Source organism: Falco biarmicus, chromosome 1 (assembly GCF_023638135.1).
Source record: "Falco biarmicus isolate bFalBia1 chromosome 1, bFalBia1.pri, whole genome shotgun sequence".
Taxonomy (NCBI): domain Eukaryota; kingdom Metazoa; phylum Chordata; class Aves; order Falconiformes; family Falconidae; genus Falco; species Falco biarmicus.
The window spans coordinates 26,877,831-27,015,235 of NC_079288.1; the positions used below are offsets into that span (position 1 = coordinate 26,877,831).

General features: G+C 52.5%; 4 protein-coding genes across 30 annotated transcripts; 3 read left to right on the forward strand and 1 right to left on the reverse strand.

Moving 5' to 3' along the window:
- Positions 1 to 3,543: 3,543 nt before the first annotated feature.
- ELN (elastin) lies at positions 3,544 to 27,702 on the forward strand. Of its 16 annotated transcripts, none has more exons than XM_056322931.1 (35): positions 3,544 to 3,703; positions 10,517 to 10,570; positions 11,044 to 11,070; positions 11,240 to 11,272; positions 12,502 to 12,546; positions 13,185 to 13,277; positions 13,701 to 13,760; positions 13,873 to 13,938; positions 14,023 to 14,070; positions 15,229 to 15,300; positions 15,542 to 15,568; positions 15,777 to 15,848; positions 18,797 to 18,838; positions 19,284 to 19,352; positions 19,631 to 19,675; positions 19,814 to 19,894; positions 19,991 to 20,050; positions 20,963 to 21,067; positions 21,160 to 21,210; positions 22,638 to 22,769; positions 22,851 to 22,904; positions 23,045 to 23,182; positions 23,294 to 23,353; positions 23,925 to 24,068; positions 24,284 to 24,337; positions 24,567 to 24,701; positions 24,873 to 24,920; positions 25,345 to 25,386; positions 25,576 to 25,635; positions 26,069 to 26,110; positions 26,191 to 26,235; positions 26,500 to 26,541; positions 26,755 to 26,784; positions 26,903 to 26,953; positions 27,067 to 27,702. In XM_056322931.1, the coding sequence occupies exons 1-35, from the start codon at positions 3,625 to 3,627 to the stop codon at positions 27,114 to 27,116; spliced, it is 2,256 nt and encodes a 751-aa protein (XP_056178906.1). In that variant the 5' UTR covers positions 3,544 to 3,624; the 3' UTR covers positions 27,117 to 27,702. The 16 variants fall into 16 exon arrangements, 15 of the variants coding, with proteins under 15 accessions (XP_056178906.1, XP_056178924.1, XP_056178915.1 ...); XM_056322949.1 differs by having other exon boundaries at positions 26,209 to 26,235; XM_056322940.1 differs by having other exon boundaries at positions 18,797 to 18,823.
- An 834-nt stretch (positions 27,703 to 28,536) lies between these two features.
- On the forward strand, positions 28,537 to 38,435 carry LIMK1 (LIM domain kinase 1). The gene is given in 18 exon segments (XM_056360669.1): positions 28,537 to 28,750; positions 30,981 to 31,077; positions 33,097 to 33,235; positions 33,619 to 33,728; positions 33,812 to 34,003; positions 34,855 to 34,960; positions 35,051 to 35,188; positions 35,190 to 35,236; positions 35,317 to 35,500; positions 35,640 to 35,726; positions 35,963 to 36,094; positions 36,197 to 36,256; positions 36,356 to 36,421; positions 36,518 to 36,674; positions 36,798 to 36,853; positions 36,959 to 36,982; positions 36,984 to 37,117; positions 37,225 to 38,435. Coding segments are annotated over 18 exon segments (1,953 nt in total). The 5' UTR covers positions 28,537 to 28,692; the 3' UTR covers positions 37,391 to 38,435.
- Positions 38,436 to 45,569: 7,134 nt separating this feature from the next.
- LOC130143683 (septin-4-like) lies at positions 45,570 to 61,388 on the forward strand. Of its 3 annotated transcripts, none has more exons than XM_056326525.1 (12): positions 45,570 to 45,673; positions 51,060 to 51,359; positions 51,564 to 51,657; positions 51,773 to 51,859; positions 52,742 to 52,865; positions 53,046 to 53,180; positions 53,269 to 53,386; positions 53,737 to 53,838; positions 54,218 to 54,314; positions 54,460 to 54,622; positions 56,880 to 56,979; positions 57,282 to 61,388. In XM_056326525.1, the coding sequence occupies exons 1-12, from the start codon at positions 45,671 to 45,673 to the stop codon at positions 57,339 to 57,341; spliced, it is 1,383 nt and encodes a 460-aa protein (XP_056182500.1). In that variant the 5' UTR covers positions 45,570 to 45,670; the 3' UTR covers positions 57,342 to 61,388. The 3 variants fall into 3 exon arrangements, with proteins under 3 accessions (XP_056182500.1, XP_056182499.1, XP_056182501.1); XM_056326524.1 differs by lacking the exon at positions 45,570 to 45,673 and adding an exon at positions 49,231 to 49,317; XM_056326526.1 differs by lacking the exons at positions 45,570 to 45,673; positions 56,880 to 56,979; positions 57,282 to 61,388 and adding exons at positions 49,231 to 49,317; positions 55,336 to 56,869.
- A 4,385-nt stretch (positions 61,389 to 65,773) lies between these two features.
- On the reverse strand, positions 65,774 to 98,017 carry LOC130149309 (coiled-coil domain-containing protein 183-like). Of its 10 annotated transcripts, XM_056339087.1 has the most exons (14): positions 88,885 to 97,980; positions 81,836 to 81,939; positions 75,304 to 75,504; positions 73,411 to 74,716; positions 70,593 to 70,714; positions 69,553 to 69,720; positions 69,321 to 69,425; positions 69,004 to 69,126; positions 68,481 to 68,609; positions 68,279 to 68,339; positions 68,096 to 68,196; positions 67,658 to 67,818; positions 67,132 to 67,291; positions 65,881 to 66,986 (listed from the first exon to the last, which is right to left on the reverse strand). In XM_056339087.1, the coding sequence occupies exons 6-14, from the start codon at positions 69,664 to 69,666 to the stop codon at positions 66,273 to 66,275; spliced, it is 1,668 nt and encodes a 555-aa protein (XP_056195062.1). In that variant the 5' UTR covers positions 69,667 to 69,720; positions 70,593 to 70,714; positions 73,411 to 74,716; positions 75,304 to 75,504; positions 81,836 to 81,939; positions 88,885 to 97,980; the 3' UTR covers positions 65,881 to 66,272. The 10 variants fall into 10 exon arrangements, 7 of the variants coding, with proteins under 7 accessions (XP_056195232.1, XP_056195062.1, XP_056194974.1 ...); XM_056338999.1 differs by lacking the exon at positions 81,836 to 81,939; XM_056339176.1 differs by lacking the exons at positions 81,836 to 81,939; positions 88,885 to 97,980 and adding an exon at positions 78,071 to 79,355.
- Positions 98,018 to 137,405: the final 39,388 nt, after the last annotated feature.

Below are 137,405 nucleotides of genomic sequence, written 5' to 3' on the forward strand. Positions count from 1 at the left end.
GGGCAGGTGAAATGAAAATTTTGGCCCACATGATGCCAGTCAGGTCATCAGTGTCAGTGTCTGTGCATAGCAGCAGTGAGGACCTGCAGTGGCTCGGCTGCATCCCCAACCTCTCCCTGTCCCTCATCCCCTGCAGCTGCATCTCTCCCAGCACCAGCTGCCACGGCTGCTTCCTTGCAGAAATGCAGCTGCTGGACAAGAGTGTGATGTGTCCTGCTCACAGCCATCCACTTTGGGGAGAGCAATCCTCTCTTTTCCAGCTCACCAGGATATCTGCATCCAAATGCAGAGCACAGGGCCCCTTCTCCATGATCACTCTCATGCCATGTCTCCCTTCCACCTCTTCCCCCAAGAGCTGATGCAAGGCAGGGCTTCCCATGGGTGCTGCCCTGGTCATTGCAGGATATCTCCAGCAGCTATCTTGTGTCTATATCAGGAAAATTTCTTCCCCAAGGGGGTGGTGCAGGCCCATGACAGGTCCCCGGAGAGCTGGGGTATCCCCATCCTTGGAGGATTTGCAGCTGAGACTGAAGACTGCTGCTGGGAGCCAGCACTGGGGCTGGACACCTCAGAGGGCCTCTTCCACTGGTGTTTCTGTGATCTGCCCCTCACACATACCTTTCCTTTGAGCGCATCCCGTGGGCTCCCGCACAGGCACCATAAAGCCCCGTCACACCCCGTTAGTGAGTGCTGTTTCCTATGACAACGCTGTCAACAGCACGTGGAGCAGGATTGGGGTCCCAGCGCAGGCAGGTGCGGGGCTCCTCTGTAGCTATGGCAAAGGGGTGTTTACTTCTGTGTTTTGCCTGTCAGTGTTACCCCTGGGACAGCTCTCTGTGTGTGCAACAGGAGGGTAAGGCTCTTTGGCATCTCCCCCAACAACCATGTCAGCATTTAGGGGAACCATGTGTGATGTACACCTGACACTCACAGCGATGGGACCTGCACCAGGGACCGGCCGCAGCAAGCATCCTCCCCAGGGCTGCCACAGCTCCCAGCAGAACCCCCCAGCCCTTCACCTGCCTCCATGCTGGTACAGGCAGGCCCTGGATGTGGTCTCAGGTACTCTTGCTCCAGTCGTTGCATTGGCTTTTCTCACCCAGATATTGCACTACGCAGCAGACCCCTTTTTTCCATGTGGGCCCCCCCCGGAAGAAACATTTTCTGCCTTCCTCCTTTCTCGTCAGACCATACCCATATCCATGCCTTCCTGGCGTGTGCCAAATTACACAGCTTTTCCCTGACACTTTGAAAACTTTGGGGAATACTCCCAACCATTCCCTGTGGGCAGCTTGTGAAGCGCTCAGCTCTGCCCTGGCCAAATCACAAAGGGCTTGGATCCTGTTCCCTGGTGCGAGTGCCAGGGGCGGGGAGATCTTGCCTCACATCTATTCTTTCTAGGTACAAATCACGCTTTCAAAAATCAGAGCTGTTTCACTGGCAAGGGATGGAAGCTGCTAGAGACAGCCAGCTGCCCCAGTTATGATTCCTAGCAAGGCCATTTTCCCAGCCCTGCTCTCTGCATGTTTTGCAGACACACACATTGACAATGTGCTGCCCAAAGCCCTGGCCAGCCCTGACCAGGAATCTGCATCCCATGGGCCACATTGCAGCCCTGAGGCCACTGGAACCACTGCAAAGCTGCTCATTCCCGCATCCATCCACTTCTGTGTCACTCCTCTGGAGTAGACAGCTAGTGTTTAACGACTGCGTGTGTTTTCACTCAACCATTATGTCATTCGGCAATGCCAGCTTGGCAGATGGTGCTCACCTCTTCTCCGCGTTGTGGGGTGCTCTGTGTCCACCAGCCCTCAACCTTTCGCAAGGATGCAGATGAACAGAAAATCATCATCCATGCAAAGCCCCCTGAATGGCCAGTGACTCATGCACGGTCGTCCATCCCCACCCCCCCGAATGGCCAGTGACTCATGCACGGTCGCCGCCCACCCCCCCCCCCCCCCCCCCCCCGTGTCCCCGTCCCATCCCGTCTCCCCCCCCCTCCTCGCCCTCGCCCCCCCCCCCCCCCCCCCCCCCCCGTTCCCCCAGATCTCCTTGACGTGTTCCAATGCTGGGTGTGGAGGGCAAAATGCTCAGTAATTTCCACCCCCTGGATTTCCTGCAGCCACAGCCATCAGCTCTTTCTCTAAAATAAAGTGGGAACTGAGATAAGCCAGACAGCCGGGCTCCAGAGGGGCCGTCCAGTGCATGGATTTAGCTCACACTTCTTTAAGTGGGCGTCCAGGTTTGGGGCTTCGTACCTCTCACAGGCGGAGAGGAACTGGGTGGATTTGCTGATAATTTGCTGCCAATTTCCACAGCCACGGAAGGAGCATGGGGAATGGGGGGGGGGGCTGCTCACGGGGGCCCCGTGGGAAGGGGGTGCAGACAGGGCATTTCCTTGCACGTGCTCTCACTCCCTGGGAAGTGGATTGGGGCTCACGGGGGGGTCAGGTACTGGGATGAGCAGCATCTCAGCACCTGGCAAAGAGAGGAAGACCCTGTGTTGGACCTGCAGCGACAGCATCCCACGCTTGAGTGTGGCCAGTGCTGCAGGCTGTAGGGAGAGGGGGATTTTGCGCTCCTTGCTTTTCATCCCTTCTCCAAATTTAACTCGCTGCCTGCCCCGGCTGCTCCCCGACACTTGCCCAGAGACACCCCGTGAGAAGGCTGGGCGAGGTGGCCAGCACGGACACTCAGTGCCTAGGTTCGCAGGAGCATCTCAGAGCTGGTGGGGGGGTCGGAGCCCGGGTGGCCGCGAATGAACCGGGGCTGGAGAGAGGGGGGCGCAGCCCAACTCAGCGGCAAGAGCCGCCCCGTGGCACCGGGATCTGGAGGTGGCTGGGGGGACGCGGTGGCCACCACTTGCCACGGCCAGGCTGGGCGCGGCGTGTCCCCAGGCTACCCCGGGGCCAGGGTACCGCTCCGGGGCTGCGAGGTGCCCCGGTTCCCGCTGCTGCCGGCGGCCGGACACCCCGCGCCCGCCACCTAACGGCCACCGCCGGTGGTGCCCCGCCGCAGCTGGGCACCGGCACCGGGCCCGGGCCCCCCACCCCGCACCCCGCGCCTGGGGGCGGCTCCTCGCACGACACCCCCCGGACCCTCCATCCCTTCACCCAGCCGGCTCTCGCCTCTGCCCGGTGCCACCCGGGATGCCAGCCCCCCCGTGCCAGCCTGGGCACCGACCCCCTCCCCGCTGCCAGGCGGGGGGTGGGGGGTGGGAGCGGCCCATTGGCGGGGGCGCAGCCCGCCCCTGCACCCGCCGCAGCCCGCCTTGGCAGCTCCCCTGCTCCCGGCTGCTTTGGCAGGGGCGCGCCCGGATTGGAAAGAGCAGCAAAGGAGAGAAATTAAAAAAAAAAAAAAAGCGGGGGATTGGGGGTGGGAAGGGGAAAAAAAAAATAACCACTGAGCCAGCCCAATCGGCTGGAGAGGCTTGTGTGTGCTTGCCCTTTCCTCATGACGTAGCGTCCTGAGCCTCTCTCCCCGCTTCTCCCTCCTCTTTTCCCCTCCCTCCTTCCAACGCCCCCCCCCCCCCCCCCCTTCCCCTCGCATCCTTGGAAGCAACAATTAAGCAGCTCTGGGATAAAACACACTGCCTGCAGGAGCACGGGGGCATTGCTTCAAGAGATGGCAAGGCAGGCAGCTGCACCCCTCCTTCCCGGAGTCCTCCTCCTCTTCTCCATCCTCCCGGCTACTCAGCAAGGAGGTAAGGAAAGAAAAGGCTCCTTCCCCCTTAGCCCCGGCCCGTGCTTTCCCCCTGCTTGCGGGGACCCTCCACGAGGGCCACGGATCGGCCGCTGCCCCCCTTGCAGCCCCCCGGGCAGCCCCACGCCTGCCGCGGCTATATGTCCCCGAGCAGGGACAGGCAACCCCCCTGCCCTGCCTTGGGGACGTCCTCGAGGGTGGGAGGGCAGTCCCCAGGGTGCCACCACCCCGGGGGGTTCTTTGCCCCCCCAGCCGCATGTGCCGTGCCCGGGTGGGGGGGAATGTCACCAAGGAGGGTGACACCGGGCAGCCCGGGACTGGCACCGCTTGCATGAAGCACTTGTCAGGGGGAGGCTATGAGGTGCTGCATCCTGGCGAGAGGCTCGGGGACATGCAGGACTCTAGGGGCTTGGGGATATGAGAGGCTCAGGGACACGCAAAGCTTGAGGACACAAGAGGGTCAGGGCCATGAGAAGCTCAGGGACACAAGGGGCTTGGGGACATGCAGGCAGAGCACATGCAGCTGGGGGTAGCTGCCAAGCTGCCATGGGGAACATAAGTGTGAGGGGCCAGGGGACCTGACACCTGTCACCCCCTCTCTGCGGTGGTGGTGTGAGCTGGAGGGGCAGTGGGGGGGTGTGTGCGTCCCGCAGTCAATGTGTGCAAGCTGCTGCGCAGTGTGTGGCCGAGACACAGCCTGCTGGGCTGGTGCAGCTGCAGAGCAGCTCGACCCACCCAAATCGCTCTGGGTGCCTGGGGTGGCCCCTGTACCATCCTCCCTGCACTGATGTCACCATTGTCAGGTCCATCCACCAGTGCATGGCACAGGTCATGGCTCACTGGCGGGCAGTGACAGGGGCTGTGTCACACCCCAGCACATGCACATGCAGCAAACTCGCTGCTGGGGCGGGGAGGCAAAAGCCAGCACAGTTGTGCACATCCCACGGCACCGCGTGACAAAGCTGGAGCCGCCAGCGCAGCAGGTGCCTGCCCACCAGACGGCTTGCGTCTTGTGGTCAGGACATGAGCATGCACAGAGGTGGGGAGAGCAGCTCTGAGAACAGATTTATGGCCTGCTGCACTGGCCAAACAGGGCAAGGGTCTGCGAGATGGGGACAGCATGGTCAGGGATGGGACAGCCACCTCCAGAGAGCCAGGCAGTGCTCGCCCTGTGTCATGCCATGGAGGGTGTGTGATGGGCAGAGCTACCATCAGTGATGGGGTTGGTGCCAGAGCTGTTGTGTGAGGCTTGTCAGCCAGAGAGGACCAAGGACCAGAGGAGGGGAGGGGGCAGGACCCTGTGGACAGGGAGAGCAGTGCCAGGGCTGCGTGTGGCATCAGGCAGCTTCAGGCTGGGCTACTCCTTGCCCAGGGCAGAGCCCTTAGGCTCTGCAGCCAGCAGCTCCATCTGCCAGTGCCCTGCGGCTCCCTGCTCTGTCCTGCTGTGGTGGGCTCCAATGACCCTTACCATGGGCTGGTCTGACCCTGGCTGTGCAGGCAGTGTGACCTCAGAGTGGTGCCAGGCCAGGCAGCTGCCTGTAAAGCCAAGCTGCTGTTCAGTGCCTGATCTTGGGTAGCTACAGCTCAGGGTCAAGGTGCTTGGTGGGATGCATCTTAGTCCTGGGCACTCTCCATCTCAGGCAGTGATGTTCTCTGTTGGCTTCCTGAACCACGGTGGCTTTGCTCCCCAGCTCTCAAGCAGTGGCCAGCTGGACAGTCTCATGAGGACTTCGGGCTCTGGGCGAGATCCTGCAGCAGTTTTTGAGCAGTTTGGGACTGGCGGCCCCACTCCATTCCTGGCTCAGTCTCCAGGGGTGTTTGCTGGTTTGGGAAGCAGCTCACAGAGGAGGTGGCCCTGGCCCTGGAAATGCTCCCAGTGCTGATGGGGACACCAGAAAATGCTTCCCCAATGGAGAAATGACTAGTATCTCTTCAGCCTGATGTACTGCATGGCGTTGGGCGGGCTGAGCCATGCTCCTTGCCCTGCCAACCCTCGGGGACTGAGATGGGACAGAGGCACAGCCAGGGGCACAGTGTGTGTGGGATGCCAAGGTGCCGTGGGGTGCACCCAGCCTGGAGAGGGCTCAGGGCAGCATCCTCCGGCACCTGCTGCCAGTGCAGCTGCAAACCAGCCTGGCAGGAAGGGGACCCTTGAGACATCCCAGGGTCGAGGGGGAAAAAGGACCCCTGCACACACAGACTGTCCCCCTGAGAGCAGTGTCAAGGGGCTGAGCCCCAGACTTGCAGCAGTTGGCAGTAGTCGGTAAGCTCCCAGCAGCAAGTCAGGATCATCCCATGCTGCTCAGCAGAGTTGTACTGGGCACTGTGGGGATGTGCATGGCTGGATCCAGGCTGCTGCCTGGGAAAGCTGCTGTGTGTTTCTAAGTGCAGCATGTCCCCGCATTTGTAGTGGGACATCTGCCCCTCAGTGCTTCCATCCATCCCTCAGTGCTTCCTGTGCTGGAGCACAGGGAATCCTGCAGGAGCGACACTCCCAGGGGGAACAAGAGGGACACAGGTCCCAGCCCTGCAGGCTCTGGGACCACAGCAGGCAGCTTGAGTGGGTGCAAAGAGGCTGGCACCAGGTGTGCTGGCATCCCAGCCTGGGTACCATGAAGACCCTCTGAGGACACCCAGAGTCCCCTGTGTGCCCCAGGGCCAGTAGTGCCAGTTGTGGGGCTGGGATGGCATCTCCCCTTCCCAGCTGAGTACCTCCCCAAGGCACTGGCCTGCTGGGGTTGCTCCCTCTGCAAACAACTTGCAGGGTGCAGCTTGTCCGCCAGCACTCAGAGATGAAAGCTGAATGCTTGAGGGGGCTGGAGAGGAGCCAGGCTCTCGACAGCAGCCCCTCCTGCTTCCCCCTGAGCTGCTACCAGAGAGCTCGGGCTGGGATGCAACACAGCTTCAAAGTTGCTTGGAGACTGCTGTTTCCAGAACTGATTCTCCCAAGAAAGAAAAACACCAGTGGTGTGAGGGAAGAGGGGAAATATCTGTGGTGGTTACATAATAAACCTCCTCCAGGAGTGGTTGCCCACAAAGTGCAGGGAGGATGGTGAGGTACAAGGTTTGGCTGCCTGGTGAGGGTGTGAGCTCATGTCCTGCAGTGGATTCTCCAGCCTGGTCTTGGTCTTGAAAGCTGTTGAATAGAGAAAACATGTATTTCTGGCTTGTAAAGGAAGCTGCAAGCAGTGGTGTAGGTAGAAATGATGCTGATGATGCAAACAGTGGTCAATCTGAAACAGCACAGGTAGTGCAGACAGAACAGTGCAGAGTGACCTGTGGTACAGAGCTATGTGAAAAAAAGTCTAGTTCCTATAAACACCGGATCCTATTCCACACCAGAACCTGAGTATCTCCAAGTGCCAAACTCTACCACAGCTGGCACACCCTACCACATATGGGTTGCAAATTCTCCTGCCTCTGGCTTGAGAAGACATCCCCAGGGGGAGTGCTGGGGTGCTGAGGGCCAGCCCTGTGCTCTGCAGTCTTACAGCCCAGGAGAAAAGCTGGGAGACAGGAGAAACCCCCCTTCCTGGAGTCCTGCAGGCTTGGAGCAGGGACAGAGGCAGCACAGAGCTCCTTCAGTGCTGGGAGGCTCGTGGCTCAGTTTCCCCTTCCCTGATGTGCCAAAGGAATGCGAGATGGAAAGGCTGAAGGGGGTATGCCTCACCGGGTAGCAGAGTGGAGCTAGGCTATGGGCTCCGGCCCCAAGGAAGGAGAGGGCTGGGTGATGAATGATGAGGCTGAGGAAGGATAGGGACTGGCTGGAGAGCAATGGCCACAGCCCAGTGTGACCTCAGGGAGGCCGTGGTGGCTGCTATCAGCACCTGAGCTGCGGTGGTGCTGCCGATGGGTGGGACTGGTGGTGCTGGGGTGAATTTGGCTGCTGGTCCTCAGCTGGAGAGCAGAGCAGGTCAGAGAGCCCTGTGCCCCCTGGCAGTGCCCACACCGGACCCCAAGCTGAGATACGGGCACTCCCTCCCCACTGGGATGAGTCCGGCTTTGCCAGCACCACAGCAGTTTGTAAAAGAGCTTCAAGGGAAGTCCAGAGCTGGCCATGTTTGGCAGCAGAGCTGGTCAGGGAGAGTGGCAAGGGAGGGAACCGCCTCCTGCAATGCTCCTGAGAGAAAACCTCAGCTCCCCAGAGCCGCATGGCATCCGCAGCCCAGCCATCCCGCTGCCCCCAGCCATCCCGGCTGCTGCCAGGACTTGCTGATCGCCTCTGCCTCCTGATCTGGGCATGGAGATGGTTGATGAACCAGCACATCCCCTGTGATCCTCCAAAAGGTGCAGAGGAGCACAGCACCTTGGCCCTGGGATGGTGTTTGAGGGATGCCGAGGGAGGGGGAAGTAACAGTGGCACCACAGTGGGAGCCCCCTGCCAGGGTCTACAGTCCAGGAGGGTGACAACAATGAAGGGCAGCTGTGGCTGCAGGCATATGTCACCTGGAGTGTCACTTGGACCTTTCTAGGGTCCCCACACAGCCCAGGAAGGCTAAAAGCCATTGTGCCTTGTCCCAGCTTCCCCAGAGGTCTCTGCCAGGCAGCACTGGCACAGCAGGACAGAGGGATAGGGGACCTCAGCCTGGGTCCCCAGCTGCCTGGTGTCACCCCAGCACTAGGGACCTGGCCTGGCTAAGCACAGCAGGGACCCTCCTGCTTGGTGGGGGAAAGTCACTGGCCCCGGGCATGGGGGTTCCTAGCCGGATCCTGGCCATCCTGCCGGCTCTCGCTCCCAGCAGCAGTGGGGCATCCCCTCCCAGCAGGGTGGGTTGGGGAGGGCAGGCGATATGTGGACGCTTGCTCAGAGTTTGTTTGGAAACAGGCAAGAAGTTGGGATTTGTGTTTCCAAGCTGGGGGTGGTGGGGTGGGTGTGGGGTGGGTGTGGGAATGTGTGGGGAAAATGAGCTGCTCCATAAACCCCTGGCTGGCAGCCGGGCTGGGCTGTGCTGTGCCAGAGGGGTGAGCTGGCTGGCCTGAGCGATGACCGAGCACGTGTCCCCTCCACTGCAGGGGATATCAGCTGCTCCAGGGACGGATTCGACCTCCAGCCCCAACAAGGCCCTGGGAGGCGTTTTTTTGGGGCACAGGGCTGAGCCCCACTCTTTGGCATCACTGGGGCATATGGGGGCTGTGTGATGTGTCCCCGGCACAGATCCTCTGCCGATGGGTTTGTGGGTGTGTGTCCTGCCAATGCATGTGTCCCAACTTCTCCTGTGCACGCAGAGCCAGACATCCCCCTTGTATGTGTCCTGACACACGTGTGGGTGCATCCTAGCACTGAGTCTCTGTGCGGCTGGGCTGGGGGTCCGTCACAGGTGCCCTGGGTGGTGGGGGGACACAGGTGAGCAGGGCTGAGGGGACAGCCTCATCCCTGGCATGTTGCAGTGGGCAAATGTCGGGGTGAAGCAGGGTGCTAAGGAGCACAGCAAGAGGGGACTCCAGAGTTTGCACCACATCTGAGATGGAGATGTGCAGCACAATGTGCCCCCCTCCCTGGCATGCCAGCTCTGCCACCTGTCTGGCACCTGCCTGCACTGGCTGCCCTGCTCAGTCCCAGGGCACCACACAGGCTGTGACGGTGTGGCCAGGGCTGTGCCACTGCACGCACCCAGCTCTTGGGGGTGTGTTGGGTCCCCCAACCCTCACTGAGGTGCTAAGCCTCAGAGCAGGGCAGCAGGTTCTCAGGTCCCAGCCATGTCACCACAGGGTCCCCAGTGCCTGTCCACCCTGAACTCCATCCCCTCTGCCCAGAGCAGGCAGGAGAGCTGGGTGCAGCTTGCCTTGGGGTTGCTGGCCATGGCAGTGCTGCACTTGCCTCTGGCAACCCCCAAATCTACCTGCCAGCCTCACTGCAAGCACTGCCAGCTGTCCTGCAAATCCCACTGCAAACCCCATGGCAACTCCCCCAGTGTCAAAAACATGCTCCAGCGGGAATCGGAGCATCCCTCTGCCTTGCAGCCTCCTTGTGCTGCCAACCCTCCTGTAAGCTGCCACCCCATCCATAGCCCTGATGGAGCAGGGGCGACCACCGAGGAGATGGCTGCCTGGTGGTCTGCAGAAGACACACCTTTGCCAGGGTCCAAATGAGCCAAAAAACATTGCTGTGGTGTCTGAGCATGAGCTCCAGATGTCCTGGAAATTGGTGGGATCTGGGCAGTTAGCTTTGCAGAGATGGGCAGAGGCATGCAGGTGGTTGGGTGTCAGCACTGTCCTCCCCAGTCCAACAGCAGTCCTGCTGGCCTGATCTGGCTCTTCCAGCTGGCAGCTCAGCAGGTAAGGCAAGGCAGGGCAGGCAGCATGGGCATGGGGCAGCCACAGCCAAGCATGCTCAGGATTGACTGGGACCAGTGAGGGCTGTGGGCATGAACTGGGACAGCCTCACCCTGTCATGCATGACCATGCCTGGACCTGTCCCTCCAGAGCCATGTGAAGCTGGAGGTGATGGAGATGGCACTGGTGGTACAGGACAGGTTTTGGGAAGCAGAGCTGGACACCAGCTAGCCTCACTCCATACCACCCCCTGTGTCCCTCTGTCCCATGCAGGACCAAGTCCTGCTGACATCTCCACCAAGATGTCCTCTCCGGCTCCCAGTTGGGGCACCTCTAAGCCCCGTCACCACTATCATACTGGGGAAACTGTGGTGTGCAAGAAAAGGCAGGAACCTGCCTTTGAGCCCTGCCCAGGGCTCTGCATCCCACCCCCACCTGCAGAGAGCAGCTCCCTATCCCAGGGAACGTTCCCCCACCCTGACCTGCTGGATAGACTTGGATCCCTGGGGAGATTTTTAATGATTATTGTCTCTTCTTGCAGGGGTCCCTGGTGCTATCCCTGGAGGGGGAGTGCCAGGAGCAGGCTTTTTCCCAGGTAAAGGGGTCCAGGCAGTGTTGGGGGGACATCACCTGGCTTGCGGGGATGGGGCAGATGCCTGGGTGGTCCCTGGGTGCCTCTGAGCCAGCATGGAGGGCTGGGGACCTGCCAGCCAGGATCAGGGGCCATGGGGACACACTGTTTGGCCTGCTCAGCCCCTGGGTGGCTGCACTAATGCCAGCCTCATGGCATGGGGACAGAACTGGTGGCAGTGCCAGGCTTACACTGGGTGTCACTAGCCCAGGGCTGGCACCTACACCTTTCCCAGCCCTGGCCATGGGAGGTGCTCAGAGGTCACAGCCTGTCCCCGATGTTTCAGCCAAAAGCTTGGGGGGCATCCTGGGGCGGGGAGGTGCCCCATCCCCTTGTGACCCTCTCTGCCTCCCCATGGACCCCTGGGAGCCTGGCGTGGGTGGATGGGTGGTGGGTGCTCACAGGGATGGGTGCTAAGACTGTGCTGTTGCTTGCAGGTGCTGGGGTTGGAGGTTTGGGAGCAGGTGAGTGCTGATACCCCTTTGCCCAAGGTGTGCAAGGACGGGGAGGGGGGCAGCACCCCCCGAAGAGCTGCCTTGTGGTGAGCAGGGGGTCTGCCACGAGGCTGGCCCCATCTTGCGGGATGCTCAGAGGAAGGGTGGCTCTGACCCCTCTCCACATGTTCTCCCTTAGGACTTGGGGCTGGAGGAAAACCTCTCAAACCAGGTAAAAAGCCTTTCCTTGGTGCTCTTGCCATCTCTGGCCATGCCAGTGGACAGGATATTTCCTGACCCCTGTTGCCCTCATGTTTCTCCCACACGGCCAAGGGGACCCCACCACCACTTTCTGCACTGCCTGGCCACACTAACCCCTGCCAAGCCCCCATAGCCACAGGGGAGCCTTCCTCCCTCATGCCCTGCTTTGGCGCACTCCCTTCTCCCCTTCAGCCCCCACAGACTTCCCTTTTGGGGTGCTTGCTGCCTGCAAACCTGTGCCAAAGCTCCTCAGGACGATGTAAAGCCAGGCAACACTCACTCAGCCCCACTGGGAGCCCATGTCTGTTGGAAGCTGGCAGCACCTCTGCCTGCCTGTGTTCGTGGCTGAGCAGCTTTTGCTGGGGCTCCTGCAGCCGACGCTGGGGTTTGTCTGGCCTAGAAATGAGGGGGTGAGAGGGGCCGTCACCGGGAGAGAGACGAGATGCTTAGCAGGAGGATGCACAGCCCAAGGGCACTGAGCCTGGGGCATGGTGGGGAGGTGCTGGGGCAGCAGGGACTGAATGTACAGGGGGGCAAATCTGATACCAACAGAGATGCCTCATGCCTACCAAGGCCCAGGGACAGATGTTCTTTTAGGTGGAGACCAGGGTCTCCCCTCCCTGCCCAGCCCAGGGGTACCCGCGGCGCCCCAGGGTAGGGGCATGCTGCATCCCCCCGGCCCCCCGAGCCGGCTTGTCTGCGCGGCGGGAGCGCCAGCCCGAGGCGGGGGCCGGCAACCTCCGTTTACTCAGATTTCAGCTCGTGGAAAGAAAAACAAGGCCCTTTATTTCGGCATAATTAAAACCAACCGCGGCGCGGCTGTGAAGCCCCAGCCGGAGCAGTGTCTGTGCCCCGAGCCAAAGGCACTGGAATTTGCGCCTGGAGGGAGCCAGGACTGATTAGCCCCAAGATGTTGGAAGGCAGCGCTGGCCCGAGCCAGAGGGGCTCATTCCTCAGCCATAAACATTTCGGCTAGTCCCCTCGTGGCCAGGCAGGGTGGGGGGATGGGCGAGGCAGAAAGGGATGGGATGGGGGACCTGGATGCTGGCACTGGATGCTGGCAGGCATGTTTGTCACCCTTCCCGGTGCCCAGCCCGGAGGCATGCTCCTGTCCCAGGGGGACCTGGTGCAACAGGATGCTCCTGCTCGTCTGGCCCTGGCTGTCCCCCCCACCGTACCTCATCCCACTTCTCTTTCCAGGGGTCGGAGGCCTCGGGGGACTCGGCCCACTTGGCCTGCAGCCAGGTGAGCACAGACCACTGGCTGCCCATGCTCTGGGCTGTCCCCAGGGTGATGTCCCCAGAGAAATACCTTGGGGACAGCATGTGGCTTGTCTCCATTGGGTGCTCTTTGTAGCCTGCCTGGTGGGTCCCATCTGGGCTGGGCACCCTTCCCAGACCCGAGGGACTGGCAGCTGCCAACAGGAAGCCCTGTGGTCTCCCAGCATCATGGCATCAACTGTGGCTGGGTGACCCCAACCAGCAATAGGCAAGGAGGGACCTGGGGTCCCCGCGGGGTCTGCAAGCAGAGGGACAGTGCCTGCACACAGCTGGCCAGCCTGCCACGTGAACCAGTTGGCAGGGACCTGGGAGTCTGCAGCAGCTGATGACACCACAGGGTGCCCTGGGTGGTGCTAGCACAGCTGGTGATGGGTAGGATGTGGATCAGAGCAGGTATTTGAGGGGATGCAGGGAGAAGCCGGTGCAGGACAGGGCAGTGCCTGCTAACCCCTGCCTTGCCCAGCTCAACGCCAGCCCTGGCACTGCTGCGCAGCCCCCCCATGGCTCACCATTCCCTGCACCCACTATGGCCGGCATGGAGGGCAGGTTACCTTCTTGCCAGCTGCTTTTTGGGGATGCTCATGCTGGTTATTCTTCCCACAGGTGCTGCGGGTCTCTTTCCTGGAGGTGCCTTTCCTGGGGGCGTCTTCCCAGGCGCTGCCTCTGCTGCTGCGCTCAAGGCTGCTGCAAAAGCTGGTGAGTGCTGGGGGTGTCTGATGCAATGCTGGGCCAGGCAACACTGGGGCTCGGGCAGCCCCCAGGGACTCCTGGTGTTCCCTGGAAGCCTGGTTTAGGAGAGCTTTCCCCATGGAACTGGGGGGCTGTAAGTGGGAGGGTCTGCTTTTGTGGGGATCCCCACCAATTTGGAGGGACCCTAGCACATCTTGGTGTGCCAGGAAAATGACATTGGCCAAACCTGAGCCCTCAGGAGCAGAGAGCACTGAGCTGCCTGGTCTCTGTGCCCAGGTCTGGGGGACTTATCCCTGGTACTGCCTCAGGGTGTCCCCTTTGCCCCCAAGAGCTGCCCTGAGCTTGTCCCTTCCTTTGGCATCACTCCGGCCACCCATAGCCCAGCAGTGGCATCTCACACTGGTGCACTCCTCTTCCCAATGCCTCCAGGTGCTGGCATTGGTGGCGTGGGTGGAGTTGGTGGTCCTGGTGGCCTCGGGGTCTCCACAGGTAGGAAATACCCCTTGTCCAGCATAGCCAGTCCTGGGGCAGACTTGTCCCCATGCCTGCCAGGGTGGGCAGGAGCCGGTGCCTGGGGCTCAGGGGTCTCTGCTGCCTGCAGGTGCAGTGGTACCGGGCGGGGTGCAGCCCGGGGTTGGTGCAGCAGGGAAACCCCCCAAAGTACCAGGTAGGTGCACGGCCCCAAAGCTGGGGCCAGGGCGGGGAATGGCTCTGGCTGCGTGCTCATCCCTGTCTTTCTCTTGCCTGGCAGGTGCTGGGATTCCTGGAGCTTTCCCAGGTGGCGTGCTCCCTGGTGCAGGTGAGCTGGGGGTCCCCACCCCACTGGCAGCACCTCGACCTCTGAGGGTGTCCTCAACTGGTGCCAGCACCCCGGTTTGAGTTGGTAGCCTTGTGGCCAGCTGCACCCTGGGCATTATAACACCACTCCTGCCTGCCCTGCCCACACAGGCAGAGCACCCTGTCCTGCAGAAGGCTGCAAGCAGCCCCATGCTGCCTGCCTGCCTAACGCCCTGCCTGCCCCATCACTGCTGCACCCTGCAGTTTCCAAACCCTTTCCCTGGGGCCATAGTGACATTTCCACCATGCCAAAGGCAGGGGGACCCGGCATCTCTAGGGGCCTTATGCCAAGCTCCACGGGAGCAGGCGGCATCAGCTCTGGGAGAGGAGCTGGCACAGACCACCGGGGCTGGCTTGCCCAGCCAAAGGCAGCATGGGAAGGAGGGGGAGGAGGTGGCAGAGGGGGGAGAGGAATTCCTCACTGCAAAGTAATTTGGGGGAGGAAAACTTGTGAAAAAAAGATGTTTCGACATCGTCAGAAGGAGAAGTGTGTTGCTGGTCAGGAATGTCTTTTCCGTGTCTGAAAACATGTGAGTTATAATGAAAGACATTTGTAAAAAGTAAAAAAAAAAAAAACCCCAAACAAAAAAACCCCACCCCAAACTCAAAAACCCAACCCAAATGACTGCAAGGCCAAAGCACTGCCTGTTGCCCCTGGAGGGTCAGGGCTCAGCAGACAGGACCCTCCCACTCCCCAAAGAGCCCCAGCATGCACGAAGCAGTGCACATCACTGGGGCAGAGAGCAATGCCTGGGCTTGGCTATACCATGGCATGGGCTGGTGCTTTGTGGTCACGAGTGGGACTCACTCATGGGTGCCATATACCCTGCAGGCACCTTGAGCTCCTGTGTCGGCAGGCTGCCCCCTGCCTTGTAAAGCACAGGCAGTCCCAGGAGCAAACCCTTCTCCAGCAGCTCTGCCCGGGGAGTGCGGGGAGGCTGGGATAGGGGGGACCCAGCAAGCCCCTGGGGGATGAGGGTACCTTGTCCCAGGGTACAAGGGTTAGTGCTGAGCCAGAGATGGGTGACAAGGGTTTGGGAGCTGGGTGCAGGGGGCTTGGGTACCAGCAACCCCACAATGTCCCACTGTGCTCACCTGGCCTCTCCGGTCTCTGCTGCAGGTGTCCGCTTCCCTGGTGTAGGGGTGCTGCCTGGAGTACCCACAGGTGCTGGAGTCAAGCCAAAAGGTCCAGGTAGGTCCCCTCGATCGCCTGGAGACACTGGGGTGGAGGGCACATGCAGGACTGGCTCCAGCTCTGCCCTCATCCCCATCCTGCTGGGGCTGGCCCCAGCCCATCCTTTGGGGTTGCAGCCCCACAGGGCACATGGGTGAGCAAAGCTGACCTCCAGCTGAGCCCATGCAGCCCACTCAGATTAGTTTGGACCCCAGAAACCAGCCTTGGCTCATGTGGGTGCCTTTGTGTTTCTGCCTAGGAGCAGGAGCCTTCGCAGGAATCCCTGGTGAGTGTCCTGTCTCTCTCGCCCGTCCTTCTCTTCCTTTCCAAGCCTGTTCATCACAGCCATGGCCTCCACACACCAGAAGATGCCTCAGGGCTTCCCAAGCCACCTGCTGTCCTCTCCCGGGGTGCCCTGGGGCGCTCCCCTCTCGCAAGGACTGGTGGCAGCCTGGGTGCGGGCTCCAGGTGAGAGTCTGCTGTTGGCTTTGCAGGACTGGGAGGTTTTGGAGGTCAGCAGCCTGGTGTCCCTCTGGGGTATCCCATCAAAGCTCCTAAGCTCCCAGGTAAGCTGCCACAGCCAACGGGGCTAGGGGTGAAGGACCCCCAGCAATGCCAGGAGATGGACCTGCTGTTCCCCAGGGCTAAGACGTGGTGCCCCCGGGTCCCCTGGACCTGGCAGTGCCGGTGCTTGCCCTGGGACCACAGGACAGGGCAAGGGACACTGGGCAGGTGTGTTCAGCAGCAGCCCTGCCTATCGCAGCCCCGTGGGCAGCTGCCTGGATGCTGCTGCTGGCCTTGCCCCCAGCCTGTGAGGATGATGCTATGCCTCTCTCCAGCTGTTGTAAGGTAGGAAAGAGTGTGTTCTGGGGACATGCTTTGGGCCAGGCCACCCCAGGCTGTCCCTGCCAGCTCCACCTGGCATGAGGCACAGCCCTTGCAGGGACTGTTTGCTTTCTGTGGCTCCAGAAGTTGTGCCAGGCATTGCTGGGCATTCACCTGGGCCAAAAGTCCTGGCTCAGGGAGGTCTAGCCAAGGCTACCAACAGCAGGCAGGCAGTGGGGATGAAGATCCAGACAGGTGTCTCTCCCCACTGCCTGCCCAGGGAAGCCTGGGGGTGCTCAGCACCCTTTCCTAGGCTGGGCTGCTCCAGGGACATCCATCTCCCAGCCCTGTGCTGGATGCCAGCTCTGCCCATTCCCCAGCCAGCCGTGCCCACACAGGGACAGTGCCAGGCAGCCAGAACCGGGTGCTGTGCCCTCCAAGGGCCATGCTGCCAGCTTGCTGGTCCCAAGAGCATTCCCAAAGAGGAGGGCAGCCAGGTCTGGGCAGGGGCCTCCATCTCACACTCCTGGGGTGCTGGGAAGTGATTAGATCCACGAGTATTTTCCCACTTGCCAAAACAAATTGCTGCAGGCAGAAAAGCCTTGGCAGTGGGAGCCCACCCCCAGGGAGCAGGTCCCATGCCGTCATGGGCGCTGGCCCCAGCAGCTCTGCTGGCTTCCCCCTGCCGGGGCCCGTGGCCACAAATGACAGCAGAAATGCTTGGCCCACATCAGCTTCCTCCCGTGGAGGCAGAGTTGCACTCATTAGGGCGACTCGGCCCTGCTGCCATCGGATACTGTCTGGCCTCCCTGCTGCAGCCCAACCCCAGACTGCCTTTCATGGGGTGCCTGGTGCGGAGAGCAAACTGCCGGCACATGGCACGGCCGTGCCTGGCTTCATCCCGTGGCGGCCCCACCAGTGGCCTGCAGCCCGGACAGGACGCTGCTGCTGGCTGACCCACTTTATGGGGAACCTTCGTTAAATAAATCCCTTGGCCAGGGAGCACCATTGGTACGTTACAGCTCTTGTGGGGAACAGCAGGACAGTGGTATCTCCAGCTGTGGTTTCAGCTGCTGGGTGCTTCCTGGCACCCTGGTTCTTCCCAGGGTGCTGGGAGATGGCAGTTTGTCACCTCTGAGGGCTTGGAGCTGGCAGTGCGGGGACATACTGGGCTGGCTTTGATGCTGTGGATGGACCCAGGGGCTGTCACACAGTCCTGCATCCTCTGCACTGTAGCCACAGTAAGACCGGGCTGAGAGGGGACGAGGGGACAGCAGGGAAAATAACATTTTCAGGAAGGTCTCCTTTTTGGATGATTTGCTCCAAATGCCCCAGCCATCTCCTGCTCTGTGCTCAGGAGGTGGCCCTGGGGCCACAGCCTGAAGCTGTGGCTGAAATCAGGGTCCCACCCAATGCCATGGGGATGGGGACTGCTCCCCACTGCCTGGCTGTGCTGGGTGGCATCAGTCTGTGTGAAGCCCTTTCCACGCCAGCCAGTGCCCCCATCAGCCCTGAGCCCCTCCAGGAGTGCTGGTGGCATCCTGTGCCAGCGCAGGATGGTGGCACAGCCCTGAGGCGGAGGCTGCTCTCTCCTCCATCTGGAGCTGCTGGGGAGCTGGGCTTGGACTTGGCAGAACCCTTGGAGACCCAAGGGCTTGGCTTTTGACCCCTGGAGTCACCTCCACAGTGTCACCCAGTGCTGAGCTCTTCTGCAGCTTTGGGGTGAGCAAGGAGCTGATGAGGTGCTGCAACAAGGGGGGGTCCCCAAGGCAGGGGATACCCGGCACAGTTCAAGGCTACTGCAGCCTGGAAAGCCCCCATCTTCCAGCAATGCTGCGCTGGCGTGGGACATGGTGGGTCAGGCCGGCAGGGTGAAGGGAAATCTGGTCCCCACGTGCTGGCTGGTGGGTGGGGATAGTGTCCCGTGCCCAAAGAGATGCTTTGCCATGAGCAATCCCGTCCTGGCCACAGGCAGTTGCATCCCTGCCCTGCGTGCAACCCCCTCCAGTGGGAGGGCTTGCTCTACGTGCTGCTCAAGCTGTCCCCATCGGGGATGTGGCAGCCCATCACTCCTCCTCATACTACTGCCAGCAGTGATGGGAGCTCGATGCTGCTGGCTCCCAAGTGCATGGTCCCCGCCGTGTCACGAGCATCTCCATGTTGTCCTGAGTGGTGGGATCCTGCTCTTTCACAAGGAGACATTTATTTCCCTGGCTGCGATGTTCCCACTTGTAATCCCTCCTCGTCCCTTCGTGCAGACCTCCTAATGAGGTCACGTTTCAGCAGAGGCTCCCAAGCCCTGATTCCAATTAAAACCTTTAATTTGGAGCTGGCGATGGTGCAGACAGCTGGGTACAGCTCTTGCCGCAGGGCTCCCAGGGGACCCCCTGCTGAAGCAGGGTCACGAGAGGCTGCTGCAAAACTGGCTTTGGGCACCACAGCCCTCGGCACGGGGCTGGGAGTGTGTAGCTCTTTATGGAGACGCTGCTTCCGAGGTGATGGAGAAGAGCACCCCCTGGCTTGGCTCCATCATGGGGGTTTGTATCTGGGAGCATTTACTATCCCAACGGAAGGAGCCTTGAGGGCTGGTGCTGCACAGACAGCTGGCAGAGAGGGGCTACACCGCAGGGCAGAGGGGGCACAGCCACCGGCAGCCAAGTGCTAACCCGCCACCTTCTCTCCTCTCCAGGTGGCTATGGATTGCCCTACAGCACTGGTAAGCTGCCCTACGGTGAGTGCTTGTAGCCCTTGCTCCGCGGTTGTAGCTCCTCATGGCTCTGCTGACTGCTGCCGTGTATGAGGGGCATCCCGCTCCTAGGGTGAGGTGGTCCCTCAGGGATGCCTGTGATGCCTGTGGACCCGGCTGGGAGCAATCGGCTCTCCTGGCACCCTGCGCCAGGGGGCTGGGAGCTGTTAACCCGCAGGCATGCTGTGGCACCAGCAGCAGCTGGCTGGCTGGCTGGCTTTCTGCTGGGACATGTCCTGAGCTGTGGCCAACTCCAGGCAGGGATGTTTGAACTGGCATCTCAACTAGGGGGGAGCTGGCATCCCCCTCCACACCTCTTGATGCCAGAGACAGAGGAGATCCTTTTGGGCTGAGAGTGGCTCCATCTGCCTCATCCCCCTGCCTCAGGCCAGTGCCTGACCTGTCTTTGCCTTTCTGTTTGTGATTGCAGGCTTCGGGCCCGGCGGGATAGGAGCTGGCATCGGGGCAGGAGGAAAGGCAGGGTACCCCACTGGAACAGGTACGCTCCCAGGGTGGAGACTGGCACAGGCGTGGCGGGGGGACTGAGCACCATTGGTCACTTTGCCAGTCCTTGGATGGGATGTTGGGCACTGCCCAGCTGTCTGGTGGCCCAGGGTGGCCGTGTCACCCCAGGGACAGCCTGGAGGGGGCATCACCTCCTAAAGGAAAGGGGGTGGATGCTGACAGGAGGGGCCAGGCCCCAGGGTCCCGGTGGGATGGGGGAGCTGAGGTGGGAACGGTCTCGGGACCTCAGTGGCTGCCCATATCCCTCCCCAGGAGTCGGAGCACAGGCAGCAGCAGCAAAAGCAGCAGCGAAGTATGGTAAGTCACCCTCCGTGGGCACACCCATCCCCCATCTCTCCAGAAGGGCATCTGCTCCCTCCCTCCCTCCCAGGCTGTGGGGATGCTGCTCGTGTCCCCGCATCACCGAACTGATGGTTATGATTTCCACTGCTGCAGGAGCCGGTGTCCTACCTGGGGCTGGCATCCCGGGAGTCGGTGGAGTGGTACCTGGTGTCGGTGTGGTCCCAGGAGCTGGAGGTGAGGTGACAGCAGGGCTTGACCCTTGACCCTGGGGATGAGGGAGGGTCATCTCCCCCTTCCCACACCTCTGACTCTCTACCACTACCCTGGCAGTTGGAGGGCCAGCAGCAGCAGCAGCAGCGGCAAAGGCAGCAGCAAAGGCAGGAGCGTTTGGTGAGTTCCCTGCTGTCTCAGACACATGCTGCAGCTGCCTGAGGGGCCAAGCTTGCTTTCAGGGCACGGAAGAGCTGTACATTGGTGCTGGGGCTGCACAGCTTCGCCACCTGCCCCTCCACCCTCTGCCCCATCTCCTGGGCTGCTGTCCCAGTCCCAGCCCTCAGCCCCAGCATCATCAGCTACTTGCTGGAGCCTGGGGCAATGGAAAGCCACTCTTCTGGAAGGCAGCAAGGTGCAAAACCTCTCCAGGGCTGCAGAGAGGCTTTAACCCCTTGGGGGCAGCTTCCAGCAGCCTGTTGGGAGATCAAAAGCCTGGTTTGCAAAAAGCAGTTTTTTCAGTGATGTCTGTGGGGCTGGCTGGGCCACCTTGCAATGCAGCAGCCTGACACGGGGGCAGTACATCCCCATCGTGCATGGTTTCTCCATAGATGTGATTTTTCTGTGCTGGGCTCTGGCAGGGAGTCCAGGGAAATGGCCTCTGTGACGACCCATCATTTGTTAGTGGAGGGATGCACTTGGTGATGCAGACCTTGCATTTGCTGCTCCCCTCATGGGCTGTTTTGCAGGAGAAAAACAAGTAGCAAATAACCACTCATTGGAGCATCAAAAGGAAATGTGTCAGTCCCAGGAGCAGCTGGGATTTACAACCATGGCCTTGTGAGACCTTGGGGTCCTCAAGCTCCTGGGTGACTGGGTGGGCTCCAGACCCCTGGGTTGGGTGTAGGGAGCTGAGAAGCCCAATCCTGGGCACATCCCAGGTCCCCTGCACAGCTGGTTTGGGAGGTGTGGGGAGCCCACCTCAAAGCCAGATGCCTGGGAGCCTGCCATGACACCAGGGGAGACCATGTCCTCACCAGTGGCATGGGGTGTTCTGGGGTGTGTGTGTCTCACTGCTCTGCTTCCCTCCAGGACCAGGGGTGGTGCCTGGGGTTGGCGGTGTCCCAGGCCTCATACCCGGCGTTGGCGGTGTCCCCGGCTTGGTGCCTGGTGTTGGAGGTGTCCCCGGGGTGGCAGGTAACTGTTCCCAGGAGCCCTGTCCCCACTGCCTGGCTTTGCAACAGGCACAGGGACTGGTGGCTGAGGGTCTGTCTCTCCCTTGTCCATAGGAGTCGGGACGCCGGCAGCAGCGGCAGCAGCAGCAAAGGCAGCTAAGTACGGTATGTGCTGTGCTCAGGGAGCTCCCAAACAGCTCCCCGGGGACCCTTGCTGACCCTCTCCACCCGTGGCACCCAGGGTGCCCCAGGCAGGCGGGTGTCGCCTGGGGATCACTCCTGATGGCTCATTATGGGGAGGTATCTGGGGACTGGGTGCACCCAGCCCAGCTCCCAGCTGCTGCACCCAGGCTTGGCTTCACCCCCAGAGCAGTACCTTCTCCCTCCATGGGGTTTTTGCAGGCTGCTTCATGGAGGTGAATGGACGAGACCAAACTTGTGTCTTGGGACTTTGTCTGAATTCTTGGGTTTTGTATGAAATCCCTTTTCCTGGCAGCACACCTGACCCAGGGTCTGGTACTTGCAGGCTCAGCCTCGCTGCCCAAGTGGGCAGAGATCCCTGGCAGAGGGACCCCTGCCCAGGGTCACTGCCTTCCAAAAACCTGGTGGGATCCACGAAGTGCATCTGACTTGGGTCTAGCAAGACCCAGATGCCCAGCAGGCATAACCACACCCAAGGGAGCTCCAGTATCCAGCAGAGTGAGGGATGTGGCCAAGCAGCAACGAAGCTGGGAGCCCTGGCACAGAGAGGAGGAAGGGCCCTGAGGCTCCATGCAGGGCTGGAGGATCCATGTGCTGCTCCAAAAGGCAGTGCCAGAGGTTACATGCCAGGTTCCAGGCATGTATGATGATATTGCATCAATACTGCAGAGGCTTGGGAGTCCCCTGGGAGCAGCCATGCTTGATGGCTACTTTCCTTCGGGGGCTAAGCTGTTGCCGGCCATTTCTTCTATTTCTCTTATACATCATGTATAAAAAACCCCCACTACGTGCCCAGGAAAGGATGGGATTTAGGGAGAAACTTGGCAGTGACAAGTTAATGAGTGTGTGTTCTGTGCTGGGGTGCCAGGCACCTGCTGAGCAGGAGGCCATGAGGACAATGCGTCTGGCACTCAGCCCTTCCAAAAGTGACCTGATGCTTGTCCCTGTGGCAATAACAAGTGCCAGCAGGTCAAGGCTGTCACTTCCTGAGCAGCTTCCCAGTCTGGCCAGTACCCAGGGCACTCAGCTGTTCCAGGCAGCTACTGGAGACCATCAGCCATTTCTTCTCTATGGCCTGTCTGGCTGCAAGGCTTGATATCCCCATGATAAGGACCATCTGGAGCCCTCTGTGATGATGAGGATCATCATGGTCCACTGTGCTGGTGACTTCCCAGCCTCTCTCTTACAACAGCAGATTTCCCATCCTTGCTGGGGCCTTTTGGGAGACGTGGGACCAGTCCCTCCCTTGCACCGCTGTGCATCTCTCCTGTGATGAGGTGGTGGGGTGCTCTTCTCACCATGCCATGGTGACAAGAGCAGACTATGATGAGGTCTCACCTTTCAGCTGTTGCTGTGACGAGATCTAACTTCTTCCCTCTTGTTGCCTGCAGGAGCTGGTGTAGGTGTCCCTGGCATCGGTGGTGTCCCTGGTGTTCCTGGCATCCCTGGTGTCCCCGGTGTGCCTGGTGTACCTGGTGTGCCTGGTGTGGCTGGGGTTCCTGGCGTGGTGCCTGGTGTTGGAGGTGAGTGGATAGGCTGGCATGAGCCGATGGGGTGGTCGTGGCCTCGCCGCTCCCCTGACTCTCTTCCTTCTGTCCCCATAGTGGGTGGCCCAGAAGCAGCTGCGGCGAAGGCTGCAGCAAAAGCCGCAGCATACGGTGAGTCACTGTCATCCTTTCCCAGGGAGGGATGCTTGCAGGGTGCGGGGCACTGCTGGCTCTGTGGATGGCGGGGTGGTCAGCAGGGCCCCTGCCTACAGAGCCTGCCTGCTTGGCCACATCCCTGAACCTCCCTGTAGGTGCAGGGCGTGTGCCCGGTGTCGGTGTGCCCGGTGTCGGTGTGCCCGGTGTCGGTGTGCCTGGAGTTGGCGTGCCCGGAGTTGGTGTGCCTGGTGTCGGCGTGCCTGGTCTGGTGCCTGGAGTCGGAGGCATACCAGGTGAGATGGTGTCTAAGGGATGCTTGGGATGTCCCCAGATGTGCTGATTGAAGGGTACTGACATGGCCATCATGGTCCATCACTGCCCCTCATGCGCTCCCTCTCCCACAGGTGTTGGAGGTCCAGCAGCTGCTGCTGCTGCCAAAGCAGCCGCCAAAGCAGCCAAGTACGGTAAGCCAGGGTCTCTCCGGGTTATCCCATATGTCCTGTCTCCTACTGCCTCCTCACCCCAGGCTGCTCCCCTTGCCAGGGATGAGGCCTGGCACTGCATGGGATCCCGGTGGGCTGGGGCGAGGGGTGAGCTCTCCACAGGGCTCTATGTGGAGTGAAGCCCTGGCTGTGTCAGGGGGTGCTCTCCAGAGAGCTGGTCTGCATGGAGAATCCTAAGTTCACTCTCCATATAACTTCTCATACATTACTCCATCTACCCTCCCATAGAAGACCCACCCATCCCATCGCCAAATGGTTACATCAATATCCATCGGTCCACTCAGCTGTCCATCCATCCATACCTGAATCCATCCATCCATCTCACCATCCACCCATCCATCCACTCACCTATCCACTCCACATCCAGCCAGCCACCCCAGCATCCATCCACCTCATTGTTTATCCATCCATCCATCCCATCCATCCCATCCTATCCATCCACCCACCCCAGCCTGCCATGCCTTTTCAGGAGGCTCCTTCCACCATCTCTCTTCCTGAGCTGAAGCCCAAATCCTTCCCTCTCTCCTTGCAGGAGCAGGTGGCCTGGCTCCCGGCGTGGGTGGCCTGGCTCCCGGCGTGGGTGGCCTGGCTCCCGGCGTGGGTGGCCTGGCTCCTGGTGTAGGTGGCCTGGCACCTGGAGTGGGTGGCCTGGCACCTGGTGTTGGAGGTGTCCCAGGTGAGGAGGAGGAGGAAGGTGGGTGGTGGTGGCAGGCTGGCTGGGGCAGGGGCAGATCTGGTGCAGGACAAGCATGAGGAGGATCTTGGTGGTCTCCAGTAACTCATGGCCATCCCTTGGGGAATGCAGACAAGGTGGGAGGGATGGGGTCTGTCCAGCGCTGCTGGAGAGGACCCACCGAGAAACACTGAACCCCTCTTGCTGTGTCTGTTCAGGGGTCGGAGGTCCAGCCGCAGCAGCAAAAGCAGCAGCAAAGGCAGCCAAATTTGGTGAGTTGGCCAGAGAAGCCCGTTGCTCACGGCTCAGCCCACAGCAGGCAGCTCTACCTGCCCAGTAGGCATCTGGGGTCTCCCTGTGAGCCCTGCTGTGGCACAGACTGGTCCAGGGGGAGCTGGGGGCCTTCAGTGGTGGGCACTCCACAACAGACAGATCATGCCACAGGAGTATGAACATCACACAGGGATCACCCCCATGCTGCCTCACACCCTCTCTCCACAGGTGCTGGTGTTGGAGGGGTGCCAGGTGGGGTGCCTGGTGTTGCTGGAGTGCCAGGAGTGACGCCTGGCGTTGGTGTTGTGCCCGGGCTGGTGCCGGGTGTGGGGGTACCCGGCACTGGCATCCTCCCTGGGGCAGGTAGGTGCTTCATCACACCCTAGTCGGGGACCTGCTTGGGGACAGCAATCGCTGGGGATGCTAAAAGTCACCAAGCTATGTGGAGGGATGCAGGTGGGATGGGGGGTAGTGGCACATGGAAGGGGTGCAGGGGTGACTGTCCTAACCGTGGTGTCCCCATTTGCTTTGCAGGCATCCCCCAAGTAGGAGTGCAGCCTGGTGCTAAACCTCCCAAATTTGGTACGTAGCTCTGTCATGCTGCCCCATGTCCATGTGAGTAGTCACTGGCCATCTTCCTCATGTGGCTGTTGGGGTGCTGGCCTTGCTTCATGTCCCCTGTGTGCCCCCTGGTGCCCTGGTGGAGGGTGGGCCAAGTGTGGGAGGTGGCGTGTTGTCACCCATGGGTGCAAAGTACCACCAGGGCCCCCTCCTGTGGACTTGCTGAGGACATTTTTCTCCCACTGTGCATTCCCTGCAGCAATGCATCGTGCAGGGGGGTGAGTCCCCTCTGGGTCTCCTTGGTCTGGGTGATGTGAGATGAATGCCAGCGACACCCAGGATGGGTGTCAGGGCCACCCCAGCTGGTTGAGAACTGGCTGAGGGTGCCCCAAGCTGTTGGTGCCAGGCTGAGGGGGGACGGGGGTTAATGGGCTCTCTCTGGCAGGTGTTCCCGGGGCTGGAGTCCCAGGAGTCGGCGGCATCCCAGGTAGGTGCTGGTGGGAGCTGAGCCCAGGCAGTGGGGATGTGCAGGCAGAGGGATGCTCTGCCAAAGCTGGGGGGAGTGAGGCTGCCCGAGGAAGGACAGCCACCTGTGGCGCTGGGTGAGGAGTAGATCACAGATCTATAGATGATGCTGCCCGTCCTCACTGGTGCTCACCCAGGATCCCCCTCATAGGTGGCCTTGGAGTCGGTGGGCTTGGAGCTGGTGGCCTTGGAGTCGGTGGGCTCGGTGCTGGTGAGTGATGCTGGCCCTTAGCATCAGGACTTCCAAGGGCTGGGGTGCAGGGAGCGGAGTGGCAGTAGCATGCTAGCAGAGTGCCAAAAAGGAGAGAGGATGTAGGGGATGCAGGGTTGCTTTTGTCTGCTCCAGTGGCGGCGCAGTCCCACCCCACACTGTCACTGTGCCCTGTGCCCCATCTTGTGTCCGCTGCCTGCCCTGCTCCCGGGGTATGATCAGAAAGGAATGCCATCACCCAGCAGGTACTGAGGGCCATAGCACCAGCATTGCCCATGCCATGGGGACAGGGCACGGTACTGTACATTGTCCCCAACATGTGGAGATGCTGGTTCCTGCCTGGGGACCCTCTGGGCTCATAGCAGAGTCTGGCTGCAGCCCACGGGGCAGCGAGCCCCAATGGGGTCTGCACTGATGCCCCTCTCTGACACAGGGATCTTGTATCCAGGAGCTGTTGGGAAACCTCCCAAGCCAGGTAAGGAGCAGGGGCTGTTCTGGCTGGGGATCTGGAGCGGTGACCCCCATCCCTGTCCCCAAACTGCCTGTCCTTATCAGGGCTCTCCCATTCCACAGGTTTTGGTGCTGGGGGGCTGCAGCCAGGTTTGGGGCTGGGGTGGAAGCATGTCCCTTACCATGCTGTGCTCATCCCCGCTTGCTGTCCCCACTCTGCTGCCGTCCCCTGCTGGGCACGACACTGTCCGGGAGGGCACCCTGAAGCCAGACGGGTGCCATGGTGCAGACAGGGGCTTTTGCAGGAGCTGTCCCTGCAGTGAGGAAGGGTCCTCAGCCAGAATGTCCCCAGCTAGGCAGGGCTAGGGTAGCACTGCTGTCACAGGCTGTCACTGGCTGTTGCTTTTTCCCCAGGAGCTGGAGTTCCCGGCTTCGGCGTATCACCGATATTTCCAGGTACCATACCCAGCTCGGCACCTTGGCACACACCTGGGGCGCATCTTGCTCCCTGGCTGATTCACGGAGACATGCACAGCCCATGGAACATGGGGACATGGCCGTGGCCTGGGGGGGGACCCAGGGAGCTGATCCGGGGGTGCTTGGCTGGGGGTTGCGGGGCAGAGCAATGTGGGTCCCGGCTGAGTGCTGAGGGCTTTGCTCTCCTTTCAGGTGGGGTCGCTGGCCAGCTGGGGTTCGGTGGTGAGTGTCCATCCCCCAAGTCGGGCATTTTTTGGGGTGGGGGATGCATATCTCCCCAGCACCCAGCAGCCAAGTGGGGTGGGGGTCCCACTCACCCTGCTCTGCCTCCCCCCTACAGGGAAGCCCCCCAAGCCCTTCGGAGGAGCTCTTGGTGCCCTGGGCTTTAGAGGTAAGTGCTGCCGCCTAGTGACTCCCACCTCCTGGGGCCGGCTCCTGCACCCCGCCCCCCACCAAGAGGTTCGGGGGGTGCAGGGGGGGGCTCACCCTGTGCATCCCCCCCAGGTGGCGTGGGCTGCGCACAAGGGAAGTACTGCGGGAGGAAGCGGAAGTAACCACTCACCATCACTGATGACCTCATGAACTTTGGTGCTACTGCATGGTCCAGAATGTACATCCCAAGCAAAGCTGAGACACCCCCCCTCCCCAAAACCCTGGACCCCCACTCCCATCGCGGGGCCATTCCCGGTCCCACATTCCCAGGAGGGACCCCGTGCCTCTGGCAGCACCTGTCCCCCTGCCAGCCCCTCTGTCCCGGCAGGGAGTGCGGAATAAACTGCGGGGAGCAGCTGTCCCCCTTGGTGCTATCGCTCCCTGCGGGATTTGGGAGGGTCGTGGGGTGTCACAGCCCCCGCCCCCCCCCCAGCCCCAGAGTTGACCCCACAGGGGGAGGGGGCAGGATGAGGCGTACCTCACATTGGAGGGAGGGAGGGAAGGGGGTCCCAGCGGCAGGGAGGGATGTCCCCATCGGCCTGGCCTCCCCCCACCCCAGCCAGTCCCCACACTCCCCCCGGCCTGGGGGGGGCGCAGGCAGGAGGGGCTCTGTCCTGTCATGTTACTCACTTTGCTATAACTGGGTAGGACGCCCTATACGGAGGGACTCGCTTCCAACAGACTAATAAAGGACAAGTTTTTAAAGGACTCTGGCTCTCTTCTGTGTCCCTGACCCCTCTGTGGTGGTGGCAGTGACAGGTGACCCAGGCCAGTGGGTGGCACTGCCCCATGTCCTGTGCCCATGGGTCTGCCTGAGCCTGGGGATGCACTGGGTCCTTGGTCCAGGGATGTGGTGTGGCCCACTGCATGGTCACAGCCCTGGGACACAGTGGGTGGGCGAGGGGACAGCTTGGGGACCCAGGAGAAGGTCTGTGCCCTGTCCCATGGTGATGGCCTGGGGGTAAGGGGGACAGCCATGTCCTGTCCCACAGTGACAGCCTGGGGGTGCAGGGAGTTGTCCATGCCCTGCCCTTGCTGACAGCCCAGGGAACAAGGGATACATCCATGCACTGTCCCACGGTGACAACCCAGGGGATAAGGGGGACATCTATCCCCTCCCCATGGTGACAGACCACAGGATGATGGGTATGTCCATGCCCTGTCCCACAGTGTCATCCCAGGGGAACGGCTGTGCCCTGATCCATGGTGACAACTCAGGAAGTAAGAGGGATACTGATGTCGTGCCACACGGTGGCAGCCCAGATGGACAGGGACACAAGTGCCCTACCCATGGTGACAGCCGGGTGCACAGGGACACCCTACCCACGGGGGCAGCCTGGGTGGACAGGGAGACCCTACCCATGGTGACACCCCGGGTGAATGAGGACACCCGTGCCCTACCCACGGTGGCAGCCCCGGCGCCCCTCGTGCCCCACGTTGCCCTGGCCCTGCCCCCTCCACACAGACCACGCCCCCTCCGGCCCGGGCCCGGCCCTCTCCCCGGCCCCGCCCCTAGTCCCTCGCGGCCCCGCCCCCTGGCGGCCGCGCCGGCGCCGTGCTCTCCCCCGGCCGTCCCCGCCCGCCCGCCGGAGCCGCAGCGGCAGGGCCGGGGCCGGGCCGGGCCGGGGCCGGGGCCGGGGCCGGGGCCGGGGCCGTGGCGAGGGCAGGGCCTGGCGCGGGGCCGGGCAGCGCGGCTGCATGAGGTTGATGCTGCTGTGCTGCACCTGGAGGGACGAGCCTATGGGAGAGGACGAAGGTGCGTGACCCCCCCCGGGCCCCCCGCCTGACTCAGCGCTTCCGCGCCGCCACTGGGGCCTCGCGACCCCCCCGCCCGGCTCACCCGCACCCCCAGCCAGCCTGCAGCCCCCACGCATCCCTCCCGCACCCCCATATCTCCTCCCGCACCCCTGCAGCCTCCTCTGCACCCCCCATCCAGCTTGCATCCCCGCCACATCCCCCCCACGCTCCCCAGCCAAACAGCACCCCCCCCGCAACCCGCAAACCACCCCCTGCACCCCTCATCCAGCCCACATCACCCTCTGCAGCCCCCACTGCACCCCACTTCCATCCTGTGTCCCCCACATCTACCGTGTGCATCCCCAAATCTCTCTGTGCACCCCTCATCCAGCCTGTATCCTTCCTGCACCCCTACATCACCCCTGAACCCCCCTTCCAGCATGCACTCTCTCTGCGCCCCTAGATCTGCTGCATCCCCTGTCCAGCCTGCATCTCCACCCCTCTGTACCCCAACCCCCCTTCTAGCCTGCATCCCTGCATGCACTCCACAAACACCCTGCATCCTCCCCTGCACTCACACATCCCTCTTTGCACCCTGCAAACCCTGTACACCTCCTTCCCTGCACCCTGATATCCCCCTGCACCCCCTGTCCCTCCTGCCTCTTTCTCTGCACCCCCACATCCCTACTGTGCCTCCCATCCACTCTGCACCCCTCATCCCTCCCCGCACCCCCACTAAACTTGCACACCTGCAGCCCCTCTACATCACTCGCCTCCCCCCTGCACCCCTTTACCCCCTCTGCCCCCTCTGCGCGCCCCTGCACCCCTTCCCATCCTGCAGCCCCCCCATCCAGCACCCATCCTATACCTCTCTGTATCCTTGCACTGCTCAGTACCCCATCTATGCCGCATCCCGCAGCACCTTCTGTGTCTCTGCACCCTGCTGGGTCCCCCTGCATCCCCCAGCACCCATCCTGCATCTCTCTGTATCCCCCCGTGCTCCCTGTATCCCCCACCACCCATCCTGTATCTCTCTTGAGTACCCCCATGCCCCCTGTATCCCCCAGCACCCATCCTGCAGCCCCCTGTGTCCCCCTATGCCCTCTGCATTCTCCAGCACCTGTCCTGCACCTCTCTGGGTACCCCTGCATCCCCCAGCACACATCTTGCACCCCACTGTGTGTCCTTACAACCTCTGCATCCCCTCCTGCACCCTTCTGAGTCCCGCCATGCCCCCTGCGTCCCCCAGCACCTATCCTGCACCCCTGTGGGTTCCCCTACATCCCCTGCATCCCACAGCACCTGTCCTGCAACCGCTGCACCCTCTTATACGCTCTGCATCCCCCAGCACCCATCCTGCACGCCACAGGGTCCCCCCATGCACTTTTGTGTCCCACTACATCCCTCCTTTACAATCCTTCCATCCTGTCCCCTCCATCTCCCCCCACACCCACCCTGCACCCCCTAATCTCACCTGCACTCTCTGCACCCATCCTGCACCCCTGTGTCCCTTGCTGCACCCATCCTTCACTCCTTCCTCATCCCCCCTGCACCCTTTTCCCCCATCCTGCACCCTTGCATCCCCCCTACCCTCCCTGCACCAATCCTGTAGCCCTGTATCCCTCCCTGCCCCCATCCTGCACCTCATTATAACTCCCACACCCATCCTGCACCTCAGCCTGTGTCCCCCATTCCGCCGCTCCTGAACACCCAGCCTCAAGCACCGGGCACCCCTCCATCCCTGACACCTCCATGCACCCCAAACATCTGTTCTGCACTCAGCACCTTACTGTGTTGTCGTCCCTCCGTCACCCTTGTGCCCCCTGGCCTGCCTGTGCCCTGTGCTGGCTGAACCCAGCGCCTCTGTGGGACACCCCTGGGACCCCAACGCTACCCCCCTGCACCCCAGGCTCCCTGTGTCCCCCCACCACCATGAGCACCCAGCACCCCCAGTGACAGGGGCACCCAGGGTCAGGGCAGTGCCTCTGGGGGTAGGGGCTCTCTGGAGGTGGCTTGGCGCTGAGCCCCTGTCCCCAGCCCTGGGGACATCAGTGCCACGACCTTGTCCCCATTATGGGATGGCTGGGGGCTGTGGGTGGAATTTTTCACCCCAGACAGAGGGACATAACTCAGGGGCATGTGCCTGGGTACTGCTGCAGGTGGGTGGGGACAGCTGGCAGAGTGACAGCCCTGTCCCCCTTTTGTGTGTTGTCGTCCGTGTCCCATCCCCCCCCCCCCCCTCTATCCAGGGACCGACCTGCCAGTGTGTTCGAGCTGCGGGCAGGGCATCTACGACGGGCAGTACCTGCAGGCGCTGAACGCCAACTGGCATGCCGACTGCTTCAGGTAGGAGCCTGGGGACAGCGGGATGCTCCATGGGGACAACAGGATGGGGACAGTGGGACCCCCAGCTCTGGCCATGGCAGGGGCACGTGTGAGGCTGTCACTCACACCTGGATGCTCGCCGGGGCAGCGGGGGGTGGGCAGCGCCCACCAGGTGATGCTGAGCCTGACAGAGGGCTCTGCTGCCAGCACCCCGCGGCCGCCGGCCGCCTTGCGCTGTCCCTTCCTGCTGGGTAACGGGTGACAGGGTGTGAGGCTGATGTCACCTGGCCCCCTCCCGCCCCGTTTCCTCTTTCTCTGCACCCTCCCGGCAGTTCGAGTGGTGGGAGCCCTGAGCAGGAGGAGAAAGGTCCTGGGTCGAGGGGTGCAAGGGGTGACCGGGGCCTGGTGGGGTCCCTGTGGGGCTGGGAGGGTGCTGAGCACGGCAGGGCACCGGGGTGGCCTCCCCGTCCCACGGAGGATGCTGGCAGCTGTGCTGAGGAAGAACTGCGTCCTGCGCGCTGGAGCCAAGTGAGTGGGAGCGGGTCGGGCTGGACTCTGCACCCCCACGGACCCCGGGGGCGCTCCGCCTCCTCCCCCCCAGCCCCCCGCTTGCCCCGTCTGTGTGTCTCCCCCTCCGCCCCACTCGGCTCCCCCCTCCCTCGGCCCCAGCGGAACCGCTGCGAAGCCTCCTCCCGCCCCCCCCCCCCCTCAGCTTGCAGCCGTGGGAGGGAGCGCGTGGAAGGGAGCGCGTGGAAGGGAGCGCGGGCCTCAGCCCAGGCACGCGGGGTGGGGGGGGTGGGGGGTGTAGGGGCGCCGTGGGGGGGAGGGGGTTAAGGGGCGGGGCGGCGCAGCCGCCCCCCATTGGCCGCCGCCCCCCCCCCCCCCCCCCCCCCAGCCCTGCGTAGGCTTTGGGTAGGCTTTGGGCTGCGCAGGCGGTGGTGGAGTCCTCGCGCGGTGACGTCATGGGGTGGGGAAATTCCGCGCCGTGACGTCACGCCTGGTTGGTATTCCACTTGCGTTAGGCGCCGGTGACTGCGGCAGTCCCCGTGCAGCTTCTTATAGCCCCCCCAGCCCCCCACCCGGGAACTTCCCACTAGCACCCCCCTGCACCCCTGCAGCACCCTTCATATGTATCCCCCTGCACCCCCCTACAGGAAATCCCCTGTAGCACCCCCCTGCAACCCCCCTGCATAATCTGATGCAGCACCCCATCACACAGCACCCCTGCACCTGCCTGTGCACCCCCAGAATCCACAGCACCCTCTGCGCCCCTGGGTGCACCCTCCTATTGTACACTCTGTGCACCCCCCTGCACCCCCATCCCCTGCGCCCTCCTCCCCGGGACCAGAGCAGAACCCTGCACTGTAGGCGTGTCCCCCTGCACCCTGTTTGCAGCAGACAGGGTGTTGCATCCCCAAGGCTGGCATGCCCATGGCCAGAGTGGCATGTCCCTTTGTGTGTCTGTGACCAGGGTGGCACATCCATCCCTGCATCTGTGACCAAGTTGGCATGTCCCTCTGTGCCAGGGTGGTGTGTTCGTGACCAGGCTGACATGTCCCTTCATGTGTCCATGACCAGGCTGGCATGTCCCTCTGTCCATGACCAGGCTGGCACATCTGTGACCAGGGTGGCACAGCCCTCTGTGTGTCTGTGATCCATGATGGCCTGTCTGTGAGCCAGCCGGCATGTCCCTCTGTCTGTGAGCAGGCTGGCACATCCCTCACTATGTCCATGACCAGGCTGGCACATCCATGCAGGGTGGGCACCACCCTCCCCATGCCTGTCTCTGTCCCTCCCCCCACCATGTCCCCACATGTCCTCACACTGCCAGCCTGCACAGGCACCCCTGGAGCCACCCACTGCCGCCCTGGGGACAGTGACACACAGATGCAGTGGCCCTGCAGCAGGGTAGGAAACAGGGGAAGCAGCTTGCCCAGAGCGCCATGGGGCAGACTGGCACTGGCTGCCCCCCAGGGTGACAATGGGGACAGGGTGATGATGGGGACATGGTAGCAAGAGAGTCCCCATCCTCTGCCACAGGTGCTGTGAGTGCGGGACCTCCCTGTCCCACCAGTACTATGAGAAGGATGGGCGCCTGTACTGCAAGAAGGATTACTGGGTGCGCTTTGGGGAGCTCTGCCATGGCTGCTCGGAGCAGATCACCAAGGGGCTCGTCATGGTGAGCACTGGGGGGGCCTGGGCGGGACATGGAGCCCTGACCCATGGCTGCACTCCCTGGAGAGTGGGTGAGATGGGGAGGGGGTGCAGACCCCCAGCGTGGCTTGGGCTCTGGCAGTGGCAGGGGTGTCCTCTGCATTTTAGGGGCACCCTGGGAGGGGCATGCACCCATGCCGGGGCTGGGGATGCTCAGGGTGGTGGGGAGATGTCCCTCCAGCTGTCCTCAGCCTAGCGGCACAGCTGTCCCTACCACTTCACAGCTCAGCCTGCCCTTCCCTTGGCCTTGGTGCACCCATGGGTGCTCACAACACCATCTGAGCCCTGGCACCTGTGCTCAGTGCCCTGGCCATCTGGGCTCCCATGGCTGATGGCATCTGTCCGCAGGTGGCCGGGGAGCAGAAGTACCACCCCGAGTGCTTCAGCTGCCTCAACTGCCACACATTCATCGGGGATGGGGACACCTATGCGCTGGTGGAGCGCTCCAAGCTCTACTGGTATGTCCTAGCCTGGGTGAGTGGCTGGGGGGTACACGTCCTCTGGCAGCCCCCCAACCACCCGCCTCCTCTTGGCCCCGCAGCGGGCACTGCTATTACCAGATGGTGGTGACACCGGTCATTGAGCAGATCCTGCCGGATTCGCCAGCTTCCCGCATCCCGCACACTGTCACGCTCGTCTCCATCCCCGCCTGCTCCGATGGCAAACGTGGCTTCTCAGTCTCCATTGACCAGGGCTGTGGCACCGAGCACTCCCGCACCGTCCGCGTCCGAGAGTGCGTCTGTGTCCCCTCTGCCACCGTCCCCTCCCTGGGGCTGGGGGCATCCCACATCCCTTCTGCTGGTGGGATGCACCCCACAGACTTTTTGGGGTGGGAGGGTGAGGGATGAGGCTGATGTGTCCCACTCAGCCAGGGATGGCCAGTGCTGGCATGTCCCTGGCCATCAGGGTGGCTTGGAGGGTGACATCTGGCATTGTGATCACTTGGGGTGATGACAGCCTCACCTGGGGTGAGGCTGGCGTTGCCTCATCTGCCAGGGTGGGTTCTGGGAACCAGGCAGGCATGTCCCCAAATGCTTGGGATGGCTTGTGGGTACTGTGCCAGCATGTCTCCATCCAGGAGCAGCTCATGGGAAACATGTTTGTGTGTCCCCACCTGCTAGGGGTGACCCATGGGCAACATGCCTGCATGTCCCCAACTAGCAAGGATGACTCGCAGGTACCGTGACTGTGTGTCCCCATCCTGGAGGGGTGACTCACAGTTACCATGACAGCATGTCCCCAAGAAGTAAGGGTGGCTTGTGGGCAGTGTCTGTGTCCCCAGCCAACACGGGTGGCTTGCCTGCCTGTTCCCAACTAGCAGGGGTGACCTGCGGGCAGCTTGTTTCCATGTCCCCATCTGGTAGGGGTGACCCGTGGGCAGCTCGCCTGCACATCCCCATCTTGCTGGGGTGACTTGTGGGTACCGTGGCGGCATGTTGCCATCTCATAGAGGTGACTCACAGGGGACATGACAGCCTTTCCCCATTGGCTGGGGGTGGAGCGTGGGCTGTGTCCCAGCACATCCCCACCTCTGAGGGTGTTGTGGCTGGGGGGGCTGACCCCCGCTGCCTGCTGGCCCTGCAGGGTGGATCCAGACTGCATCAGCCCTGACATGAAGAACTCCATCCACGTTGGCGATCGCATCCTGGAGATCAACGGCACCCCCATTGGCCATGTTCCCCTGGATGAGGTATACTCCCCCAGGTCACCCCAAACCAACACCTTCCCCGAGTTGCCCCCTAAACCATCCACCATCCCCACCATCATTTTCTGCCCCCAGATTGACCTGCTGATCCAGGAGACCAGCCGCCTGCTCCAGCTGACCATCGAGCATGACCCCCACGAGCCCCTTGCCTGCGAGTCAGGGCTTGCCTGCAGCCCCCTGCCTGCCCCGTGCAGCCCCCTGTGCTCCCCTGCCCCCCCCACCCTGTGGGGAGCCTGGTGCCATGCGCCAGAGGACTGTCACGTAAGGCCACCAGCTTGCCCACCTCTTCCATTGGAATACCTCCTTGGAGTTGACCCTCTGTCTGTCCGTCAATCCCGCAGGAGGAGCTGCAGCACGGACAAGTCTCCGGGCTCTGGCTCAGTGGGCTCACCCGCGTCCCAGCGCAAGGACATCGGTCGCTCTGAGTCGTTGCGCATTGTCTCCCGTGCCCATCGCATCTTTCGCCCTTCTGACCTCATCCACGGCGAGGTGCTGGGCAAGGGCTGCTTTGGCCAGGCCATCAAGGTGGGGCTGGGTGACCAACAAGTGTCACGGGCATGAGGGTCTCAACTCCCAGGGGTGGGGTATCATCTCTCCTGGGCTGTCCCGAAGGGTGGGGATGGTATCTGGGAGCTGGTGATTCAGCCCCTGCCCTCCCTGCCAGGTGACACACCGGGAGACAGGTGAGGTGATGGTCATGAAGGAGCTGATTCGCTTTGATGAGGAGACACAGAGGACCTTCCTCAAAGAGGTGAATATCCTTGTCTTTAATACCCCTGGCTTGGAGGGGGACATGAGGGATGGGGCTGTCCGATCCTGTCCCCCACCATGATATGGGATGCTGGGCATGACACCTGGACTGGGGATGGCCAGCCACCACAGGATGCAGGCAGCCCCTGCCTGTTTAATGGAGAAGACATGAGCAGTGGGTCGTCCGGGTGGGTGCTGAGTGTGTGGGGGTGTCACAGGCACGGGGGGGTCCTGCAGGTGAAGGTGATGCGCTGCCTGGAGCACCCCAATGTGCTGAAGTTCATCGGGGTGCTGTACAAGGAGAAGAGGCTCAACTTCATCACGGAGTACATCAAAGGGGGCACCTTGAGGGGCCTCATCAAGAGCATGGTGAGCTCTGGGGGGCAGGTCAGGACCCCCCAACCCCACAGGCCTGGTGGGGCTGGGGGACCCCTCTCCTCTGCTCTGACAAATCCCTCCTCCTGCCCCCAGGACAGCCACTACCCCTGGAGCCAGCGGGTCAGCTTTGCCAAGGACATTGCTGCTGGCATGGTGGGTGCCACCCAGGGCTGGCTGGGCGGGATGAGTGCTGGTGGGTTGGGGACCACCAGCTAGGGGTGCCCCCCTTTTCTCAGCCTATCCTTCCCCCAGGCCTACCTCCACTCCATGAACATCATCCACCGTGACCTCAACTCTCACAACTGCCTCGTGCGGGAGGTGAGTTCTCTCACCTTGATGGTGTCCTCCCCCAGCCCGGCTGGGGGTCTCAGCCCCCTACATGGCTCTGCCCACCATTCCTCTCTACCCACCCAGAACAAGAGCGTGGTGGTGGCTGATTTTGGGCTGGCACGGCTGATGGTGGATGAGAAGAACCAGCCTGAACATCTCAAGAACCTGAAGAAACCGGACCGCAAGAAGCGGTACACGGTGGTGGGGAACCCGTACTGGATGGCCCCTGAGATGATCAATGGTGAGCCTGGCCGTGATGCTGTGAGTGGGGATGTGGCCAGCTAGGGCTTTGTCCCCAGGCAGAGGATGCTTGGTGGGGCAGGGACAGGCTGTGCAGCATGGCTTGACCCATCTCTCCTGGCAGGGAGGAGCTATGATGAGAAGGTGGACATCTTCTCCTTCGGTATCGTCCTGTGCGAGGCAAGTACCACCGGGATTGGGGTCTCCCTGTGGGGTTGGGGTCCTCACTGAGGTTGGGGTCTGCCCGGGGGGCTGAGCCCACTCCTCCCTCCCACTCTCCTCCAGATCATTGGCCGGGTGAGTGCTGACCCCCGACTACCTGCCCCGTACCACTGACTTCGGCCTCAACGTCAGGGGCTTCCTGGACCGCTACTGCCCCCCTGCCTGCCCCCCCAGCTTCTTCCCCATCGCTGTCTGCTGCTGTGACCTGGACCCTGAGAAGCGGTGAGTGGTTGGGACCCCCCACTCTGGGGGATCACTGGGGCTGGTGGCACAGGGAGGACGGGGCCAGTGCAGTGGAGCTGCCACGTGTCCCCCCTCTTCTTGCTCAGGCCATCCTTCAGCAAGCTGGAGCAGTGGCTGGAAACCCTCCGCATGCACCTGGAGATCCACCTGCCGCTGAGCTCCCAGCTGGAGCAGCTGGACCGAGCTTTCAGGGAGATGCACCGGCAGGGCGAGGGCGGGTTGCCTGCGCCCCCACACCTGCACACCCTCTGAAGCCACAGGAGAAGGAGCTGCACCCACCGCAAGCATCTCCTCCGGCTGCCACCACCCCAGGGGCTGGATCCCTGGGGCTCTCCAGATGAGCCCCCCCACTCAGTCTCCTCTGCACGGGCTGCTCATGCTGCTGCCCGCACCGTCCCAGGGAGCTGGCTCTCCCCAGGGCTGCACGGCCCCTATGCATCCCCCCCACGGAGTAGCGGTTGCCCCCAGGACAAGCCCGGCTGGCCACACGGTGGGGACCTTCCCCGTGTGTGTGTCCGCTCCCCTGGCTTGCTTTGCTTTTGCACGCCTGGGGGCTGTGTGGCCACTGCACCCGCAAAAGCCTGTGGGCTCCCCCGTACAGAGCCGCAGCCTCGCGGCGGTGCCTTGGCTTTCCATGAACTTGCACTGCGACACAGGAGGGACTGCCCGGTTCCTTTGGTCGGGGGTGGGGTGGGGTACACAGCCCCTGGCCCCTTGAGGGAGCATGGGTCATGGGGCAGCCTCACAGCAATGCCCTCGTCCTCGGCCAGACCCTCTCACGCTACTTCTACTGGCACCCTGGGCTCAGGGGGCTGCCAGCACCCCTGGCCGAGTGAGGGGTTCATGGTGGGGACACACACTCTTGTGTGGGGACAGGCATGTAGTGGTCCCCCCCCACTGCCCCCATGTCCCTGCTGCCCATGCTAATCCGTGACCACGCATCCCTGAGAGCAGCACCAAGTGGTACAGAGGGGTGCGGGGATGCAGCTCGTCTTGGTCCCCTTGGCCTGGGGTGGTTGTGGGGGGTTGCGCCGCACGGTGCTTTTCATGCTCTTTATTCAGGTTCATTTTTCTGTAAGATATTTAAAGAGAAGAGTTTGTATTATTTTTTCATACAACGTAGCGTTTGCCATTTGTCACTGCCTCGGTTCTGCTTTCCCGAAGGGATGAAACTGTGAAGCCTCTCCGTGCACTTTTGCCCGGGAAGTCCAAGGAGATGTCCTCTCTGGAGGCGGGAAGGGAGCTCAAACTGTGATGTACCCTGAGCCGTGAGTCAATAAATCCTTCCCCGCTCGCTGCCCGGCCTGCTTGGGAATTGCTCGCCTCCCCCGGGGGGCTGGAAGCTCTTGGGGAAACTGAGGCATGAGGTCCCTGTGCTCAGGGTGGTGTGGTGGTACTGGGCTTGGTGGCATCTCCCAGGCACCCTATGGTGGCAGCACTCTTGTGTTCCCCCCAACCCATCATGGGTGTCCTCCCTGGCCCTGAGGCTGATGCTGTTCCTGCCTGTGCCACCTGGCCAGGACCTCAAAGCCCTGGGTCCCCTCCCCAGGCAGACGTGCCCACTGTCACCCCATGCGATGGCAAGAGCCCATGGTGGTGACAGGCAGGTTACGGAGCTGTGTGACTGTGGGCGCCATGGAGCAGCTTTGCCTTTGATGTAAAACAAGCCCCAAGGGACAGTGAGGTAGCCTGTGCCCATGGCCATCCCATGCTGTCCCTGTGTCCTTGTCACCTTCCTAAACAGAATTAAGGTCCCCAAGGTGGAGGATCTCCATCCTTGGGTGGGGTGGTTGAGCTTTGGCTAGAGAAAACCAAGACCCAAAGGAGCTCATGGGGGAGTGACAGGGAAGGGACTGGGGGATGTGCCCAAGGATGCTACAGCTGGGCAAGGAGGGGGAGGCGGCAGCACAGCCCCAAGGTCCCAGGATCCAGGCTGGATCCCCCTTCCCATCAGGAAAACCTCATGGTTTATTGCTCAGGCAATGCTCAGCCCTCAACATGGGAGGGCCCAGGGAGGGGTGTTGGGGAGGTGACAGTGGCTCTGTCCCCCCCTGGGGTGATTCCTTGTCTAACTGCCTGTCCCATGTTATCTTGGGTGAAGGGATGGGCAAGCACTGCCAGCATCATGGTGACATCACAGTGCCCTTGGTGACATCGTGCCGCACGGTTTCTTTGCTCCGGGAGCAGGACACCATTGCTCCCCAGGAATATCAGGACTATGGGGGACCCACTGCAGCTGTCACACCTGGGAGACACCATGGTCCCCAATTCCCTGCCACCACAGGAGACCAGGACCCTGGGGGACCCCCAGCCCTGCAGTGAGAGCTCCCCATCCCCATGGGACCCCCAGGTCACCCCCAGCCTCTTGCCCAGCTGGATGGAGCTGCAGAGTGAGCTGTGCCTGGTGTGGTTGGTGCCATTGGACTCCTTGCTGGTGACCCCTGCAGAGGATCCTCAGCACCAGGCAGAGGGAGAGTGAAGCGAGAGCCAGCAGCCAGTCATGGCAAGGCCAAAGCGGTGGCTGCTCGGTTGCCCCCATGACCAGCAACTCATCCCAGACTGAGTCACCAGCCAGGAGCTGCCCCCTTGGCAGGCAGGGAGATGACCCTGACACAGCCCTGGTGGCCCCGTGCCACAGCTGTCATCTACCCAAAGCCACCCCCCAGAGATGTGCCACACACCATGCCCAAATCCAGCCACCGGTGTGTGCGGCACCCGGTTCCCCCCCCAGCCCCCTGCCCAGTTGGTGGCAGCCTGGCAGGGGCTCCTTGCCCCTGCAGCCCCCCCCAACCTGGGCCCGAGGCTGGTTGTGAGGGGGCTCAGCCCCTCTGCTCCTCGCAGCTGGCTGTTCCCCCCCCCAGCCATCACCTCCCAGGAGGGACAAGGGCACCCAGACCAAGCTGCAGACCACCGAGAGCTGCCTCTGTGCCCCCTGTCCCCTGCAGGGTCCTGCTCTGTCCCCCACCCAAGGTGGTCCCCAGGGACATCCCTAGCAGGGCTGTGCCTAAGCTCGACCACAGCTCAGGATGGTGGCTCTTGCTGCATGCAGGGAGCTGGGCATCCCCACATCCCACATCCCTGCTGACAGGCCAGCAGCCGAGTGTCACTGAGGTGGTGGCCAAAAGCTCTGGTGGCTCTGGCAAGGACATGGCCAAGTCGGTGCTGCTTGGTACAGCCTCCCCCACTGACCTGCATGAGGCCCAGACCGAGACCTCTGTCTCTGGCCCCAGTGATGGGGAGGATCTATCGGCCACGGTGTTTATCACCTTTATGGGTAAGTCTGGTGGACCAGCTGGGAGGAGGAGTGTGATTTCTCCCAGCATCTCAGCAGGGTGGGCACCAGTGCTGTGAGGACCCTCCCCAGGGGACAGCAGCTGTTTGTGGTGGGTGATGGGCAGCAGGGTCCTCATGAGGCTTGAGGAGATATGCCAAGAGAAGAGGTGCTGGAGTCTGATCAGGCCACCCAGCTCCACAGGGATGTCCAGAGCTGGAGAAGGGCTGCTGGGACCCCACCAGGGTGCTCAGCTCCATAGAGACATGGGGAGCTGAAGGGGTCATTGGCATCCAGCCAGGGTGCACAGATCCATAGGAATGTGGGGACAGTTCCCCATCTTCAACAGCAGGAAGGCTCACCCACACTGGAGGATTTTCTGGCAGCGAACAGGTGGTGGCAGTGGGGACCACGGGAGCCCTTTCCACCAGTGTTTCTGTGGACCTGCCCATTTCTGCTTTGAGCTGGAGGCTGGACTAGCGGTGTCCTGAGCTCTGTCCTGTCCTACACTCCTGTGATCCACCATCCTATGCCTGGTGCCTGTTTCTGCAGGGGCTTGGTCACGGTTGGCACTGCCCACAGAGCCACTCTTTGTCCCCTGGGCACAGCATCCACCCTTCCAACTCAGGACTGAGGACTTTGCACAGTCCAGAAGTAGCCTGAGCCCTCCCTCCATGATGTGGGCAGAGAACAGTCACTGTCACAGTCCCATGTCCCCTGCAGCAGCCTGGGCTGGGGCACCTCCTTGGGTCATAGATAACACCTGGGTCACTGGAACCTGGTGACTCCATGGGGCAAATTCAGACCCCAGAAAGTCCTGTGGGGCACCAAAGCCAATGCTGGTTCACTACCTGCCTGCCTCAGTTTCCCCTCTTGCCGGTGCATGGGCTGGGGGTGCAGGATGTGAGGATGGGAAGAAGGGGCCAGTTGCTCCAGTTCCCTGTCCCCCCCCTAGACAAGGCTGATGAGTGGCATGCCATCTTCCGGTCCCTGAACGATGAGGCTTACCCTGGGCACAGCCAGGCAGGAAAATCCCATGGGCCACGTGTTGCCACCGTTCGCTTGCTGGTGGTTTTTGTAGGGTCTACATAAACGTGGCATTTTAAAATGCAGCATAGGGGATACGATGCTCTTGCGCTTCCCTGCAGCATCACTGCTTTCCCTGATCACCTGCCTGTCTCTGCCCCCTCTCTGCTGACTGGGGACATGTGGGTTCCATCCCTGACCTGGGCTAGTGGTTCTGTGGGAGACAGAGGGACCTGGAGGTGGGAGGTGATTGGAACAGCCAGGGCTTAGCAAGGGGCCCTGTGAAACCTCAGCTGCTTCTAATGAGAAAACTTGTTTCTCTTCCATCCTGCTGCTCTCCACTGGCCCTGGTACAAACCCCTTCCTGGTGTGGCTCCAGGGGAGGAGGTAAGTGGTGGGCTGGGGCTGCAGGGTGGGAGCTCAGGGTGACACCGGAGCACTCCTAATTCCTCAGCGCCACCATGTCCCCAGTCCTGGCACTGGAGATCGGCAGCACTGGTTGCTGATTTCTTTGAAAGGGGGTTGTGGGGGCTGGTAACATGTGATGAGTTGTGGGAAGACTCAGCTGGGGGGGACGATGACAGGCAGGAGGCCTGTGTGGCTGGGGCTTGGGGTGGGACAACCTGGCTTGTGGCTTTGAATGGCTATGACTTTCTGCCCCTGCTGCTGTGCCACTGTCCCACGGAGCTCACCCCCATACCTGAGCCCTCTGAGGGGCAGGCACCAGCCAGACATAGGGAAGCATGGCCCCCTTCCTGGCCCCCCCTCCCAGCCCCCCTACCCTGACAGGGGACCAGCGCTGCCTGCAGAGACAGTGCAAGGGTGGAGAGCCTCTGGTGCATGGATCTGGGGGCCTGGGAGACCCTGGTGCATCGGTTTAGGGGGTTGGGAGACCCTGGTGAGTGGGTTTAGGATTTGGGGAACCCCAGCACATGGGTTTGGGGGCTATTTGCTGCCCTGCAGGGATCAAGCATGGGGAGTGACCCAGGCACGGGCAGCCCTTACAGGCTCAGATCAAGGGAAAGAAGACAAAAGGCAGGAGTCAAACCCCAGGTTTTTGGGGTCTACCCTGAGTACAGACCCTCAGCCCACCTCGACCCTGTGCTTGGGATGGCTGGAGGAGGTCTTGGGGCGGGGGGCACTGTGGGGTGCACAATGCAGTTCATCCTCTTCCATGCTGCAAAAAATGAGTTCATCCCCAGCTTGGAGGCTGTTTGGCTGCTTCAGAGGCTGCAAAGCACAGCCTCCCTGCCCAGCTGTTGCCTCTGCCGGTCTTTCAGGGTGTCTTTTGGGATGGACCCTTTGGGGGCTTTGTCCCCTAGAACACTTTATTTGGGGCAGCAGTGAGGTGCTCCTCTCCGCCTGGCATTCTTTGGCCCAGCCACTGCGCTGGGAAGGCCCCAGAACTGGACCTGTTGCAACAGAAAGAGCTAAAAATAGCAGTTCTCACGGCAGAGGCAGAAAAGCATTCGAACATGTGGCCTCTGAACCTGCCAGAAGCTGAGGACAGGGATGAGCCCCCCAGCTCTGTCCCGTGCCCAGCAGACACCCTGTGGCCTGTATGACCCCAAAGGGTCAAAACAGGGGGGCTTGATGCTGGGGGCAACGCCGGGTGCAGGCTGGGGGGAGCAGGCAGCCCCTGTGGGTGCAGGCAGTGAGGAGGCAAGGGGTTAACCTCCCCCACGCCTGCCGGATGCAGCATCCTGGGCTGGGCTCTTTCCATCTTGTTTTGGTTTGGAGGAATAAAAGCTTTGGCAGCAGCGTAGCCGCTTCCCAAAATAACGCAGCCTCCCATGGTAATTATAGAGCTCTGGGTCCCTAGTAGTGGCTCGCGATGGCTTCCCAGCCCTGCCGAGCCGGGACCTGATAAAGCTTCTGCCAGAGGGAGACCAGGGCGCCTCAGGGACCTCTCAAGCTGCGCCAGCCTCCCTCCGCGTCACCATCGCTCCTTTTGCATCACCCGCCCCCCTCCCCCCCCCCCCCCCTCAAGAAAAATGCAACCCCTTGCATATCCCCCCCCCCCCTTCCCACTCTGCAGCTGATCCCTTCAGCTTTTAATGCTCTAGTTAAAGCCTGGGCTGTAGCTCGCCAGCCTCTCTGAGCACCAGGCTTCTGGAGCGAGCCACGGCAAGCCAGCGGCTGTCCCAGGCAGTGCGAGTCGCCATGGCTGAGAATGCCCAGCTCATCACAGCAGTGCTCAGCCAGCCTTTCCACCCCCTGCAGGGCTCAACGCTGCTCCTTGAAGGGCAGGGAGAGATGCGACTGAGCTCCTGGAGCACTCGAGCCTGTAATCCCCAGTAATCTCGGAGGAAAGCACTCGCTTCAGGGATTAGAGATGCAAACAGCCACCCTCACCTACCTGCCCCTGCCCTGTGGTGCTGCCTGCAGCCCCCTGGCCGACCGCGGGTGAGGAAGGGCTGCCAGGAGAGCGGGCTCACTGCCCAGCCGCCCCAGATGGATGGGCTCCAGGCAGTCGCTGGGGCTCCCCAAGGCCATGTTGAGCCTTCATTGGTTATTTATGGGAATAAAGGGAATGCGAAGCCATCTGGTCGAAGCCTGGCCCTGTAACACACTGTGGCGGGGGGGTGGGGTGGGGAACAAGGCTCTGGGCAGTGACAAGGTTGGGGACAAAGCTGAGGTGGTCCCTGTGGAGCTACCCAACCTCAGCAGGAGTCTGTGTGCAGGGCTGGATCCAGCTTTTCCTGCTGAGACCACTGGATTTTTATTGTGGGTAGGGAAACTGAGGCAGGGAGAAGCTGCCCATGAGAGGGATGTGCTGGGGAAGCATGTGACCTTGCCATCCCCTTCACCCCTTACATGGGATGCATTTGTGGGGGACAAGGACAGGCTTTGGGGGGGTAGCTGGACTGGGAGGCTGAAATTTGGGGATGGTTGAGCCTCTGGAGCTGCTCACTGCAGGGAATGGTTGCCACCAGCCAAGCCTGCCCCAGCCCTTATGAAAGACCAGGAACACAAGCACCCCATGTCGCCCTGGCTGGCTGTGCCAGTGTCCTCCCCTGCCCTCGGCGAGGATGGGGCGGATACAGCCACGTGCCACTGGCACCCACCCGCTGCCTTTGGGAGCATGGGCCTGAGGCCAGGGGCATCCTGGGAAGGGGCCACAACCCCTGTCATTGGATGAGGATGGGGACAGGGACACAGCCTGCAGGGTTGCTGGTTCCTCTTGCCAGATTTCCAGCCCCCCAGCCAGTCACAGCCGAGCCAAGGCAGGGCGGAAGGCAGCATCACCAGGCGTTAGGGAGGGGGAGGCAGGCTGGGATTTTGCAGAAGGAGCACTTGGGAAAGACAGGGATCCAGTGCTCCACGCCCACTGCAGTCCCAAATCCCTGGTACTCGGCATGTGGTGCATGATGTGTGGTGCCAGCACAATTGTCTGGTGCTCAGTACCTGGTGTGTGGCTCCCAGTACCCAATACCCACTAACTGGTATCTATTGCCCCCAATACCCAGTGGCTGGTGTGCAGCAGCTAGTGCCCAGTGCCTCCTGCCCGATATGTGGTACCTGCCGAGCAATGCATGGTGCTGGTGCCCATCATCAGAAGGTCACTGCCTGGTGCTGGGACTGTTCCTTCTCACCTGTACCAGCACCCAGTGCTGGGGCCTTGGGCCTTGTACCCGCTGCCTGCTCCCTGCGCTGGGACCCTGGACCTGGTGCATGGTGCGCTGTGCTAGTGCCCAGTACCTGGTACCCAGTCCCAGTGCGCTGTACCCGGTGCAGGTGTCTGGTTCCCAGTACCCAGTGCCCTGTACTAAGTCACTGGCACTGGTGCCCCGGTGCCAATGCTGGAGCCCCATGCCTGGTGCTGCTGCCTTGTACCGCTGCCTGGTGTGCAGTGCCCAGTGCCCCGGTGCTGGTGCCTAGTGTGCAGTGCTCAGTGCTGGTGACAGGTGTTGGTGACCAGTGCTGATGCTAGTGCTGGGTGCTGATGCCGGTGTGCGGTGTGCAGTGCCTGGTACCAGTGCCCGGTGCTGATGCTGGTGCCCGGTGCCGGGCGCTGATACCGGTGCCCGATGCCGGTGCCCGGTGCTGATGCTGGTGCCGGGTGCTGATGCCGGTGCCATGGGTGCCGAGAGGCCGCCCCCGCCCCGCCCGCCGCCCGCCCCGCCCCGGGTGTCCCCCGCCCCCGCCGGCTGCTATTTCTGCTAATCCCGGCGGCAGGGCCCGGCCGTGCCGCTCGGCAGCCCCGCTCACGGACGGCGCCCGGCGCCGCAGCCATGGTAAGGCCGGCGGCGGGGGGGGGGCTGCACCACACCACACCGCGCCGCACCGCACCGCACCGGGGGCTGGGCCCGCTCCCGCATCCCGGTGCCCTCCGTGAAGGTGACGGTGCGGCGGGGGCGGAGCGGGCCGGGGCCGCTGGTGCCGCAGCAGGGGAAGGGGGCATGGGCAGCGAGGCGACACCTGCCGGGTCCCGGCGATGGGGAGATGGAGTAGGGGGGGACACACCACGGGACTGCCTGCACGCCGCCCTTCACCGTGTCATCGGGGCGGGCGGCTCCCGGAAAGGCGACGCTGGCTCCAAGCGGCACCTGCGCGTCCCCGCGGCGTGTCCTTGCGTGGGCAGCGGGGGCCGCTCCCGAGTGGCCCCGAGCGGTCCCGTGGGTGACCCAACCGTGCCTTTGGCAGGTCCCCGGGCTGCGGTCCCGGCGGCGCTGCCAGGCTGGCTGGGCCCTCCCGCGGGGGACGGCCGTGTATGCCCGCAGCCCGGCTGCGCTTCGGAGACGTTCCCGCGGTTACCGGCAAGGTCCGGGGCCGCCAAAGGCCTCCGCGGCTCGGCAGGAGCCTGCCCTGCGCCACTCGTCCTGCCTCACCCCTTTTCGGTGGTGGTAGGTCCCCAGGAGCCACCATCAGGGCCACGTCCCCGCAGAGACCTGGAGGCATTTGCCATGCCCAGGGTGAAGATGGAGGGTTGTGGCCGTGGCTCGCATGATGCTGGGGGTTGCAACTGCTGGGACAACTGCCCTTGGTGGGGACTGTTGTGGCTGTCCTTCCCCAGCAGCCGCCGTGGGAACGGGACCGGCACATTCCTCCAGAGCAGGACACAGTGAAATCAGATAGGAGGGTGACTGGTGACTGGTGGAGGGTCACAACTGGCTCCTTCAAGCACTTTCCTGAAAGGCTCCAAACCACGGCTTTGGGGCTGGCCAGATCCAGGCTTGGAAGCATCTAGGGGGGAGGACGACAGCACAGCAGGGTACTGGAGGGGAGCTGGGCTCCCTTGTCTGTACACATGGGGTGAGCTGGGGCTGGAGGTGGGTGTGGGTGCATCCAGGAAGACCTGCAGAGCTGGACCTGGTGCCCCCCGACACTAGTGCCACATCCCTCTGTCTCCAAAGCTCACCTAGAGAAGGGATGAGCAGCTGTCCTCCTCAGCTGCTGCTCCCTACTCTTAGTGGACTGGATCTTCTTGCCTGTCCCCATGTGCTGAGACGCTGCCTTGTTTCCAGCCCAGACTGGCTCTGCTGTCACTTCCCAGCTTGTGGGGAGCCACCATGCATGGTGCCATCCCAGGGTCCCTGCTCAGATGCTCGTAGGTCCTTCAAGCTGGAGGATTCCCTGCAGGAAAGGGGCTGGGACTGCTGGACCAAGGGATGTGTTGGCGAGGCTTTGAGTCCACGTGCTCACCTGCCTAGTGCTGACCCCCTGCCCAGACTGGGGACCCATGCTGCTGCCTGCCCCTGCATCCATAGGGTGCCCAGCACCCTGCTCCTGTTAAAGCTGTTGGTAGACTCTGTTTCCCAACTGGGATGCTGCTGTGGTGGGAGGGGAGAGCTGGAAGTGAGAAGCTCCGACTGCAGCAAGCATGCCAACGGGAGCCTCCCCTGCATCTGGAGGCAGTTGGAGCAGGCACAGTGCAGGTGCTGGCTACCCCTGGAAGGACCCAGGCTGGTCCTGGCAGAGCTGGGCTTTGGCAGGGGCCACCATGCCCTTGTCCCATGTAGGGTTTGTACCTTTGGGACAGGGTGTTTGTTCCTGGGGTGCTCAGCTGTTGTGCTGCAGTGGAGTGGCACATACTGTGCCATGGGTAGCACATATGGATGTCACTTTAAGTGGGCTGGGGATGCCTCAGCCAGCCTGGCTTCGGGGACAGCACCTTGCTGGGGTATTCCTTTCCTTTCCCTACCGGGAAAACACATCCCATGGGAATGTAGTGCCAGGGGGAAATATGCAGTTGGTGGCTTTCCTGGCTCAGAATGCTTCTGTGCCCCCCCTCCCCCCTGCCTCCTCCCCCCTGCCACAGCCCTAGGGCTGTCACCACGCGGGGAAGGTGTGATGCAGTGTGACAGGCGGGGACAAGGCAGCTCGAGTGCCACCTCACTGGAGCTGCTGGGCTGGTGACAGCCGTGCCTCTGAGTGCCCGCTTGTGCGCAGCCGGCTGTGTAATCCGCTTATGGGGGCACCGGCACAGCCCCAGGCTCTCGCTGCATTAAATCCCTGCTCCTGCTGGGAGTGTGTGGTGGGACACTTGGAAAGCAATGGGTGCTGTCGGAGAGCTGTGCTACACTGGGCAGGGTGGATTTTGGGGGTCGAGAGTCACTGCTGATGGGGTGCAGAGCCTGGCTAGGCTGGTGGGATGATGGTGGGGTGCTGCAGCCTGTAAGGGGGGGGGGCGGGGCAAAGGGGCTGCAAAGCCATCAGGGAGCTCCCTTAGAGAGGTGTGGTGTCAGCTGGGGATGGTGGCATTACTCCCCTAGGACCAGGCCAAGCAGGGATGGCTGAAGCCAGGTGGGCATGGCAGGGTCTCTGCCGCTGGCACTGGGTGGCCTTGAAGCTGCAGCAGGGAGATCCAATGCTGGGGTTAGGAGTATGGCTGGGACCCAGGGATGCTGGGGACTGGCACAGAAGCATCCAGGCCCCTCTCTGTGTCTGACAGGCTCACGGTTCATCGCACCCATACCGGCACCAGCCGACGCTTCAGGGCTTTTTAGTGCTTTCCTGGCGAACGCAGCCCTTCTGTGGCCAAGTGACCCCGGCTCCGCACCTGAGCTGCTTTGATGCATTTTGACACTTATCAAGGTGAATCACTGTCCCTGGTGACCCCTGACAGTGACAGCTCGGGCACCCTGGCTGCCATCCAGGGCTCCTCCTGGCACACTGTTAACTCTTTGCCTCCCCAAGAATGAGCCAGGGAAGTGGAAGTAGGACCACTGGAGCTTCTGCCAGGAATCCCTGTGGTGGGCATCATCCCTGCTTCTCCCAGCCCAGGGTTAAGTCCTTCCCAGCCAGACCCATCAGGCCCAGCTACAGCAGCAACTTTGAGCTGTGCAGAGAAACTTTAATTTCCTGGAACAAAAGTGCTGAGTTTTCAAAGAGTCTTCCATGGAAAACTGGTTTTCTCCCCTCAAAGAGGCTGTGGGGCCCTGCTGGGGCAGCTGCAGGGAGCTCCAGGGTGGGAAGCAGGAGAGGACCTGGTGTGCACCGGAGTGGAAGAGGTTTTTGTCCTGGGATAGAGGTGTTTCCAAGAGCTGAATGTCATCCTGGACTGTAGCCAAGCTGTGTGCTCAGCCCAGGGGGGCTGCTGGTGGTGGTAGTGGTGATGACAGTGGTGGCCATGCAGCCCCCCAGGACCTGGTTGACCACCTTCTTGGCCAAGGGTGCTTTGCTGGTCCTTGACATCTCAACAACTGGGCAGGAGCTGGGCTTGACTGCCCTGGGGCTCCCTCTGCCCTCCAGTCTCAGGGCAGAGTCTGGCTGCTGGGTGCTGTGGGCGCCCAGGCTGCCGTGCCTGCCCAGGGAGGAGTTATGCTAATGCTGCTCCCCATCCCTCAGCACAGCCGGGGCCATTTGACATCCTCTCCTGGCCACGGGTGCTGCTGGTTCTGCCATGGCCACCTGCCCTGAGCTGCAGCCTGGGAAAGAGGTATGGGGACAGAATCCTTCCTGTCAGGGTAAGAGAGGGGGCAGGTGGGGATGGGGGACCTGGAGCACCCTGGTGCTGAGGGAAGGTGCCACAGTCAATGCTCCATCCCCAGGACAGCCTTGCTGGGATATGCACCTGCTGCAGGACCCCCAGGGATGCAGTGCAGACCTGGCCTGTGCCACAGCATTGCTGAGGCTTTGGCTTCTCTAGGGGTGGGGGGCAAGGGGGAGCCATGAAGGGATGGAGCCATGAGGGATAGAGTGGCAGCAGGGCTGGGGTGCTGGTGGCATTGTCTCCCATGCCTGTGTGGCCCCTGGCCAGGCTGTGGTGAGGTGGGAAATTCTGCTGAGCCCCCCAAGGTCAAGGTCGGTGAGGAAGAGGGTGCTGTGGTCACACCTGCTGAGCACTATAACCTGCTGGGGGAGAGGGGAGCATGGGGGGGCCCTGTAGCTCCTGCCATGGGGGCACCTGCTAACCCCCCAAGACTGGCACTGTGGCCCCCCTATGCCAGTGGCCGTGGGGCCACCAGGGAGCAGGCATGCAAGCACACAGCCTGGCAGCGCTGTGACCTTGTTTCCAGCCCACTAATTCAGTGCATCTCGCCTTGCCGGCGGCGTGACTGCCTGTCCCTCCGATGGAGCGGGGACAATGTTCCCGTGGAGGGCTCTTGCCTTGAGGCTCTGAACTGATGGGGCACTCGCTCCCAGATGTGAGCCTGAAGGGTCAGGAGCTTCCCCATACCCTGTGTGCCCCACATTTGGGGGTCCCCCAGTGCATGTGGGGCTGGGGTCTTCTGGCAGTTGCTGTGGAAGGGCATTGGGGACCCTGGTGCCTGCTGGCAGGAGGGCTCAGTCCTGGAGGAGCCACTGTCAGACATGCCCTTGGGAATGCACCTCCTCCCACCAGAGCTTGTAAACAGGATCCCAGTCCTGCCACCCTACGGGGCCACCAGCTTGGGGGCTGCTGTGACTGGCCCCCGCCCCGGCCCCTGCCTGGGGTTGCTGCCTGCACCAGCTCCAGGACAGGCAGAGCCAGGGCAAGGGGGTGTGGGTGTCCTGGTGCTTGCGAGGACACAGCCTGAGCATGGCTGTGGGGTTTGTAACCCCTTTGCATGACAGGTTTTGTTGCCCTGAGCCCATTGCGCATGGGGTTGGTGATGGCTATGGGTCAGGTCCTCTGTCCTGGCTGTCCACTGGGACTGCAGGGATGGAAGCCCCTTGTGATATTGCCTGTGCTGAGACCCTGCGAGTGGGCAGACCCCTGCCTGCCATCTGCCTCCCCATTGGGTCCAGCCCCACTGCCAGCACTGCCGCCACTGCTGTTCATCTCTCCTTGGTGTCTCTCCTTCCTGGCACCCCCTCCCTGTCCTCCTGGCAGGACATGGGGTGTGCAGGTTTCCTGGCTACCCCAGAAGACCCCGAGGAGCAGCAGGGTGCCCAGGGGGAAGGTCCTCATCCCTGTCCCCTGGAGTGCCAGGAGCTGGCTGCCGTCCCTGCATGGCAAGCTGTAAGCACCCGGGGTGCATGGGACCATGGCTGTCTCCACTGCTGTTCCCATGGCTGTCCCCAGGTTGGTGGCTGGTCCCCTGGGGTGGCCATGTCACCCCTCTCCTCCCATCCCTGCCATCCTTAAAGTGCATGTATCTGGCTGCTATGGCCTGGGGTCTTGCGATGCTGGGTTGGGTGATGTCACCTTGTACTGGCACTGCCACCGTCGATGTCACCTCCTCCCTTCATCCACAGATAAAGCGTTTCCTGGAGGAGGACTCAGAGGAGGCTGAGCTGACCCAGCTTCTGAGAGATTGCCCACCGGCTGACAGCCCCAGGAAGGTGGAGCCCACAGAGAGCCGTCGGGAGCCTGGCCACCCCCTCTGCGGTGTGGGCAGGGTCCCCCCTGATGAACCTGCTGACGAGAGGGACCCCAAGATCTTCTCCCGGTCTCGGCCCTTGGATTTTCACCAGCACATTGCCGCCCCCCCACCCCCCAGCCCCAACCGTCCCAGGAGCCCCTGGGGGCAGCTGGACCCCTACGACTCCTCTGAGGTGCAGGATGTATCTGTGGGGAGGGGGGGGCATGGGGTGAGGGGCTGCAGCAGTCTCACCCTCTGAACCCAAAGGGTTTGGGCAGGCATGGCCTCATCACATGGTGCTCCAACCCTGGGGGACCCCTTGGTGGAGAAGGGGGTGGCCTGTCAGGGTGGGGGTGGGATGGTGGTGTCCCCTGTCCCATGTTCCCTTTGCTCACAGGATGACAAGGAGTATGTGGGCTTTGCCACACTGCCCAACCAGGTCCATCGGAAGTCAGTGAAGAAGGGGTTTGACTTCACCCTCATGGTGGCAGGTACAGGGGGGCCAGGCCTGGCACAGGGGATGCTGACCCGACTCTGGATCCCAGAAGCCATGTGGTGGGGGGGTGGTACCAGCTTCCACCCCTCACCCTTGTCCTCCTGTCCCAGGGGAATCTGGGCTAGGCAAGTCCACCCTGGTCAACAGCCTCTTCCTGACGGACATGTACAGAGACCGCAAGCTGCTGAATGCTGAAGGTGAGGGTAATGGTCCCAGAGATGGGGTGTCCCGGGGGGTGGCAGAGCCCTGTGACACTCCCAGAGGGCTGCAACCCCTCTCCCTGCCCAATCGGGCTCCTCTGGGTCTCTGAAGCTGCACGTGGCATGTTGCTGGCACTGAGGACTGCCCCAAGGCAGCAAGACACCACCCCCAGCCCCCCTCCCTCCCCCCACCCCCCCCCCACCCCCCCCACCCCCTTCCGGCATGGGGACCCCTGCGGGACCATTGTCCCTGCTGGGAAAACAAGACCCAGCTTGTTGGGGATTGGCTGGAGCCGCAGCAAATCTGGGAGGCTGGGGACAGTCGGGGTCCAGGGCACGTGCCGCTTCAGCTGCAGCCAGTTTTTGAATTAAAATCGCCCAAAGTTGCCCAAATCCCCAGGGGCTTGAGACAGTTGTTTGATTTGTTTCTATTGCTTGAAACAAAAGTTAAAACGTGTGTGGCCGCATGCCCTCCCATGCAATGGGAGTCCTTGGGGATGCAGGGACATGAGGGGGTCCTGAGGGTAAAGGGGCATGTGCAGTCCTGGATCTGTGGGGTCACATGTGGGGAGCTAAAAATGCTCCCACAGTGATGCCTGGCCCCAGCAGATCCCCGTGCTGCTGGAACAAGGCTGTCAGAGGCTGGTGGCAGCACAGCCACTGAGGGATGGGTGTGCATCCATGTGGATGCAGGGAGCCATGGCATCAAGCATTATCTCTTGGCACTGGACCCTGGCATGTGTCGGGGCTGATCCTACAAAGCCACCCCAGCCCCCAGGGTGGGGTGTGATACCTGGGGGCTGTAATATCTCCCTGTGTCACCTCCATAATCTCTTATCTGGGGTGCCTCCCCTGTCAACATGTCTCCTGCCACCACAGAGCGCATCACACAGACAGTGGAGATCACCAAGCACATGGTGGACATCGAGGAGAAGGGTGTCAAGCTGCGCCTGACCATTGTGGACACGCCAGGCTTTGGTGATGCTGTCAACAACACAGAGTGGTGTGTCCCATGGTGGGGGGGTCTCACTGGGGCTGGGCAGCACCACTGTGAGTGGCTCTGAGCATGGGATGCCCATGGCTCGTTGGGCTGTGATGCTGCGCCATGGGAGGTGTTGAGTTGAGGGCTCAGGGAAAGCCTGGGGGTCCCACAGGGGAGAGAGTCACCTTCCTGTCCCTGCAGCTGGAAGCCAGTGGCTGACTACATTGACCAGCAGTTTGAGCAGTATTTCCGTGATGAAAGTGGCCTCAACCGGAAGAACATCCAGGACAACCGTGTCCACTGCTGCATCTACTTCATCTCACCCTTTGGCCACGGGTATGGGCAGCCCCTGCCTATGCTGCTGGGATGTTGGGGGTTGGGGAAAGGGCTTGGTGGGGTGGTGCTCACCAGGCTCCCCTCACAGACTCCGGCCCTTGGATGTGGAGTTCATGAAAGCCCTGCACCAGCGGGTAAACATCGTGCCTGTGCTGGCCAAGGCTGACACCCTGACCCCCACTGAGGTGGAGCGTATGAAGAACAAGGTAAGGAGAGGTTGGCCCAGCCTGGAACTGTCCCTGGGGCTGGGGGTGTCCTGGGGGCTGGGGTCCCTGCTTGGCTGGGGGCTCTCTTCATTCCCTGCCTGGACTTTGCCATGGAGCGTCCTCTATGCTTGCAGCACTGTAGAAGACCATGTTGCCCACATGGCCACCAAGGACACGTCTCCCTGGTGCTCAGCTGGAAGGTGGAAGGGTCTGGGGGTGTTGTCCATGACATCTAGTCTGGGGAGGAAAAGGCTTTTGTGGGTCCTTTGGGGACACCAATGCTGTGTGGTGCTTCCCACCTTCTTTCCAAGGGCCAGAGCCCTGCCCTCAGTGGGTCTGTCTGCCTCCAGATTCGGGAGGAGATCGACCACTACGGCATCCGCATCTACCAGTTCCCTGAGTGTGACTCAGATGAAGATGAAGAGTTCAAGCTGCAGGACCAGGCACTGAAGGTGGGTCTGGCTCCTCCAGCTCCATCCTCGGAGGGGCAGAGCCCCATGCTGGGAAGACATGTCATCCTGGGGTACTCTTAGGACTCTTTGGGGCCACACGAACTCTCCAGAAGCCCCAGCGTGATGGGGTTGGTACATATCACACTACCCAGATGCGTCACCAAGACCCCATGGGTGCCACCTACAGCTTGGTGGGATGGGGCTGGGGTGGAGAAACCCATACCATGACTGCTGCTGTCCCATCTGGGGCTCTCCGAAGCTGGGGCTCTGGAATATCATGGCAAATGGGTGCTGGACATGGCTGAGGAGATGCATGTGGAGTGATGTGGGCCACAGCGGACAGGACCAAGCCCTGCTGACTCCCACTATCTTCTTGCAGGAGAGCATCCCCTTTGCTGTCATTGGCAGCAACACAGTTGTGGAGGCCAAAGGCCGGCGCATCCGTGGGCGCCTCTACCCCTGGGGCATTGTGGAAGGTAACACTGGGCTGTGTCCCTGGTATCCCACTCGCCTTTTGGGGACAGGGAGACCACATACCCCATCTCTGTGCTGCTTGGCTTTGTGGGGTTAGGGGGATGCAGGGGGCTGGCTGTGGCCCCCTGACCTTGGGCTCCCCTGCAGTGGAGAATCCTTCCCACTGTGACTTTGTGAAGCTGCGGACAATGCTGGTGAGGACCCACATGCAGGACCTCAAGGACGTGACACGGGAAACCCACTACGAGAACTACCGCACGCAGTGCATCCAGAGCATGACCCGCATGGTTGTGAAGGAGAGGAACCGCAAGTATGGGGCTGGGAGTGGAATGCCAGGCTGGGGGGGGGGGGGGGGGGGCTTCTTTTCTCTTTGGGGTGACCCCAGCCCATTGCAAGTGGTGATCTTGGGGGGCTTCGGGTTGTGTGCGGGTCCATGCTGGGCAGCATGGTGGGCTGGGGAAGGAAGCTTCAGGGGCATGGTGGGGAGACCCAATGAAGTGGGGGGCCCTTCCCATGCCATTGGGCTGGGGCTAGCTGGGGGAAGTAGTGAGGGGGACCCTGTGTATCCCCAAGGCTGGGTCTGTCTTAAAGGGGATACTCCAGCAGTGAAGGAGAGACTCTTTTCCCCTAGAACTGGCTGTTGGGGGATGCCCCAGAAGTGGTGGGGGTGCTCTGCATCCCTCAGAGCTGGGGCTGGTTTTCTGGGTGTGTGTGTGTGCGGGGGGATGCTGCAGCAGCGAGGGGTACCCTGCAGTCACCAGGGCTGGAGCAGGTGCCAAGCAAGCAGCTGGTGCTGGGGCTCTGCTGCTAGTACCAGCCAGATTCATGGCACTCACATCCCCTTTAGCCAATCCAAGTTGCTGGGAGGAGCCCCCCAAAGCAGGTTCCCTGGTGGGACCCTCTAGCCAGGGGGCTGTGGAGGCTCTGCGGGTCATGGGGGACCAAAACAACAGCACCAGTGGAGGGGTGGTGGTGACTGTAGGTGCCTCTAAGCTGGTCTCTCCATACACGCTGCCGGAGAAGGCGGCATCCCTCTGTGCTGAGGCTGTGCTGTGTCGACTGCTCCGCTGACTGAGCCAGGATCTGGCCGGGGCTACGTTGGGCCCCTGCCACCCTCCACCCCATGCCCATCCCCCTGGCCCGTATATAAAGTACTTGCTGGTACCCAATGCTGTCTTGGTCGTTCTGTGCCCACACAAGGGCCAGGCAGCCACTCTCAAGGAGATCTGGCCCTGTGGCCGTCCACCTGTTGCACAAATGGCCCTTGTGGTGCCAGCACCACTGGTGGTGCTGGGAGGACACTGTGTGCCGGTGGCGTCGCCCTGGCTCACCCAGGCAAGGAGGGGCTGGGGGGATGGGTCTGTTTGGTGGCACCTAGCTTTCCCCAGCCAAAGGCTGCCCAAGGGAAGGGTTGCAGGGTGGGCATCCCCCATTGTACTTCCCTGCCAGGGGGATGCAATTTTGGGGTACAGGAGGCAGTGGCAGACAGTCTTCTCTGGGCTGGTTTAGCTGCTTGCCTTGCTGGCTCAGGCCTTGTCTTGCTGCCAGGGATGGAAGGAGCTCAATGTCCCCTCTCAGCCTCAGGTCCCCTACAGTGAGGAGCCGTGACAACAGGCAGCAACTTCCAAAGCGGTTCAAAATGCGGCCAAAACCTATTCCACACACTGGCACAGCCCCACAGCACAGCAGGACCCTGCAGGGCAGAGGTGGCCCAGCCTGCCCATGTAACATCCGCTGTGCCCATCACCCCTTTGCATGCAGAGGGAGTGCACTGGTGGTGGCACATGGTGGTGGCACGTGGTGGCATGCGTGACCCCTGCCAGCCACTGTGGCTGTGTCCCAGCCATGTCCGTTACCCACTGGGGTAGCACGTGGCATCCACAGGGACCCGGCCAGGAAAGCTAGTCCCTCCCTGTTGCTGCTGGCCATGGGAGAAACCATCGACTTGGCTGGCCGTGACTGTGTGGTGGGATGGCCCCAGGGGGATACTTGCTGCTCCCTCCAGCAGGGATGGGCTTGAATGGGAACTCGTGCTCAGGAGAAGGGTTGCAGAGCATCCGTCCTGGGGCTCGCTGGGAAGTGGGGTGCCTGGGAGCCCACTCTGCAGTGGGTCTGTGGCTGTGAGAGAGAAGGGAGATGCCAAGTTTAAGATGTTTTAAAGCAGCAGAGAAAATACTGGGCAAGGAGAGCCCAACCCCAGCTTGAAGAACCTGGTGGGATGCTTCCCAAAATGGGAGAGCATGGAGAAAGCCAGGTAGGGCTCTCTGTCCTGGGAGGGTCCCTGGCACCCCTTACTGTGGTGGTGCTTCCCTGGATCTCCCCAGACTGCTGTGTGGCAGGTCAAGGGTGCTGAGGTTTTGGGGAATGCCAGGAGCTGCCACTTATACCCTCCCTCCCTGGAAAAAGGCCCAGTGCAATGCTGGCCGGGATGCTTAGGGTCTGTGCAGGTGGGTGTTGGGTACGCGGCAAGGTTTGGGGTCTTTGGGCTGCAGCATCCTTGGGGAATGTCCCCCATGGGGGGCCAGCAGGGCTGTGGCAGCATCCTCACCTCCTCTCTCTGCCCACAGCAAGCTGACACGGGAAAGTGGGACAGATTTCCCCATCCCTGTTATCCCCCCGGTACCTGATGCGGAGACAGAGAAGCTCATCCGGGAGAAGGATGAGGAGGTGAGTGCAGGGGAGGGCTGAGTCCCCCCAGTCCCCCCCCCCCCTCCATGTCCCCAGCCCCAGTGATGGCACGGCTGCAAGGGACCACCCTTCCTGCAGCATCCCAGCAGCTGTTGCTTCTCAGGCCAGGGTGAGGAGGTGTTGGAGGGGGATCAGAGGGCTTCCCCCACAAGTCCCACAGCACACAGATCTGGGTGATCCCAATCTGCTTGGGATGCTTGATCCGAATATGTTTGCAAGGGAGCTGGCGTGCCTGTGGGTGTCAGCACCCCACTATGATCCCCCACTCTGCTCCATTCCAGCTGCGACGGATGCAGGAGATGCTCCAGAAGATCCAGAAGCAGATGAAGGACTCGCACTAGCCCCTTTTTTCTCCTCCTCCTCACCCCCCCAGATCAGAAATGTTTACATCATGCTCCATCCTGCCCCAGCCCTGCTGCGAGACTCAATACCAACACTGCACCCACCACCTTAAGCTGCTGCGGTATCGCCTTATCCAACTGACCAGTGCCCATCTCATGGGGACAGCGAGGGGACAGGGCATCCAGCCTTGGGAACACCTGTCCTGGCCAGATTGCTGCCCCTCTCCCTCTCCTCGAGGCTGGGGACAGCTTTGTCCCCTGAGCTTTGGCTTTTCTTGTTTCCCTTGCAGCTCTGGGGAGGGCCACCATCCAGCCTGCTCCCCACGTCGTGTCCTTTGTCCCCATGTCACCTCAGGCTGCCTGCTTACAGCCTTTATGCTCAGCTTGGCCCTGGCTTAAGGGAAGAGGAAAGGGGACCAGAGGAAACGGTACCCAACCTCCCCAACACTGCAGCTGCCCTGCAGTGGGGAACAGGGCTGCTCCCCACTGGCCTCTGCTGACACAGATAGACAGCAGACCCTGGGGACCAAGGGGACAGAGGGGCAGCGCCCATCCTGGCCCGGGTGGCAGCTGGCACTTAGACCCTTAGCCACCTCTGTGCCAGCACCCATGCAAGGAGTGACTGAAGCATGGCTGTGTCCAGCCCTGTGTCCTCAGCAGGGACCCTATCCTCAAGGTACTCCTTGGGAGTACCCTCGGTCCCCAGGTGGTGGTGAGGGCTGTGGCAGGGAGACCACTGGGGAATCACAGTCCCTGGAGAAAGTTCCTTGAACATCAGAGGCTGGGTGCCCAGCCCGGTACCCCCTTGATGTTGGCCCTGTAAAGCAATAACGACTATCCCATGCCTGTGGTGCTTCCTGACCTATGGCAGCAGGAGTATCCCTCGCTGGCATTTTGGCCCCTGGTGCCACTTGCTTGTCTGTGGTATCCCTCTGTGTCCCCAGGATGTCCCTGTCCCTGCTGCTTCCTGGCAGAGAATCACTGTGTGTCCCTCAAGGATGTCCCTGTTCATGTTGCTTCCTGGCAAAACACTGCTCTGTGTCCCCTGTGATGTCCCTATCTGTGTTGCTGCCCTGCAGAGCACTGTATTGTGTCTCCCCAGGATGTCCCCATCTTCTTTGCTTCCCAGCAAAGCACTGCTGCGTGTCCCTGGGGCAAGCCGTGGCCTGCACCTTCTGGCCAGCAGCCACAGGGCATTCCAGGGGAGATGGATGCAATCCCCCACACACCTCCCTGCTCTGCCCTGGCTATGGGGAAAGACAAAAGGGGACAGTGAGGCTGCACAGTGGAGGCAGAACTGGGAGCAGGTGGGATCACTGGGAGCTTGCTGGCATGGGGATGCATCCCCTCCTTGGCAGGACTACCTGAGCTGGGGTCCCCCGGGTAGGTTCACACCTGAGCAAGGGGTTTGCATCCAGGTGGCTTGGCTGATGGGGCCTGTGTTCAGCTGAGGCTGGGAGGGGGTGCTGGGGCAGCATCTGGCATGTGCCACCCGTGTCCCTGTGCCAGCTGGAGGGTCCCTTGGCCCCTGCAGGCAGGGACCCCACGGGCAAGGCCATGCAGAGTGTATTAGCGCTTTCCTGTTTTTTAATCTTGCTATTTTCTTACAGAAGTACCTACCTTTGCATGATGGTCATAGAGGCATTTATGAAAGAATAAGCAGAGTATAGGTTTATAAATTCTTATAAAGCTAGTGGAAATATTTTTATCCCTCCACAACTGTTCTCAATAAATACCACTGACCTGGCTTGTCTGCAACCCTGAGTCACTTCTGCACAGGCAGTGGGCACCCCAAGTCCCTGGGCAAGCAAGGACAGGGCTGATGGTGGCCATCCCTGTGGCCTCTTACTCCTGGCTCCTGTTTTGCTGACAAAGGCTCAAAATGGATCTTTTGCAGGGGGGGTGGTTATGCTGCACCCACAGGGGTACCCACCTTGGCATGGGGTGGGAGACCCCCATGGGACCCAGCTCTGGGCATGAGGTCCCACCTGCCTGCTGCTGGCTTGGGGTCCCATGGCCCTGGGAGATGCTGGTGTTGGGGCCATGATGGGAACTGTGGGTAAAATTCCAGGGGATGAAATTACCCTCCATATGCTGCCCCCAGGCATCTTCATGCCCCCCACAGTGGGGTGACTCCAGCTGGGAGACACCATGGGCACTTGTATGGCTGGGCCTCTCTTGTGAGTACCAATGCCTGGTTACCACAGCTTGGCTTCACCAGGAGCTTATGGAGTGAGCAGAGTGGCCCCAGGATGGATGAGCTATGTCTCTATCTGCCTTCCAGTGGGCATCATCCACCTACACCCTGTTATCCCTCCCAAGGCAGGGTGTTGGGGTGATCCTGCACCCCACACTGTGACACTCTGCAGCAGCCATCATGCACATGGCACAGGGCTGTACCTGTCCCCCTGCACCCTTCAGGGCTGGGCTGTGGGAAGCACATCCCCAGGCACCCCTAAACTCCCCACCCCTCCATGGGCATCCCTGCCCCTGATGCCTTAATCACCCTGAACATCCTCACCTGGCTCCCACCCACACCCTTGACACCCTATTTAAGCTCAGCAGCCTATGTGCTTGGCTTAGCCCTGTCCTCACTCGCTTGCTTATGGCATTTCCTGGCTTCCCCAGGTGTTTTACTTCCATCCAATGGATGCTGGACATGCAGTGGGGTCTGATGCTACCACCATGACTCTGCTTGCTGCCCTGGGATGGTGGGTGCTGGGGTGACCCACAGTCCCCAGCTCGTTTGCTGTGCAAAGCACCCTGCAGTCCCTGCTGTTGACCTCATGGGAAGCCTGTGGATGCAGGGAGGGGAACATGACTGGAAAACCAGCCTTCCCCTCACCCTGAGGGCATTCCCATTGCCCTGTGCCCCCTCTCTGTGCACTGTAGGCTCTCCCCATCTCTCTTCCCCTGCACATCCTCCCTCCAGTCCCTCTGGTGCTAAATACCATCAGTTCCTGTGATGCCCTGTGCTGGCACTCACTCCTGCCCCACAACCTCACATCCCTGCCTGGCCTGCCCATGTCACCCCGTTCCTTTTTGCCCCCGTACCCCAATCAGCTCTGATCCCTTCTGCAGGGATGGGTCCTCTCTGGTCCCATCCTGCTTCCTGTGCTCGAGCACCTTCAGCTTGGCTCTGGTCCTTTCTGTGCTCACTCACACCCCTGTGTGACAACCCCTACACTCTCCAACCCCCTTCCCCCTCCCCATATATGCCTGCATCCCCTCCAGACCTCTCTGCTTGCTGCCTCTAAGACCCTTCCTGGGTTTCTGTGCCCCCTGCTCTGGTCTGCTCCAAGCCCCTCTGGGTCCATTCAGACCTCTCTGCCCCTTCCTCCACTTCCTGTGTGACAGAGCTGCCTGCAAGGGCAGTGAGAGCTCGGGCAGGCCCTGTGTCCCCTGTGGATGGGATCTTGCCCACGGTCTCGCAGGGAATGGAGCCCAGAAAGAGGGTCTGCTTTTGGCTGCTCCCTTGGCTGCTTTTGGTTGCCTGTGGCATGGCCAGGCTGGGACAAGCACCAGCTGCCTCCTTCCCAAGGTAAGATTGAGCTGCTCAGGTCAGTGTGGATGTTTTGGCAGTTGCTCTCCTTGCTTGTGCTCTTTAGATGACCTAAATCACAGAGCACAAAATACTTCCCATGAGGATTTCTCCCAGACAGACACTCACGTCAGAGCCAGGGAGCTCCCGAGTGAGAGCCATGCCATTGCCATCACTGACCCCTGCATGGATGGCAAAAGTCTGTTGAGTGTATGGTTATATTATTTTTCTCTGCTAACATGGCCAAAGCATTTCCAAGGGGTTCCCCAGAGGTCCTTGGCAGAGAGCTAAGGCCAGACTCTGCATTTCTGTGGTCACTGCCTCACCAAAGACGCACCAGGTTTGGTCTTCCAGCAAGCTGAGTGATGCTGTTGATATGCTGGAGGGAAGGGATAGCATCCAGGGGGACCTGTACAGGCCGGCACAGTGGGTCCATAAGAACCTCATGAAGTTCAACCAGGCCAAGTGCAAGGTCATGCACCTGGGTCAGGGCAATCCCCAGCACCAGACAGGGTGGGGTGGGTGGGTGGACTGATAGAGAGCAGCCCTGCGGAGAAGGACGGGGGGATACTGCATCCAGCTCTGGGGTCCCCAGCACGAGACAGGCATACAGCCCTGGTAAAATGGGTGCAGAGGAAGCAACCAAAATGGTCCAAGGGCTGGAACACCTCCACTATGGAGGGAAGTTACCTTGTGGGGAGCTGCCAGCCACACCCACTGCCTGCTATACCTTCTCCCCTTGCTTTGGGTCAGAGCTGGGGCAAGACCTCTGGGGTCCTTCCCTCCTTTACACTTGCTGCCTCAGTCCCACCTTGCTCCCTTCCTCATTTTACATAGATGCTGAAACACACCGGTGGCTACTGATGTCAATGCAGTCTATTTACTGGACCAAAAATCACCATCACAAACATCAACCCTCTTAACAGCAACATGGAAATGGGAAATGTTTGTGTTTCTTTGGGTGGAAGCGGCTCTTGCCCCAAAGGCTGGAATGTATGAACCTGTCTCCTCCCACATCCTAACCTTGCAGCTCCCAGCACACCAAGATAGATCCCCACAATGGTGGCCCTGCCTGCATGTCCCTTCCCAGAACAGCCAACACAGCCTCCTTTTTTGGCCCCAAACTGGATGATTTAGTGATTTAGCCTGGTTCCCTTTCTCCCCAGAGGACAAAACCTAGTGCTGAAGCTCCAGTGACAGTCCCAGCCTGTGCCTACCCTTTGTTGCACTTCCACGTGATGTCAATCACATCTTTAAAATCAAAACAAACCTCAAACCCACTCAAACCCAGCCTTCCCAAGGCAGAGATATTTCCGTGCAGTGAACACTCCAATGCAAATTCTCCAATGTCCTATTTCAGTTTTCTCACCAGTGCCAGCTCTGGCTGCAGCCATCCGTGCCAGAGCTCCCTGCGAGCCTTTGGCAGGAAATCCAGGGGAAGGAAATAAGGGTTTCTCAAGGCAGGAAAGGAAATCTCTCCCCTCTTTCCCTGGGCTGTCCCACCCCAGGCCTGCGACCTCATGGCACTCCCACTGGCACCTCACCTCCCCTGCCCTCCGCCCCTTCTCATTCATTTCTTCCTTATATTACTCATTATATGTTCCCATATTGGAGAGCCCTGTGCAGCCTCACTTCTTTTCCAGCATGTGGGGCTGTCTGCATGGGGTGAAGCCCAGCCTGGGGACTCCACTGCGTGGCTCTCCTGCCCCAGGGTCTCTGTGGTGTGGCGGTAGCGCCCCACCATGCCCCATGCGGCTCCCCTGCCAGTTGCAGGCAGGTGGCCCCAGTCAGGAAGGTCCCGTGTGCCTCAGGGTGTCAGCTGGGCAGGGGGATGCCTGGCTGCTGCTGCTAACTCTGCTGCTGCCTGCCTGGTGCAACCAGGGCTGGGTTGTTTGGTTGGTTTTTTTTATGATTGTTTGTTTGTTTTAAATCTTTATTAATCCAGAAACCAAGGCACTGCCTCTGGTTTCTTCCCACTCTCTCTTGTGCCACTCTGACACTTGCCACATCCATTTCCATCGCTGCCTCTCCCAGGTCCGGATAAGGCAGCAGCAGCCAGTCTGATTGCACCCAGTGCCGCCTGCCCAGTCAGGAGCATGCTGCGTGGCTGTGAGCTGCTGGCTGGCAGGATGACATGCCTTCCCCTTGCCTTGCAGAGATGATGAGGATTTGGGATGCCATGACTGAATGCATTTGATGAATGCTCACAATGAAGCAGGAAGCCTTTGTATTCTGCACTCACAACTCTATGAGTGCAGTAGACCTGGAAGCCCTATAATATCATGTGCCATTGCTCTTTCCTTCCTTTCAAGGCAGCCAAAACATCCCCAAATTACCTTGCAGCTGGCAAATGGGCTGCAGACTGCGTTCTCCATCCAGCTTTAGCAGAGAGAAGGCTTCATCATGTTTTGTGGCTTCTCTGTTTCCCACAGCCAGAAGGCAAAGAGCAGACCAAGGGCTTGAAAGATTTGTCAGGGTTCATCCCTAGTGATAGGACTCCCTGGTCTAGCTGAGGGATGCTGGCTCTGCTCCTCACCAAATACCTTTTAGAAGCTGAAGAGGAAGGAGAGGAAACACCTCAGCATATGGAGGCCTTCCCCAAAGTTTTCCAGTGTCTCTTCTTGCTTTACCGTACATCAGGGCAGGGCACAAGGGACGAAGCACCACCACCATGCTCTAAAACGTCATCCTTCATTTCTACCAGCCACAAAATGTGTATGATTTGCTCCTTCTCTTCTCCTCAGCCTTCATACTATCAGATTACCTGGACTGGGACCTTCTCAACTGTTGACCAACAGATGTTGGATTTTGGACTGGGTGATGTCACCATAGAGAGGTGGGTTTCTCAGCTACCCGAGCCTTTGGCAGATGTTGGTGGGCTCCTCTCTGCTCAAGGCAGCATTCTTGTGAGAGCTGAAAACCTTTCCTCCCCCATGCAGCACCCATGGGGTGTACCCTTGTTTCTGCATTGCCAAGGGAGGAAGGGAAGCCCTTTCAGAAGGTGCGAGGTGTATGAAGCTAGCATGGTTTGATCAGCTGGATTCCAAGCATTCGTATTTATCCAGTGGTGTGGTGACTGTTGTCTAATAGACACATCCTGGAGCTGCTGCTTCTAAGCTGATGGGCACAAAACCTGATGCTCTGTGGTTCTGCTGTACTAGACCTTGTAAAGGCAAATACCAGCGTTCATGCTGGCTCCTATAGCCTCGTCATAGTTCAAACTGTTTTGGCAGCAGCTGTAGAGCGCTGTGAAAGAGAAGGGATGGATGGTTTGCACAAAGGCGCGTGGATGGGCAGATTTTCCATGACTTCTGGCCAATAGTGCCATGCCTGCAGCTGCGCTGCCCCAGGGTGCCAGCGGTGCAGCGAGAGCCGGGGGTGCATCAATCTCACCATCAGCTGGTGGCCTGCTGCAGCAAGAGCAGAGATGCCCAGTCAGCAGGACGGGTGGTACTTTGCAGCTATTTTGCTTCCTAATGACATCTCTTTCAGCACAGGCTACCCAAGGTGGCCTGGCTGAGTTTCTTCAAAGCCTGGGTGCGTTGGACATGGGCAGAGTGGCCCAGTGCTGTCCACCCACGCTCCCTGCTTGGCTCCCTGCTTGGCAGAGTATGTTCAGATCTTTGCTGCATGGCTGGGCAGCTGCTCGCAGCGCAGGACTCCCTGACCCAGACCCCAGCACAGCCCCCCTGGTGTGCTGGCCATGTGGGAACAGCACAGGGACAGGAGATGGATGGGTGTCATTAGAGCGTGGTTTTCAATTGCAGAAGAGCCTCTCTACAGCTATAGACGTCCTCTCAATTCTGGGAAGCTCCATTAGATGCATTCTTTGGCACGTTCACCTATTTCTGGAGCTTCCTTTGAAAAACACAAGTTGTGCTGTATTTTGGCAATATCATCCCGTTACCAGTAGTCACACAAAACCCACCAGGAACACTTGGCGTGATGTACCCGCCTGCTAGTGGCTGGGCAGAAACAGCCCTTCCCCCTAGGGATGATGTTACAAGTGCTGTTGCCATGAAGTACAGGGACCAAGCAGAGAGGAAAGTGAAAGCTTGGTCTGGTGTTGATGTCCCCTGGCTGAAGGGGACGAGGTGCCACTCTCCCGCGCGGGTCTCCCTGTCAGTGCTGGCTGTACTTGGGGAAACAGCACCATCCCTTTGCAGCCATGTTTTAGGAGTGCCTTTGCAGCGAAGGCACCGTGGAGCCCACGGCTGGGTGTCCGTGAGCAGTCAGCAGGGCTGGGGATCCTGTCCGGGAGCCACAGGCTCGCTGTGGCATCCTCTGCTGTCCTGGGTCATGCTGGGTTAGACCTTACCTGCAGGCACTGCCCCGCAGCCCAGAGGTAGCGCCCGACGTGTGCTCTGAGGTCAGGGTTATCAGTACGAGTTGCACAACGTGTGTGCGGGGGCCAGGGGAGGGCAGAAGCTGGAAGGGTCCCCAGCCAGGTCAGGTCAGGCAGCCCCAGACTGGGGGCTCCAGCTCAGACTTGGCTCTCCCTTCCCGAGGCAGGGTCTGCCCTTGTGCTCCCACGCATGCACATGAAGACCCCCACCCTGAGGTCCAATGCCTGGACAGGTCTCAGCCCCTGCCCCACGTTTCCCCAGAGCTGCCTTGGACAGGCAACAGCCCTTTGAGGTCCCACAGTGGTCTGGGGCTGCAGAGGTCCCGCGAAGGCGATTGCCCCACAGGAGCAAGGGGGAGAGAGCCACCCTGACCCCAGCTTTGCTTTGGCCACGAAAGCGGTTCCCCCCCAGTCCATCCCCACCTCTGCAGAGAGCGCAACGGGGTGAGGGGCGGCGGGGATGGGGGTGCTTCCAAAGCCAGCTCAGCACCCAGGCGTCCCAGGTGCCAGAAGTGACCCCCCCATTCCAGGTGTACCACAGGCCTGTGAGGAGTGCAAAACATCTACTTTATTAAAGCTGCCGGCCAAAGAGCACAGCGGGTGGCTCTGGGGCATGCCCAGCACAGCGGGTGGCTGTGGGGCATGCAAAGGTCTGCTGGAGAAACTGCTACTTCTTGCCACGCTGCTTGCTTTTCATCAGGAGCAGCCCCTGCTTCTTGATGCCCTCCCGGGTGAGGACAAGGCCACAGGATTCGTCATCAGAATCCAAGGACTCTGAGGAGAGAGTGGAGAGGAGTGGGCTGTGGAGGCTCTGTGCGCTCATGTCCCTGGGCAGAGCCGGCACCTTTTGCAGGGCTGGTGGCATCCCAGAGAGCCCTCGTGCGGAGCCCTGAGGCACAGGCACTGCCGACTGGCTCTGCCAGCCCCGCATCCCAGGGGGACCTGCAGAGCCTGGGGTTGCCACCGCTGTGGCCCCTCTTCAACACTGCTGGCGCTTCCCAGAAAGGCCTGGAGCCAGGGGGTGGTGGGTACAGCTCCCGCTTTGTTAAAAACACAGTAGAGAGCTGCCAAAAGCTCGTGGTCTCCCCCAAGAACATCCAACAGGAGGAGGCCACAACCAGGTGATTTTGAAGCCAAGGCTCTCCCTCCTTGTCCCACAGCACCTGGGACAAGCAGCTCGTGGGTTGGGCTCTGCTGGGACAGTGGAAGACAGGCAAGGATGCCCAGGAATCCCCACGGGCAGGGGCTGGGATGGTTGCTGTGGCACGTGTCCTCGCTGTGCTCTCCTACCTTGGCCGCTGCCTGCGTCCTCCAAGGAAACCCTCAGGTTCTGTGGGTGATCCGCAGTGGTGTTCTCTAGTAAATTACGGACCTCGGCAAAAATCTGTGGAAGACACTCTGGGTTACTTGCTGAAGGGGAGGTGGGTGTTCCAAGCCAAGGGCTGCCCCACCTCGAGGTCCCCGCGCGGAGCACACCCTGCAGTGCCCTGTGCCACTGGGGGCTGAGCTGCTTCATGGCTCTCCCCTGGTGCCACCTCCATCCTGCCAGCTGGGAGGACGCTTGGGATGGGCCGTATGGGAAAGCCCCGTGCGGGTGCCCAAAGGCCACAGCAGGGATGAAGCCCCCGCGCACCTTGTTGTCCTTGTTGGGGCTGCGCCAGTCGTGGGGCAGGCTGGCCACCCGCTGCACCAGGTAGCGCAGCTTCTGCTCACAGTGCTGCAGCTTCTCCTCCACCGCCATGGCCTTGACAGGATCCTCCTGGAGTCAGAGAGAGAACAACCACCTTGGTGGGGAAAACGAGCCACGGCGGGGGGACAGTGGCTGCGCCAAGCGTTTCCACGCCGTACTGCTGCACCACCGGGCAGTGGCCGGGGCCAAGCTCACGCCAGCCCCATGTGGGTACCTGGCCGGGCACGGTGATGCCCTGCAGGCGGACGAAAAGGCTGTTGATGTCCTCTTCACATTTGAGCAGAACATCCTTGCTCCTCATCATCTGGGCCCGCATGTCCTCCAGCCGAGCCTCTTGGCACTGCAGTTTCAGCCGCAGCTCCTCCTCCAGCACCCTGGAGCCAAGCACATTCACATCCATACAAGTGCACAGGGGCGGCAGGAACACCCTAGAGCTGTTGCAAAAGCTGCTCAGGTTGCCAATGCAGAGCAGAGGTGCTGCCTGCAACCCAGCTCCATGCTGCTGGTACCACTTCCCACGCCAGGCCAGAAGCGGGGGTCCTCCTGCCGCCGCAGCGGGAGCTTTGGGTGCTCTGCCAGGCCCAGAGCTGGGGGAGCCCCCTGCTCAGAAAACCTGGCGGCACAGGAGGGGTGGGCGGCTGCAGTGGGACGTGGGAAGGGGTGCCCTGCTGTGTCGGGACACCTGGCACACACGTGTCCCCCCCGCCAAGGGCCGTGGCCCGGTGGACACGACTGCACACCTGCTTGTGTTGGAGGGCTGGTGAAACTTCAGCTTAGCTAGGTTCAGCTCCAGCTCGTGCAGCCTCTCCGCCAGTGCCCGCTTCTTCTCCTCGCCCTCCTTGATGCACTGCTCCAGGTCCGCCGAGGACTTCTGCTGTTCCAGGAGCCTGCCGGGTATGTCCTGGCCGGGGGAGAGCACGAGGACTCAGCCCCCGGTGCTCCTGCAGGGTACAGGACCCGGGCCGTGGCCTCGGGGAGCCGTGTGCACCATGGACGGCTGCAAGCTCATGTCACGGAGAAGTGTGGTGCCATCCCTGCCCGCCCCAGAGGGCCTCTGGGGGTCTTCCAAGGCAGAGGAGGGCAGAGAAGCCCACAATGAAACAAGGCAAGCAGAGGGCTCTCAGCTCCTCGGGCCCTGAGCAGCCGTGGGTTTTGCCAGAGGGGGGGGGTCACGTTACCCAGATCCTGGAGCACTGCAGCGCAGCCTTGGCCTGCTGCATCTTCTGCGTGACCCTGGCCTCGTGCTCCATCTGGGACCTGACGGCCTCCAGACTGGTGCCTGGGGTGGGAGGGAAGCGTCAGGGAAGGATGCCTGCGGCTGTGCCCGCGTCCCACCCCCCTGCACCCTGCCAGGCACTCACCCACAAGCTGGTCCTGTGAGGCCGGGGTCGGGGAGTCCACGGTGAGCTCGTGCCTCTCCTGCTGCAAGGATGTGCATTGTCACCCCCCACGCTGCTGACAGCCGGGGGGAGCTGGCCCTGCAGGCCCCCGACCCGTGGGGGGCCCGGCACCGATGCCTGCCGTCTGCCCACAGCCTGGCCTGTGCCAGGACCCCCAGCTCACCGCTCTCAGGTGCCTTTGGTACACGTCCTTCCGCCACCCTGTGTCTACAGAGACCTCCTGGGTGGCCCGGGAGCGGTACATGCGCGCTCTCTCCGCAAGGATCCGGCTGCGCGTCCTGTTTGCATCCTCCTGGAGCGTGTCAGAGAAGGGAGAAGTGGCTGTCAAAGCTGGAACGGACCTTTGGCAGCCAGCTGAACTTGTGGGATGGCCAGGGTCAGCAATGACCAGCCCCGCCGCCAAGTAGACAGGCTGGGAAGGATAGTGGGCAAGGAGGGCTGGCGGGTGGAGCGTGCTGCCTTCGCTGTAGCTGGGGCTTCGGGCAGGCTGTCCCCAGCCCCAGGGCAGCCCGGCCCAAGAGCGACACCCGGGAGGAGCTATGGAGCCATCGGGGTGCTGTGGGCAAGCCCAGCTCCGGCTCTTTTGCTCTTGGTTGAAGGCACACTCAGCAGCTCCGGGGCACATGGTGCCGTCGGTGGGCTCTGGAGGGTGGAAAAGGGCCCCGAGGTGCCCCTGGCCATCTCACCTTGGCTCTGTCAGCGGCTTTGCAGGCCTCCAAGGCCATGAGATCCATGTCCTGAAGCTCCCTACCATACAGCTCGGCCATCTTGCACAGGAGGTCCAGGTGCGGAGGCAGGTGGGCCAGCTCCTGGGACACAGGGAGCCACAGCACGTCACCCCAGTGAGCCCCAGGGGTCCCCCGTGCTGTGACAGCAGATGGAGGGGAGCAGGAGGACCTCTTTGATCTGGGAGGGGGGCGTCCCACCAGCGTTGCCCCTGGGGCACCTCCTTGTCTCTGCTGGGGGAGCAGGTGGCACGATGGCACGGTGGGGAGGAGCTCACCTTCCTCAGGACATCCCGCACCGCCAGGTACAGGGCAGTCACCTTCTGTCCAGTGTGGACTTTGAGGAGCACCTTCTCAATGTTTTTCTCCAGCTGGCAAATGGCCTGGGGCAGAGGTGGGGGGGTACAGGGGGTGACCCCGCATGCCAAGCCCAGAGGCCAGCCGGGGGGTGCAGGGGCTGGATTAGAGCCCTCTGCAGGTGCTGCCAGCCCAGGAGGGGGTCCCAGGTACCTGCGCCTGTGCCTGCTGCCGCTTGTCAGGCATCGCAGCATCCTGCAGCTGCTGCAGCCGCCTCTGCAGCTCCTCCCGCACTTGTCTCCGCTGCCTCACCTGGTGCAGCAGCATGTTGCAGGTGTTCACCCGTTCATAGATGTCGGCCTGGAGCTTCTCCTGGGCCACCTGGATGGGCATGCGAGCATTCAGCAGGCTGGAGGCAGAGCTTGCTGGGCGCCCGCGGCACAAGGGGGTCCTGCCTGGAAAACTGCCCCCAGGGTGGAGCTGGGGACACCGGACTTAGGGGTGCTGCCTAACTGAGACCCAGGGCTGGGCGTCAATCGAATCCATCAGTGCCCCAGCTGCGGGGGTGCCGGAGAGCAGCAGCAGCAGCAGCACCACCCCCCCGCACCCGCCTGCCGCTGGCCCTGCAAGAGGCCCCCGGGCAAAGGCAGCTCTGCGGGGCCAGGGTCTCTGTCACCGCAGCGGGGCTTATAACCGCGTTGTAACCTCGGGACGGGCAGTGAAGGGCAGGGCAGGGACAGCATCTCTCTCTCAGGGATGCGGCTGGAGCTGCAGGAACCCGGGCAGCCCTGGGCACACACAGGCTGGGACAGCCGGGAGCACTGCCGGGACAACAGATCTGCTCAGGGAGCTCAAGGAGGATCTGCACGGGTGGGTCCCGCAGTGGAAAGGGACCCGTGGGACCACACACAAACACCCCCGGTTGCACCACACCAGCCCTGGGGGGCTGTCCTTGTGCCGGCACCAGTCACTCTACCACCCACCCTGTCCTTCTGAGCCTTCCCACAGCCCCAGCCCCCTGCAAGCAGCCCGGGCGCGCTGGGCCCTGTCTGGTTGGCCAAAGTGGCCCCCAAGGACTTCGGCGCTCTGCAAGTCTCAGAGACGCTGCGTCTGTTGTGCTGTGGGCACGAGAGGGGCAGAGAGAACAATCACCACCAGCCTGGGGCCAGTCCCAGCCTAGTGCTGCCCTGTGCCGCCCGCTCCCGACAGGGCCAGCGCCAGGCAGGGGTAGAGCAGGAGGGACCCGACGGTACCTGCTGGCTATGGCCCCGGGCACGGACGTCCTCCTGCACAGCCTCACACAGGCGGGGGAGCCGCTCTCTGGTCCCACTGCGCTTTTCCTCACGCGGCTGCGCGCAAAACTTCCCGCCTTGCTCTGGGGGACACAAAGGCGCTGTTGGTACCGTGCAGGACAACGCGGGGACCGAAAGCCACCCGCCCGCCCCAGGCCGTCCCCACAAGAAGCCCAAGGGGCAGTACCCTGCAAGGCGACGGCGGCACACAGCTCCTGGGCGCGCTGGCTGAGGTTTGCCTTGCGGCCCGGCATGGTGCCGCTGCTCCTGCCTCGGCCCTCCAGCCTGGCTGCGCACGTGGCAGCCGTCGTGGCTCTACTGCCCGGTGGAGACGTTGCCGGGCTGTTAGGACGTTGGCAGGCTGTGACACGGGCTGTGACATCACAGAGCTGAGCTCACTCCCTGCACTGGCGTAACTGTCACAGCGGCACCTCCCAGTGCCGCATGGCACACACCTCCTGCTCGGCCAGCGCCTCCTGCTCAGCCATCGCCACCCACGGCCCCCTCCTCTCCGCTTCTGTGGGCAACAGGCGAATGAATAACCAGTTACTGAGGCAGCCCAAGGCAGGGCGGGCAGCGCGGTCCCAGCGCCGTGGCTGCAGCAGTTGCAGCCCGCCCAGCTGGGGGACCCCTCCAAGCCCCACCAGATGCGGGCCAGGACACTTGCAGGGAATACATGTGGGCACCGTGGACCCGAACAGCCCCCCCGCACTCTCTGGCAGCTGCCGGCTGGTTTCACTTGGCACCAGGAGCCCGTTCCTGCCTCACCATGCGCCTCCGCAACATCAGTGCCTCAGGCAGGGAATGGCTACGCAGGGAGGTCTGTTCCTGTAGACCAGCTGCTGAGACTGGGCTTTGGTCTTGTCCTTCCCGCATGTTCTGGCTCAGCCACGGACACAGCAAGGAATGCAAGCATGTACATTTATTTGTTAAGAAATAAAACCAAGCTCCCTCTACCAGAGAGGAGGATAACCCTCAATCTTTGATTTGCAGAAAAAGACTCCTTACAGAGGGAAACTGCCTTCCTAGCACCAAGCTTGTAGATCAGCTCTGATAACGTTTCTGTAACTCGAGATCTTTAATGTGCAGCCGTCCTATGGTGCTCTAGCTGCTGAAAATAGGAAACAAAGAAATTAGAGGATTCTGAAATCAAGTGTTACCGACACAGGATCATCCCAGGCTCTTACTCAGCACCTCATGTGCAGACTGATGGATTGCATGTTAACGCCAATGGCCCGTGACAGGCTACACACAGACATTATCATCTTCTGTGCTTCATAAAAATGCGCATGAAGAGATGGCCCTTTGAAAGACAAGCAGTGAAGGCTTTGTGCCCACAAGGAAGCTGGCCAGTCTGTCCATGCATGTAGAGGTCTCCACACTGAGGCGGGGCCCACGTGGCAAATAGAGTCATTATGCCACTACACTGTCCTAGGCAGCATTTAAACATCACGGCAGGTTACCGGGGGGGCAAGAGAGAGCTTTTTAGAAGAACGGCTAAAATGCCTCAAGGATGTCCATTTCAGTGGCCCTCAGCAAAAGTCAGACTCTCGAGTAGACGGTCCTTCCAAAATATTGCTCAAGAAACGTAAGCCAGGCTTGTACAAGCTCATGTCAACAGGCGCCTGCAGAAACCAGCTTCCAGGAGGAAGCCTTTGACTAAGGGTCTAGTCCCACAGGCCCCCTGCACCTCACACGTCAAAACTCTCCGCTTTCAGTTGTCTTCAGCCCTCCCTGCCTAAATTCTGGAGACTTCCCACGCTGTTCACGCTACAAAGGAAAAGGTCACGTCAGCAGCGCAAGCCAGAGCTCCCTTCAGTTCTCATGTAGCAGGCAGTCGGGCGCGCTAAAAGTGAACAGCCAATGATGAACACAGCACTCGTCTGGGAGAGACATCGAGGCGCTGGCTAGCCTGCAGCTCCTGACCTGCTGCCTGCTGTTAGCATGGGAAGGGGTACGTCACGCTGAAGGCTCCGTAAATCCCTGCTGGCTGAGCTTTCGGTCACCCAAGCACAGGGGCTTTGCCTGGTGGTTTGCATTTTCTGTCTCTCCTCCTCCACTTGCTGTGCTCTCTTCCCCTCTTCTTTGAAACACACCAGTTCCACTAAAAAGCATTTGTTTAACACAGCTGAGACAAAATCTCATGGAATTATCATCAACTAGATCCTGTGCCTCAGGAGCTGCCTGGAAATGCTGGGCAGGTATTAGAAAGCAGCATAAACAGCGAGAGGAGAAAGGACAGCTGCCAGGATTGCTCTGTGTCGCACTAAAACGGGGCACAACCAAACCGCTCCTGCTGTGGAATGGCGGCCCAACAAAAGCCTGTCCAGCTTGATGGGCAGAGGCCACCCATGCCTGTCGGAGATTCTCACTGATGCCGTGGAATGAACAGCTCACAAGCGCAGGCCACCCCTTCGGCCTACTAAAAGCATCGCCGTGGCCAGAGGCACCTCCTATACCATTCACAAAAATACTGTCTTTCTGTATCTATAATATATAAATAGGTGATAATTCGTTTTCCTTAGGGTAGCTAAATATGTGTCACAAATAAGTTATTTGGAGGAGAACATTTTTTCTAAGTCAGCAAGTAGTCCTCTATCCAGCATAGGAAATCTTTAAGAATGGTCCTTTACCCGAGTTATCAAGCAGCTAACTGCAGAAGCCCAAGTCAGTGATCGTGCTGCCAGCAGATCAATTTTTAGGCACGATCCATGCTTTGCAACTGCTCAGAAGTGAAAATGCAGCTCTCTTCTGAAGGTTCCTCTCCTCACAAACTCACCCCTCAGCGATCTATGCAACCGGCCGCTCAGCACTGACAGCTCCAGATAGCAACGATGGGCACCATATCAGCCCAACGCTCTTCAACAGCAACCCTTAAAGTAAACCAAAGCGAGAGTCACTTTTGTACCACATCTTAACTCAGGCCTCATTAGTACAACTGACACAAAATGTTCCTGCAGACAAACACATTTGTAAACCAAGCAAGTGTAGAAGGATAAAAAAACCTACACTGCATGGAAAAATCCCAGAGGACTAGTGTCAAGAAATATCTAGCAGCAGGAGATTGGAAAAAACATGAAGGCTGAACAGAAGAGCATGGCTACCACCAGTCATTTCATAGAATGTTGTTGCAAGTAGAACTGCTGTGGGAAGGCTTTCATTCAAGCTTTTCGTCTCCTTCCTCCACGTCTTTCAGACTCAGCATTTCCAGGGTTCCTTTCCCTTTTGTCTCACTCCGTATCAGCTCATCAATCTCTCTGAAGCAGCCTGGGTCAATAAGGCACACCTGAAATTTTTCACAGGTCATCAGTCAAGCCATAGTAATTGATTGTCATTAGACCCTTTTCAAGGTCTCACATTAATTTTCATTAAAAATAAAAATACTTTAGTGACTAAGAAGGAATTTGCAGAATTGATAAGCAATTTCTATCAAGTAATCTTTCCACAGAGGCTCTGCAGTTCCATTTACCCATGCTGGGCATGTCTTTTGACAGCTGGGATTGCTAGATTCTAATCTGGTCTCTGAAAGATACTTGCTAATACCAAGTTCTGCTTTGCCATAGACTATTTTTTCAAAACCTAATTAACCGCTGTCAAATACAGGCCTGACCCACCAAATGAACAGTAACATTCCATACATGCAGAGAAATTTATCTGTGCTGTAGGATAATCACTGCTAAGAGGAATGACACTGCTCCTCCGCAGCTTGAAGCAGCAACCTCTGTACAATAAAGGCTACTCGCACGCTGACCTCACTAGGATTAGGTGACGTTAAAACCACAAAGCACACCTCTGATTTAGAACCTCTGGTAAACCTGCAGTTTATCTCAACATCTTCCACATATTCATTCATCGTCTAGTCAAAGGTACAGGTGGTAGTCAAATCAAGTATGACACCCAAGGACTGCTTTATTACTCCCAGTTTCCAGCTGTTTGTGCAAATCTTCACTCTCAATAACTTTAATCAGGGGCTTGAGCTTTTCTCTCAGTTTCTTCCCCTCCTTTGCTGAAAGGATAAATCGCAGCCTCATGTGAGCATGTTCGATCTGCATGGTTTCCTTTAACTGTCTGATCACTTCCAGTGCCTGTCACGACATGAAGAGGAAAGAGCATTGACACACCTGCTTACAAACCCTCGCACAGACCAAAATCCAAATCCTTTGCATTAGCTCCAGACACAGTTCTCAGCACTGATCACTGTCACCCTGCTGCAGGGAGTATGGTTTACACTCCCTTGGTAGAGCAGCAAGAAAAGGCAGAGGTCTGGCTGTTTGTGACCACTTCAAATACTTAACAAGCCTGCCCAAAATCACGTTCAATAGCAGCCATGCTGCAAAACAACAGAAACCCACGTGGCTCAGATGCAAAGCCTGATTCACCACCTTAATTAAAATAAATGATAAAACTTCCTTCTGTTCCAGGCATACCACTGTTGCTTCTTGCTGCTTTAATTGGTTTCTTTCTTTCTTTCTCCCTTCCCCACATTGTTAGAAAACAAACTGCGTGAGTTTCAGAAGCTGCTTGTACCCAGCATGCAGCTGCCAGCCAGCTGAGTAACCGCTCTGCAGGCTTCAGACCGCAGTGCTCTGCTCACCCCTCCATGGCTGCGCAGGGAGAAATCAGGCTTGAAAAGCCACCTCTGAGCAGCAGCTCATGTCGCGAGAAAACCAACCTGCTGCTTTGTGCTCCTGTGCGGCTTGACGGAGTAGTGAATATCATTCATGGCTCTTTCTATACTGATCACTGTCTATGGCCTCTTTGTTTAAGGATTCACACACTTGCCAGCCACAATAGTTGTGATGCCTCTAAACATCTGCTCCAGCTGTGTCTGTCGTTTTTTGTCCAATCCTTGCAGCTCCCTTTTTGATAAAATCTGTACAGTAAAAATCAAGACATTAGTTAATAAACATCACAGATTTGACCTAAGAATGAAAATGTTAGTAACTCTGTTAAATTTAACAGTTGCTTGAATGGTTTGGTTAGACAGGAAGCGGAGCAAAAGAACAACCGTATTAGTAATGTACACCATTATGGCAGGCACCATTGGAAAGTCTGCAGACAAAAACCCACCGCAGACACACCCAACTACAAAAAGAGAAGTGAAGTTTTACTGAAATTCTCGTCACCACAAGTCCACTGTTCATATTGTACTGAGGACTAAGAAAGTGGATCTGTTCCTTATTTTTTTATATATATTTATGTATGTGTATATATATACATATACACACACACACACATATATAATATATAGCACTTCATTGAAGTGTCCAAAGTAAGCAACTGTCCCCTTCCTTTCCCTGCATCCAAAGTTCTGCTACCTGCTTTCTGGAGTGAGAAACAAAACCACTGACTTTTGCACTCATCTGGAGCCAAAATGCTCCATGGCACCACCCATGCACAGCTCCACCAGAGAAGGTGCCAGGAAGCACTTCTCTTGGTTCTCACGTTGCCCTGGTAGCCATGTGAAGGACACCACAAGAGTTCTGCTACCTGCTTTCTGGGGTGAGAAAACTAACCCAACACTTTTGCAGTTGTGCAGAGCCTAAACTCACCTTGGGAAAGTGCAGCACTGCTCCCCTGGAGCAGGTGCCAGGAAGGAATTCTCTTGGTGTTTCTCACCTTGCCCTGGTAGCCATGTGATACCATAAAAGTTCTGCTTTCTGTGGTGAGAACAATGACCCCTCACATTTGTACTCTTAGAGAGCCCAAAAACGCCTTGGGAAAGCACAGCACTGCTCCCCTGGAGAAGGTATTTAGCGGCTTGCTGTTGCTATAGAAAGGAGGTGATATAGGTGCTGCTGGTAAAGGAGAAATCCAACAACTTAAAACAGGCAGGGGAAGGCAGGGCAGTTAGGACTGCCTTTATGGAGTTCGGCATTGTTCATGTAGGCACATACACCTTCTGGCACATCAGTGAGTAGGCTTATGACACTGGCTGCCATCAGCACAAACTCGTGCTCTCTGTTATCCATGGTTTGCTTTTATAGCGCATAGAAACTAGGTTACAAAATTGAGCCTTGGAGTCCAGAATGAGGCAGCACTGTATCTGCTGGAATCCAAGTAGTGTCTTCTCTCCTGAGAGCCACACCTCACTTGTCCCCCTTCAAACCTTGCAGCCGGTCACTTGGTTCACATGTTATCAGAGAATACCAAACAGGTGCAAGAACATGCCGGTACCTACTCCCTGTGAGAGCTTGTTCAACACTGCTGTCTTTCTCAGCTGCTAGTCAGCCAAGACGACTGCATCTGTGTGTGACAGCTGGGATTCCAGCGGGACCTCAGCACGCTGCACCAGCTCCAGCAGTGCCATCTTACTGGCAGCTGGCTGTAGCCCATCCAGCTGTGTCAACAGCAAAGTGCCACTACACAAATAGTCAAACCCTAAGAAGCAGTCAGCCAAGAGCAGAGCTGACAGCAAGCGCCAGCCCTGCCAGGCAGCCATGGATGGGAAGAAGCCCAGATAGAACGGCCTGTGAATGCCCTGAAAAGCAAGCGAGGCTCCTGGTAGTGCCGCAGGCTGGGCGGGTCTCTCCTAGGGAACCTGTGTCCCCCCAAAGCCTGCCGGGGGGAGAGGCTGCGAGTGGGGGTTAAAACCACCACAGCCCCCACACGGCAGGGCCACAGGCTGTACCCTGCAGCACAGCTGGCGGGGCCACCCCGCCACGGGGAAGGGCTGCAGGTTTCCCTGAAGAAGCGACCCCCACAATGTGAGACACATCACAGCTGGGGCTGCTTCTCCTGCAGGCAGCTACCCTTGGGCAGGCGGCTGTGCCAGGGCTGCCTCCCCCAGCCTGGAGAGCTTTCCCCAGCTCTCAGCAGCACGGGGGTATGGGGGCCAGGAGAGGAGAGGAGGGTCTCCCTGAAACCCCCATCTCAGCTGCTTGCCTCGCCCTGGCCTTCAGGACAGCAGGCTCTGGCTCCTTTGGGGATCTACTGTCCCAGGGCGCTCCCCCTTCCCCTTCTGGGGATGCATCCCATCCCCGCAGCAATGAGCAAAGCAGCAGAGAAGCAACCAGTAGTGGCCCCTCTCCCCCAGTTATGACACCCACATTCCTCCCTCTCTACCAGTTCTTGAGCCATATGCCAGCTTCTCCCCCAGTTCCCAGGGCCATACCCCTTGACGTGCGGAATTGTACTCTACAACCCAAGGAGAGTAATAAAGCAGGTGTGTTTACTGTGGCACTGGGTGCAAGGGGGATCACTCCTCCCAACTTGCACACTTAATTGTACTCATAATATATATATATACAGTGAAGTTGGTTAGTTCTGCCCAAAGTCTACACCTACTAATTATGGGTTAGTTGTTTTCTCGCTTCAATTTAAAGGTACAGTTCATTCTAAATTCACTACGCACACTCCCCAAGAGGGGGATCCACCCTCTTTGGGGGGGGGGCATTTGAATAGAAGGTCACAATCTCCCACTACCACAATTATTTTACCTGAGTATCCTTGAGTCTTATCACTTCAGTAGTTTGTTTTCTTTTAGCAGTTAGCAGGTCCTTATCAGAAGGCTCCTTATTTACATTCTTGTGGGGCTCACCTACATCTTACTAACTGTCCCTTGAAGTGCTGAGCAGGCCAAGCCCCAGAGCGTCTCTCCAGGCAGTGAGGCTCCAGCTTGTGTGTTGATGTTTCTGTTATCTATGCAGCTCCTGCCTGCAGCAGTTTTAAGTTTTTCATTATATTTTCTTGCATCAGGGGCACCCAAGGATTTCTATTGGGGGGAGGGCAGGAGTGCCCACTGACACAGCTACTAGGCAGCCAGCAGGTGGGGGTTCTGGGATGACCCAACAGTCCTTAGGACAGCTCTTTAGGGCTCCCAGGGCTGGGGCATGGGAGCTCCGTGGTTACCTTCCCAATAGTGGGGCTGCAGGAGCAGATGGAACAGTTTGGTCTAGCACCTTCCCAGTAACCAGGCTGTCCACTTGTGGATTAACCCATAATTTCCATTAAATGGGCCTGCAGAGTGTTTCTGACTGGCCTGTCAGAAACCCCATGCGTCAGCCCAAGAACGTCCCCATTCCAGATCTCGCTACACTCTGTTCAGGGTCAGTTTGTCCTTTTCATGCTCCATACCCCAGTTTTCATGGTCAGCAGGTCCCATGGCCATCTCCCAGCATGCCCCAGTATGAAGTACAGCCCAGAACTGGCAAAATTCCTGGGTCTGCTGCTGTTAGGACCCAGGCAATTGTGCTACTGCTCTGTATTTATTCTTGTGCTGTTCTTCAGCAATAAATGGTTGACCACTTGTCCTGGTTTCAGCTGGAATAGTTATTAGTAGTTAGTACAGTGCTGTGTTTTGGCTGTGATGTGAGAACAATGTTGATAGGACACTGATGTTTTTAGTTGTTGCTGGGTGATGTTTATACTAAAGGAAGGGCTTTTCAGTTCCTTGGGCCCTGCCAGCAAGGGGGCTGGAGGAGGACAGGAAATTGGGAGGGGACACACCCAGGACAGGTGACCCAAGCTAGCCAAAGAGGTAGTATTCCATGCCATATGCCGACATGCTAAGTATATAAACTGGGGGAAGAAGGAAGGAAGGGGGGGACATTTGGCATTATGGCGTTTGTCTTCCCAAGTAACCATTATACATGATGGAGCCCGGCTGTCCTGGCGATGGTTGAACACCTGCCTGCCAATGGGAAGTGGTGGATGAATTCCTTGCATGCGTGGCTTTTGCTTTACCTATAAAATAATAAAATTGTTCTTATCTCAACCCTGGAGTTTTACATTTCTTTCTGATGCTTCTTCCCATCCCTCTGGGTGGGGGGGAGTGAGCAAGTAGCTGCATGGTGCCTGGCTGCTGGCCAGGGTTAAACCATGACATCACTGAAGCCCAGCAGCTGGCCTGGCTGGTAGGAAGCCAGTTCCCTGGTACTCTGTGGCAGATGGGCCAGTTTTCCAGGCACAGATGGTGGCTGCTGGTGTTGGGTCTGGCTCTCAGTGGGTGCTGGGATGTGCAGGACGGCTGTCTGGGTGCGAGGGGCAGCTGCTGCTGTTGGGCCAGTTTCTCAAACTGAGGTGCCTGTGGAGAGAGAAGGTTGCCAAGGCCACATCACAGTTGTGGTGCTGGGTGGGGGTGAGGGTGCAGGGCAGTACCTGGTGCACTGTGGGGTGCAGACACCTGGCTGCACATGGGAATTGTGGGCACAGAGAGCTCTGTCCAAAAACTAGGCACCCCGCACCCCTCGGCTGGGCTCTGCTTGGCTGCCCATGGCTCGTCTCCTCTTGGCCCTGACCATCCTGACCTGCCTGCTCTGCATGTGCTGGAAAGGAGACCCGACTCTGGCAGACCAAAGGGACCAAAACTGGGCACGGCACTGCAGGGCCAGGAGAGCCTCCTGTCCTCCTCTCTCAGCATGCCTGGCAGGGACCAGCACTGGGCTCTCCTGCCCATCCCTGCCCAGGGAAGGGGACAGTCTTGGTGCTCTGTTTGGTGCCGCATACATATCCAGAGCCCTGACAGGCAAAACTCCTGCCCGTGCTGACAACACGCACGCTGGCAGTGCCAGAGAGCAGATGGGACAGATCAACCTCTTTCTCCAAAGAAAGCTCAGTAGGTTCCTCACCACGGTCTGAGTTGCTGGGACACCTTGGCCAAGGTGAACAACTGGGATCTATGGCATCACCTAGCAGGGTGATTTCTTCTCCTCAGCTCACTGGTAGGGAGAGAGAGATGTCACTCTTGCAGTTCTCCCTTTTTGTGGCAATCTGATCCCTCGGCATTTTCACTTTCTGACCTTGCTCTTCCCATATCTGTTGCTGGGTCTGCTCTTTTGAGGCAGGGTCACTTTTAGCTTAGCAAGTTAGCAATGTAACACTTAGCTAACCCATGAATTGAGAGGCCAAGTCAAACATCTTACAGCAGAAATCTCAGTGGAGTCTGGCCAGTAACTAACTCTGCACTACAGAATACCCTACCTCGAAAAGCTTCATGGCTTAGAGGAGCCAGCTAATACAGAAGTTTGGGAAAAAATGCTCCCAACAACTCACCATTTTCTCTTCCTCCACACAAGCATCACATAACATAACACCATCCCAAGCACATGGAGCCCAAGATTGCCACAGCACCTTCTATGCAGTACTTCTGGAAACATTTAGGATCCACAGCATTTGTGCTTCTCTGTGCTGGAGGAAAAAATCTGCACATTAGTGAGTCCTGGAATCTCACAGGTCTGACATGGCCAGAAAATGTTTTTTCTCACTTTGTTAGCAGCTCTGAACTGGTAAACATCCTGGGGCTGTGTTTCCTTGGTTTTTGGTAGAAAACCAAAACCATTGCAGATCAACACATTCTTTACCTCTCTTTCTCTGATCAGCTTTGCTTGCCCTCTGGAATGGCCATAATCCAATTTTCCCAGTGTCATGGCTTTGCTCCCCCTTCTCAGCCACTTTGAGCAACACAGACAAATGCCACCCCTGTGTCAGGGAGTGCCACCCACGGGTCCCCCTGCCCAGCCCAGCACCCACAACCTGAGGGGACAGAGTCAGGCCCACCCACTCTGCCTTTTCACCAGCATGGGCACTGCCTGATGCCTCCCATTTTCAAGACATGCCTCCCACTTGTGGCACCCTGCAAGACTGCTCAGTACCTGGATCCTTTCAAAAGAATTGTATATCCCAGTGTGGTGGGCTTCCCTGGGGTTGGACAGCACTGTCAAGAATCAGAGAAAGATAAATCCTCAGCATGGCTCAGGGACAGAGAATGCAGAAGGAGGGTGCAGGTTCCCACTAAGCCTGTGCCTGATCCCTCAGTGAATCCCTTTGAACCTCATTTCAGAGCAGCAGTCCCCCTCTCTTGGGCCTAGGGCCTCTAGAGACTCACAGAGAGATCTGTGATGCAGCTACTGAGGGGGTTACATTCCTTTAAGAGTCATATTTCCATCATCTATTGAACATGGTTCAGATGGCCTCATTCCTGAAATGGCACAGGTCTGAAATTCCTGTGAATGGATTGTGGTGACAAGTGAGCATCTCACTGCATCCACAGAGGGTTACCAGCACCTCTCTGGTACACTGATGGCAATAACCTCCACAACCCAGAGAGGACAGTCATCCACAGAGAGACATTCCTGGCTTCTTTTACAACACTCGCTCTGTACTAAGTCTGGGTGCTGATCTGATGTGCAGGAGCAGGCACCAGAGCCTGCAGACACACACTGATTTTGATCTATGACACTGCATGACCCAGGGACAGCAATTACCTGGCACACCTGCTAATTGCATTGCTTCTGTTTTTTCACTGGAGACTGGCACTGCCTGACTGCCTCCTTCCTGAGGCACCTCCACACAGTCTCTTGCTTCATCCCTTTAAAAAGAAAGTGGGTCACTTTAGATAGAAGTAACCATTCCTCATGAGGAACACAGGCTCTTCAGGAGGCAAAATACTTTCATAGCGCTTAGAAACAAAGCCTGGATATTTGAGGGGGCTGCCTTGTCACTACTCCAAACAATGTGTCACTCATGCAGAAAACCTAAGGAGCTAGACACATTCCAGTGGACAGGAAAACCTGACCCAGAGAGCCTAGGAGACTGCATGTCATTTTCTTGTTCAAACTTAGTGCATGTTTGGCAAGCTGCAAGATGATGGCAAATTACTTCCTTCAGAGAGAACAGGAAGACACTTGTAGCCAGCTCAGCTGGGTAAAAAGACCTTTTTAAGAAGCATGTCCCAACATGCCAACTCCATCATACACAGTTCAGGGTAACAGACACACACAGTGGACTGAGTCCCAAGCTCCTGCAGCCGTATTCTGGGCACTTTCATGGTCCCCCAAAACAAGAGGAAAACCAAAACCAAGGTACCAAAACCACAACTAGAAACAGCTAAACCACCTGAGACTGAATGCACAGCCCTCCATTTTAGCTGCCTTCAAGTTAGGTGTCCTGCCTGAAACTGGGTGTCCAGCTCTCACCTTTCCCTGTCCCCAAGGTGTCATGGACAGTCTTCTACTCATCAAGGAGAACAACGGGGATGAACCAGGCTGTGAAGCTGGGCTGCTCTGATCCTGGCCAGGGCACGCCTACAGCCCCAGCAAAGGCTGACAGGCTCAGTGACCCCAAGCTGCCTGCGCATCCTCCCTGTCTCCCAGGGGCACTCTCCCCTCAGGCGACTGGCAGCATGGCACAAACACCTCCAGTTCCTGCCAGCTGGGTACCCACAGCTGCCCACAACAGCTCTGGCCAGTAATGGTGTCACCAGGGCCACAGCTGTCCCTGGGACTCAGCTTGAACCACAACCAGCAGCAGAGACTCTGGACCATCTCTGCAGCTCACAGTACTTGCAAGCCATGAAATCAAGCATCAGTGCAGTGAGGCTCTGATTGATCCCTTTCTGCTTGTGTAGGCTACAACTTGTCCATACATGTCTCAAACCTGAACTTCCCAAGTTTTCTGGTTCAGAAAGATATATACCCAACCTGTGCTTCTTTATCCAGGTTTTCCAGGATCTCCTCTAGGCCCTGGAATGACCACAGGGAGAGTCCTCTGTATTGTCCATATGCTTTCCTCTTTGAAGCACTTGAAAGAAAGTATCAAGCGAAATCTCTCACTAATAGGATAGTGATCAGGAGTGCTTAGTCTGTGAGCTCAGTCAGGACAGATGATGCACCCCTGGGATGTCAGATGAGCTCCAGCACATGATCCAGACCAGAAGCTGGAGCCACACCTGCAAGCAAACACCCATGAGAAGTTTGCATCATATGTTGTGATATACACCATCATAACTGAATAGCAGAACCTTTGAGGGGATCATGCCATGATACAGCACACACAGCGATGAAGGTCTGTAGTCTCACACCCACAAGAGATGCATTGCTCACATTTGGGCTTTGAGCTGGCCAAAGTAAAAAGCCATCACGTACCCATGCCGTCTCCCTGCCCATCAGCCCTGGCACCCAGCTGGAAAGCTGGATATCCATCGCCTACAGCCACGCCTGTAGACAAACAGAATAAAGCAGCTCCCAGGAAATATTTTAATAGACTTCTTCAGACCTGAAGAGCAGTGAATGCAGCTCAAACTCAGGATTGGCTCCAAGACACTTGCCTCTCCCTTCCGCTCAGGAGCCCTGTGCGGAAAGTTACCTAGTGCCTGGACAAACAATGCTGAGCCAAAAAAAGCCCTGCACAGAGAGGTTGGGTGAAGGGACTCCCTGGAGCTCCCACCAGCCCTAAACTCTACTCCAACAAGCCCACTGGCTTTGCAGCTGCCACTGCAAGCAGCACAGGGTGGGACTGGCTGGCAAAGACAGTTTCCCAAGGCAGAGTGCCCCAGAGCACACCACTGAGCCTGGCCCACTATGCTCTGCCACATGCCTTCTGCATTGGCCAAGCAAATGCTAAGTTGAGTTTCACGTGAACAGAATAATAAAACCTAGGTGCACATTCACTCAAGCAACATACCTGTGGGATCACCCTGAGGCTCCCAGACAAGATCTGGCTGAGAAGTAGGGTGGCCATCACCTACAGGGTCTGCTGCAATCAAGCATGTTTCCATTAGAGGTTGTGATCTACTTTTCCACAACCTGCAGTGACTGGAGCGGGGTCACATAATGACATGGGACCCAGATGTGGGTGGGTATTTCCAAAGCTGCAGAGGGGCCTCAGTGACCTTGTGGGAAGATTACTTGGGGGCGGGGGGGAGTGGGATTAAGAGAAAACTGGGACCTAAGAGAAGCATAGTATTACAGGAAGCTTTTTAGGGTAAAAGACAGCTATCACTTTCAGGATGGCTGGCATGCACGGAATCAAATTTACCATGGCTCCTAAGCAACACACCCTGCCATCTCAGCACACGCACAGGGTGGAGCAGAGCGGAGACCCCGCGGCCAGACTTTGTTGTGCTCCCTGCAGGAAGGGGAACTTGACAGTACCATGCAGCTGATGAGATGTCTGCTGCTGAGCCAACAGCTGTGGTGAAACTCCTCTCTTCAGATGAGAAAACCTCATTGTAATATGAACGCACACCTCCATCCCAAAGTCACCCGCCTCCAAAGTACTACCACACCTCCCTGGGCATGCGATACCAATCTGTAACAATGTGTATGACTGGAGTCACTCAGGCTCCACCTGAGTGTCAAAGAAGTGGACAGGCCTTGGACTGAAATAAGCCCCAAAGGGGGGAATTGTTGTCTAAACTCCTGAATTACCACACTCTGATTTAGAGTTTAACTATAGGTTAAACAAATCTGTGCACAAAGTTTAGGTCAAGCTGACCCACTCTCCAAAGTAGTTACAAATGAAGGGACGTCTCAACGAGGGAGGCAGCCTTAGGAATGACGGGAAGCAAAGAGCAGATAGCAAAAAGAACACCACTGTCTAAGTTATGCAGAAAGAAGCCTTCAAGTGAGGAAAGTTCTGGCTGCAAGAGAATACAAGCTGATCAGGTCTTGAGATCCACTGTCATCAACAGAAAATAAGGTGAAAATTCCCCTTTGACATGAAATTCAACTCCCAAAACAAAACATAGTTCATTGGGCAACCACAGTGGGGATGGGAAATCAGCACGGAGAACAGGAAAGCATCAGCAGGATGGGAAACCATTGAGATGGGAAGTTGTTCGGCATTAAAAGTCAAACCGTCACATGCTGGCTGAAGCAGGTGCTGGCGGAATGATAGCCACGGGGACAGAACCCCTGAACACTGTTTGCCCCAACAAATGCCACACTGGCCAGCTGCCACGGCACATAAAGCAGCACGCTCCTTGTGGTGCTTCTGCCCTTTGGGTAACCCCCAACCAGCTCTGCCGGCCAGCATCTTACCCCATCACCCCCTTCGCTTGCCCCAACAGAGATGTTCCCCTCCAGCTGCCGATGGCATCAGAGGTGCCCGGCATGAGCTTCACCACCCTGACCATGCCACCACCGGTCACTGCTGGTGTGCTGCCCTCTGTCCCGGGGCTGCTGATCACCGTTCGGCCTTCCCACCTCCCCACTGTCACCCCCCAGCCCGCCCAGGCAACCTGGCAGGGGGTGCAGGGGCCCCTGGGGGACTTGGGGCAGGTTGTGCAGCTGCCACACGTGCTGCAGCTCCCTGGCGGTGTGCAGCTGCCCCCTCTGCCTGCTCCTTGTCCCCCTGCCTATGGCCAAGTATCCCATACTTGGATGGCTCCTCAAGATGTTAAGAGATATATTCCTCGTGATTCTGCTCCCCGTGCAAGATAAAGCCCAGTTTGCCTTTGCCTGGAGTGGGACTCTACATTTTCAAATAGTTTTCCACAAGGATATAAACATTGCCCCACTATCGCTTACATTGCTCTGGCCACAGATCACCATTCCACCTGGCACCACAGTGTATCGATACGTTGATCGAATCCTCAGCGAGGCAGAAGGGCCAGAAAGCATTACAGATGCAATGAAGACCATTTGGGCAACACTAAACAATTTGGGACTGGAAGTCCCAGAATCAAAGTGCCAAGGGCCAGCACAGTAAGTTAAATTCCAAAGAGTCTGGTGGGTTACAGGAGCTGCCTCTGTTCCACCAGACACACTGGAAAAAGAAAGAATCTGGGCAGAATCCACCCAGTATGCTGGAACTACAACAAGTTCTAGGGACTTTGAATTACTGGCATAACCACATTCCTGCGTTTTCTGTCATTGCTTGTCCCTGGTAGAATTTGTTAAAAAAAGGGAAAATCGTGGCAGTGGACATCTCATCAGCTCTGTGGTACTGTCAAGTTCCCCTTCCTGCAGGGAGCACAACAGAGCCTGGCCACGGGGTCTCCACTCCGCTCCAGCCTCCGTTATTCCTGTCAGCAGGTGCTGAGGTTGCAGGCTGCATTGCTTAGGGAGCCGTGGCAACAGATTTAGGATGGTGAATGCCAGCCATCCTGAAATCGACAGCTGTCTTTTACCCTAAAAAGCTTCCTGTAATACTATGCTTCTTTTAGGTCCCAGTTTTTTCTAATTGCCCCCATCCCAAAGTGATTTCCCCACAGGGTCCCTAAGTAAGGCAGTTGCAGAGTGGCTCTCTCAGACCCCCTGCCAGCCCTGCCCTATAGGCCAGGCTCCCTCCCTCTCCACTGCATTTGCAAAGGGAATGGCTGGCTCACCCTTTGCTGCCCAAGCAGCCAGCCCTCACCTTTAGCTGCTGTCATTCCCAGGGGCGCAGGCTTTCTCCCAGCACCCTCACACCTTCTCCCTGCAACACTGCAAGAGAAGCGTTTGCCAGGCACATGGGTGCTGTCACTGCCCTGCACAGCTGGGCACCCCCAGACTGGCACTGCCTGACTGCCTCCTTCATGAAGCACCTCCACCTCCACAGTCTCATGGCCCATCCCTTCAGAAGGAAAACAGGTCATATTAATTAGAAGTAACTGTTCCTCACAAGGAACATAGTCTCTTCAAGAGCCAAAATACTTTAATAGCACTTAGAAACAAAGCCTGGGCATTTGGGGGGCCTCCTCGTCACTACCCCAAACAACATGTCATTCGTGGAGAAAAACTGAAGAGCTAGACTCCAGTGGACAGCAGAACCTGGCCTGCTGAGAGCTTAGGAGAGTGCATGTCATGTTCTTTATCACACTTGCTGCATGTTTGGCAAGCTGCAAGATGATGGTAAATTACTTCCTTCAGAGAAGACAGCAAGACGCTGTTGCCACCTCAGCTTTTTTGGTTTTTTTTCTGGTCGGCCAAGCAAAGAACCTGAGGGTGTTTCTCCGTGCGCAGAAGCACAGCTGCAGACATAATTCCTGCTTCATGCAGGCAGGAGGAGCGAACTTCATCCATTTGGGTCCCTTTGAGAACACCAAGCACCCAGATTGTGCTGAAGGATGCTTTTTACATAGGGAACCCTCAGAAAGAATCAGCCAAGTGCAGTTTTATTCCCTTGGAAAGTGCCCTAGCACTGTCCTGCCTCTCAGATGACGGAAGATAATTAAAATACAGGAACTTATTAGTAAGCATGGGCTGATTCCTGACCCACCATGATTTGAACAGCAGCCCACAAATCCCTCAACTTTTTTTGTTCTGCCTGCACTTATGACAGTTAGATTGCTCTATGTTGTGGGGAAAGCAGGTGACAGCTTGCCCCTTTGATGGGCAGGGTCGCATTTCAAAGGACTACTACAAGCCCAGAAGAGCAGAGCACAGTACGGCTTACGAATCAAGTAAATATTGCATCACAAACCATAATGCACGTGTCTATCTGAAAAACTGGAGTTGATGTAGGCACATGGGAGGTGGGTCTGTTGCTCAAAACCCAGCAAATCCTGTTTAGAAAAGTTCATATACTGAAACGATAAGACAACATACTTTTGAATTTGTCTCTAAATCCCCACATAGATGTAATTCCTTCACTGCCATCTGAAATCATACAGCTTGAGGCACTTTTCGTGTAAAACCAAGAAAGCTCAACTCAGAAGGCAAAGAACCTTCTTAAGGGAACAGATCATTTGTAACTACTAGACACCTTCCTTCTCATTTAAACATAACAGCATAGTTAAAAGCAGTTTTTAAATTCCATATGGAGAGATTAAAAGTTTGTGCTTAAAAGAGAATGTCCTGTAGTCTTCAAAGTAATCAATTTCTGTCCACTTCTCTGCCAAACTTACCCTAGTGTTTCGTATTTTTCACGCTGCAGCCCAGAAAGCCAGTACCCACAGCTGCACAAGGACTTCCACTGCTCAAAGCAGTGGCCAAAGCATTGAGAAGCCCGGGCTCAGTCTTGGCAGTACAGGAGTGATCCACCTCAAATGCACTACACAGTCTGCATCTGGGGGTATCACAGAACTATAGTTAATCACTGCTTTTCCTCCCAGTAAAAATGAAAAGAGAAAAAAAGAAACCCTCCTTGCTTCCACAGCTCTTCTTTCCAGGTTTATGGAAGAGACAACCTATTTCACCCAGCATACAAGCCACTTTTTGAACAATTTTCAGACCTGTCCCAAAACCCACAGATCGTACACAACAATCAGTCCAAAAAAAGACCAGAGGTCTCTGCACTACTGGACACAGGCAGAAACACTTGTATGTACTGCACACCTTTGTAAAAGCAAAAGGCATTACACCAGCATACCAGAACCTTGCCCAAACCACTTTTCAAACCACTTGTTTGTTAACACACTCACTATACTTCAATCCTTCCACGCATGACAACATCTTCTCAGGGGGCAGGCTTGCCTGCTCTTGATCAGAGAATCAGTCAGCAGAGTTCATATTGAACCAAGCTAAAAACTGGGCCCAACCTCTACATTCACAGTTGGGATACACAGCTCCTATCACAGCGCTCACACGGTAGTCCCACCTGAGGTACATACCTGAAGTTGCATTTCCCACAGATCAAACAGTCCTCTTCAGAGTTCTCTTAAAACTGTGGGCTTGTGGTCAGCGAAAGAAGAGAGTTCCTTGCCTCTTGTGCAGTCAGGGCATGTTCCCCTGCTAAAAGCAGCATGCTCAGGCCTCCCATTTGTGTACAATCTGTTAAAAGAGCAAACCCAAGTCTTAAGGTTATTAACTTGCTTCTTTAAAGATCCTACCATTTGCAGCATTCAGCCCCCAGAAGACTACTTCTGACATAGCAATTTCTCCAAGCAACCTGCCATAAAAGGCAGTTCAACAGAATCACCAACAGCCAGGTCTGTACCCTCGGGGAGAGACCTTCAAAGCTCTTTGGAGGATTGCATTGGATCTGTGTGCTTTAGACCCCATTGTGTGGATGTACTCTTTTACTGGCAAAGGTTTTACATGTGTGGATAGGTTTAAAAAAACTGCTGTAATGATCTTTTTCATAGACACAACAATTCTCTCATACCACATGTTGAGAACTCAATGGATGCTCCTACCAAGGCAGTGTTTCCCTTCTGTAGCCACTGAACGAGCAAAAGGATGGATCAAAACAACATCATCTGAAGCAAGATTTCTGTCTTCCTTCAGCTGTAATTTACAGCTGCAATTTACAGCTGCATTTAATGGTGAAGAGTGTCAGCCTGACAGCTCTGAAGCATGAAGCACTTGATCCTCTGTGCTAGAACGACACAGGCACTGGCCATGCAAGCTGCCTGCATACTCGCTGCCCTGCCAAAGCAACAGGTAAGCGAGGAAAGTACAACGGAGACAGAAATGTTCTTTCTCCACATATTTGATGCTGGCAGCTTCTTGCCTCCAGCCTGCCTGCACCCTCAGGAGCTTGTGAAATGATAACAAGAAATGAAAGTTCCTGAAAATACTTTGCCTGACACACCGCAGCGTAGCACTTCCCTATGCCCACACCACACTTCTGGCTCCCAGCTGCTCTCCTGTGCTTCCCTTTAGTTACCTGGGGAGCATCTTCCCTCTGCAGATTAGGCCAGCTGAAGAACACCCAACTCATGGCTCTAACATTCTTCCCCCTTCTTTTCAACATCTTCTTGGTGGACTCAGCTTTCTGCCCTCCAAATTAGGAGCTTATCATAACAGGACAAGGATAGCACTGTGTTTTTTTCCTGTAAGCCAATAAATACTTAAAATTCTTTATTTTAATATAAAAATTAAGAGGAAAGGAAAAAAATGGTAGCTAAGTGGAAGTTTCATCTGGTGCTTAAAAGATCCAAATACTTATGCTGCAGCCGAGAGCTGGCCCTTAGATGGCTGATCAGGATAAAGCCCCAAATCCTGCCACTAAGGTTTCAAATTACAAATTAACTTCATCTAAGGGAAGGCAAAATGGATAAACACAAACATCGCCATATGTTTATTGGACCTTCTCAGCACAATGGCCCTCTTATGGTACCAACATCTTATCGGTATGAAGAATTACAAATTTGAAGTGCTATTTATAAGCAATGTACCCTTAAATCAACACTAGTGACAAAATAGCCAAGAACTTGACTTGCAGACTGGCAAATGATTTGTGACTTTCTCAACAGCTTCTACTACTGACGAAGCTTACAACCACCTCACCATCTGGGAACCACATACTTTGCTAGTGTTGGTCTGGTTGGAAACTCAGCAGGCTAGCGTGTTCATTCAGAGCCAGAAGGAATGTCATTACAGCAATTCTCATGCCACTAAACTGGTAGCAAGGTATACAAGTCTTTTAATCCCTTTTTATTCTTTTACAACTGCTACATAAAACCACTCTCCAGCTCACCATCCCTGAAAACGGGAAAGTCCCATTTGCCACACACTTTTCACAAACTACACAGGATATGACAGTGTATTTGAAAATACATCAGAATGCATCAAAACAGATACAAACCCCAAAATAAAAGGTGGTAGTGGGAAGTTATTTTCAACCTTGTCTGTTAGATTCTTAAGCTGCCGGTAATTAACATTAATGTCTCTGTATTTCAAGGTCATGATGGCAACAGTTCCACTACTTCTGGATATCAGCGAGAGGTTCTCTGTCTTACACCAGTTCAGGGGCTCTACCTATACTTCTTCATGGATTATTGTTTTTTTTAAATGCTTATCAGGGTAGAATCCACCCCTCACAGAGCAGACTTTAAGTGAAATTACATTATGTTTCTCTTGATTTAAATACATAAAGTTAGCTCCACTGCTACATTCAACCACAACAACATTAATACCTCCAGTTTCATAGACACCTGTAATTTATTTTTGTAAGGAGCAAATAACTAAACATGGAACAACACTCTAGGAAAGAACAAAAGAATGCACACAACCAGCATTTCCCTATTTGGACCAAAAAATAAAAAACTCTAACAGCAGATAAGCCTGAATTAAAAATCAATCACATCTGGATCCCAAACAGGGGATGGGTTACCTTATGCCACAGACCTGGACTTGACTCTTCAAGGAAATCACGCACTAAGGAAAATCTGAGGTGGTTCTGCCGAAGTTTAACTAGAGTTATGAGGTTACAAGTTCCTCTAGGAGGCCACAAATCCATTAGTACTCTTCCTGTAGTATGAGTCAGGAATGGCCATTCCTCCTGGCACAAAATAATCAGTTTTCATTTCTGCAAAGCCTGTGCCAGGGGAATCTTTTCCCCAATTCTCTAAAGCCTCAGCAAGGGGCACCACCACCCCCCTTCCAATGCTGAGCATATTTTCCATTCTTATCAAATTTCTTAACTTCCTTACCAGTATGTAATTTTTTTTAATTTAAACACAAGAGCACTTTCAGATCTGTGTCTGGAATTACCTGTGTCCAAGTCTCATCAGATGATCTCACCTACTTGCCGGCAGCAGAACGCTGGTAACGGGTATGTCCAGAAGAGATTCCTGACTCCTTCCTCTTGTGTCCCAGTGTTAAAGACAAAATTCACACACGACATGGGTACCACTAGGCTTGCTTTAATCACAACTCAGAGCTGAGCCACCACCCCACTGAGTGGCAGAGAACCAAGGGATACAGCACAGCTTATATACACTTACCAAATCATTAGTCAACATCTGAAGTTCTTAGGAGTTTCCTTTGGTCTTGTCGGTTCTGCAGATCCATCACCTAACTCTGTCCCAGTTGATTCATCTGTTTGGTTCCAGGCTCTGCCTCGGTTCCAGGCTCCTCCTTGGATCGTGATCTTCTTTCTGCCAGTTTTAACTCGCACATTCCTTCAAGCACACTTAAGTCTTTGTGAATAGCAATTCCTATTCACAAATACTGTTTTTTCTAGAAACACCTGCGTTTCTGCAAGCATCTGTGTACACAAATTCATCATCTGTTGTTTCTCTGTTCTCCCACTGATTAACTGGACTGGGTGTTAAACCAGCCTTGGATTAGGGCTACACTAGGGACAAGGCCTGGTTCTGCCACTTAGCTGCTTCAGCACTTTAAATTTCTTAATTCAAAACACATTTTCTTTAACAAGCAATAACAGAACAATGGAGAACAGTTAACAATAGTTTGGTCACTGCTGATGACGATTGTAATTTCTGGTGTAGATTGCTATATGTCATATTTATGAAACTAGGATTTGCCGGAAGAAACATGTTCTGTTTCATGCCCACAAATGAGCTCCCTCAGATGAGCATCCACGTTTTAACAAGCCTTTACATCAAAGGCTGTAAATGAGCATCAGTCTGCACAACCAGCTTGGAATCTTCTGTTGTTCTAGGCCCATATTTTTGTCCCATTCAATACCTTGTCTGTGTGATTTGCCTTTTTGTCTGTCCTGTGATCTCCTGCTAAATACTTCATAGGCTTCAGTCTTCTGATACTGCTCCAGCTCCGGCATCTAATGCTCCTTATCTCTTATCTGCTCCACCAAGGTATTGCTGAAAAAAAAGAAGTCCAAGAGTATCAGGGAGTTGCCTCCCCTTCAGGCGGAAGGGAAGAAAAACAACTTGCCAGATGAAGCGCTGATCCATTTCACCTATGAAAACAGGAAAGGAGTGAAGAAACAATTAGAATATACTCGAGATGCAAAGACACAGGATTTCTGGATAATATTACTGTATTCTGGTGTGTGTGTTCCCTTTTTTAAAAAATTCAAATCACTATTCTGTTAACTCTTTTTTTGTTAGACCTAGAAGTAGCCTGCTACTAAGCTACTCAACTGAACTGAGTACAACCTACGCAGGGACTTCAGAATTGCCTTTCTGTGCCAGGATTAAATGCTGCCAAGCAGGAATGCCTGAACAGATCAAGCTTTAACTTTCACATATGTAACAGCGGGGTTCCAATACACCCTTGTTTTCGTGCCCCACAGACAAAAAAGCACTACCATTCTACAACCACATGCTTCGCCCGTCTGACAGGCGAATGAAACATCATGGCTATTAGAATAGAGTAGCACAAAGGTAAAAGCCTATGTGATACCAATTTAAGCTATCTACATTTAGGTTAAAAGAAAACTTCAGGCTAGAAAAAAAAATAAATTTCACATGTGCATAACAGAATGAGCTTAACTGGAGAATACTTTAGGGGAACCGATGAGCTGAAAACCATTTAAGGAGTGGTCACAACACTTGCTAAATGGATCCTTTGAAGAAAAATTTGTTTTCCCAAGTTTGTCCCCCAATGAGTTTAAAATTCAATGGAAGTATTCAGAGTAAACATTAGCCACTGGGTATGCCTCTTATTTTTATTACATCATCACAACAATACATGTAAATAGTTACAAATTTCATGCATTTGCAAACCATTTTGACCCTGCTGAGGACACAGTTAACATTCTGGATTGGGGTGCAAATTTAGTGATGCTGGGTTTGCATTTCTTTTGGACAGTGTATTCTTCCAGAAGACATTAATTCTTCTCTTCTATCTCCAGCAAGGTGCTGCTGAAAGAGTACAGTAACAGACTCAAAACCAGCAGAAGGTTTTCCTCAGCTTGTGTCTTGGATGGATTGTTTTGAACCACTAAGAAAGAGTTCTACTGTACTACCTGTAAAGTAGATGTCCTAGGTTTTCTAGCACAGATCTGTACAGTTCTTTAAATATTTCCCCATACAAGGGAACAACAAGAAGAATGATTTTTAAGGTGTTTGCTCTATGACTACAGTAATGGGTCTTTTTCTAGGGGAGACTTGCTAATTGGTCAGCTCAACCAGTCCTTATTTCAGTCAATTCCAGTCAGCTCAACGGTCCTTATGCTCACCAAACACAAGAAGTAGCAGAACTGAAGGGCTGGAACAGGGGAAGTGTGAGACTTTCTCTTCAACTGTTGTATCGGACAACTAGTTTGCTGTTGCTGGAGCTCAGACACACTTTTCCCCTGGATTACGGGACACTAACCCACACACGATAGTACACTATGACTCCACTTCTTGCTTCAGGAGAATGACTTCATAGTTGTTAGCTAACCAAAACCAAGCTTACTCAGCTTCAACAAGAATGCTGGGCTGTTGTATTAGAGATGGGGGTTCCCAAGCAGCAGTGGCCTTCAGTGCCACAGTCAAAAAGCGCAGGAGAAACTGAAGGGAAGGAAGTACTCAGCAGCCTTTCCCTGACCTGCTACATGCTTGAGACTCACCATTTTACTCAAAAAAGGACAAATTCCCTGAGAATTTAAAAAACAGCATGCAGAATAGAGATTTGAACTCAATCTTCTTCTTCCTAGGTTAAAAAAAAAAAAATATCTGTCTCGGACATAAGAATATGTTAAGGGCAAGGGGCAGAGGGGCAGAAGGCCTTACTCTTCCCCTCCTCTCCCAGGAGACAGCAACATCATTCTCACTACAGATGTGTAACCAAATCAACTGCTTTACCCTGACACACATTTTCCATTATGGTTAAGACGCTATGCCTATGCACAATTTTATAATATCTCTGTATAAGTTACATCCTACAAGCTTAGTGAAAAGTGACAAAAGGAACCCTTGTTTTTTGCATCATCCCACTTTTCATCCAGCCATCATAAAAGTTTTTAAGCATTCTGTCCTTGAAATATTTTCAAAAGCTTAAATGTCCTGATAAATCCATGTGATAGCATCAAGTTGCACTGTGACTTAACTACTGCTTTGCTGTAATAATCTCCCATTGGCAATGAGGTGCAGATGGCCCATTAGCAGTTACAAAGTGCTCTCCAGAAGGAGTTAAAGGAGAAGACCCAACACTGCCTGGGTCTTCATTCACCTATCAGACCCTGCAGAAGGCCACAGCAGTCCCAATTAGAAGGCATCACATTATGACTGAAAGGTGGGAAAAACCCTTTTCCTTATGTAATGTGTGTAGAAAATAGAATATGTGACTCTCACTGTCCTGTCCACCATACAGCTCTCAGCTTGCTTTCTAGGGCTAGCAATGCCTTAAAACACTGTCTAAAAGTTTATTCATGTTAACCATCTCCTCCTTCAGTAACCTGTTCTTTCAGGTCTGCTTGTCTTAAGAATAAGACACCAGATGTTTATATACATTGATGAGTTTGTAAAATAAACAGATCTCCAAAATCCTTGCAGGAGCTCCGACATCCTGCTGAGTTCTCCCTCAGCCACAGTGAATAAATGCCTGCCCCATCCTTCTGAGGACTTTGGCCTTGGGAACTGGTGGGTCTCAGCTGTGTCAGAGTTAGGTACAACAGTTACACCCAGATGAATCACATAAACCCTGGGAGGTTACACTAGAGCAATCCCACCTGTTCTGCATATATTCTGGCACTGTCTAGAGGATACAGTTCTCCTCGGGTCACACCTGGATGAGATGCTACAGCCCTACCAGGGTTCTTTATTTGAACTCTGGAGGACCCGCATCCCTTAATTTGAAATATATTCCTAACCACAGCTTTAATCAAAAGCCTATGTTAACTTCCTCACTAAAAAACAATATTCCCATTTAATAGTAGTCATAATCCAACAATGAAAAGAGAGTTTAATGGTACCCACTTCTCCTCAGGAGGCAGTTTACTACATTCATTGCCTGGCATACCGGTGATGTCTGGGAAAGGGACTTCACGCCTCTTTGCTCAAAGCTGTTCCCTGCGCTCATCCATGAATCACGTATACCCTGTGAGGGGGGACTGGGGGGGCACGGGTGTCCCTAAGGGTTTTCTTCTTCTTTCTCCCTTTGGCCCAGCCTCCTCGTTTACTTATTTCCTGCTGCAAAATGAAAATTGAAGAAAATTCAGATTGAAGGAAATGGATTACCACCTCTGGAAGGAATAAATACTCATGTCTCAAACACCTGCATCAGGAACAAGTTGCTGCAATACATCTTCTTACGGATGAAAGTTTCAAACCTTACTGTAGAGCAATCCTGACTTTAAGAAAAGCCAAAGAAGTTTCATTGTGAAAAGTTGTTTGTAGTATCTCCTGGTCCGCAGGGACAGTAAGATAGCATTTGCATCAACTACTGACTGCAAAACCATGAGGACAGATAACCCATGAAATTATCATCCTAGCTAATGCAACTGCAAATTATTTTTTTGTATTTGTTAGTCGTTTAACTTATTCTTACCCTCACATACCCTTCCCCTGGGTCTTTTGCCCCAGTATCATGTTTGGAGAGATTCTGTGTGTTAGTTAATAATTGTTAACTAGTTATTTTGCCCCTTCCAAATCTTTCACTTTTGTGCATTATGTGCCCAAAATGTGGGTGAGTGGACAGGACAGAGGCTTTTCTATTCTAATTTTCTTTATAGGCTTTCTTTCCAACCAATCACCATCAACAGAGAGAGGAACAAACTCCAAAGCAGGGAACATCCTGAGATTTGCCTGTGGCACACTGTGAGCTCACAGGAGTAACGTAATTACCACTCATCCCCTTGGCTCCATGCTACTATTATAGCAATCTCTGGACAATGCTGTTTTCTTATGGTACATGCAATAGTTCCAGTACTTCTAATCTCTCCCCAGATCAACACGTCCCTGACATCAAGTTAGTTTCAGTTTCCCTTCTGGCATGTGACTACTACTTTAATTAAGCAAGGACCTCACAGATGAAGACAAACTACAAGGAAGAATGTCAAATGCATCTATCCAAAAAAACCACCAAGCCACTTTCTTGTCAAACTTCAGTTCCTTCATGTTTTAGTCACCAAGAATCAGTGCGGGACGGCACACAATGTATAGTCTAAAGCAGTAAGCATAATGCATTCAAAGACACCATGTACTCCCAGAGGAGTACAATGTTACTTTCCTGACTCACAAGAGAGAAAATTAATTGTGGCAGCTGAACATCCAACCCTCAGAAAAAGACGGAATGCAGCCACCAGCCTGTGGATGGGGCTGGCTGAGCTGGAGGGACGCGTGCTGTTCTCTGTACATGAGGACTGCCAGCTTTCCCTAGCCAGCTGTGTGCAGTTGTGCAACACAGGAGAAAAACAGAGAGAATCAAAAGATGACAATGGTAAATGGATGACAATTGGTGATCCTATAAAAAAAAAAATGAGTAGGTACGGCATGCTACAAGGACAAAACTCCATGCTTTTGGTTCCTTGAGAACTCACTGTTACTTCATCTCACCGCCTCCTCAGGCTTCTGCTCAGTGTTTCCAGCAGTATCAGAGGACTCATTCTGCAGCTGCCAAACCAGGGACAAATCCTCCGCCCAATGTGGTTTCTTCACTGACTGTGAAGTTCCACGACCGAAAAAAAAACCCTTTTATCATTGATACTCTGCCTGGTAGCCATCCTGAAAGCAGAAACTGTGCTTCACCCTAAGAAAGCTCTCTGTAATACTACGCTTCTACGAGGCGCCGCTTTTCTGTAACCCGCCCCCGTGCCCGGCCAACCCCCCCCTGCCGCGGGGCTCCGCAGGCGCCGCTCCCTGCCCGCACCGGGGCTACCGGCACCCGCGCCAAGGCAGCGCCCGGCGCACCTGGCCCGGCTGAGCCGTCACGGCAGAGCCGGGGGCGGCTGTGGGCCCGGCTGCAGGGGAGGGGCTGGGGCGCGGAGCTACTGCGCGGGGCGAGCGGGGCCAGGGCAGGTTCAGGGGGGCTCTGGGGAGGCGATCGGCGACCGCCCCCCGGCCCCGATTCTCGTGTCCCCCCGTGCCTCGCCCCCCCGCAAGGCCCGCTCGCCCCCGCCCCCCCCCGCCGGGCTCACTCCCCGCAGCAAAGTGCCCCCCGCGCCGCTCCGGCCCGCAGCGCCGCCAGCCCCCGGCACGGCCCGGGGAGCGCGGCCGCAGACGAGTGCCGGCAGCCGGCACCGCCCGGCGCAGCGCAGCCCCGCGCCCCCCAGCGCGGCTCCGGCCCCACCGGCAACGCTCCCCGCCCCGGCCCAGGACCCGCTGCCCTCCCAGCGCTCTCCCCCGCGCCCGCTGCTCGCCACCCCGGCCCCCGCTCACCTGCCCCGGCGCGGCCGCGGCCCGGCAGCGCTCAGCGGCCGCTCCACTCCCCGCCCCGGCCCCGCCGCCGGCAGCCGCCCCGCTACAGGGAGGGGCCGCCGCCGGCCCCGCTGCCCGCCTCACAGTCCCCCCGCCCCGGCCCTCAGCCGGAGCCAAGCGGGGAAAGGGGCCCTGGCCCGACCCCTCCCCCGGATTCCCTCGCAGCCCCTCGCCCGGCGCCAAGGGGGCGCGGACGCAACCGGAGGGACAGCGGGGGGGTTACTCGGGGCACGGGGAGCGAGGCCCGTGAGCGAACCTGCTGCGGGGCTGGGGGCCCCCGCATTCACCCATCCCCGAGACGCCTCAGCCATAGGCCCCGAGCAGAGAAGAGTGATAGCCCCGGACGGCCAATCAGAGAGAGGATCTCCTCAGGGGAGGACGGGCCCTGTGCCAGGGCGGAGTGACAGCCCCGGATAGCCAATCAGAGAGAGCAAACCCTCAGGGGAGGACGGGCACTACGCCAAGGGCGGAGTGACAGCCCCTGATGACCAATCAGAGAGAGCATCCCCTCAAGAGAGGGCGGGCAGTACGCCAGGAAATTCACTGCTGGCCTCAGAGGGATGTCCTGCTGCCGCCGTTCAAGCTGAGGTCCCCGTTTCCCACCGCCAGCTTCAGCAGCACCTGAGCATCCTCCTCCTCCTGCTGCACTGCCCGGCTCCCCCAGACCCCCTTTGGGGCGGCCAGCTCCCCTGGCAGAGGTCACTGGAGCCAAAAGCGCGACTCGCGGCGGCTGGGGGAGGTCGGGAGGAGCCCGGCAGAACGGGGCCAGAGCAGGCCCTGGGGGTGTTACCGAAAATCATAACCAGGAAAACTCTCCGAATCAAGTGATAGTTCACAAAACTGGCCTTGGGTTATGGCAGCACTGGGTGCATGGGGGAGCTTTCATCCTAACATGCACACCAACATACTTGAGGGTACATGTTATATACAGTAGAGTACTTGCACAGTACAGTACTTCATTTAATTCAGGCACAAGATTGGTTGTCAGTTTCTAGCTTCTAGTGCAAATTAGTACCAATTTTTCTTGTTATTTTGCAATTGCAACAATTGCAACATCTTACCAGCTTGTTTCCTCTTGCAGCCAGAACTTTTTCACTTGGAGACTTCTTTCTGCCTCATTTATGTAACAGTGTTCTTACCATTATCTGTTACTTCCCCAGATTGACTCCCTTGGTAAGAAGTCCTTTCAGTCATCAGTTTTGATGACTCGAGATGGTGAGCACTTGAGCACTAACCATATGAGAGGGTGGCCCAGCCTGACCCAAACTGCCAGCATGTCCTTGGTTAATGAGATCAGTTTGGTAATTCGGGAATTTAGGCAACAGGAGAGGATTGCACAGGTGCCGTTTCCAGCAGCTCCTCTGGTAACACATGGCTGCAGAATGACGGGTGCTGCCAGCCCCTCCTTGTGCATGATGGGAAGATCCTGACCCAGAGCCACCCCACTCAGGCCACACAGGCGCTTGGCTGCCCATCATCCTTTAGTGCTGAACAGCTGGAGCTGCCTAACCTCCTGCTCGGTGGCCGGGATGGTGGGGGTTTGGCCAGGGACCCCCAGTCGTACTTAGCTGCTGGGGTGCTGGATTCACTCTGCAGGGGCTGGAGGAGACCGGGTGCCTGGCAGAGCTGCCTGTGGGATGAGGCTGGCCTCTGCTCCAGCGAGGCAGCGGTGCCTGGGCGCGAGGAGTAGGGCTTAGCCCCCCTGCAACCCCTGGGCGGGTGCTGGCTGTGGGCAACTCTGCCAGCTCAGGATGGGGTAGGCAGCAGGGGCACCTGCCTGGCCAGAGACACCCCAAAACGGGGTCCTGGCTCCCACCCTGATGCAGACAGGCTGTAGTCCCACACTGACCAGGCCTGCCCCACCAGGGCCCCCCACCTCACTCCAGCTCCAACATGGGGACCAGTCGCCCCATCCGCCAGCCCTCCCCCTCCATCCTGCTTTGCCCCTCCCCATCCCACCCTGCCCGGCTGGGGGCACAGGCCCCTACTTGTCCCCACCCACCAGCAGACAGCAGGGTGCCCTCTCCACCCCCACCCCCACCCCCGGTTGCTCCGACAGGGCCATACGCAGCTGTCTGCAGGACAACCTGGCCCTCCAGGGCTGCAAGAGCAGGAGGCCGGTGTCCCGGGCACCCCTCTGCCTCGGGGACAGCTTGGCTTTGTCCCTCGGGAAGCCTGGCAGGAGACATCAGTGGGAGACAGGCTGGGGGGAGCCAGGTGGAACACAGGCACCCCACGGGCACCCTGCCCACCCAACCATCCTCTTGGCACGTGCTGGATCCCCTCCCCAAGCGTGCCCCGGCGGTACCCTCCTTGCCCATGATCAGAGGCAGCTGCCCATCCCACTGGCCCCTGTAGGTGCGGCTGCCCCAGCCCAGCAACTCCGCCTCTTTGTGCTGGGAGGGAGGGAGCAGGCTGGCTGAAACACATGGCTGAATTCAGCATCCCCAAGCAACCTTCTCACACCCAGATCTCCCTGGGGAAACTGAGGCATGGATCCCTCCCAGTGCTCAGCATCACCCTCCCAGCCTTGGTCAACCCTGCCATATCCCTACCTCTGTCATCCTTACCTCAGTGGGGAGCCAGGTGGGGGGCTGGTGTGGCCACAGGGTGCCAGGCAGGTAAGGCTGGAGGCTGGGGCAATCTGGTATATATAACCTTGTATGTAATTATTTTGCTTCCAAATTTTAAATCTAAGGGCTGAAGGAATGGCCTGTTTTCCTCTTTCCCTGTTCCAATTATTCTTGAAGTTTTATTTTCCAATTTTCCTTTACAGTGCTGCATCAGGATGGCAAGGGTATGTTGGCCACCACAGTGCCGCAGCACACTGGGGTACCTGTGCTCAGGCACCTGCTCCCTGTGGGATGATGTTCCAGAAACACGCTTTTGATATTTACCTATATTCTATAACCGTTGATGCTGAAAACCTCGGAATGAAGAAAACTGCTAAGAGACTTTGTACTTTTAGCAGCAAGGTATTTATTATTGCACAGGGGAGGAGGTGGTTCGCACCACAGAAACTTGCTCCAAAGTATAAGTGCAAAACAGGGTAATTTATACATTTGATATACATGATTGCAGCATCTCTTCAAACATTATTCATGTAATCACAACATCTCATCGCATATTAATGATAGGCGGAGCCTGGGCGGAGTTTAGGCAGAGTCTTCTCTTGGCCTGAATTTTGAGACAGTCCCTCTGGCCTTCGGCCGTGCTCAGGTGGTCTTCCTCAGAGTTGAACCTTTGTGAACTTTCTTTCATAAGTGACCCTGCCAGGATCTGTTACACAAATCTTGGCTTGCTACCGTTTTCTTCTATTGATGTGTCTAACCTTACCTGATTTATGATTTCTAGTACCTAGTACAGCAGTTTCCAGCAATGGCTTAGGCCTGGGTACAGTGAGCAAGAACAGAGCGATTCAGCACTACATGCTTGGTTCCTCAGTAACCAAGTTGAGCAGTTTTGCCAGGCAGAATGGGGCTTTCACAGAACTGAAACTCTTCTCAGGTGGATCTTTAGGTTTTCAGGCCTTACTGCTTTTCAGTCCTGCCTTGCTCTTAAGATTTACAAAGTCTTTTGTTTAATTCTAGTTCCATAGAATTTTGGCACATATGTATCATTATCCACATTCTTTGCATTTTTCTGACTATGGTTCTTAGTTTGTACTATACCCACACATTGAGCAACGTCAGCAAAATGATTGCTGCTGCTAATATTATGACTGGATGTATCAATGAGTTAAAGACTTGTGTTGCTGTGGGCAAATATCCTAAAAAATGTTCCACCAATGGTGCTCTCCCATTTGTTCAACTTCGGTTAAGACTGTTTTGATGTTTTCAGTGTAATGTTTAACTTCCCATAGCATGCGCTGAGTCATTCTGTTTATTTCTTGGACCATTTTCTCTATGTCTGGGTGCCTAAGCATTGCTTTAAATGATCAATATCCATGCCTATTTGCAATTTGGGTATATCATGATAACATAAATTGCTAAATTTATGTCAGCTCCTGGGTTAGTTATGAAAGATTTGACAATATGAGCTTCAGTTTGTGGCCATTCTAATGTAGGGGCTTGGATCAAAGTCATCATACTTATCAGAAGTCCACTGATTAGCATCAGGTAGTTGATCTCACAGGTTCTGACGTTCATGTTTTCTCAGGAGCTTTCTTGACTCAAGAGTAGTGAATCCAAGTTGGCCACTCTTTTATCTGGACCACAGTAAAGGTGGTCAGCAACACCTGGTATGGCCCATCCCACTTCTCTTCCAGAGGATTTCCTGGAAAATTCTTAACATATACCATATCACCAGGACTACATGGATGTAGTTTACAATCAGGTTGCTTAGGCTGATATTCTAGTACTACAGTAGCATTCTTACTCAGTTGTTTTCCTACTGTTATAACATAATCATACACTCATTGATTACTTATTTGATCTAAGGCTTCACTGTTAACAGGATTCATTGCATATGGTCTGCCATACAAAATTTTAGAAGGACTCAGTTTTTCTTTAGATCTTGGCTTGACCCTGATGTGAATTAAAGCGATAGGTAAAGCCTGATACCAATGCAAATTTGCTTCTTGACAAATTTTGCCTATTTGCTGTTTAATGAGGTGATTCATCTTTTCTACTTGTCCACTTGCTTGTGGTCTGTATAGAGTATGCAACTGCCAATCAGTTTGCAGTGCTTTACTTATAGCTTGTACAATTTGTGCACAGAAGTGGGAGTCCCTGTCTGATGATGTGCTTTTAGGAACTCCAAACTGTGATATAATTTCGTTTACTTTAAACACTCCTCATGATTTGTTTGTTCTGCATGGGAGTGACTCAGGCCACCCAGAGAATGTGTCAGCCAAAACTAAAAGATACCAGAATCCTCCCTTTCTTGGGAGCTCAGAAAAATCAATTTGCTGAATAGGGAATGCTGTACCACTTATCTAAAGGATGACGCACCTATGTTTAGTTAAAAGTTGGGAAATGTCCAAAGACCCTTATTGCCACATGACAGATGTACAGACTGCTAAGTCCTTGGGTTGGTTATCTTTAGAAGGGACATTTTGTCTTAGATTCCTGTTGTACATGCAACGTGGCAAAGATGAAGACTTTAAACATGGCCGCTAAGGAATAGAGTCTGCATAGAGACAACTCCTCAAGGACATTGCACAGGCACGAGATATGTAAATGAATTCTCAGAATTGTAATGAATATGTAAACAATTTCTTGGAAAACTAATGAATAGGTATAAATAGCTTGTATAAAGGGTCATGCACACCGAGGGGACTTTTCAGTCCCCCCTTTATACAAGCTCAGTTGTCTGAGAGCAGTAGCAGCAGTGATCATAAACATGGAAGAAACCAGGAAATTTACACTAGGACAGAAAATAGCATGCTAGTTTCTCACACAGTGTCAGTAGTGTTGGAGCAGAAAGGAAATCATTGGTTATCACCCTCTAGATTTCTGAAATAACAGGCAATCCTGGCCAAATCAGAAGATAAAACTATTCAAGTGACCAATATTGTCAACCCAGCTTCATTCCTAGAAGGGAAAAACCTCAGCTGAACCTGTCAATCATGACTGCTTGGACACCATTGAAGCTGTCTATTCCAGCTGTTCAGACCTCAAGGAAGAACCTCCCCCAGAAGCAGAAGATTGGTTTTCCGATGGGAGCAGCTTCATGAGACAAGGCCTGAGAATGGCTGGCCATGCAATTACCACAACAGAACAGGTGATTGAATCAAATCCTTTGCCTGCAGGAACTTCAGCTCAGAAAGCGGAATTGGTAGTTCTCATCTGAGCTATAGAATTGGCAAAAGGTAAAGAAATTAACATTTGGACTGATTCTAAATATGCCTTTGCTATTGTTAAAGCACATGGAGACATCTGGAAAGAATGAGAGCTTTTAACTGCCCAAGGAAAAGCTGTAAAATATGCTGAATAAATTCTACGATTGTTAGAAGCCGGCCAACTCCCATTGCAAGTGGCTATAATGCATTGCCGGGGATACCTGAAAGGTAACAATGTTCCAGAAATAGGTAACAGAAAAGCTGATGGCAGAAGCTAAATTAGTTGCTGCAAGAAGCAAAGAAATACCAGTAGCTGCACTGGTATCAGAAAAATTAGATGCAGAGAAAAAGTTTGAGGATGAAGAGTCAGATTACCAATGGATACATAGAAATGGAGGTAAACTGCTAGGCAGTGGATGAGGCCAATTGAAAATGGGTCAGTTAGTGCTATCAGGGAAATTAATGTGGCATTTTGTGAAAACAGAACATAATAAGATGCACTGGGGATTAAATTCTTTGTGTCAGCATTTGAGAACTAGAGTAGCAGGACCAAATTTGTTTACTACAATAAAGCGAGTTACATCACATTGTGAACTTTGAAAAAAAATCCCAACACTGGAACTAAAGTACATCAAGGGGCAATAAGCAAAGGGCATTTTCCAGGTGAAACTGGGCAATGATTTGAAGAATCAGTCAGCAATATGCAGGCGAGCGGAGGTTATCTTTATTCGGCAGCGCTGGGTGCATGGGGGATTGCTCCACCGAAGTCATGCACACGGCCTGGGAGAGGAGGAACAAGACAGTGTCTGTTCTTGGGAGCAAAGAGCAGCAGAGGAGGCATCAGGGACACCTAGCAGCTGCACCCCGAGCATGGCCACCAAGAGCAGGGACAGCCCCCGGGCCTCCTGGGCACAGGGGCTGCCTCTGAGTTGGCACCCCAAAGCCCTTCCTCCCAAGGGTGCTGTGCAGGGGAGGGTCTGTGAATGTCACAGTGCTGTCACCCGGCAACGGCAACGCAGCAGTCACAGTGCCCCAGGGGAGTATAAAAGGGGCATTGTCCAGTATCCCTCTGCCAGAGCTGGCCTGGCACCAGCCTGAAGACAAATGAGAGGGAGTCCTCGAGGAGCCGGTGGGATTCCTGGTGGGGATCTGAGGGAGGGAGACTGGAGCCTGGACGAGGCTGCTGGTGGGGCCACATCCAAAGCTCATCTGAAGTTTGGAAATCCTTCTCAGCTGGACAACCACTGCAAGACCAAGGGAATGCCTTTTTGAGGAGCACTGCAGAGCTCACCATCCTCATCCCCCCTGGAGCCAGGGGCAGCAGCCGTAAGTTATGGAATGCTCAGATGTTGGCGGGATCCTAGAGCTTTTGAGCACCCACTGGTGCTCTGCCGAATGCAGGAAGGATTCTTGCCCCTGAAATCGATCAGGCTGGGGATATTTTGCCACTCTCAGAAGCCCCTGAGATGGCTCTAGGTCAGAGGGAGAGGCTTGGCATCTCCTGGGAGGCATGACCAGTCCATGGGACAAGGAGGCAGGTCTCGCTCACATGCTCAGAGAACAGCCAGATCTCACCAGCACTGGGGTCAGGAAGGAATTTTCCCCGGGGCACATTGGCACTGGCCCCCAGGGGTTATTTGCCTTCCTCTGCAGCACCGAGCGTGACCACTTGTCAGGGCTCCTGCAGTCCCTTGGGCCAGGTTACTGCCTGCTGCTCATGCCCCACGAAGATAGCCTCTCCTGCCCTGCAGCTGGAGGGAGGAAGGCTTTTTTCCCCCCCACGGTGGGCTAGCAAGTGCCCCTCTCCAGGGTTCTTTTTGCCTGCCTCTGCAGCACCAAGAGGGCCCCTGGCCAGGGCTCCTTTGGGCTGTTCTGGGGAAGTGCCTGCTGCTTGTGCCCCACAAAGGTGGCACTTGTTCCCCTCATCTGGGGGGAAGAAGCTTTGGAGGCTCTCAGGGGAGTCCCCCTGTGTAGCCCCCATGGGTTGCTGCTTTTCCTCTGTAGCAGTGGGCACAGCCCCTGGGCAGGGCTCCTCAGGGCCCTTTCGGCCAGGTTCTTGCCTTCTGCTCTCGCACCTCTGAGGCACCATCGTGCCCTGGCACTCTTGCCTATTGCAAACTTTAGCAGGAGTGAGATGTGCAAAAGTCTCATCGATATTCAACCGACAGTGAAAGCTGGGAACAGAACTGTCACGCTGTACAGTGCCTGGAGTTCTGTGTGAGAAGCTGTGAGTGGGGTCAGAGGGGGCCCCCAAGGAGAACAGCTCTCTGCAGGGCAGGGCCCCAGCCCAGCCAGAAGACAGGGGCAGGCAGAGGCACACCTACAAAGTGGCTCCACCAAGGACTGAAGGGACCCAGCTCAGCTGAGACATGTCTCACGGGTAAAAAGTCTGAGCTGTAAAAAATGTCTTGGGTAAAAAAACTCTCAGGGGTAAAAAAAGTCTCACTGGTAAAAAAAGTGTCATGGGGTAAAAAACTCTCATAGGTAAAAAGTCTGCCGGATAAAAAAAATCTCAAGGGTATAAAAAGTGTCACGGGTAAAAAAAGTCTCACAGGTAAAAAGTCTCAAGGGTAAAAAAAGTCTCACGGGTAAAAAGGTCTCATGGGCAAAAAATGTCTCACGGGTAAAAAGTGTCATGGGTAAAAAAAATCTAATGGGTAAAAAAAGTCTCATGGGTAAAAAAATCTCACGGGTAAAAAAGTCTCACAGGTAAAAAGTGTCCTGGGTAAAAAACATCTCGGTAAAAAGTCTCACGGTTAAAAAAGTCTTATGGGCAAAAAAGGTCTAACGGGCAAAAAAAGTCTCATGGGTAAAACAGGTCTCACGTGTAAAAAGTCAGGGATAAAAAAAGTCTCATGGGTAAAAAGTGTCATGGGTAAAAACGTCTCAAATGTAAAAAGTCTCAGGGGTAAAAAAAGTCTCACAGGTGAAAAGTCTGACGGGTAAAAAAAGTCTCACGGGTGAAAAATTCTTACAGGTAAAAAGTCTCACAGGTAAAAAAGGTCTCACTGGTAAAAAGTCTCACGGGTACAATGTCTCACAGGTAAAAAAAGTCTCACCGATAAAAATCTCACAGGTAAAAAAATGTCACGTGTTATAAGTCTGACGGGTGAAAAAACTCTCACAGATAAAAGGTCTGACCGGTAAAAATTCATGTGGGTAAAAAGTCTCATGGGTAAAAAAATTCTCACGGGTAAAAAAGGTGTCAGGTGTTGTAAGTCTAACAGGTATAAAAAGTCTCACGGATAAAAATTCTGCCCGGTAAAAAGTCTCTCGGGTAAAAAGGTCTGACAAGCAAAACAGGTCTGACGGGTAAAAAAAGTCGTATGGGCAAAAAAAGTCTCAGGGGCAAAAAAGCTCTCACGTGTAAAAAGTGTCACGGGTAAAAAGTGTCATGATTAAAAAAAGTCTCATACTTATAAAAAGTCTCATGGGTAAAAAAGGTCTCACAGGTAAAAAAAGTCGTATGGGCAAAAAAAGTCTCGGGTAAAAACGGTCTCATGTGTAGAAAGTGTCACAGGTAAAAAGTTTCATGGTTAAAAAAAGTCTCATGGGCAAAATAGGTCTCACGGGTAAAAAAAATGTCAGAGGTATAAAAAAGACTCACGGGTAAAAAAAGTGTCAGGTGTTGTAAGTCTAACGGGTAAAAAAAGTCTCACGGGTCAAAATTCTGACCGGTAAAAAGTCTGACGGGTAAAAAAAGGCTCATGGGTGAAAAAGCCTCATGGGTAAAAAGTTTCAAGGGTAAAAAGTCTCAGGGGTAAAAAAGGTCTCATGGGTAAAAAGTGTCATGGGTAAAAAAAGTCTCATGTGCAAAAAAGGTCTCACAGGTAAGAAAAGTCTTATGGGCAAAAAAGGTCTCACGTGTAAAAAGTCTTTACGGGTAAAAATGTCTGATGGGTGAAATAAAGCCTCACAGGTAAAAAAAAAAAATAATCTCATGGGTAAAAAGTTTCAAGGGTAAAAGAGTCTCGAGTAAAAAAGATCTACCGTTTAAAAAAAATCTCATGGGTAAAAAAAGTCTCACGGGTAAAAAAAGTATCACAGGTAAAGAAAAGTCTCATTGTTATAGAAAGTCTCATGGGTAAAAAAAGTCTCACAGGTAAAAAGACTCATTGGTAAAAAAGTCTCAAGGAAAAAAAAGGTCTCGTATAAAAAGCACCAAAGGTAAAAAAAGTCTCATGGGTAAAACAAGTCTTATGGGCAAAAAAGGTCTCACAGGTCAGAAAAGTCTTACGGGAAAAAAAGGTCTCACGTGTAAAAAGTCTTACGGGTAAAAAAGTCTCATGGGTAAAAAACCTGAAACCTGTCAGACCTTTTTTACCCTTCAGACTTTTTACCCGAGAGACTTTTTACCAGGCAGAATTTTTATCCGTAAGACTTTTTATACCTGTTAGGCTTACAACACCTGACACCTTTCTTACCCGTGAGACTTTTTTTACCCATGAGACTTTTTTACCCGTAAGACTTCTTACACGTGAGACCTTTTTTGCCCATAAGACTTTTCTTACCTGTGAGACCTTTTTTGCCCATAAGTGTTTTTTTACCCATGAGCCGTTTTTTACCTGTGACACTTTTTACACATGAGACCTTTTTTTTCCCCTGTCACAAGTAAAAAAAGTCACATGGGTAAAAAAGTTATCACGTGTAAAAAGTCTTACGGGTAAAAAAGTCTCATGGTTAAAAAGTATCATGGGTAAAAAAATTCTCACCGGTAAAAACGGTGTCAGGTGTTGTAAATCTAACAGTCTCACGGATAAAAAGTCTGCCCGGTAAAAAGTCTGACATGTAAAAAAGGTCTGACGGGTAAAAAAAGTCTCATGGGTGAAAAAGTTTTAAAGGTGAAAAAGTTTCAAGGGTAGAAGAGTTTTAGGGGTAAAAAAGGTCTACCATTTAAAAGAAGTCACAGGTAAAAAAGTCTCATGGGTAAAAAAAGTCTTATGGGCAAAAAAGTTCTCACAGGTAAGAAAAGACTTATGGTCAAAAAAAGTCTTACGTGTTAAGTCTTACGGGTTAAAAAGTCTCATGGGGAAAAAAAGTCTCACAGGTAAGAAAAGTCTTGCGGGCAAAAAAGGTCTCACGTGTAAAAAGTCTTAGAGGTAAAAAAAGTCTCATGAGTAAAAAAATTCTCACTGGTAAAAAAGGTGTCAGGTGTTGTAAATCTAACAGGTATAAAAAGTCTCACGGATAAAAATTCTGCCTGGTAAAAAGTCTCTCGGGTAAAAAGTCTGATGGGTAAAAAAAGTCTCATGGCTAAAAAAAGTCTCACAGGTAAAAAAAGTATCACAGGTAAAAAAAAGTCTCATAGTTATAGAAAGTCTCATGGGTAAAAAAAGTCTTATGGGCAAAAAAGGTCTCACAGGTTAAGAAAAGTCTTATGGGCAAAAAAGGTCTTGTGTAAAAACTGTCACAGGTAAAAAAATTCTCATGGGCAAAAATGGTCTCACAGGTAAGAAAAGTCTTATGGGCAAAAAAGGTCTCACGTGTAAAAAGTCTTATGGTCAAAAAAGTCTCATGGGTAAAAAAATCTTCACGGGTAAAAAAGGTGTCAGGTGTTGTAAGTCTAACAGGTATAAAAAGTCTCACAGATAAAAATTCTGCCCGGTAAAAAGTCTCTCAGGTAAAAAAAGTCTCATGGGTGAAAAAGTCTCATGGGTAAAAAAAGTCTCATGGCTAAAAAAAGTATCACAGGTAAAAAAACCTCTCATAGTTATAGAAAGTCTCATGGGTAAAAGAAGTCTCACATGTAAAAAGTCTCATTGGTAAAAAAGTCTCAGGGAAAAAAAAGGTCTCGTGTAAAAACTGTCACAGGTAAAAAAATTCTCATGGGCAAAAATGGTCTCACAGGTAAGAAAAGTCTTATGGGCAAAAAAGGTCTCATGTGTACAAAGTCTTAGGGGTAAAAAAGTCTCATGGGTAAAAAAAGTCTCACAGGTAAAAATTCTCACGGGTATAAAAGGTGTCAGGTGTTGTAAGTCTAACAGGTATAAAAAGTCTCACGGATAAAAATTCTGCCGGGTAAAAAGTCTCTCAGGTAAAAAGTCTGACAAGTATAAAAGGTCTGACGGGTAAATAAGTCTCATGGGTGAAAAAGTCTCATGGGTAAAAAGTTTCAAGGGTAAAAGAGTCTCAGGGGTAAAAAAGGTCTACCGTTTAAAAAAAGTCTCATAGCTAAAAAAAGTCTCATGACTAAAAAAAGTATCACAGGTAAAAAAAAGTCTCATAGTTATAGAAAGTCTCATGGGTAAAAAAAGTCTCACAGGTAAGTCTCATTGGTGAAAAAGTCTCAGGGAAAAAAGGTCTCATGTGTAAAAAATGTCACAGGTAAAAAAAGTCTCATGGGCAAAAAAGGTCTCACAGGTAAGAAAAGTCTTATGGGCAAAAACGGTCTCATGTGCAAAAAGTCTTATGGGTAAAAAAGTCTCATGGGTAAAAAAATCTTCACGGGTAAAAAAGGTGTCAGGTGTTGTAAGTCTAACAGGTATAAAAAGTCTCACGGATAAAAATTCTGCCTGGTAAAAAGTCTGACAAGCAAAAAAGGTCTGACGGGTAAAAAAAGCCTCATGGGTGAAAAAAAGTCTTACGGGTAAAAGAGTTTTAGGGGTGAAAATGGTCTAACTTTTAAAAAAGTCTCATGGCTAAAAAAAGTATCACAGGTAAAAAAAAGTCTCATAGTTATAGAAAGTCTCATGGGTAAAAAAAGTCTCACAGGTAAGTCTCATTGGTGAAAAAGTCTCAGGGAAAAAAGGTCTCATGTGTAAAAAATGTCACAGGTAAAAAAAGTCTCATGGGCAAAAAAGGTCTCACAGGTAAGAAAAGTCTCATGGGCAAAAAAGGTCTCACGTGTAAAAAGTCTTACGTGTAAAAAAGTCTCGTGTAAAAAAAGTCTCATGGGTAAAAAAATTCTCACGGGTAAAAAAGGTGTCAGGTGTTGTAAGCCTAACAGGTATAAAAAGTCTCACGGATAAAAATTCTGCCCGGTAAAAAGTCTCTCGGATAAAAAGGTCTGACAAGCAAAAAAGGTCTGACGGGTAAAAAAAGTCTCATGGGTGAAAAAGTCTCATGGGTAAAAAGTTTCAAGGGTAAAAGAGTTTTAGGGGTAAAAAAGGTCTACCGTTTAAAAAATGTCACGGGTAAAAAAAGTCTCATGGCTAAAAAAAGTATCACAGGTAAAAAAAGTCTCATGGGCAAAAAAGGTCTCACAGGTAAAAGAGGTCTCAAGTGTAAAAAGTCTTACGGGTAAAAAAGTCTCATGGTAAAAAAAAGTCTCATGGGTAAAAAAATTCTCACGGGTAAAAAAGGTGTCAGGTGTTGTAAGCCTAACAGGTATAAAAATCTCACGGATAAAAATTCTGCCCGGTAAAAAGTCTCTCGGGTAAAAAGGTCTGACAAGCAAAAAAGGTCTGACGGGTAAAAAAAGTCTTACGGGTAAAAAAGTCTCAGGGGCAAAAAAGCTCTCACGTGTAAAAAGTGTCACGGGTAAAAAGTGTCATGGTTAAAAAAAGTCTCATACTTATAAAAAGTCTCATGGGTAAAAAAGGTCTCACAGGTAAAAAAAGTCGTATGGGCAAAAAAAGTCTCAGGGGTAAAAACGGTCTCATGTGTAGAAAGTGTCACAGGTAAAAAGTTTCATGGTTAAAAAAAGTCTCATGGGCAAAATAGGTCTCACGGGTAAAAAAAATGTCAGAGGTATAAAAAAGACTCACGGGTAAAAAAAGTGTCAGGTGTTGTAAGTCTAACGGGTAAAAAAAGTCTCACGGGTCAAAATTCTGACCGGTAAAAAGTCTGACGGGTAAAAAAAGGCTCATGGGTGAAAAAGCCTCATGGGTAAAAAGTTTCAAGGGTAAAAAGTCTCAGGGGTAAAAAAGGTCTCATGGGTAAAAAGTGTCATGGGTAAAAAAAGTCTCATGTGCAAAAAAGGTCTCACAGGTAAGAAAAGTCTTATGGGCAAAAACGTCTCACGTGTAAAAAGTCTTTACGGGTAAAAATGTCTGATGGGTGAAATAAAGCCTCACAGGTAAAAAAAAAAAAAAATCTCATGGGTAAAAAGTTTCAAGGGTAAAAGAGTCTCGAGTAAAAAAGATCTACCTTTTAAAAAAAATCTCATGGGTAAAAAAAGTCTCACGGGTAAAAAAAGTATCACAGGTAAAGAAAAGTCTCATTGTTATAGAAAGTCTCATGGGTAAAAAAAGTCTCACAGGTAAAAAGACTCATTGGTAAAAAAGTCTCAAGGAAAAAAAAGGTCTCGTATAAAAAGCACCAAAGGTAAAAAAAGTCTCATGGGTAAAACAAGTCTTATGGGCAAAAAAGGTCTCACAGGTCAGAAAAGTCTTACGGGAAAAAAAGGTCTCACGTGTAAAAAGTCTTACGGGTCAAAAAGTCTCATGGGTAAAAAAACTGAAACCTGTCAGACCTTTTTTACCCTTCAGACTTTTTACCCGAGAGACTTTTTAGCAGGCAGAATTTTTATCCGTAAGACTTTTTATACCTGTTAGGCTTACAACACCTGACACCTTTCTTACCCGTGAGACTTTTTTTACCCATGAGACTTTTTTACCCGTAAGACTTCTTACACGTGAGACCTTTTTTGCCCATAAGACTTTTCTTACCTGTGAGACCTTTTTTGCCCATAAGTGTTTTTTTACCCATGAGCCGTTTTTTACCTGTGACACTTTTTACACATGAGACCTTTTTTTTCCCCTGTCACAAGTAAAAAAAGTCACATGGGTAAAAAAGTTATCACGTGTAAAAAGTCTTACGGGTAAAAAAGTCTCATGGTTAAAAAGTATCATGGGTAAAAAAATTCTCACCGGTAAAAACGGTGTCAGGTGTTGTAAATCTAACAGTCTCACGGATAAAAAGTCTGCCCGGTAAAAAGTCTGACATGTAAAAAAGGTCTGACGGGTAAAAAAAGTCTCATGGGTGAAAAAGTTTTAAAGGTGAAAAAGTTTCAAGGGTAGAAGAGTTTTAGGGGTAAAAAAGGTCTACCATTTAAAAGAAGTCACAGGTAAAAAAGTCTCATGGGTAAAAAAAGTCTTATGGGCAAAAAAGTTCTCACAGGTAAGAAAAGACTTATGGTCAAAAAAAGTCTTACGTGTTAAGTCTTACGGGTTAAAAAGTCTCATGGGGAAAAAAAGTCTCACAGGTAAGAAAAGTCTTGCGGGCAAAAAAGGTCTCACGTGTAAAAAGTCTTAGAGGTAAAAAAAGTCTCATGAGTAAAAAAATTCTCACTGGTAAAAAAGGTGTCAGGTGTTGTAAATCTAACAGGTATAAAAAGTCTCACGGATAAAAATTCTGCCTGGTAAAAAGTCTCTTGGGTAAAAAGTCTGATGGGTAAAAAAAGTCTCATGGCTAAAAAAAGTCTCACAGGTAAAAAAAGTATCACAGGTAAAAAAAAGTCTCATAGTTATAGAAAGTCTCATGGGTAAAAAAAGTCTTATGGGCAAAAAAGGTCTCACAGGTTAAGAAAAGTCTTATGGGCAAAAAAGGTCTTGTGTAAAAACTGTCACAGGTAAAAAAATTCTCATGGGCAAAAATGGTCTCACAGGTAAGAAAAGTCTTATGGGCAAAAAAGGTCTCACGTGTAAAAAGTCTTATGGTCAAAAAAGTCTCATGGGTAAAAAAATCTTCACGGGTAAAAAAGGTGTCAGGTGTTGTAAGTCTAACAGGTATAAAAAGTCTCACAGATAAAAATTCTGCCCGGTAAAAAGTCTCTCAGGTAAAAAAAGTCTCATGGGTGAAAAAGTCTCATGGGTAAAAAAAGTCTCATGGCTAAAAAAAGTATCACAGGTAAAAAAACCTCTCATAGTTATAGAAAGTCTCATGGGTAAAAGAAGTCTCACATGTAAAAAGTCTCATTGGTAAAAAAGTCTCAGGGAAAAAAAAGGTCTCGTGTAAAAACTGTCACAGGTAAAAAAATTCTCATGGGCAAAAATGGTCTCACAGGTAAGAAAAGTCTTATGGGCAAAAAAGGTCTCATGTGTACAAAGTCTTAGGGGTAAAAAAGTCTCATGGGTAAAAAAAGTCTCACAGGTAAAAATTCTCACGGGTATAAAAGGTGTCAGGTGTTGTAAGTCTAACAGGTATAAAAAGTCTCACGGATAAAAATTCTGCCGGGTAAAAAGTCTCTCAGGTAAAAAGTCTGACAAGTATAAAAGGTCTGACGGGTAAATAAGTCTCATGGGTGAAAAAGTCTCATGGGTAAAAAGTTTCAAGGGTAAAAGAGTCTCAGGGGTAAAAAAGGTCTACCGTTTAAAAAAAGTCTCATAGCTAAAAAAAGTCTCATGACTAAAAAAAGTATCACAGGTAAAAAAAAGTCTCATAGTTATAGAAAGTCTCATGGGTAAAAAAAGTCTCACAGGTAAAAAGTCTCATTGGTGAAAAAGTCTCAGGGAAAAAAGGTCTCATGTGTAAAAAATGTCACAGGTAAAAAAAGTCTCATGGGCAAAAAAGGTCTCACAGGTAAGAAAAGTCTTATGGGCAAAAACGGTCTCATGTGCAAAAAGTCTTATGGGTAAAAAAGTCTCATGGGTAAAAAAATCTTCACGGGTAAAAAAGGTGTCAGGTGTTGTAAGTCTAACAGGTATAAAAAGTCTCACGGATAAAAATTCTGCCTGGTAAAAAGTCTGACAAGCAAAAAAGGTCTGACGGGTAAAAAAAGCCTCATGGGTGAAAAAAAGTCTTACGGGTAAAAGAGTTTTAGGGGTGAAAATGGTCTAACTTTTAAAAAAGTCTCATGGCTAAAAAAAGTATCACAGGTAAAAAAAAGTCTCATAGTTATAGAAAGTCTCATGGGTAAAAAAAGTCTCACAGGTAAGTCTCATTGGTGAAAAAGTCTCAGGGAAAAAAGGTCTCATGTGTAAAAAATGTCACAGGTAAAAAAAGTCTCATGGGCAAAAAAGGTCTCACAGGTAAGAAAAGTCTCATGGGCAAAAAAGGTCTCACGTGTAAAAAGTCTTACGTGTAAAAAAGTCTCGTGTAAAAAAAGTCTCATGGGTAAAAAAATTCTCACGGGTAAAAAAGGTGTCAGGTGTTGTAAGCCTAACAGGTATAAAAAGTCTCACGGATAAAAATTCTGCCCGGTAAAAAGTCTCTCGGATAAAAAGGTCTGACAAGCAAAAAAGGTCTGACGGGTAAAAAAAGTCTCATGGGTGAAAAAGTCTCATGGGTAAAAAGTTTCAAGGGTAAAAGAGTTTTAGGGGTAAAAAAGGTCTACCGTTTAAAAAATGTCACGGGTAAAAAAAGTCTCATGGCTAAAAAAAGTATCACAGGTAAAAAAAGTCTCATGGGCAAAAAAGGTCTCACAGGTAAAAGAGGTCTCAAGTGTAAAAAGTCTTACGGGTAAAAAAGTCTCATGGTAAAAAAAAGTCTCATGGGTAAAAAAATTCTCACGGGTAAAAAAGGTGTCAGGTGTTGTAAGCCTAACAGGTATAAAAATCTCACGGATAAAAATTCTGCCCGGTAAAAAGTCTCTCGGGTAAAAAGGTCTGACAAGCAAAAAAGGTCTGACGGGTAAAAAAAGTCTTACGGGTAAAAAAGTCTCAGGGGCAAAAAAGCTCTCACGTGTAAAAAGTGTCACGGGTAAAAAGTGTCATGGTTAAAAAAAGTCTCATACTTATAAAAAGTCTCATGGGTAAAAAAGGTCTCACAGGTAAAAAAAGTCGTATGGGCAAAAAAAGTCTCAGGGGTAAAAACGGTCTCATGTGTAGAAAGTGTCACAGGTAAAAAGTTTCATGGTTAAAAAAAGTCTCATGGGCAAAATAGGTCTCACGGGTAAAAAAAATGTCAGAGGTATAAAAAAGACTCACGGGTAAAAAAAGTGTCAGGTGTTGTAAGTCTAACGGGTAAAAAAAGTCTCACGGGTCAAAATTCTGACCGGTAAAAAGTCTGACGGGTAAAAAAAGGCTCATGGGTGAAAAAGCCTCATGGGTAAAAAGTTTCAAGGGTAAAAAGTCTCAGGGGTAAAAAAGGTCTCATGGGTAAAAAGTGTCATGGGTAAAAAAAGTCTCATGTGCAAAAAAGGTCTCACAGGTAAGAAAAGTCTTATGGGCAAAAAAGGTCTCACGTGTAAAAAGTCTTTACGGGTAAAAATGTCTGATGGGTGAAATAAAGCCTCACAGGTAAAAAAAAAAAATAATCTCATGGGTAAAAAGTTTCAAGGGTAAAAGAGTCTCGAGTAAAAAAGATCTACCTTTTAAAAAAAATCTCATGGGTAAAAAAAGTCTCACGGGTAAAAAAAGTCTCACAGGTAAAGAAAAGTCTCATTGTTATAGAAAGTCTCATGGGTAAAAAAAGTCTCACAGGTAAAAAGACTCATTGGTAAAAAAGTCTCAAGGAAAAAAAAGGTCTCGTATAAAAAGCACCAAAGGTAAAAAAAGTCTCATGGGTAAAACAAGTCTTATGGGCAAAAAAGGTCTCACAGGTCAGAAAAGTCTTACGGGAAAAAAAGGTCTCACGTGTAAAAAGTCTTACGGGTCAAAAAGTCTCATGGGTAAAAAAACTGAAACCTGTCAGACCTTTTTTACCCTTCAGACTTTTTACCCGAGAGACTTTTTAGCAGGCAGAATTTTTATCCGTAAGACTTTTTATACCTGTTAGGCTTACAACACCTGACACCTTTCTTACCCGTGAGACTTTTTTTACCCATGAGACTTTTTTACCCGTAAGACTTCTTACACGTGAGACCTTTTTTGCCCATAAGACTTTTCTTACCTGTGAGACCTTTTTTGCCCATAAGTGTTTTTTTACCCATGAGCCGTTTTTTACCTGTGACACTTTTTACACATGAGACCTTTTTTTTCCCCTGTCACAAGTAAAAAAAGTCACATGGGTAAAAAAGTTATCACGTGTAAAAAGTCTTACGGGTAAAAAAGTCTCATGGTTAAAAAGTATCATGGGTAAAAAAATTCTCACCGGTAAAAACGGTGTCAGGTGTTGTAAATCTAACAGTCTCACGGATAAAAAGTCTGCCCGGTAAAAAGTCTGACATGTAAAAAAGGTCTGACGGGTAAAAAAAGTCTCATGGGTGAAAAAGTTTTAAAGGTGAAAAAGTTTCAAGGGTAGAAGAGTTTTAGGGGTAAAAAAGGTCTACCATTTAAAAGAAGTCACAGGTAAAAAAGTCTCATGGGTAAAAAAAGTCTTATGGGCAAAAAAGTTCTCACAGGTAAGAAAAGACTTATGGTCAAAAAAAGTCTTACGTGTTAAGTCTTACGGGTTAAAAAGTCTCATGGGGAAAAAAAGTCTCACAGGTAAGAAAAGTCTTGCGGGCAAAAAAGGTCTCACGTGTAAAAAGTCTTAGAGGTAAAAAAAGTCTCATGAGTAAAAAAATTCTCACTGGTAAAAAAGGTGTCAGGTGTTGTAAATCTAACAGGTATAAAAAGTCTCACGGATAAAAATTCTGCCTGGTAAAAAGTCTCTCGGGTAAAAAGTCTGATGGGTAAAAAAAGTCTCATGGCTAAAAAAAGTCTCACAGGTAAAAAAAGTATCACAGGTAAAAAAAAGTCTCATAGTTATAGAAAGTCTCATGGGTAAAAAAAGTCTTATGGGCAAAAAAGGTCTCACAGGTTAAGAAAAGTCTTATGGGCAAAAAAGGTCTTGTGTAAAAACTGTCACAGGTAAAAAAATTCTCATGGGCAAAAATGGTCTCACAGGTAAGAAAAGTCTTATGGGCAAAAAAGGTCTCACGTGTAAAAAGTCTTATGGTCAAAAAAGTCTCATGGGTAAAAAAATCTTCACGGGTAAAAAAGGTGTCAGGTGTTGTAAGTCTAACAGGTATAAAAAGTCTCACAGATAAAAATTCTGCCCGGTAAAAAGTCTCTCAGGTAAAAAAAGTCTCATGGGTGAAAAAGTCTCATGGGTAAAAAAAGTCTCATGGCTAAAAAAAGTATCACAGGTAAAAAAACCTCTCATAGTTATAGAAAGTCTCATGGGTAAAAGAAGTCTCACATGTAAAAAGTCTCATTGGTAAAAAAGTCTCAGGGAAAAAAAAGGTCTCGTGTAAAAACTGTCACAGGTAAAAAAATTCTCATGGGCAAAAATGGTCTCACAGGTAAGAAAAGTCTTATGGGCAAAAAAGGTCTCATGTGTACAAAGTCTTAGGGGTAAAAAAGTCTCATGGGTAAAAAAAGTCTCACAGGTAAAAATTCTCACGGGTATAAAAGGTGTCAGGTGTTGTAAGTCTAACAGGTATAAAAAGTCTCACGGATAAAAATTCTGCCGGGTAAAAAGTCTCTCAGGTAAAAAGTCTGACAAGTATAAAAGGTCTGACGGGTAAATAAGTCTCATGGGTGAAAAAGTCTCATGGGTAAAAAGTTTCAAGGGTAAAAGAGTCTCAGGGGTAAAAAAGGTCTACCGTTTAAAAAAAGTCTCATAGCTAAAAAAAGTCTCATGACTAAAAAAAGTATCACAGGTAAAAAAAAGTCTCATAGTTATAGAAAGTCTCATGGGTAAAAAAAGTCTCACAGGTAAGTCTCATTGGTGAAAAAGTCTCAGGGAAAAAAGGTCTCATGTGTAAAAAATGTCACAGGTAAAAAAAGTCTCATGGGCAAAAAAGGTCTCACAGGTAAGAAAAGTCTTATGGGCAAAAATGGTCTCATGTGCAAAAAGTCTTATGGGTAAAAAAGTCTCATGGGTAAAAAAATCTTCACGGGTAAAAAAGGTGTCAGGTGTTGTAAGTCTAACAGGTATAAAAAGTCTCACGGATAAAAATTCTGCCTGGTAAAAAGTCTGACAAGCAAAAAAGGTCTGACGGGTAAAAAAAGCCTCATGGGTGAAAAAAAGTTTCAAGGGTAAAAGAGATTTAGGGGTGAAAATGGTCTAACTTTTAAAAAAGTCTCATGGCTAAAAAAAGTATCACAGGTAAAAAAAAGTCTCATAGTTATAGAAAGTCTCATGGGTAAAAAAAGTCTCACAGGTAAGTCTCATTGGTGAAAAAGTCTCAGGGAAAAAAGGTCTCATGTGTAAAAAATGTCACAGGTAAAAAAAGTCTCATGGGCAAAAAAGGTCTCACAGGTAAGAAAAGTCTCATGGGCAAAAAAGGTCTCACGTGTAAAAAGTCTTACGTGTAAAAAAGTCTCATGGGTAAAAAAAGTCTCATGGGTAAAAAAATTCTCACGGGTAAAAAAGGTGTCAGGTGTTGTAAGCCTAACAGGTATAAAAAGTCTCACGGATAAAAATTCTGCCCGGTAAAAAGTCTCTCGGATAAAAAGGTCTGACAAGCAAAAAAGGTCTGACGGGTAAAAAAAGTCTCATGGGTGAAAAAGTCTCATGGGTAAAAAGTTTCAAGGGTAAAAGAGTTTTAGGGGTAAAAAAGGTCTACCGTTTAAAAAATGTCACGGGTAAAAAAAGTCTCATGGCTAAAAAAAGTATCACAGGTAAAAAAAGTCTCATGGGCAAAAAAGGTCTCACAGGTAAAAGAGGTCTCAAGTGTAAAAAGTCTTACGGGTAAAAAAGTCTCATGGTAAAAAAAAGTCTCATGGGTAAAAAAATTCTCACGGGTAAAAAAGGTGTCAGGTGTTGTAAGCCTAACAGGTATAAAAATCTCACGGATAAAAATTCTGCCCGGTAAAAAGTCTCTCGGGTAAAAAGGTCTGACAAGCAAAAAAGGTCTGACGGGTAAAAAAAGTCTTACGGGTAAAAAAGTCTCAGGGGCAAAAAAGCTCTCACGTGTAAAAAGTGTCACGGGTAAAAAGTGTCATGGTTAAAAAAAGTCTCATACTTATAAAAAGTCTCATGGGTAAAAAAGGTCTCACAGGTAAAAAAAGTCGTATGGGCAAAAAAAGTCTCAGGGGTAAAAACGGTCTCATGTGTAGAAAGTGTCACAGGTAAAAAGTTTCATGGTTAAAAAAAGTCTCATGGGCAAAATAGGTCTCACGGGTAAAAAAAATGTCAGAGGTATAAAAAAGACTCACGGGTAAAAAAAGTGTCAGGTGTTGTAAGTCTAACGGGTAAAAAAAGTCTCACGGGTCAAAATTCTGACCGGTAAAAAGTCTGACGGGTAAAAAAAAGGCTCATGGGTGAAAAAGCCTCATGGGTAAAAAGTTTCAAGGGTAAAAAGTCTCAGGGGTAAAAAAGGTCTCATGGGTAAAAAGTGTCATGGGTAAAAAAAGTCTCATGTGCAAAAAAGGTCTCACAGGTAAGAAAAGTCTTATGGGCAAAAAAGGTCTCACGTGTAAAAAGTCTTTACGGGTAAAAATGTCTGATGGGTGAAATAAAGCCTCACAGGTAAAAAAAAAAAATAATCTCATGGGTAAAAAGTTTCAAGGGTAAAAGAGTCTCGAGTAAAAAAGATCTACCTTTTAAAAAAAATCTCATGGGTAAAAAAAGTCTCACGGGTAAAAAAAGTCTCACAGGTAAAGAAAAGTCTCATTGTTATAGAAAGTCTCATGGGTAAAAAAAGTCTCACAGGTAAAAAGACTCATTGGTAAAAAAGTCTCAAGGAAAAAAAAGGTCTCGTATAAAAAGCACCAAAGGTAAAAAAAGTCTCATGGGTAAAACAAGTCTTATGGGCAAAAAAGGTCTCACAGGTCAGAAAAGTCTTACGGGAAAAAAAGGTCTCACGTGTAAAAAGTCTTACGGGTCAAAAAGTCTCATGGGTAAAAAAACTGAAACCTGTCAGACCTTTTTTACCCTTCAGACTTTTTACCCGAGAGACTTTTTAGCAGGCAGAATTTTTATCCGTAAGACTTTTTATACCTGTTAGGCTTACAACACCTGACACCTTTCTTACCCGTGAGACTTTTTTTACCCATGAGACTTTTTTACCCGTAAGACTTCTTACACGTGAGACCTTTTTTGCCCATAAGACTTTTCTTACCTGTGAGACCTTTTTTGCCCATAAGTGTTTTTTTACCCATGAGCCGTTTTTTACCTGTGACACTTTTTACACATGAGACCTTTTTTTTCCCCTGTCACAAGTAAAAAAAGTCACATGGGTAAAAAAGTTATCACGTGTAAAAAGTCTTACGGGTAAAAAAGTCTCATGGTTAAAAAGTATCATGGGTAAAAAAATTCTCACCGGTAAAAACGGTGTCAGGTGTTGTAAATCTAACAGTCTCACGGATAAAAAGTCTGCCCGGTAAAAAGTCTGACATGTAAAAAAGGTCTGACGGGTAAAAAAAGTCTCATGGGTGAAAAAGTTTTAAAGGTGAAAAAGTTTCAAGGGTAGAAGAGTTTTAGGGGTAAAAAAGGTCTACCATTTAAAAGAAGTCACAGGTAAAAAAGTCTCATGGGTAAAAAAAGTCTTATGGGCAAAAAAGTTCTCACAGGTAAGAAAAGACTTATGGTCAAAAAAAGTCTTACGTGTTAAGTCTTACGGGTTAAAAAGTCTCATGGGGAAAAAAAGTCTCACAGGTAAGAAAAGTCTTGCGGGCAAAAAAGGTCTCACGTGTAAAAAGTCTTAGAGGTAAAAAAAGTCTCATGAGTAAAAAAATTCTCACTGGTAAAAAAGGTGTCAGGTGTTGTAAATCTAACAGGTATAAAAAGTCTCACGGATAAAAATTCTGCCTGGTAAAAAGTCTCTCGGGTAAAAAGTCTGATGGGTAAAAAAAGTCTCATGGCTAAAAAAAGTCTCACAGGTAAAAAAAGTATCACAGGTAAAAAAAAGTCTCATAGTTATAGAAAGTCTCATGGGTAAAAAAAGTCTTATGGGCAAAAAAGGTCTCACAGGTTAAGAAAAGTCTTATGGGCAAAAAAGGTCTTGTGTAAAAACTGTCACAGGTAAAAAAATTCTCATGGGCAAAAATGGTCTCACAGGTAAGAAAAGTCTTATGGGCAAAAAAGGTCTCACGTGTAAAAAGTCTTATGGTCAAAAAAGTCTCATGGGTAAAAAAATCTTCACGGGTAAAAAAGGTGTCAGGTGTTGTAAGTCTAACAGGTATAAAAAGTCTCACAGATAAAAATTCTGCCCGGTAAAAAGTCTCTCAGGTAAAAAAAGTCTCATGGGTGAAAAAGTCTCATGGGTAAAAAAAGTCTCATGGCTAAAAAAAGTATCACAGGTAAAAAAACCTCTCATAGTTATAGAAAGTCTCATGGGTAAAAGAAGTCTCACATGTAAAAAGTCTCATTGGTAAAAAAGTCTCAGGGAAAAAAAAGGTCTCGTGTAAAAACTGTCACAGGTAAAAAAATTCTCATGGGCAAAAATGGTCTCACAGGTAAGAAAAGTCTTATGGGCAAAAAAGGTCTCATGTGTACAAAGTCTTAGGGGTAAAAAAGTCTCATGGGTAAAAAAAGTCTCACAGGTAAAAATTCTCACGGGTATAAAAGGTGTCAGGTGTTGTAAGTCTAACAGGTATAAAAAGTCTCACGGATAAAAATTCTGCCGGGTAAAAAGTCTCTCAGGTAAAAAGTCTGACAAGTATAAAAGGTCTGACGGGTAAATAAGTCTCATGGGTGAAAAAGTCTCATGGGTAAAAAGTTTCAAGGGTAAAAGAGTCTCAGGGGTAAAAAAGGTCTACCGTTTAAAAAAAGTCTCATAGCTAAAAAAAGTCTCATGACTAAAAAAAGTATCACAGGTAAAAAAAAGTCTCATAGTTATAGAAAGTCTCATGGGTAAAAAAAGTCTCACAGGTAAGTCTCATTGGTGAAAAAGTCTCAGGGAAAAAAGGTCTCATGTGTAAAAAATGTCACAGGTAAAAAAAGTCTCATGGGCAAAAAAGGTCTCACAGGTAAGAAAAGTCTTATGGGCAAAAAAGGTCTCATGTGCAAAAAGTCTCATGGGTAAAAAAATCTTCACGGGTAAAAAAGGTGTCAGGTGTTTTAAGTCTAACAGGTATAAAAAGTCTCACCGATAAAAATTCTGCCCGGTAAAAAGTCTCTCAGGTAAAAAGGTCTGACAAGCAAAAAAGGTCTGACGGGTAAAAAAAGTCTCATGGGTGAAAAAGTCTCATGGGTAAAAAGTTTCAAGGGTAAAAGAGTTTTAGGGGTAAAAAAGGTCTACCGTTTAAAAAATGTCACGGGTAAAAAAAGTCTCATGGCTAAAAAAAGTATCACAGGTAAAAAAAGTCTCATGGGCAAAAATGGTCTCACGTGTAAAAGAGGTCTCAAGTGTAAAAAGTCTTACGGGTAAAAAAGTCTCATGGTAAAAAAAAGTCTCATGGGTAAAAAAATTCTCACGGGTAAAAAAGGTGTCAGGTGTTGTAAGTCTAACAGGTATAAAAATCTCACGGATAAAAATTCTGCCCGGTAAAAAGTCTCTCGGGTAAAAAGGTCTGACAAGCAAAAAAGGTCTGACGGGTAAAAAAAGTCTTACGGGTAAAAAAGTCTCAGGGGCAAAAAAGCTCTCACGTGTAAAAAGTGTCACGGGTAAAAAGTGTCATGATTAAAAAAAGTCTCATACTTATAAAAAGTCTCATGGGTAAAAAAGGTCTCACAGGTAAAAAAAGTCGTATGGGCAAAAAAAGTCTCAGGGGTAAAAACGGTCTCATGTGTAGAAAGTGTCACAGGTAAAAAGTTTCATGGTTAAAAAAAGTCTCATGGGCAAAATAGGTCTCACGGGTAAAAAAAATGTCAGAGGTATAAAAAAGACTCACGGGTAAAAAAAGTGTCAGGTGTTGTAAGTCTAACGGGTAAAAAAAGTCTCACGGGTCAAAATTCTGACCGGTAAAAAGTCTGACGGGTAAAAAAAGGCTCATGGGTGAAAAAGCCTCATGGGTAAAAAGTTTCAAGGGTAAAAAGTCTCAGGGGTAAAAAAGGTCTCATGGGTAAAAAGTGTCATGGGTAAAAAAAGTCTCATGTGCAAAAAAGGTCTCACAGGTAAGAAAAGTCTTATGGGCAAAAACGTCTCACGTGTAAAAAGTCTTTACGGGTAAAAATGTCTGATGGGTGAAATAAAGCCTCACAGGTAAAAAAAGAAAATAATCTCATGGGTAAAAAGTTTCAAGGGTAAAAGAGTCTCGAGTAAAAAAGATCTACCTTTTAAAAAAAATCTCATGGGTAAAAAAAGTCTCACGGGTAAAAAAAGTATCACAGGTAAAGAAAAGTCTCATTGTTATAGAAAGTCTCATGGGTAAAAAAAGTCTCACAGGTAAAAAGACTCATTGGTAAAAAAGTCTCAAGGAAAAAAAAGGTCTCGTATAAAAAGCACCAAAGGTAAAAAAAGTCTCATGGGTAAAACAAGTCTTATGGGCAAAAAAGGTCTCACAGGTCAGAAAAGTCTTACGGGAAAAAAAGGTCTCACGTGTAAAAAGTCTTACAGGTCAAAAAGTCTCATGGGTAAAAAAACTGAAACCTGTCAGACCTTTTTTACCCTTCAGACTTTTTACCCGAGAGACTTTTTAGCAGGCAGAATTTTTATCCGTAAGACTTTTTATACCTGTTAGGCTTACAACACCTGACACCTTTCTTACCCGTGAGACTTTTTTTACCCATGAGACTTTTTTACCCGTAAGACTTCTTACACGTGAGACCTTTTTTGCCCATAAGTGTTTTTTTACCCATGAGCCGTTTTTTACCTGTGACACTTTTTACACATAAGACCTTTTTTTTCCCCTGTCACAAGTAAAAAAAGTCTCATGGGCAAAAAAGTTATCACGTGTAAAAAGTCTTACGGGTAAAAAAGTCTCATGGTTAAAAAGTATCATGGGTAAAAAAATTCTCACCGGTAAAAACGGTGTCAGGTGTTGTAAATCTAACAGTCTCACGGATAAAAAGTCTGCCCGGTAAAAAGTCTGACATGTAAAAAAGGTCTGACGGGTAAAAAAAGTCTCATGGGTGAAAAAGTTTTAAAGGTGAAAAAGTTTCAAGGGTAGAAGAGTTTTAGGGGTAAAAAAGGTCTACCATTTAAAAGAAGTCACAGGTAAAAAAGTCTCATGGGTAAAAAAAGTCTTATGGGCAAAAAAGTTCTCACAGGTAAGAAAAGACTTATGGTCAAAAAAAGTCTTACGTGTTAAGTCTTACGGGTTAAAAAGTCTCATGGGGAAAAAAAGTCTCACAGGTAAGAAAAGTCTTGCGGGCAAAAAAGGTCTCACGTGTAAAAAGTCTTAGAGGTAAAAAAAGTCTCATGAGTAAAAAAATTCTCACTGGTAAAAAAGGTGTCAGGTGTTGTAAATCTAACAGGTATAAAAAGTCTCACGGATAAAAATTCTGCCTGGTAAAAAGTCTCTCGGGTAAAAAGTCTGATGGGTAAAAAAAGTCTCATGGCTAAAAAAAGTCTCATGGCTAAAAAAAGTATCACAGGTAAAAAAAAGTCTCATAGTTATAGAAAGTCTCATGGGTAAAAAAAGTCTCACAGGTAAAAACGGTGTCACGTGTTGTAAATCTAACAGTCTCACGGATAAAAAGTCTGCCCGGTAAAAAGTCTGACATGTAAAAAAGGTCTGATGGGTAAAAAAAGTCTCATGGGTGAAAAAGTTTTAAAGGTGAAAAAGTTTCAAGGGTAGAAGAGTTTTAGGGGTAAAAAAGGTCTACCATTTAAAAGAAGTCACAGGTAAAAAAGTCTCATGGGTAAAAAAAGTCTTATGGGCAAAAAAGTTCTCACAGGTAAGAAAAGACTTATGGTCAAAAAAAGTCTTACGTGTTAAGTCTTACGGGTTAAAAAGTCTCATGGGGAAAAAAAGTCTCACAGGTAAGAAAAGTCTTGCGGGCAAAAAAGGTCTCACGTGTAAAAAGTCTTAGAGGTAAAAAAAGTCTCATGAGTAAAAAAATTCTCACTGGTAAAAAAGGTGTCAGGTGTTGTAAATCTAACAGGTATAAAAAGTCTCACGGATAAAAATTCTGCCTGGTAAAAAGTCTCTTGGGTAAAAAGTCTGATGGGTAAAAAAAGTCTCATGGCTAAAAAAAGTCTCACAGGTAAAAAAAGTATCACAGGTAAAAAAAAGTCTCATAGTTATAGAAAGTCTCATGGGTAAAAAAAGTCTTATGGGCAAAAAAGGTCTCACAGGTTAAGAAAAGTCTTATGGGCAAAAAAGGTCTTGTGTAAAAACTGTCACAGGTAAAAAAATTCTCATGGGCAAAAATGGTCTCACAGGTAAGAAAAGTCTTATGGGCAAAAAAGGTCTCATGTGTAAAAAGTCTTAGGGGTAAAAAAGTCTCATGGGAAAAAAAGTCTCACAGGTAAGAAAAGTCTTATGGGCAAAAAAGGTCTCATGTGTAAAAAGTCTTAGAGGTAAAAAAAGTCTCATGAGTAAAAAAATTCTCACAGGTAAAAAAGGTGTCAGGTGTTGTAAGTCTAACAGGTATAAAAAGTCTCACAGATAAAAATTCTGCCCGGTAAAAAGTCTCTCAGGTAAAAAGTCTGACAAGTATAAAGGGTCTGACGGGTAAATAAGTCTCATGGGTGAAAAAGTCTCATGGGTAAAAAGTTTCAAGGGTAAAAGAGTCTCAGGTGTCAAAAAGGTCTACCGCTTAAAAAAAGTCTCATAGCTAAAAAAAGTCTCATGGCTAAAAAAAGTATCACAGGTAAAAAAAAGTCTCATAGTTATAGAAAGTCTCATGGGTAAAAAAAGTCTCACAGGTAAAAAGTCTCATTGGTGAAAAAGTCTCAGGGAAAAAAGGTCTCATGTGTAAAAAATGTCACAGGTAAAAAAAGTCTCATGGGCAAAAAAGGTCTCACAGGTAAGAAAAGTCTTATGGGCAAAAAAGGTCTCATGTGCAAAAAGTCTTATGGGTAAAAAAATTCTCACGGGTAAAAAAGGTGTCAGGTGTTTTAAGTCTAACAGGTATAAAAAGTCTCACCGATAAAAATTCTGCCCGGTAAAAAGTCTCTCGGATAAAAAGGTCTGACAAGCAAAAAAGGTCTGACGGGTAAAAAAAGTCTCATGGGTGAAAAAGTCTCATGGGTAAAAAGTTTCAAGGGTAAAAGAGTTTGAGGGGTAAAAGTTCTACCGTTTAAAAAATGTCATGGGTAAAAAAAGTCTCATGGCTAAAAAAAGTATCACAGGTAAAAAAAGTCTCATGGGCAAAAAAGGTCTCACAGATAAAAGAGGTCTCAACTGTAAAAAGTCTTACGGATAAAAAAGTCTCACGGGTAAAAAAAGTCTCATTGGTAAAAAAAGTCTCACGGGAAAAAAAGGTGTCAGGTGTTGTAAGTCTAACAGGTATAAAAAGTCTCACGGATAAAAATTCTGCCTGGTAAAAAGTCTGACAAGCAAAAAAGGTCTGACGGGTAAAAAAAGCCTCATGGGTGAAAAAAAGTTTCAAGGGTAAAAGAGTTTTAGGGGTGAAAATGGTCTAACTTTTAAAAAAAGTCTCATGGCTAAAAAAAGTATCACAGGTAAAAAAAAGTCTCATAGTTATAGAAAGTCTCATGGGTAAAAAAAGTCTCACAGGTAAAAACGGTGTCACGTGTTGTAAATCTAACAGTCTCACGGATAAAAAGTCTGCCCGGTAAAAAGTCTGACATGTAAAAAAGGTCTGATGGGTAAAAAAAGTCTCATGGGTGAAAAAGTTTTAAAGGTGAAAAAGTTTCAAGGGTAGAAGAGTTTTAGGGGTAAAAAAGGTCTACCATTTAAAAGAAGTCACAGGTAAAAAAGTCTCATGGGTAAAAAAAGTCTTATGGGCAAAAAAGTTCTCACAGGTAAGAAAAGACTTATGGTCAAAAAAAGTCTTACGTGTTAAGTCTTACGGGTTAAAAAGTCTCATGGGGAAAAAAAGTCTCACAGGTAAGAAAAGTCTTGCGGGCAAAAAAGGTCTCACGTGTAAAAAGTCTTAGAGGTAAAAAAAGTCTCATGAGTAAAAAAATTCTCACTGGTAAAAAAGGTGTCAGGTGTTGTAAATCTAACAGGTATAAAAAGTCTCACGGATAAAAATTCTGCCTGGTAAAAAGTCTCTTGGGTAAAAAGTCTGATGGGTAAAAAAAGTCTCATGGCTAAAAAAAGTCTCACAGGTAAAAAAAGTATCACAGGTAAAAAAAAGTCTCATAGTTATAGAAAGTCTCATGGGTAAAAAAAGTCTTATGGGCAAAAAAGGTCTCACAGGTTAAGAAAAGTCTTATGGGCAAAAAAGGTCTTGTGTAAAAACTGTCACAGGTAAAAAAATTCTCATGGGCAAAAATGGTCTCACAGGTAAGAAAAGTCTTATGGGCAAAAAAGGTCTCATGTGTAAAAAGTCTTAGGGGTAAAAAAGTCTCATGGGAAAAAAAGTCTCACAGGTAAGAAAAGTCTTATGGGCAAAAAAGGTCTCATGTGTAAAAAGTCTTAGAGGTAAAAAAAGTCTCATGAGTAAAAAAATTCTCACAGGTAAAAAAGGTGTCAGGTGTTGTAAGTCTAACAGGTATAAAAAGTCTCACAGATAAAAATTCTGCCCGGTAAAAAGTCTCTCAGGTAAAAAGTCTGACAAGTATAAAGGGTCTGACGGGTAAATAAGTCTCATGGGTGAAAAAGTCTCATGGGTAAAAAGTTTCAAGGGTAAAAGAGTCTCAGGTGTCAAAAAGGTCTACCGCTTAAAAAAAGTCTCATAGCTAAAAAAAGTCTCATGGCTAAAAAAAGTATCACAGGTAAAAAAAAGTCTCATAGTTATAGAAAGTCTCATGGGTAAAAAAAGTCTCACAGGTAAAAAGTCTCATTGGTGAAAAAGTCTCAGGGAAAAAAGGTCTCATGTGTAAAAAATGTCACAGGTAAAAAAAGTCTCATGGGCAAAAAAGGTCTCACAGGTAAGAAAAGTCTTATGGGCAAAAAAGGTCTCATGTGCAAAAAGTCTTATGGGTAAAAAAATTCTCACGGGTAAAAAAGGTGTCAGGTGTTTTAAGTCTAACAGGTATAAAAAGTCTCACCGATAAAAATTCTGCCCGGTAAAAAGTCTCTCGGATAAAAAGGTCTGACAAGCAAAAAAGGTCTGACGGGTAAAAAAAGTCTCATGGGTGAAAAAGTCTCATGGGTAAAAAGTTTCAAGGGTAAAAGAGTTTGAGGGGTAAAAGTTCTACCGTTTAAAAAATGTCATGGGTAAAAAAAGTCTCATGGCTAAAAAAAGTATCACAGGTAAAAAAAGTCTCATGGGCAAAAAAGGTCTCACAGATAAAAGAGGTCTCAACTGTAAAAAGTCTTACGGATAAAAAAGTCTCACGGGTAAAAAAAGTCTCATTGGTAAAAAAAGTCTCACGGGAAAAAAAGGTGTCAGGTGTTGTAAGTCTAACAGGTATAAAAAGTCTCACGGATAAAAATTCTGCCTGGTAAAAAGTCTGACAAGCAAAAAAGGTCTGACGGGTAAAAAAAGCCTCATGGGTGAAAAAAAGTTTCAAGGGTAAAAGAGTTTTAGGGGTGAAAATGGTCTAACTTTTAAAAAAAGTCTCATGGCTAAAAAAAGTATCACAGGTAAAAAAAAGTCTCATAGTTATAGAAAGTCTCATGGGTAAAAAAAGTCTCACAGGTAAAAACGGTGTCACGTGTTGTAAATCTAACAGTCTCACGGATAAAAAGTCTGCCCGGTAAAAAGTCTGACATGTAAAAAAGGTCTGATGGGTAAAAAAAGTCTCATGGGTGAAAAAGTTTTAAAGGTGAAAAAGTTTCAAGGGTAGAAGAGTTTTAGGGGTAAAAAAGGTCTACCATTTAAAAGAAGTCACAGGTAAAAAAGTCTCATGGGTAAAAAAAGTCTTATGGGCAAAAAAGTTCTCACAGGTAAGAAAAGACTTATGGTCAAAAAAAGTCTTACGTGTTAAGTCTTACGGGTTAAAAAGTCTCATGGGGAAAAAAAGTCTCACAGGTAAGAAAAGTCTTGCGGGCAAAAAAGGTCTCACGTGTAAAAAGTCTTAGAGGTAAAAAAAGTCTCATGAGTAAAAAAATTCTCACTGGTAAAAAAGGTGTCAGGTGTTGTAAATCTAACAGGTATAAAAAGTCTCACGGATAAAAATTCTGCCTGGTAAAAAGTCTCTTGGGTAAAAAGTCTGATGGGTAAAAAAAGTCTCATGGCTAAAAAAAGTCTCACAGGTAAAAAAAGTATCACAGGTAAAAAAAAGTCTCATAGTTATAGAAAGTCTCATGGGTAAAAAAAGTCTTATGGGCAAAAAAGGTCTCACAGGTTAAGAAAAGTCTTATGGGCAAAAAAGGTCTTGTGTAAAAACTGTCACAGGTAAAAAAATTCTCATGGGCAAAAATGGTCTCACAGGTAAGAAAAGTCTTATGGGCAAAAAAGGTCTCATGTGTAAAAAGTCTTAGGGGTAAAAAAGTCTCATGGGAAAAAAAGTCTCACAGGTAAGAAAAGTCTTATGGGCAAAAAAGGTCTCATGTGTAAAAAGTCTTAGAGGTAAAAAAAGTCTCATGAGTAAAAAAATTCTCACAGGTAAAAAAGGTGTCAGGTGTTGTAACTCTAACAGGTATAAAAAGTCTCACAGATAAAAATTCTGCCCGGTAAAAAGTCTCTCAGGTAAAAAGTCTGACAAGTATAAAGGGTCTGACGGGTAAATAAGTCTCATGGGTGAAAAAGTCTCATGGGTAAAAAGTTTCAAGGGTAAAAGAGTCTCAGGTGTCAAAAAGGTCTACCGCTTAAAAAAAGTCTCATAGCTAAAAAAAGTCTCATGGCTAAAAAAAGTATCACAGGTAAAAAAAAGTCTCATAGTTATAGAAAGTCTCATGGGTAAAAAAAGTCTCACAGGTAAAAAGTCTCATTGGTGAAAAAGTCTCAGGGAAAAAAGGTCTCATGTGTAAAAAATGTCACAGGTAAAAAAAGTCTCATGGGCAAAAAAGGTCTCACAGGTAAGAAAAGTCTTATGGGCAAAAAAGGTCTCATGTGCAAAAAGTCTTATGGGTAAAAAAATTCTCACGGGTAAAAAAGGTGTCAGGTGTTTTAAGTCTAACAGGTATAAAAAGTCTCACCGATAAAAATTCTGCCCGGTAAAAAGTCTCTCGGATAAAAAGGTCTGACAAGCAAAAAAGGTCTGACGGGTAAAAAAAGTCTCATGGGTGAAAAAGTCTCATGGGTAAAAAGTTTCAAGGGTAAAAGAGTTTGAGGGGTAAAAGTTCTACCGTTTAAAAAATGTCATGGGTAAAAAAAGTCTCATGGCTAAAAAAAGTATCACAGGTAAAAAAAGTCTCATGGGCAAAAAAGGTCTCACAGATAAAAGAGGTCTCAACTGTAAAAAGTCTTACGGATAAAAAAGTCTCACGGGTAAAAAAAGTCTCATTGGTAAAAAAAGTCTCACGGGAAAAAAAGGTGTCAGGTGTTGTAAGTCTAACAGGTATAAAAAGTCTCACGGATAAAAATTCTACCCGGTAAAAAATCTCTCAGGTAAAAAGTCTGACAAGTATAAAGGGTCTGACGGGTAAATAAGTCTCATGGGTGAAAAAGTCGCATGGGTAAAAAGTTTCAAGGGTAAAAGAGTCTCAGGGGTAAAAAAGGTCTACCATTTAAAAAAAGTCTCATGGCTAAAAAAAGTATCACAGGTAAAAAAAAGTCTCATAGTTATAGAAAGTCTCATGGGTAAAAAAAGTCTCACAGGTAAAAAGTCTCATTGGTGAAAAAGTCTCAGGGAAAAAAGGTCTCATGTGTAAAAAATGTCACAGGTAAAAAAAGTCTCATGGGCAAAAAAGGTCTCACAGGTAAGAAAAGTCTTATGGGCAAAAAAGGTCTCACGTGTAAAAAGTCTTACGGGTCAAAAAGTCTCAGGGGTAAATAATTCTCACGGGTAAAAAAGGTGTCAGGTGTTGTAAGCCTAACAGGTACAAAAAGTCTCACGGATAAAAATTCTACCCGGTAAAAAATCTCTCAGGTAAAAAGTCTGACAAGTATAAAGGGTCTGACGGGTAAATAAGTCTCATGGGTGAAAAAGTCTCATGGGTAAAAAGTTTCAAGGGTAAAAGAGTTTTAGGGGTAAAAAAGGTCTACCGTTTAAAAAATGTCACGGGTAAAAAAGTCTCATGGCTAAAAAAAGTATCACAGGTAAAAAAAGTCTCATGGGCAAAAAAGGTCTCACAGATAAAAGAGGTCTCAACTGTAAAAAGTCTTACGGATAAAAAAGTCTCACGGGTAAAAAAAGTCTCATTGGTAAAAAAAGTCTCATGGGAAAAAAAGGTGTCAGGTGTTGTAAGTCTAACAGGTATAAAAAGTCTCACGGATAAAAATTCTGCCCAGTAAAAAGTCCGACGGGTAAAAAAAGTCTCATGGGTAAAAAGTTTCAAGGGTAAAAGAGTCTCAGGGGTAAAAAAGGTCTACCTTTTAAAAAAAGTCTGACGGGTAAAAAAAGTCTCATGACTAAAAAAAGTATCACAGGTAAAAAAAAGTCTCATAGTTATAGAAAGTCTCATGGGTAAAAAAGGTCTCACAGGTAAAAAAAGTCTTATGGGCAAAAAAGGTCTCACGTGTAAAAAGTCTTACGGGTAAAAAAGTCTCATGGGTAAAAAAATCTTCACGGGTAAAAAAGGTGTCAGGTGTTGTAAGTCTAACAGGTATAAAAAGTCTCACGGATAAAATTCTGCCTGCTAAAAAGTCTCTCGGGTAAAAAGGTCTGACAAGCAAGAAAGGTCTGATGGGTAAAAAAAGTCTCATGGGTGAAAAAGTCTCATGGGTAAAAAGTTTCAAGGGTAAACGAGTTTTAGGGGTAAAAAAGGTCTACCGTTTAAAAAATGTCACGGGTAAAAAAGTCTCATGGCTAAAAAAGGTCTCACAGGTAAAAGAGGTCTCACGTGTAAAAAGTCTTACGGATAAAAAAGTCTCATGGGTAAAAAAAGTCTCATGGGTAAAAAAAGTCTCACAGGTAAAAATTCTCACGGGTAAAAAATGGTGTCAGGTGTTGTAAGTCTAACAGGTCTAAAAAGTCTCACGGATAAAAATTCTGCCCAGTAAAAAGTCTCTCGGATAAAAAGGTCTGACGGGTAAAAAAGTCTCATGGGTGAAAAAGTCTCATGGGTAAAAAGTTTCAAGGGTAAAAGAGTTTTAGGGGTAAAAAAGGTCTACCGTTTAAAAAATGTCACGGGTAAAAAAAGTCTCATGGCTAAAAAAAAGTATCACAGGTAAAAAAAGTCTCATGGGCAAAAAAGGTCTCACAGGTAAAAGAGGTCTCAAGTGTAAAAAGTCTTACGGGTAAAAAAGTCTCATGGTAAAAAAAAGTCTCATGGGTAAAAAAATTCTCACGGGTAAAAAAGGTGTCAGGTGTTGTAAGCCTAACAGGTATAAAAATCTCACGGATAAAAATTCTGCCCGGTAAAAAGTCTCTCGGTAAAAAGGTCTGACAAGCAAAAAAGGTCTGACGGGTAAAAAAAGTCTTACGGGTAAAAAAGTCTCAGGGGCAAAAAAGCTCTCACGTGTAAAAAGTGTCACGGGTAAAAAGTGTCATGGTTAAAAAAAGTCTCATACTTATAAAAAGTCTCATGGGTAAAAAAGGTCTCACAGGTAAAAAAAGTCGTATGGGCAAAAAAAGTCTCAGGGGTAAAAACGGTCTCATGTGTAGAAGTGTCACAGGTAAAAAGTTTCATGGTTAAAAAAAGTCTCATGGGCAAAATAGGTCTCACGGGTAAAAAAAATGTCAGAGGTATAAAAAAGACTCACGGGTAAAAAAAGTGTCAGGTGTTGTAAGTCTAACGGGTAAAAAAAAGTCTCACGGGTCAAAATTCTGACCGGTAAAAAGTCTGACGGGTAAAAAAAGGCTCATGGGTGAAAAAGCCTCATGGGTAAAAAGTTTCAAGGGTAAAAAGTCTCAGGGGTAAAAAAGGGTCTCATGGGTAAAAAGTGTCATGGGTAAAAAAAGTCTCATGTGCAAAAAAGGTCTCACAGGTAAGAAAAGTCTTATGGGCAAAAACGTCTCACGTGTAAAAAGTCTTTACGGGTAAAAATGTCTGATGGGTGAAATAAAGCCTCACAGGTAAAAAAAAAAAATAATCTCATGGGTAAAAAGTTTCAAGGGTAAAAGAGTCTCGAGTAAAAAAGATCTACCTTTTAAAAAAAATCTCATGGGTAAAAAAAGTCTCACGGGTAAAAAAAGTATCACAGGTAAAGAAAAGTCTCATTGTTATAGAAAGTCTCATGGGTAAAAAAAGTCTCACAGGTAAAAAGACTCATTGGTAAAAAAGTCTCAAGGAAAAAAAAGGTCTCGTATAAAAAGCACCAAAGGTAAAAAAAGTCTCATGGGTAAAACAAGTCTTATGGGCAAAAAAGGTCTCACAGGTCAGAAAAGTCTTACGGGAAAAAAAGGTCTCACGTGTAAAAAGTCTTACGGGTCAAAAAGTCTCATGGGTAAAAAAACTGAAACCTGTCAGACCTTTTTTACCCTTCAGACTTTTTACCCGAGAGACTTTTTAGCAGGCAGAATTTTTATCCGTAAGACTTTTTATACCTGTTAGGCTTACAACACCTGACACCTTTCTTACCCGTGAGACTTTTTTTACCCATGAGACTTTTTTACCCGTAAGACTTCTTACACGTGAGACCTTTTTTGCCCATAAGTGTTTTTTTACCCATGAGCCGTTTTTTACCTGTGACACTTTTTACACATAAGACCTTTTTTTTCCCCTGTCACAAGTAAAAAAAGTCTCATGGGCAAAAAAGTTATCACGTGTAAAAAGTCTTACGGGTAAAAAAGTCTCATGGTTAAAAAGTATCATGGGTAAAAAAATTCTCACCGGTAAAAACGGTGTCAGGTGTTGTAAATCTAACAGTCTCACGGATAAAAAGTCTGCCCGGTAAAAAGTCTGACATGTAAAAAAGGTCTGACGGGTAAAAAAAGTCTCATGGGTGAAAAAGTCTCATGGGTAAAAAGTTTCAAGGGTAAAAGAGTTTGAGGGGTAAAAGTTCTACCGTTTAAAAAATGTCATGGGTAAAAAAAGTCTCATGGCTAAAAAAAGTATCACAGGTAAAAAAAGTCTCATGGGCAAAAAAGGTCTCACAGATAAAAGAGGTCTCAACTGTAAAAAGTCTTACGGGTAAAAAAGTCTCATGGTAAAAAAAAGTCTCATGTGTAAAAAAAGTCTCACGGGAAAAAAGGTGTCAGGTGTTGTAAGTCTAACAGGTATAAAAAGTCTCACGGATAAAAATTCTGCCTGGTAAAAAGTCTGACAAGCAAAAAAGGTCTGACGGGTAAAAAAAGCCTCATGGGTGAAAAAAAGTTTCAAGGGTAAAAGAGTTTTAGGGGTGAAAATGGTCTAACTTTTAAAAAAAGTCTCATGGCTAAAAAAAGTATCACAGGTAAAAAAAAGTCTCATAGTTATAGAAAGTCTCATGGGTAAAAAAAGTCTCACAGGTAAAAACGGTGTCACGTGTTGTAAATCTAACAGTCTCACGGATAAAAAGTCTGCCCGGTAAAAAGTCTGACATGTAAAAAAGGTCTGATGGGTAAAAAAAGTCTCATGGGTGAAAAAGTTTTAAAGGTGAAAAAGTTTCAAGGGTAGAAGAGTTTTAGGGGTAAAAAAGGTCTACCATTTAAAAGAAGTCACAGGTAAAAAAGTCTCATGGGTAAAAAAAGTCTTATGGGCAAAAAAGTTCTCACAGGTAAGAAAAGACTTATGGTCAAAAAAAGTCTTACGTGTTAAGTCTTACGGGTTAAAAAGTCTCATGGGGAAAAAAAGTCTCACAGGTAAGAAAAGTCTTGCGGGCAAAAAAGGTCTCACGTGTAAAAAGTCTTAGAGGTAAAAAAAGTCTCATGAGTAAAAAAATTCTCACTGGTAAAAAAGGTGTCAGGTGTTGTAAATCTAACAGGTATAAAAAGTCTCACGGATAAAAATTCTGCCTGGTAAAAAGTCTCTTGGGTAAAAAGTCTGATGGGTAAAAAAAGTCTCATGGCTAAAAAAAGTCTCACAGGTAAAAAAAGTATCACAGGTAAAAAAAAGTCTCATAGTTATAGAAAGTCTCATGGGTAAAAAAAGTCTTATGGGCAAAAAAGGTCTCACAGGTTAAGAAAAGTCTTATGGGCAAAAAAGGTCTTGTGTAAAAACTGTCACAGGTAAAAAAATTCTCATGGGCAAAAATGGTCTCACAGGTAAGAAAAGTCTTATGGGCAAAAAAGGTCTCATGTGTAAAAAGTCTTAGGGGTAAAAAAGTCTCATGGGAAAAAAAGTCTCACAGGTAAGAAAAGTCTTATGGGCAAAAAAGGTCTCATGTGTAAAAAGTCTTAGAGGTAAAAAAAGTCTCATGAGTAAAAAAATTCTCACAGGTAAAAAAGGTGTCAGGTGTTGTAAGTCTAACAGGTATAAAAAGTCTCACAGATAAAAATTCTGCCCGGTAAAAAGTCTCTCAGGTAAAAAGTCTGACAAGTATAAAGGGTCTGACGGGTAAATAAGTCTCATGGGTGAAAAAGTCTCATGGGTAAAAAGTTTCAAGGGTAAAAGAGTCTCAGGTGTCAAAAAGGTCTACCGCTTAAAAAAAGTCTCATAGCTAAAAAAAGTCTCATGGCTAAAAAAAGTATCACAGGTAAAAAAAAGTCTCATAGTTATAGAAAGTCTCATGGGTAAAAAAAGTCTCACAGGTAAAAAGTCTCATTGGTGAAAAAGTCTCAGGGAAAAAAGGTCTCATGTGTAAAAAATGTCACAGGTAAAAAAAGTCTCATGGGCAAAAAAGGTCTCACAGGTAAGAAAAGTCTTATGGGCAAAAAAGGTCTCATGTGCAAAAAGTCTTATGGGTAAAAAAATTCTCACGGGTAAAAAAGGTGTCAGGTGTTTTAAGTCTAACAGGTATAAAAAGTCTCACCGATAAAAATTCTGCCCGGTAAAAAGTCTCTCGGATAAAAAGGTCTGACAAGCAAAAAAGGTCTGACGGGTAAAAAAAGTCTCATGGGTGAAAAAGTCTCATGGGTAAAAAGTTTCAAGGGTAAAAGAGTTTGAGGGGTAAAAGTTCTACCGTTTAAAAAATGTCATGGGTAAAAAAAGTCTCATGGCTAAAAAAAGTATCACAGGTAAAAAAAGTCTCATGGGCAAAAAAGGTCTCACAGATAAAAGAGGTCTCAACTGTAAAAAGTCTTACGGATAAAAAAGTCTCACGGGTAAAAAAAGTCTCATTGGTAAAAAAAGTCTCACGGGAAAAAAAGGTGTCAGGTGTTGTAAGTCTAACAGGTATAAAAAGTCTCACGGATAAAAATTCTGCCTGGTAAAAAGTCTGACAAGCAAAAAACGTCTGACGGGTAAAAAAAGCCTCATGGGTGAAAAAAAGTTTCAAGGGTAAAAGAGTTTTAGGGGTGAAAATGGTCTAACTTTTAAAAAAAGTCTCATGGCTAAAAAAAGTATCACAGGTAAAAAAAAGTCTCATAGTTATAGAAAGTCTCATGGGTAAAAAAAGTCTCACAGGTAAAAACGGTGTCACGTGTTGTAAATCTAACAGTCTCACGGATAAAAAGTCTGCCCGGTAAAAAGTCTGACATGTAAAAAAGGTCTGATGGGTAAAAAAAGTCTCATGGGTGAAAAAGTTTTAAAGGTGAAAAAGTTTCAAGGGTAGAAGAGTTTTAGGGGTAAAAAAGGTCTACCATTTAAAAGAAGTCACAGGTAAAAAAGTCTCATGGGTAAAAAAAGTCTTA

Bases quoted from the DNA above. Each gene is read 5' to 3' on its own strand.
- ELN (XM_056322931.1), top strand. From the start codon at position 3,625: ATGGCAAGGCAGGCAGCTGCACCCCTCCTTCCCGGAGTCCTCCTCCTC. The intron at 20,051-20,962 runs GTGAGTTCCCTG...GCTTCCCTCCAG, and splicing joins AGCAAAGGCAGGAGCGTTTG to GACCAGGGGTGGTGCCTGGG. The intron at 24,069-24,283 runs GTGAGGAGGAGG...GTGTCTGTTCAG, and splicing joins TGGTGTTGGAGGTGTCCCAG to GGGTCGGAGGTCCAGCCGCA.
- LOC130149309 (XM_056338860.1), bottom strand. From the start codon at position 69,732: ATGCCCATCCAGGTGGCCCAGGAGAAGCTCCAGGCCGACATCTATGAA. The intron at 69,426-69,552 runs GTACCTGGGACC...CCTCTGCCCCAG, and splicing joins GGCAGCAGGCACAGGCGCAG to GCCATTTGCCAGCTGGAGAA. The intron at 68,610-69,003 runs GTGAGATGGCCA...GACACGCTCCAG, and splicing joins AAGCCGCTGACAGAGCCAAG to GAGGATGCAAACAGGACGCG.
- LOC130143683 (XM_056326524.1), top strand. From the start codon at position 49,282: ATGGCCACCTGCCCTGAGCTGCAGCCTGGGAAAGAG. The intron at 53,839-54,217 runs GTGGGTCTGGCT...ATCTTCTTGCAG, and splicing joins TGCAGGACCAGGCACTGAAG to GAGAGCATCCCCTTTGCTGT. The intron at 54,623-56,879 runs GTATGGGGCTGG...CTCTGCCCACAG, and splicing joins GTGAAGGAGAGGAACCGCAA to CAAGCTGACACGGGAAAGTG.